Here is a 144,179-nt window from a genome sequence, read left to right as displayed (position 1 = left end):
GAAAGAGAGATATTCTTGAAATGAAAAGGGGGATAAAAACAAACTCTCAACTGATGTCCATAAGGGACAGTCATCTGTCGGATCAAGCAACCAAAATGAGGCTTGCCGCAGTAAGAAAGCCCTATGATAACAGGAAATTTAGGAAAATTAACTCCACCCTCAGTTTTAGGGCGTATTAATTTAGAAAGAGACATATGGGCCTTTTTACTGTTCCATAACAAGGACGATAATACTGAGTTAATCAATTTGAATAATTTGGGAAAGATAGGGACTGGAATATTGGAGATGGTATATAAAACCAAAGGGGAGAGCATCATTTTTATGGTATCTAATCGGCCCCACCAGGAGAGGTATAGAGGGTGCCATTTCGTAGTGAGATCTGAAAGTTTTTTAATACAGGTATTCAAACATAAAGTAACTGTGTCTTTAATCGTAGGCGTAAAACTCAATCCCAAGTATTTGATATGAGAAGATTTCCAATTAAAGTTTGTCGAGGCAAAATCAACTTTAAAAGTAAATTTAGTCAGAGGTAGGATTTCACACTTATCGCTATTCAGTTTATACCCAGAAACCAGTGAAAAAGATTGAACTTCCTTGAGAAAGGCAGGAACGGATTCACTAGGGTTGGAGATAAAAAGCAAAATATCATCAGCGTATGCTGCTAGTTTGACATTAGTGGTCGGGGTCTGAAATCCATGTATTTGTGTGTTTTGACGAATCTTCGATAAGAAGGGTTCTAGGGCTAAATTAAAAAGAAAAGGAGAAAGGGGGCAGCCTTGGCGTACGCCTCTGCCAAGGTCAAAAAAGGGAGAGATGAGACCATCAGCACAGACCGCAGTGCGTGGATTGGAATACAGAAGTGAGATCAGGGCTATAAACTTAGGACCAAAGCCAAACCATCGGAGGGTATAAAATAAATATTGCCATTCGACTCTGTCAAAAGCTTTCTCTGCGTCAAGCGCAATGGCAGCAAGAGAGTGTTGTAGATGCGGAGCCTTAGATAGAATATTAAAAAACAAACTCGTATTGTCACTAATAACCCGCCCTTTTACGAAGCCGGATTGCTCCTTGCCCAAAATATTTGGTAGAATAGGGTCTAAACGTAAGGCTAGTGCCTTTGAAAAAATCTTGTAATCTATATTTACCAATGAAATGGGTCTGTAGTTCTTACAATATTTCAGATCTTTGCCCTCTTTAGGAATTAAACATATATGAGCCTCTGAGAAAGAACCTGTTGATCCTCCCAGAGAACTAAAAGAATTGATCAGACGGAGTAATTTAGGTAATAATAATTTAGAGAAGTGAAGGTAAAACTCAATAGTAAAACCGTCAAGCCCAGGTGCTTTATCCTTTTTTAAATGTTGAAGTGCCTCCAAGAGTTCTTGTTGTGTTGTGTCATTTTCTAAAGACGATAAATCGGGAAGAGTTTGCTGGGTTTTATGTATAGTCGAAAAGAATTGTGAAAGGGTAAGATTTGTGGGATTCATTTCGGGGGCATACAGTGATTTGTAGAAAAGAGCGAATTCATCACAAATTTCCGTGTCATTGAATTTTAAAATAGAATTCCCATCAAAGATAGATTCAATATTTAGTTTATTATGTTTGGTTTTTAAATAGTTGGCCAACATTTTACCTGCTTTATTTTTCCCACCATAATATTTTGCGCTGGACTTCAGGCGATAAAATGAGGCACTTTCAGTGGACTCTTTATTAAATTGCAGTTTGGCTTTTATGAAGGGCATCAAGAACAGCTTTTGAATTGGATGTGTAAAAAGAATGTTCCAGTCTCTTAATATCTTGAAGCAGGGTATTCGAGCGTTTGCGAGCAATGTTACGCTTCTTGGCCACGAAGCTGATAATAAAATCTCTCGCCGAGGCCTTAAAGGCGTCCCAAATAGTTGAAAAAGATAAGGAGGTAGAATCATTGAAAGAAAAATATTCATCAATGAAGGTGGAGAATGAAGAAGAGAATGCAGGATCTAACAGAAGAGAGTTGTTGAATCTCCATTTTCTGGGCGTGTTATTTTTTGGTAAAATATCCAAATCAATTGAGATGGGGGCATGGTCCGATAATAATATAGGTCCTATTTCAGCATGCAAAAGCGTTTGCGAGATATTATGGGAAACAAAAAAATAATCAATACGTGATTGAGAATGATGCACCGGAGAGTAAAACGTATATTCTCTGGTAGTGGGATTGCACAACCTCCAGGCGTCTAGAAGTTTATGCTGGGTAATAGCATGAATGAAGGACTTATGTGGTTTGTTAGGAATGAATGGGACTTTGGAGTTTCGATCCACAAAGGGATCAAAAATCTGATTGCAGTCCCCTGCTAGGATAAAACTATCTTCCATACAAAGGGCGAGGTGCTGGGCAGTTGAGGACCAAAAGGAGGAGTCACCACCAGTAGGACCATATACATTGAAGAAGGAGACTGGAACATCCCCCAATAACAATTTAACATGGAGCCAGCGGCCTTCTGTATCGGATTCCTTTGATATAAATTTACAATCAAGTGACTTATGACAGAGCATCATAACCCCATTGCGTTTGCCATCACTATTAGAATAAAATATTTCCCCCACCCAGCCTCGTTTTAGCTTTGATGACTCATTCTCCGTTAGGTGAGTCTCCTGTAGAAATACAATATCAGCATTCATCTTTGCTAAGTGGGCCATAGCTCTCTGTCGCTTGATGGGGGAATTCAGCCCTCTAATATTCCAAGATACCAATCTTAACGGCATAGTAATTTAGAAATAAAATAAAACAAGGAAAAGGAACAATAGCAAATTGATACAATGAAATAGTCCAAGAAAAAATACATTTCATCAGAAAAATAAAAAGTTGCCAGGGCCTGAGTGTGAAAGGGAAGACAAAGAAATGGTAGAGGAGGAATATGAACAAATCCATAAAAAGAAGTCAAGAAGCAGGAGGAAATATATCCGGAATTCTGGCACAAAAAAAAATGATAAGCAAATAAGTATAGAGCGAGAAAAATAAATAACAGTAAGAGCTGAAAAATAACCACCTCATAAGGAAGATCAAACGAATCAGAAAGCAAAACAAAATAAAACATGTAAAAGAAAAGGAACTCAATTGCAGTAAAGAGGGAGATAAAGAGAATAAATAGGAGAGAAAAAAGCAGAGAAAACAGGAAAACAAAAAGGATGGATATACAAGGGGTAAACATACCTACATAAGGATAAGCCAGGCAAAGACAGGGAGGGGGTGGAACCACATGGAATGGACGACGCACCAGGGATCAGCAAAGCAGGAGATCGGGAAGACATCATAAAGCAGAAGTAGGGAATCTATGGCATTAAAAAAAAAAAATAAGAAAAAAAATCGGTGTTAGAGTATTCCGCACAAAGAGACATTGACCGAAGAATTGGGGAACATTAACAGACAAAATCTTAAAAGGAAAAGCACAACAAAACCATCCTTAAGTATGCTATTAATGGGAGACAAAGAAACAACAAGCAATTTATCAAACTTTTAAAAGGAGAAAGCGAAAATTCAGTCAACATGTCAGTGAAAAAAACATTATAAACATTCAAAGAGAAGATGCAGGACCAGAAGAATCCATGTCGTTCGGTCTGCACGAATTAATAAAACTTTGTAAACACACCGGATCCTCATATGTGGTGGTTTTGTTGTTATATGTAACTTTGAAGAGCCACGGATGAAAAAGACCATATCTGGCCCCAATTGAGCGTAGGTCAGCTCTCATGTTCAAAAAGGCTTTGCGTCTATTGGCAGTAGCTTTAGCATAGTCTTGCGCAAAATACAAGGACGAGCCAGACCATGTGACTTTAGGAGAAGCTCTGACTGCTGAAAGAACCTTTAACAGATGTGTATACTCAAGAAAGTATAAGATAACTCCTCTAGGTCTTGGTGCGGGCAAAGTGCGTGCTGGGAGTCAACCTAATCGATGTGCCCGTTGAATGTTAAGAATCGTCCCCTCCGGCATATGGAGCAACTTAGGAAGGAAGGACTTGAAAAAAGCAAGAGAGTCTGTCCCTTCAAGGCCTTCCCCCAGGCCATAAATGCGTAGATTGTTGCGTCAACTGCGGTTTTCCAAATCTTCAACTTGCTTTTGAAGCGGAGAAACATGAGAATGTAGATGATAGACAGTAACACAGGTTTCTTTAAAGGAGGATACATTGTTCTCAACTGACGAGACCCTAGCCTCCAATTGAGACCAATTGTCCGTTAAGACTTGTAGTTTAGTATTAGTTTCTTCCATGAATGGCTGAAGAGCTCTGATTTCCTCCAATAGTAATTCCATCGATACTGGTGAGACCGATTTAGGCGGCGATGGAGGGTCTTTCTTTAAACGTTTGGTGTTGGATTTCGCTGAAGCTGAAGCCGAGGGTTCCATTATTGCATCCAGACTTTGAGCAGAGGAAGTTAAAGAGCCATCCAGTTTCGAGAACTCTGAAAAGATCTTCGAATTCTTTATAAAGATGCGCTTTGGTTTGGAAAAAGAAGGATGTGGTGACTTTGTTCTACCCATAAAATGCTGTTCATGTATTCCGAGCCGGTACTAGTGTAGTAGTAATCCAACACGCTGAACAAGGCAAAGAGTGCAAAAAAAAAACACCGTCAAAATGGAACAAGGAGGACTCTTTTAGTCACGACATTCGTTGGAGACCAGTCACCATGCCACCTTCAAAGCCCTGGTGTGGCATAACAGAGGTAAGTAAGCCAGGATCCAATAAGAGCGCCAAAAGAGGGAGCGTCACAGCCTGTATCACCGGTGTTCAAAGTGGGAAAAAATGTAAACTAATTGAAGTCTTTCATAGGTTTGTTATAATAGGCTTGCAAACATTAGTTCTCCTTAAAGATTTATGCTGACTGTATAGGAGAGTATATTGCTTTGGTTAAATGATTCTACATCTTGAGGGCAAGTTGTGAGAAAAACGAAGGTGCCTTCATAATGAATACTGAGGGTGAAACAGCTGAGACAAAGTCATAAATGAAAGGCACCAGCATTAATATGCCTCAGTTTCCTCATAAAAAAGCTGCCAGATAGCTTTATTAGTGTGCTGGTGATGAGCAAAGTAGTTTTGGGGGATAAAAATAACATTCCAGTGGCGCACTGAGGAGACGCGCACTCGCGCGTAGAAAACAAAATGGCGGCCGCGTTGAAAGCGTAGCCGGTAAGAGACTCATTGTGCTGAAATTAGTATTCCAATGTCGCCATAAAGGTTCTCGAGGGCCGCAAAACGTGCCCGAAGTCTTCAAAAGCCCATTGGTGTGCTCAACCGAGCGGCAGCTGAACTCGAAGCGCCGAGTCTTCTCGACGGACCGCGGAGCTTCACCCGGGTGCCGCCATTCATTCGGGCGCCAAGCCACGCCCCCCCGGCAATTTGACATTTAATTAGTACAAATGCAAGGTCGATAAACCTGTGTAGGTGTTTGTTACCCTTGGGGTGGATGCCCAGTAGGCAGGACTCAGGAGTGGGTGCCAAAGGTGTTCCGCTAGTTCCGCTGTGTTGGTCATGACCTCCACCCAAGTCACCTGCAGTATCCGGCACTTCCACAACATGTGATAAAAACTTGCTTCAACAGTCTTGCAATCATGGCACTCGGGAGCAGACACAGAGAGCATGTACTTGATTTGTTGGGGAAGAGATATGCTTGATGTATGTAGTTAAATTGAGTGAAATGAAATATGTGCTTCTGAGACCCCTCCAACGGTTCACTAACAGAATATCGATCCTAAAAATATAGATGTAAAAATTATCGAGGTAACAATATAGAAAGCAAAAATATTGACTCCCTATACTTAAACAGGTAGGTACAAAAATGTCAGAAAAAAATATCGATGTCAAAAATTTAGTTGTACAAAATATCGATTTTTATATATATATAAAATAAAATAAGAATATTAAATACAATTTTTTATTTTTGTTATTTATTATACATTTTAACAAATGTAACAAATAAACCTAATAAAAAAAGTTAAACACATACATAATAATTAATATATATACATTTACTATAAAACAATTAATAAACTATTAATTTTAATTTATTTTATAATTTTAAAATTATATAAAAATGTGGTGTTCATAAAAATGTTTGGATATCGCATAAGAGAAGTCTTTATTTTAGATGTTTCATAGGTGCTGAAGTATTCTTAACTTTAATTTATTAATCGTACTCCCAACGTACTGTTTCTTGCAGGGGCATTCCAATATATAGACCACAAACTTTGACTCGCATGTGATATGGTCATTGATGTTTTCAACTTTTCCATTCTGTGTTTTGAATGTTGATGTGTTCTGACCATATTCACATGTCTTACATTTTGAATACCTCCAAAATGCCGGAGTGTTTAACCAGGTTGTCTTTCTGGATTCCTTAATTTCGAAGTGGCTGTGCGTAAGGATGTCCCCTAAGGACGCTGTTTTTCGATAAGTCAAACTAGGACGTGATGGTAGTTTTTTCCTCAGTGTTTCATCCAGCATGAGGACATTCCAGTTCTTTTTTACGATCTTTTTCAGTTCTTTATTATCATTGTTAAAATCCACGATCAGTCGAGTTATAGCTTCTTCATCATCATCCCTTGCCTGATCTTCCTGTTGTGACGTCAATAACATTTCCCTTGATTTCAGGTTGACCTTCGTTCTAGTAGTTTTAATTACTTCTAATGGGTAGCCTCTTTCCAAGAAGCGAGCACTCATCTCAGTGAGTTGTTGTTCAACATCACTCTGTTCTGAGCAATTTCTCTTTACCCGCAACATTTCTCCATAAGGTATGCTCCACGTCAGATGTTGCGGATGCCCACTGTTGGCGTGGAGTATACTGTTGCAGGGGATTGACGCAACGGGTACTAAAGCAAGCATATATATATATATATATATATATGAGTCCAACGCCTCCTCCAACTCAGGAAAAAGCACAGCACACTCCGGAATTCGAGGCAAGGACTTTATTGAAATAAAATGCGCGTAGTGCAGCAGTCCCAACAAACGCTAAGGCAGACGCGTTTCAAGCCTCCAATGGCTCTCATCAGTGCCTGTTCCTGGGTCTTCGCGCTCTCTGTGGTGTTCAACGAGGTGCAGGTGAGTTGAAAACCGCTCCCCTTTGTGATGTCATTACCTTCTCCTCCAATGGGTGACTCGCGCTTTCAGCCTGCCTGACTGAAGCATGCTGGTACATGCAGTCCTGAGGGGTGTTTGTTCAGTAACAGAAACACTCCACCATCAAGTGATGTCCCAAAATACTGGATCAGGGCCACACTCCAGATCAAGAGCCCTGCAGGATGACCAAAAGTCTTACACCCGACTCCTTATTCAGGCGAAAATATCACCTCCTCTCTCCCCAAATGCAGTGTATCACACCATGTAGGCAGTCAAAACTGGTCGGGGGGGCTCCGTGTTTTTGCAGTTCGTGCAATAATTCCAAGAGAGTTGCTGGTCTTAACACGGTGCACCAGACCGAGAGGGTGTGCTGTTAGTCAGCGACCTGCTGCTGACAAAACATGAGTCCAACGCCTCCTCCAACTCAGGAAAAAGCACAGCACACTCCGGAATTCGAGGCAAGGACTTTATTGAAATAAAATGCGCGTAGTGCAGCAGTCCCAACAAACGCTAAGGCAGACGCGTTTCAAGCCTCCAATGGCTCTCATCAGTGCCTGTTCCTGGGTCTTCGCGCTCTCTGTGGTGTTCAACGAGGTGCAGGTGAGTTGAAAACCGCTCCCCTTTGTGATGTCATTACCTTCTCCTCCAATGGGTGACTCGCGCTTTCAGCCTGCCTGACTGAAGCATGCTGGTACATGCAGTCCTGAGGGGTGTTTGTTCAGTAACAGAAACACTCCACCATCAAGTGATGTCCCAAAATACTGGATCAGGGCCACACTCCAGATCAAGAGCCCTGCAGGATGACCAAAAGTCTTACACCCGACTCCTTATTCAGGCGAAAATATCACCTCCTCTCTCCCCAAATGCAGTGTATCACACCATGTAGGCAGTCAAAACTGGTCGGGGGGGCTCCGTGTTTTTGCAGTTCGTGCAATAATTCCAAGAGAGTTGCTGGTCTTAACACGGTGCACCAGACCGAGAGGGTGTGCTGTTAGTCAGCGACCTGCTGCTGACAAAACATGAGTCCAACGCCTCCTCCAACTCAGGAAAAAGCACAGCACACTCCGGAATTCGAGGCAAGGACTTTATTGAAATAAAATGCGCGTAGTGCAGCAGTCCCAACAAACGCTAAGGCAGACGCGTTTCAAGCCTCCAATGGCTCTCATCAGTGCCTGTTCCTGGGTCTTCGCGCTCTCTGTGGTGTTCAACGAGGTGCAGGTGAGTTGAAAACCGCTCCCCTTTGTGATGTCATTACCTTCTCCTCCAATGGGTGACTCGCGCTTTCAGCCTGCCTGACTGAAGCATGCTGGTACATGCAGTCCTGAGGGGTGTTTGTTCAGTAACAGAAACACTCCACCATCAAGTGATGTCCCAAAATACTGGATCAGGGCCACACTCCAGATCAAGAGCCCTGCAGGATGACCAAAAGTCTTACACCCGACTCCTTATTCAGGCGAAAATATCACCTCCTCTCTCCCCAAATGCAGTGTATCACACCATGTAGGCAGTCAAAACTGGTCGGGGGGGCTCCGTGTTTTTGCAGTTCGTGCAATAATTCCAAGAGAGTTGCTGGTCTTAACACGGTGCACCAGACCGAGAGGGTGTGCTGTTAGTCAGCGACCTGCTGCTGACAAAACATGAGTCCAACGCCTCCTCCAACTCAGGAAAAAGCACAGCACACTCCGGAATTCGAGGCAAGGACTTTATTGAAATAAAATGCGCGTAGTGCAGCAGTCCCAACAAACGCTAAGGCAGACGCGTTTCAAGCCTCCAATGGCTCTCATCAGTGCCTGTTCCTGGGTCTTCGCGCTCTCTGTGGTGTTCAACGAGGTGCAGGTGAGTTGAAAACCGCTCCCCTTTGTGATGTCATTACCTTCTCCTCCAATGGGTGACTCGCGCTTTCAGCCTGCCTGACTGAAGCATGCTGGTACATGCAGTCCTGAGGGGTGTTTGTTCAGTAACAGAAACACTCCACCATCAAGTGATGTCCCAAAATATGTATATATATATATTACCTACTGGCGGTCGCCAGTAGGTAGTTATAGTTAGGACCCCTTTTCCATAGGAAAACCTCAACATTCTATTTTGAATAACTTTGGCGCCGGTCGATGAATCCTCGCGAATTTCTTAAAATAGGTGGGGCGCTACGCTCCGCTCCTACCCTGAAAGTCTCGGGGGGATTCGTCAAGCGGGAGCTGAGATAAAAGTGGGGTCCCAAAACGCGTTTTTCCCATGCATTTTTCCATAGGACCTTTAGAACGAGCTACAGCCCGAACGGCTGAACAGAATTACTAGAAATTTGGCAGAGAGGTAGTCCCTAGGTCAAGGAAGTGCCTTTTGTAGGTTTGGTGTAAATCTGTTCAGTAGATTCTGAGAAAATAGCCTTTAAATCAATATATATATCTGAGCCCGCTTACGGTACGCTTACGGTACGCTTACCGTAAGCGTACGGTGGCGTGCGCGAGCGCGATTCTGATTGGCTCTTAGATCTTAGTAAACATTCGAATCGGCCGAAACCAGGAAGCGGCGGCCGCCATTTTGTCTCTCGCACTGAGTGTTGTTTATCAAACAAGATGGCCAAAAACATGTTACGGGGCTGTTTTGACAACTCCCTCCCACATAGTCATGTTGAGGGAGTCCCCAAACATCCCCCAAGAGCAAAAACGGTTTTATTTTTTTTTCGGCAATTTCACCGAGTACGCTTACCGTACGCTTACCGTAAGCGTACGGTAAGAAAAAAAAAAAAAAAAAAAAAACACTATCCACACTTACCCCACCCCCTGTGCTTTTGGTGGCCGTAGGCCACCAAATGTACAGGGCTTATTAATAGGTAAAAAAAACTAAATTTTGGCAACATGAAATTATAAAATCGAAATAAAAAAACACACTATCCACATTGACCCCACCCCCTGTGCTTTTGGTGGCCGAAGGCCACCAAATGTACAGGGCTTATTAAAGTTGATAAAAACCGTGCACGGAACGAACTGCGTTAAGTGGGCGCGCACGCCTCGAATGGCGTAAAGTAACTTAGCATTTAAAAAACCGTACAAATTCACTGAAAAAACCATAGGTTTCACACACGTTATAGTTAGGAATTAGCATTTAAAAAACCTTGCAAATTCACTGAAAAAACCATAGGTTTCACACATGTTATAGTTAGCGGAAATTTTACTGATAAAAAACCAGTGAAATTGCCCCGTTATAGTTAGTGCTGGCAACTATAACTCACGCGACCGCAATCTTCTGCTGATGACATATGTGTCTTTATGAAAAAAAAAGATTTGTAATATATGTATAGCTAAAAATGTATGGAAGAAGACATGGGCAAATAAGTGTCTAAATACAGTATTAGCATCATTAGAGGATTGCGGTCGCGTGAGTTATAGTTGCCAGCACTAACTATAACGGGGCAATTTCACTGGTTTTTTATCAGTAAAATTTCCGCTAACTATAACATGTGTGAAACCTATGGTTTTTTCAGTGAATATATATATATATATATATATATATATATATATTACCTACTGGCGGTCGCCAGTAGGTAGTTATAGTTAGGACCACGTTTCCATAGGAAAACCTCAACATTCTATTTTGAATAACTTTGGCGCCGGTGGACGAATCCTCGCGAATTTCTCAAAATAGGTGGGGCGCTACGCTCCGCTCCTACCCTGAAAGTCTCGGGGGGATCCGTCAAGCGGGGGCTGAGATAAAAGGGGGGTCCCAAAACGTGTTTTTCCCATGCATTTTTCCATAGGACCTTTAGAACGAGCTACAGCCCGAACGGCTGAACAGAATTACTCAAAATTTGGCAGAGAGGTAGTCCCTAGGTCAAGGAAGTGCCTTTTGTAGGTTTGGTGTAAATCTGTTCAGTAGATTCTGAGAAAATAGCCTTTAAATCAATATATATATCTGAGCCCGCTTACGGTACGCTTACCGTACGCTTACGGTAAGCGTACGGTGGCGTGCGCGAGCGCGATTCTGATTGGCTCTTAGATCTTAGTAAATATTCGAATCGGTCGAAACCAGGAAGCGGCGGCCGCCATTTTGTGTATTTCACTCTGAAAAAAAAGAGTGAAAACAAGGAAAGGGGGCAATGAGGAGAGTTACAGACCCCCTAACATTTGTAAGGGGGTCAAAGAAGGACAGAAAAGTACAAAGAAAACATTTATTGATTTTAAAAAAAATCACGGGGTACGCGTACGGTAAGCTTACGGTAAGCGTACGGTAGAAAAAAAAAAAAAAAAAAAATGAAAATCAGATTTAAGTGTTTAGATATTAGGGGGCTCTAAAAAGAGCCGTTGTGTTTATGAAATGATTTTTTAGTGGTACCTACAAGTAAGTACCGATGCAGAGTCTAAGGTTCAAGAGGAAGACTCTGTTCCCTTCATCATTGAAGTGCACACCATCTCCTCTATAAATGTCTTGCATGTCATAACGCAAGTTGTTGTGGTAAATGGCACCCATACCATAGTCACGGAGGAAAGCAGAAACAGATTTGTTGACGTGCTTTCTTGCTTTGTCATCGCACCGCGTGCCCACCGTGCGTGCACGGCACTAACTGCGTAAAGTGGGCGCGCGGTGCGCGAAGCGCACCGCGTGCTCACTGTGCGCGCACGGTGCGCGAAGCGCACCGTGCGCGCACGGAACGAACTGCGTTAAGTGGGCGCGCACGCCACGAATGGCGTAAAGTAACTTAGCATTTAAAAAACCGTACAAATTCACTGAAAAAACCATAGGTTTCACACACGTTATAGTTAGGAATTAGCATTTAAAAAACCTTGCAAATTCACTGAAAAAACCATAGGTTTCACACATGTTATAGTTAGCGGAAATTTTACTGATAAAAAACCAATGAAATTCCCCCGTTATAGTTAGTGCAGGCAACTATAACTCACGCGACCGCAATCTTCTGCTGATGACATATGTGTCTTTATGAAAAAAAAATATTTGTAATATATGTATAGCTAAAAATGTATGGAAGAAGACATGGGCAAATAAGTGTCTAAATACAGTATTAGCATCAGCAGAGGATTGCGGTCGCGTGAGTTATAGTTGCCTGCACTAACTATAACGGGGGAATTTCATTGGTTTTTTATCAGTAAAATTTCCGCTAACTATAACATGTGTGAAACCTATGGTTTTTTCAGTGAATATATATATATATATGTTACCTACTGGCAGTTGCCAGTAGGTAGTTATAGTTAGGACCTATTTTCCATAGGAAATCCGCAACATTCTATTTGGAATAACTTTGGCGCCAGTTGACAAATCTTCGCGAAATTTAAAAACTTTTGGCCAGCTCCGGTCCACTCCTATCCTGAAAGTCTCGGGATGATTCGTGTAGCAGGGTCCCAAAACGTGTTTTCCCCATGCAATTTCACATAGGACTTTTAGCCGCAGCTACAGCCTGAACTGCTGAACGGAATTACGCCAAATTTGGCAGAAAGGTAGACCTTGGTTTAGAGTCATGCCTTTTGCTTAAATGGTGTAAATCCGTTCAGTAGTTCCTGAGAAAATCAAAAGTAAAATCACATATATGTCTGGCCGGAGCCTAACCACACATCTCATCGTGAGATCTGATTGGCTGTCAGCACTTCATCCAAGATGTGTTGGCATCCATCTTGGGACCAATATACATGATAGTACCTCATTAAAAAGCATTGCAGTTAATAGAAGGTTTTAAGACTTTAGTTACATTATAAATCATTTGTTGATGGTACCATACTCATTTTAGGAATTGTAGTATGTTCTAAGGTGATTTTACAATGTGAAAAAGCCTTCTGCTGGGATATCATGAATCATGTTTGGGAGAAAACTATTTTCCCATGCTTTTCCCACAGAGGTTTGGAAGGTGATCTATAAGCTAAACTGAGAGCATATTTTCTGTAAATTCACATTATCTTTCTCAGTCATGTGAGAATGAAGTCTGACATTCTCAGTAAAACATGTACATCCAACAAGGGCAGAGACTGTCAGTTGATTCCTTTGTGTTCTACTGCAGCTTCCCAGAGTGTTCCAGAGAACAACTAGAGCGCTAACAGTCCTACTTATGATAAACGTATGGCATGCCTGAAGCCATCTTGATTGGAATAAAGTGGTAACTCTTAAAACATTTAACTTAAAAAGGAACGAAATGAGGGAGTTCATTTTGCCATAGAAAGTATGATTAGTGCTGCAGAAAGAAAAATGAGTGCACATTTTGTGTGATTTCTCAAATCCTCTTCTATTTCATAAAAAAATTCTGACATGCAGACTGAAACATGCACTTTCAATACCAGCAGCAGACTTACCTGGTGAGAAGTAGCTTTACTACAGTGATCTAATAAGCAACTAGAGTGCTAACATTCTAAATTTACGGCAAATATGTGACACATCTGAATGCCTTCTTGATGGAATCAAAGTAAAAAACGGAAAGTATTCCTACTGAGGAGACTGTAGTAAATGAGGAAATTAGGAAACTTCATAACAAATAAGTCTCCCAAAATGGCCTCCACAGACAAAAGAGCCCAAATGTAGCACAAATATCATCCAGATGTAGCCCAAGTATAGCCCAATGAAAGAATGTCCCAGACTGTTTTAAAGAACAACTAGAGCGCTAACAGTCGTTCTTATGACAAAAGTATGGCACACCTGAAGCCATCTTGATTGGAATAAAGTGGTAACACTTAAAACATTTAATTTGCAAAGGAACAAAATGAGGAGGTGCATTTTGCCATAGAAATTATGATTAGTGCTGCAGAAAGAAAAATTAAGGCACATTTTGGCTTCTCAAATCCTCTTCTATTTCATTAAAGAATTCTGACATGCAGACTGAAACATGCACTTTGAATACCAGCAGCAGACTTCCCTGGTGAGCAGGAGCTTTACTACAGTGATCTAATGAGCAACTAGAGTGCTACCATTCAGAAAGTATGGCAAATGTGTGACACATCTGAATGCCTTCTTGATGGAACCAAAGTAAACAAGCATTGAAAATGCAATAGGTCTCGTCCTCGTTTAAGTTAAAGCAATTCTGTTTGTAATTTGGTGGCTTTTTAGCTTTGCTTTTATTAGTGTTTTTCAAACTTTCATGTACATAACATGCATATATGTATATGTATATGTATGCATGCATTTATATTTGTATTTATATAGATATGCAGATTATATATATGGGGCATCTCCTTTGGCCAGAAACCAGCGGACTCACCTCACAGGCACGGCGATTTGCACACGGGGCACCCACGCTGTGTTTCTCCCCCGCCGCCACTCACCTTCGCTGGCCGCAGTTGGGGGAGACTACAGCTCCCGTCATCCTCTGCTCCTGGCTTCCGCCTTCCTTCCTGTCACGAGCGCGCCCGGAGGCGCTTCATTAACAAGCAGCTTCCTCGGTGGAGCGGGGGGCATCTCCTTTGGCCAGAAACCAGCAGACTCACCTCACAGGCACGGCGATTTGCACATGGGGCACCCACGCTGTGTTTCTCCCCCGCCGCCACTCACCTTCACTGGCCGCAGTTGGGGGAGACTACAGCTCCCGTCATCCTCTGCTCCTGGCTTCCGCCTTCCTTCCTGTCACGAGCGCGCCCGGAGGCGCTTCATTAACGAGCAGCTCCCTCCGCGTCGCGGGACGCGCGCGGGCGGCGCCGGGCTGAGCCTGGGCAGAGGGCGGGCCGTCTGTGGCCGTCCGGGGCTGGAGGAGGCCGGGCTGGGCCATTCCCCTTACATCTGATTTCTGAGGCGGATGCGATAGTATTCATCATCTACACTGACTCCATCATAAGGTACTGTGTTGCTACTGTGGGGCCCCCTGCCACGTTTCCGTTATACATTGTCTGTACACCAACCAGCCCTTTACCGTGTGGCAGTCCGAGGGTCACGATGGGCAAAAGGAAAATGTCGGATGTCAATGGAGGTTCTGCTAGTTTAACTGGAAGTATGGCAAAAAGGAACAAGGCCAGAAAATCCAGTAAAAAACGTATGCCACCTACTACGCTAGAACGCATCGACTCCTTAGTCGACGAATGTACTTCCATTCTAGATTCTGACCTAGCTGCTACGCCTTTATCCCCACTGCCTCCAAGTAACCATCGTCCAGGTTCCGTTACCATCCCTCAGATGTTTAGTAAAAAAATTGCTCCAAGTCCATCAATGGCAACAGCTCAGGACGGTACGCAGAGCCACAGTGCCAACCCTGGGGTAATTACTGAAGTTGTAAGCCATTGTGCCCCTGTCGCTAACTTGGTACCCCTTGACCCCACCGTTATTGTTTGTTCAAGTCGCTTTGAGCTACTATCTGATATTGATAATGATTTTGTGGAGTCCACTGACACCATTACTAGTCCCGCTGTACTTGTTACTTCTAATCCATGTAGAGATCGAGCCTTTGGTCTTGGACCCTCATCACAAGGGGTTAGCCAACACCAAGAAGTATTGGAAGAAACTGCCCCAGCTACAGTTCTAATCATGGAAACCATCAAGGCCTTGAAGCTAGAAATCAGTGATCTAAAAGCACTAGTAAAGGAACTACTATTATTAGTTAAAAGACCTCCTATGCAACCCTTGCAATTACCAACTATTTCACCTAATACTGCTTATCACTTACATTCACCAACAACTTCTTCCTCTAATAACATCGTTTCTAGCGTACCTATACCACCTCAACTGCCAGCACCATCCCTGCAAGTTAGACCAAATTCCTTACCACCCACTAGAGCTGGGACTAATCCTTCCAATCTTAACAAGAAAATTCATCCAACCTTGCATCACAACGCTACAATTAGCCAGCCCTATCCCTCTCAAAAATCTTCAGCCCATGCCTTGTCTCTTCAACCTCCCATAGTGCAAAGACCTAGGGCTATCTCTCAGCCCATTGTTCACATGGTGGGTGTTCCCACGATTGATGGGTACGAGAGCGAAGTATCTCTAAAGAACAAGGTCACCCACTGGATCCGCCATACCAGAGGCTGTCGATCTCTTATAAGAGACGACCTTTTAAGGGTCCGTAGACTTAGAGATAACAACTCCCCCACGGACACAATCGAGTTGACCCTAGCCAATCATATCTTAGCTGATGGCCTTATTGCACTTGAGTATAGATCTTCCTCCCCCGACTCGTCTTCCATCCAATTTAGACATTTTCCCACATCGAGTCACGACCTCGCAGGGAGAAGGGGCGGGTTGCCTTACCAAAGGCTTGAGGGTATATCTACTTTGGGACAAATTGATTGACTAACTCTTGCGCCCAACATACCATCAATTCCAAATGAAGTACCCCACGCTGTCCCGATTTCTAATTGTTGATCGTCCCCCGAAATATCCTCCTCTGTTATTCCCCGTGGGGCTAGGGGGGATGGTGGAATACAATCTGAAGTCCCAATTTCATACTCATTAGACCCTGACACTGCCCCTCCCTTAGCCTCAAATACGAATTTTAAAATGATCTCATGGAACATCGCTGGTCTGAAAGCCAAACTCCCATTGCCAGACTGGAATAACTTTATTGCCACCTTTGATTTCTGCATATTCCTAGAGACCTGGAGCCTTACACCTCTGTTTAAATCTGGTTATACCTGTCACTGTGTTCCCGCGGTGTCCACCGGTCGTGGACGCCCCTCTGGAGGCCTCATAATATGGATAAACATTGCCCTCTCTTGCAGAGTCCGCCATGTACAAAGCCCCTCTCCGGACGTGCTGCATTTAACCTTTAGTGGGCTGAATGGGGGCATATTATTGAGCTCTTCAATATTTATATCAGGGGCACCCAAGGAGGATCTAAGTCTCCCATTGTTACCATCTTGGAAGAGGAACTTTCCTCTTGTTCTTTCAATTCACTCATACTGGTCGCTGGAGACCTGAATTGTACCTACGAACCCCTCGCCACTGAAGACATTCTGGAGTTCGAAGAGGAAGACGCCAGGTGGGGTATACCCTCTCTCACCATTCCCCCAGTAAGGGGATGGTCACCGGTGATAATCCAACTGAATGCCCTGGTTATGGAATATGGGCTGAGAGCTGCTAATGGTCGACTCCCTTCCGACCTTCACGCAGCATTCACCTTTAATAGAATCTCCAGCCCATCTCGAATCGATTATATTTTAATTGATCGCAGACTTTGGCACTACGCAGTGGACATGGTTATTGTCCCCACCACCGATAGCAACCATAATCCCCTGTGCCTGACCTTAAAGAATCTATGGACCCCTGATCAACCAACCCTCGACCATCGTCCCACATTAGTTTCTAGAGATGTCATTCCATCTAATTGTAAAATATATCTCAAATGGCCTAAAATCGCATTAGACAAACAAAAACTATCTTCTATAAAAGAAATACTGCTACTAAAAACTGCAGAACTTAGGCAAGCATGTGAAGATACCAATGAGAATACAAGGGCCGCGTCCATTCATGCAGCCACTATTGAGTTAATCGGGTCTTTTTTTATATCCTCTTCCACCAACAACACTCATAAACACAAATCACCTGGTTCTTGGTTCAACTCTGAGTGCAGATCTAGTAGGAAAGAGCTTGCAATCCCTATCAAATCCAAGGATTGCTCTCTAATCAAAAATGCTAGGTCTGATTATAGGAAGGCCGTAACCAACGCAAAGTGCACTTGGGAGGAATCTCACTGGTTGGCCTTGAAAAACGCCAGCCTAGCCAGGGATGGGACCACATTTTGGAACCTCTGCAGATATTCGCGAGGCTTAGACCCCGACACAATCCCTAACCATATTACTAATCATAAATGGTTCACCCACTTCTCGAATCTCTACTCAGGTGACAATACCCAAGGCACTAGTGCTCCCCTCCCTACTATTCCTATAGACCCCACCTTGGCAAACCATGACCCTTTTACAGAATCAGAAGTTACGTCTGCCATAAACAGATTGGTCCTAGCCAAAGCTGCAGGCCCTGATGGCCTGCCCGGTGATCTGTTCCGCTCCGATCCTAAATCTTGGGCTGTGTATTTTACCATCTTACTTAATGCTCTTCTCAAGGGGTTACCTATCCCTGAGTCATGGAAGGGAGCGGAGGTCATACCAATATTTAAGAAGGGCTCCAGGGAGGACCCTGCCAACTACTGACCAATAAGTCTCATCGACGTTAGCCAGAAGGTGGTTGGCAGGGTTCTGCTGGAGCGAATTCTATCCTGGGCTACTGAGAATAGTATCTTGTCACACTACCAAGCCGGGTTCAGACCATACACGAGCACGATTGACCAGGTCTTCAGGCTGCTATTGTTATATTGGAAGATCGTTCTGATTGGCAGGGGCAACCTCCATCTAGCCTTCATTGATCTGAAGTCAGCCTTCGACCTGGTCCCTCGTGACCGTCTATGGTCTGTCCTCCAGGATTTGGGTGTCCCGCCTCCTGTCCTTGACCTTTTGGTTCGGCTCCATGAGGGGAACTTCGCCAGGGTGAGATGGGGAACGCAGACTCAGAGAACTGAAAAGATTCCGGTCAACAGAGGAGTCCGCCAGGGCTGTGTACTAGCGCCCACTCTTTTTTCACTTTTTGTGAATGGAGTGGTGAAATTCTTGCTAGATGTCCCAGCGGACGCTCCTGCCCTGGCGGGGGGAAAAGTTCCCACTCTCCTATTTGCGGACGACACCCTGCTGATTTCCAAGACTCCAGCAGGGTTACAGAAACTCTTAGACAGATTTCACTTGTTTTGTTCAATGAGAGGCCTGGTTATTAACACAACAAAAACCAAGCTCCTTTCTTTCAAATCACACAAATCACCCAGTGTACCCATCTTGTCTGATGGAGTCCCCTAGAATATGTCAAATTATTTGACTATCTAGGCATCAGAATTTCTGACACCTTAAGCTGGAGACCCCATATTCACAAAATGCTGATTATTTACAAACGAGCCACAGGAGTAATTGCCAAAGAACACCGCTCCTCGAGGAGCAAGCCAATCACTCCCGCACTAGTGATCTATCAGGCCAAAGCAGTAGGTTCGGCCCTATATGGAGCCGAACTTTGGGGTTATGACAACTTAGAAGAAATCACTCTGTCTGAGAACAAATTTCTGAGAGAACTAGTTTCAATGCCAAGGGGTACCCCTCTGAAACCACTTTTTAGTGATTTGGGTCGGCGCTCGTTTAAAGACATTGCAAGGCTACACCCCCTGCTATTTTGGGCCCGCCTATGGCGCACCCCGGAGCTAGCCAAGTACACTGGGGGCCTGAGAGAAATCATGAATATTGCAGGCTCCCACAAAATAAGCTGGCTCCGCAATATTAAAAAATCCCTTAACCAGCTTGGATTAAACGATGCCTGGGAGCATGGAGCCCCCGTGAGTAAGGTGGATCTTAAAAGAGCATACTGGGCCTGGATTGATAATCAGGATCTTGGTAACCCCAACCTAGGTAGGTTAACTGAAGCCTTTTACACCTACAAACAGTCTGTTAGCTTTGAGCCTTACCTTGAGTTTATACAAAAACCCAGGTACAGATCACTGTACCTTCAATTCAGACTCGAGATTCTCCCAACTCGTAAATTCACTAGCAAATGGAAGCCTCCCTACCAGACCTCCGACACTTGCCCGACATGTACAGAAAAAGTAGAAAGCATAGCCCACATTATGTTTGAATGCCCAGCGTACAGAAACCCGAGAAAAAGATGGTTAGGCCCTGCTTGCCGTCTCCTGAGCATTTCGAACTATCGTGTCGCTTTACGTATTCTTCGCTCTGACACAACTTTGGTGCTAGTCTGTGCCGTGGCCAAATTTCTGGGTTGGTCCTGGACTATTAGAAGCAAATTTACTAGCTCCACCAGTTGATCTTGCAAAATGCTTTTTTTTTAAATGTCTTTTTAATTGTATTTTAAACCAATTTTAAAAATATTTTATTGTGTTTCTTTTTAACCCAGTCATCAAGCTTTCATTGTGATTTGCTGTAAAAATTGTTCCCTTGATGAACTTCTATTCTTACTATGTTTGTATGTATATGCTTTTATGATAATTCTTATTGAAATAAAGCTTTTTGACTGACAATATATGTATGTATATATATATACACATACATATATATAAATGCATATGCATATATATGCATATATATATATATATATATGTGCATATGTGTGCCTGTAGAGAGAGGTAGAGAGAGGTAGATAGGTAGTGGTGTAGAGGTAGAGAGGTAGAGAGTAGTAGAGAGAGAGGTAGAGAGAGGTAGAGAGTAGAGGATGAGTAATAGAGAGAAGAGAGTGAGTAGTAGAGAGTAGTAGAGAGTAGTAGAGAGAGTAGCAGAGAGTGAGTAGGAGAGAGAAGTAGAGAGTGAGTAGTAGAGAGTGGGTAATAGAGAGTGAGTAGTAGAGAGTAGTAGAGAGTGAGTAGTAGAGTGAGTAGTAGATCGTAGTAGAGAGTGAGTAGTAGAGAGTGAGTAGTGGAGAGTGAGTAGCAGATAGAGAGTAGTAGAGAGTAGTCGAGAATGAGTAGTAGAGTGAGTAGTAGAGAGTAGTAGAGAGAGTAGTAGAGAGTGTGTAGTAGAGAGTAGTAGAGAGTGAGTAGAAGAGAGTGAATAGTAGCATGAGTAGTAGAGAGTAGCAGAGAGTAGTAGAGAGAGAGTAGTAGAGAGTGAGTAGTAGAGGTTAGTAGAGAGTGAGTAGTAGAGAGAGAGTAGTAGAGAGTGAGTAGTAGAGAGTAGTAGAGAGTGAGTAGTAGAGAGAGAGTAGTAGGGAGTAGTAGAGTAGTAGAGAGTGAGTAGTAGAGAGAGAGTAGTAGGGAGTAGTAGAGTAGTAGAGAGTGAGTAGTAGAGAGTGAGTAGTAGAAAGTAGTGGAGTAGTAGAGAGTGAGTAGTAGAGAGTGAGTAGTAGAGCGCGTAGTAGGGAGTAGTAGAGAGTGAGTAGTAGAGTGAGTAGTAGAGAGCAAGTAGTAGAGAATGTGTAGTAGAGAGTGAATAGTAGAGAGTAGTAGTGAGTGAGTAGTAGAGAGTAGTAGAGAGTGAGTAGTAGAGAGAGTAGTAGAGAGTAGTAGACTAGTAGAGAGTGAATAGTAGAGAGTGAGTAGTAGAGAGTGTGTAGTAGAGAGTGAGTAGTAGAGAGTAGTAGAGAGTGAGTAGTAGAGAGAGTAGTAGAGAGTGAGTAGTAGAGAGAGTAGTAGAGTAGTAGAGAGTGAGTTGAAGAGTGAGTAGTAGTGAGTAGTAGAGTGAGTAGTAGAGAGTAGTAGAGAGCTAGAAGTAGAGAGTGAGTAGTGGAGAGTGAGTAGTAGAGAGTAGTAGAGAGTGAGTAGTAGAGAGAGAGTAGTAGAGAGTGAGTAGTAGAGAGTAGTAGAGTGAGTAGTTGAGAGTGAGTAGTGGAGAGTTAGTAGTAGAGAATAGCAGAGAGTGAGTAGTAGAGAGTGAGTAGTAGAGAGTGAGTAGTAGAGAGTAGTAGAGTGAGTAGTAGAGAGGGAGTAGTAGAGAGAGAGTAGTAGAGAGTAGTAGAGAGTGAGTAGTAGAGTAGTAGAGAGTGAGTGGTAGAGGGTAGTAGAGAGTAGTAAAGAGTAGTAGAGTGAGTAGTAGAGAGTGAGTAGTAGAGAGTGAGTAGTAGAGAGTAGTAGTAGAGAGTAGTAGAGAGTGAGTAGTAGAGAGTGAGTAGTAGAGAGTAGTAGCGAGTGAGTAGTAGAGAGTGAGTAGTTTAATTTAAAAGGAACACAATGAGGGGGTTCATTTTGCCATAGAAATTATGATTAGTGCTGCAGAAAGAAAAATTAGGGCACATTTTGAGTGACTTCTCAAATCCTCTTCTATTTCATTAAAGAATTCTGACATGCAGACTGAAACATGCACTTTGAATACTTTCTCAGTCATGTGAGAATGAAGTCTGACATTCTCAGTAAAACAAGTACATCCAACAAGGGCAGAGACTGTCAGTTGATTCCTTTTTGTTCTACTGCAGCCTCCCAGAGTGTTCCAGAGAACAACTAGAGCGCTAACAGTCCTACTTGTGATAAACGTATGGCACACCTGAAGCCATCTTGATTGGAATAAAGTGGTAACTCTTAAAACATTTACCTTAAAAAGGAACAGAATGAGGAGGTTCATTTTGCCATAGAAAGTATGACTAGTGCTGCAGAAAGAAAAATTAGGGCACATTTTGAGTGACTTCTCAAATCCTCTTCTATTTCATTAAAGAATTCTGACATGCAGACTGAAACATGCACTTTGAATACCAGCAGCAGACTTCCCTGGTGAGCAGTAGCTTTACTACAGTGATCTATTGAGCAACTAGAATGCTACCATTCAGAATTTATGGCAAATGTGTGACACATCTGAATGCCTTCTTGATGGAACCAAAGTAAACAAGCATTGAAAATGCAATAGGTCTCGCCCTTGTTTAAGTTAAAGCAATTCTGTTTGTAATTAGGTGGCTTTTTAGCTTTGCTTGTATAAGTGTTTTTCAAACTTTAATGTACATAACATGCATATGTATGCATATATGTATATGTATATATGCATTTATATTTATATAGATATGCAGATCATATATATATGTTTATACATGTATGTATATATATATACACATACATATATAAATGCATATGCATATTACCTACTGGCGGTCGCCAGTAGGTAGTTATAGTTAGGACCACGTTTCCATAGGAAAACCTCAACATTCTATTTTGAATAACTTTGGCGCCGGTCGACGAATCCTCGCGAATTTCTCAAAATAGGTGGGGCGCTACGCTCTGCTCCTACCCTGAAAGTCTCGGGGGGATCCGTCAAGCGGGGGCTGAGATAAAAGGGGGGTCCCAAAACGCGTTTTTCCCATGCATTTTTCCATAGGACCTTTAGAACGAGCTACAGCCCGAACGGCTGAACAGAATTACTCAAAATTTGGCAGAGAGGTAGTCCCTAGGTCAAGGAAGTGCCTTTTGTAGGTTTGGTGTAAATCTGTTCAGTAGATTCTGAGAAAATAGCCTTTAAATCAATATATATATCTGAGCCCGCTTACGGTACGCTTACCGTACGCTTACGGTAAGCGCACGGTGGCGTGCGCGAGCGCGATTCTGATTGGCTCTTAGATCTTAGTAAACATTCGAATCGGTCGAAACCAGGAAGCGGCGGCCGCCATTTTGTGTATTTCACTCTGAAAAAAAAGAGTGAAAACAAGGAAAGGGGGCAATGAGGAGAGTTACAGACCCCCTAACATTTGTGAGGGGGTCAAAGAAGGACTGTAAAGTACAAAGAAAACATTTATTGATTTTAAAAAAAATCACGGGGTACGCGTACGGTAAGCTTACGGTAAGCGTACGGTAGAAAAAAAAAAAAATAATGGCACCCATACCATAGTCACGGAGGAAAGCAGAAACAGATTTGTTGACGTGCTTTCTTGCTTTGTCATCGCACCGCGTGCCCACCGTGCGTGCACGGCACTAACTGCGTAAAGTGGGCGCGCGGTGCGCGAAGCGCACCGCGTGCTCACTGTGCGCGCACGGTGCGCGAAGTGCACCGTGCGCGCACGGAACGAACTGCGTTAAGTGGGCGCGCATGCCACGAATGGCGTAAAGTAACTTAGCATTTAAAAAACCGTACAAATTCACTGAAAAAACCATAGGTTTCACACACGTTATAGTTAGGAATTAGCATTTAAAAAACCTTGCAAATTCACTGAAAAAACCATAGGTTTCACACATGTTATAGTTAGCGGAAATTTTACTGATAAAAAACCAATGAAATTCCCCCGTTATAGTTAGTGCAGGCAACTATAACTCACGCGACCGCAATCTTCTGCTGATGACATATGTGTCTTTATGAAAAAAAAATATTTGTAATATATGTATAGCTAAAAATGTATGGAAGAAGACATGGGCAAATAAGTGTCTAAATACAGTATTAGCATCAGCAGAGGATTGCGGTCGCGTGAGTTATAGTTGCCTGCACTAACTATAACGGGGGAATTTCATTGGTTTTTTATCAGTAAAATTTCCGCTAACTATAACATGTGTGAAACCTATGGTTTTTTCAGTGAATATATATATATGTGCATATGTGTGCATGTAGAGAGAGGTAGAAAGAGGTAGAGAGGCAGAGAGGTAGAGGTGTAGAGGTAGAGAGGTAGAGGTAGAGAGGTAGAGAGTAGTAGAGAGAGAGGTAGAGAGTAGAGAGCGAATAATAGAGAGCAGAGAGTGAGTAGTAGAGAGTAGTAGAGAGTAGTAGAGAGAGTAGCAGAGAGTGATTAGTAGAGAGTAGTGGAGTGAGTAGTAGAGAGTGAGTAGTAGAGAGTGAGTATTAGAGAGTGAGTAGTAGAGAGTGAGTAGTAGAGAGTAGTAGAGAGTAGTAGAGAGTGAGTAGTAGAGTGAGTAGTAGAGAGTAGTAGAGAGTAGTAGAGAGTGAGTAGTAGAGATTGAGTAGTAGAGAGTGAGTAGTAGAGAGTAGTAGAGAGTGAGTAGCAGAGAGTGAGTAGTAGAGTGAGTAGTAGAGTAGTAGAGAGTGAGTAGTAGAGTGAGTACTAGAGCATAGTAGAGAGTGAGTAGTAGAGAGCAAGTAGTAGAGAGTGTGTAGTAGAGAGTAAGTAGTAGAGAGTAGTAGAGAGTGAGTAGTAGAGAGAGTAGTAGAGAGTGAGAAGTAGAGAGAGTAAGAGAGTAGTAGAGTAGTAGAGAGTGAGTAGTAGAGTGAATAGTAGAGAGTAGTTGGGAGTGAGTAGTAGAGAGTGAGTAGTGGAGAGTGAGCAGTGGAGTGAATAGTAGAGAGTAGTTGGGAGTGAGTAGTAGAGAGTGAGTAGTAGAGAGCGAGTAGTACAGAGTGAGTAGTAGAGAGTAGTAGAGAGTGAGTAGTAGAGAGTAGTTGAGTAGTAGAGAGTGAGTAGTGGAGAGAGAGTAGTAGGGAGTAGTAGAGAGTGAGTAGTAGAGTAGTATAGAGTGAGTGGTAGAGAGTAGCAGAGTGAGTAGTAGAGAGTAGTAGAGAGTGAGTAGTAGAGAGTGAGTACTAGAGAGTAGTAGTGAGTGAGTAGTAGAGAGTGAGTAGTAGAGAGTAGTAGAGAGTGAGTAGTAGAGAGTGAGTAGTAGAGAGAGAGTAGTAGAGAGTAGTAGAGAGTGAGTAGTAGAGTAGTAGAGAGTGAGTGGTAAAGAGTAGTAGAGAGTAGTAGAGTGAGTAGTAGAGAGTAGTAGAGAGTGAGTAGTAGAGGGTGAATAGTAGGGAGTAGTAGAGAGTGAGTAGTAGAGAGAGTAGTAGTAGAGAGTGAGTAGTAGAGAGTAGTAGAGAGTGAGATGTAGAGAGTGAGTAGTAGAGAGTAGTAGAGAGTGAGTAGTAGAGAGTGAGTAGTAGAGTGAGTAGTAGAGTAGTAGAGAGTGAGTAGTAGAGTGAGTACTAGAGCGTAGTAGAGAGTGAGTAGTAGAGAGCAAGTAGTAGAGAGTGTGTAGTAGAGAGTAAGTAGTAGAGAGTAGTAGAGAGTGAGTAGTAGAGAGAGTAGTAGAGAGTGAGAAGTAGAGAGAGTAAGAGAGTAGTAGAGTAGTAGAGAGTGAGTAGTAGAGTGAATAGTAGAGAGTAGTTGGGAGTGAGTAGTAGAGAGTGAGTAGTGGAGAGTGAGCAGTAGCGAGTAGTAGAGAGTGAGTAGTAGAGAGCGAGTAGTACAGAGTGAGTAGTAGAGAGTAGTAGAGAGTGAGTAGTAGAGAGTAGTTGAGTAGTAGAGAGTGAGTAGTGGAGAGAGAGTAGTAGGGAGTAGTAGAGAGTGAGTAGTAGAGTAGTAGAGAGTGAGTGGTAGAGAGTAGCAGAGTGAGTAGTAGAGAGTAGTAGAGAGTGAGTAGTAGAGAGTGAGTACTAGAGAGTAGTAGTGAGTGAGTAGTAGAGAGTGAGTAGTAGAGAGTAGTAGAGAGTGAGTAGTAGAGAGTGAGTAGTAGAGAGAGAGTAGTAGAGAGTAGTAGAGAGTGAGTAGTAGAGTAGTAGAGAGTGAGTGGTAAAGAGTAGTAGAGAGTAGTAGAGTGAGTAGTAGAGAGGAGTAGAGAGTGAGTAGTAGAGGGTGAATAGTAGGGAGTAGTAGAGAGTGAGTAGTAGAGAGAGTAGTAGTAGAGAGTGAGTAGTAGAGAGTAGTAGAGAGTGAGGAGTAGAGAGTGAGTAGTAGAGAGTAGTAGCGAGTGAGTAGTAGAGAGTGAGTAGTAGACTGTAGTAGAGAGTGAGTAGTAGAGTGAGTAGTAGAGAGTGAGTAGTAGAGAGTGAGTAGTAGAGAGTAGTAGAGAGTAGTCAGTCAGTGTCAGTCAGTGTCAGTCAGTCAGTGTCAGTCAATCAGTGTCAGTCAGTGTCAGTCAGTCAGTGTCAGCCTATCAGTGTCAGTCAGTGTCAATCAGTCAGTCAGTGTCAGTCAGTCAGTGTCAGTCAATCAGTGTCAGTCAGTGTGAGGCAATCAGTGTCAGTCAGTGTCAATCATTCATGACATGGTCAGTGACATTACTGATGACATCACTGATGACATCTCAAATGACATCAGTGATGCAATATGTGACATTATCAGCAGTGCATTGCGGGCAAGCGAGTTATAGTTAGCAGAACTAACTATAACGGAGGAATTTCTATATATATATGCTTGCTTTAGTACCCATTGCGTCGATCCCCCCAAGGAGACGTCAGGACACAACGATCCAAATTCTTGTGCAGCTCTTTATTTCACACTATCCGTCATGCAAAGTTTTGGCCAAGTCTGGCCTTCATCACATGACATACTATGGTGATTGCAGTAGTATTTAAAGTGTCCACATGCTTGCTACCATTATAGACATGAAGAAAAGATTCCAAAATTATATACATCAGCTGTAAACTCAACTCACAGTTGTCACAAAATAATAGTCATATTTCTCTTTTCTTTTTCAAATGAAAAAAACCCTTTTAACTCATTATTAAAAAGAAACGCTGAGCATAGATAATTTATGATGAATCAGTTAATACAATGTGGAAATAATTGGGACCATCTTACTAGAAACAATGGAGATGACAAAACAGCATCCATCAATTAATGACCTGCGTTCAAAATTGGGCACATGTTCAAAGTAAGCATAAACAACATATTGCGCTAAAGACTCTAAACTGAGCATCCTTCGGATCTTAGTGCAAACTGATACAAATGGGCAAATATCTCATAATAAGTGCATAGTGCATTTATACATTTAGGGAAATATTATCAAGAACGTGTTATAATCATCGTAAAAGTAACTTAACGGAACCTACAACATCGCAGCCCCTCGCGGGAAATTTACGCCGTGTTAACCAAGTATTCACAACACGGCGGTACCATGCGATGTCACCAGATAACAAGTCAAATGGGCGCGTTAAAAACAATGCCACGCCGCAAAAATGCATAACACAAACGCAAAAAAAGCTGCAATGAGGCCAAGCGCAATACAAAAAGCTGCGAACACCAGCCACAGGCCTGCAAATCCCAAGCGACTGGCTGGAAAATGAACTATAAGACACAGAAAAAAAAACACAAAAACCAATTCAAACTGCGTAGCACCATGGATGCACCCAGACCGAGTGCAGAGGACAAGCCGAACTCCACAAGCCCCACGGAGGACCAGCATGGAACCCTGTGTTCGGGGAAGGGCAAGGAGAAGAGGAAGACGGGGTTCAGTCCGCAGGAAGGGCAGATCATCGTCACGGAGGTGATAGAACACCATCAACAACTGTTCAGCACCTCCACTGCGGCACTGGCAACCCAAATGGAAATATGGCAGTCCATCGTCACCAAAGTCAATGCAGTCGGAGTGTCGAAGAGGTCAATGGAGGCGGTCAAGAGGCGCTGGCATGATGTGAAAAGGCAGACCAAACAGAAACTTGCCGCTAACAGGAAGGTAGCAAAGGCAACTGGAGGTGGGAGTCCAGTGACACAGGAGGAGTTGGATGATCTGGAGGAAATGGTGGCCATAGTCAGCAGTGTGAAGACGGTGGCAGGAGGTGGGGGCATGGACACAGCTCGATACGACCTGACCCAACAGCAACAGGGTGAGTAACGACCAGGGACTGGGGGATGGGGGAGATGGGCACAATGGCACACATGCACAATTATGTGTAGCACACTGCACACCCACAATGATTGTGGAACATGTCCCTGATAGCTTTGTCACACTGCAGCACACAAAGAAACACTAAGTAGACCCCCGTCCACAATGTGCACAAAGGGGTCCCACTCCCTATCACCAATATCACAACCTACACATGCACATGTGCTGAATCCATCAAAGCAGCGTCTCTGTGAGCCACACTGACTATACAAGGGACACTGCATGCCCAATAGAATGGCAGCAGCCAAAAAACATGACATGGTTCACAAATCAACATGGAGGTGGCCCAGAGCGGATAACATCCATAAAGGAGCAGGTCAACTGTGACATATCCACATGCACCCACAAACCATGCCGTGCAATACACGCAGCAGACAAACAATGCACCAGGCCACAAAATCTGTCCAAGAGCACATATGACCCAAGTCAAAAATAATTAAGCCCCCGAAAAGCACACAATTCAAAGGCACCCCGCCTCAAAGGGAGAAGGGTACACAAAATCAGAGCTGCAGAGGCAACTCCCCCACAATGCAGCACACACACATGGCAATCACAGAACATCAGCAATGACGGCAATGTGGTACAAAGTGCAACACCACATGACAGAGCTCATAACAGGTTCTGCTCGTGCGAGGTAACTGTCCTCTCACATCTGGCATTGCCTGACACTGTGTGATGATAATGTACAGGTACTACCACACATCCGTCATGTAGTTGAAAAACACACTGACTGCCATCAAATAGCCAGCTCCACCAAAACAATCACAACGTACATTGGCATGCAGTCTGAATGTAAACATCTGCAAATCTTCAACATACATGTGAAACTCTGTTAACCTGCATCTCCCCTTTACATCGCAGAGGGACAAGCAACACCTCCTGCAGAGCACACCACCCTTCTCATCATTGATGATGAAGAGGACAACCGTAAATATAGTATGGCGCTTACAGATCACAGTTTATTGATAGGATAGACATCGAGTAAAATGGAAGCAGTAAGTTTGTTTAGTGAATTGAGAGTGCTATTATAATGCTGATGGTGATGTGCACGGATTTTTTGGATTTTGGATACCCCTGACGAAGGGATTTTTCCCGAAATGCATTGTCACTTTTTAATAAAGTCATGACATGTGGAACCTACTACTGCTCCTGGGCTTGTGTGAACACTTCTGCAAAAATATTTGAAGAAATAAAATGAATTGAAGAAAGGTATAAAAAAAGGCGAAAAAGAAATGGAGAAAAATAGGATAAAGAGAAGAGTAAGGAAAATAAACTTGATTCATTGTATCCATTCAGTTCAAAAGGTTGTGCTGCTTGATTGGAACCGAATGGGGTTCCTTCGTGTTTGTTACATTTGCAGCGCAATGGGGCGGAGAGCGAAGCAAGCATGCACGCCTACAAAGGTCGGAAGGTGTTTAAGCTTTTCTAAATAAACTGGAATTACTTTGGTGTGCATCTCACTACCTCTGATGCTCTTTGAAGAGCACAACCTGCACATATGTCAAGACACCCTCCAACAGTTAATGGACAGCCTCCGCACCCCATCCCCAGGAGCAGGACAGGCCAGCTGCCTCGACGTGACCTCACCACCTGCGCAGACCACACAGCAGGAAACACACACCACCACGGCTGTCTCCCAGGACCCCCATGAATAATACATGGAATTCTAACGACGTGTGTTGGGTTTCCAGGTGGAGTTGGCTGATCAGCTGCTTGTGGGTTTCGAGCTCCTGGCAGCCAAACTCGATGCATAAGTGGGTGTCTGAGTCCTATCAGGAACCACGTACAGTCCCTATCGGACACCCCATGTCAGCGCCATGCTCCACCACAGACCTTGGCCGACCTCGCTGGGGCCAATAATCGGATACAAGAACTGTATGGTCAGACAGGCACCAGCGATGACAGCACAGAGTTGGCACAGATGCGGAGTTCAATAGAAACCATGGAGCAGGTGCAGGCTGGAAGTATGGCTGCCATTGCTGGACACCACCGAGTAGTAGCTGGGAACTTTAATGTCCTGCAATTCATCATCTTGCCATTGCTGCCACTGAGCCAGTCCCAGATGACTGCAGTGGGAACATCGACACACACAGCTTCGACCCCTGATGTGTCAGTGGCACACAGTGAGACAGCCCCATCACCTTCGCAGTCTGATGTGTCAGTGGCACACAGTGGTGCAGCCACACACACCGGACACACCGGACACAGAACCTGTATCAGGGGAGTAAGATGGGGATGGTAATTACTGTGTGAGAAAGGAGGCAGTAGCATTCATCACCGCCATATGGCCTGTCCCTGCCTGGTTCTGACCTATGCATCATGCCCTGGGACAATACCTTCCACTGACCCCCGGAACACTCAGCGACATTCACCCGGAACCCAAAACAGACTGCACTCCCCCTCTTCCAAATCACTTTTCAATCCCCAAAGGACTCTGGTTGCCCACCACTGTGCTTCCATGTAATGTGGGCTTGGATGCCCATGTACAGCTCCAGCTCCATCAATCACCAGAATGTAAATAACACATTCTAAATCACATAGATGTGTCATGACTATGTTCACTCACATATGGAAGTATGGCTGGATGTAGGGACAATGATTGTACATGAAAGGTACACCCTGGTAACTGATATCTATGTGCATGTTTATCCCTGAGACACATGGCCAATTGGATGACTGTGAAGGTGAGTACTAGCTGTGTCCCCATTGCACATCAACAACAATCTCACAACCCCCCAACGTAGGCACGTATCCATGTATTGAATAGGGCTGTGTGTAGGAATGACCAAATCGGTAGCAGGCCAGAAGTGGTGTCCTACCTCACATGTGACAACCGAACTTCACGTCGCATACCTACCCACACACATCTGTGTGGACACGTCCTGTTATTATTCATAACATTGCTCCACATGGTCTGAGTTTGGACACCATACTCACATAGCTGAAGTGACATAAGTGCACAGGTTGGCTAGCAACTATCCCAAAACAATGTCTGGTTCACAGAGGTGGAGCTTGCAAAAGGGAGCACCCCCCATTGTACATATGTCAGTCAGTTCCTTCCTGTGTAGGGACAATGCTCACTGTGGCAGACGAGTGGACAATCTTATCAACACTCATCACAGTTAGACACCAGTGGAGTTGCATAGACTTTATTGGCATGTGCGTGTCAGTACTTGGGAGGAGACAACGGCCTCAACAGGGAGGGACATGCTTAAGACACTTACACGCAGCATGGGGACATGTCGAGGTGCAGAAAATGGTGAGGCAAAAATGGACAACAATCATCACAGATGGCAATGGTCTCAGCCCACCATACAGTGCTGGACGAGTCATGTGTTGTTTGGCATCTGCCCATTGCCCAGTGTGAGGGGGCACGGCTCACTGCCCCTGGTATCTGCATAGTGCTCTGCCACCGGAGTGCGTCGACTGTCTTCACTGCTGACAATGATCAGGTGGAAGGGTCCGACAGGTTCACATGTCGTGCTACATTGCCATGTGTGTAACGTTGACAAACAACGTTGTGTTGCTCTGACCATGGACCTGCATCACCTTGCACAGGCGTGTGTACACACGCCTAGTTCCACGCACATGCATCCAGAGTCCTGACAAAGACAGACATGTCCTCTGTTGTGGTGGGATATGTGTGCATTCCCCACGATGCAACAAGATGTTGGTACTTGTGCTGTGGGCAACAATCCGATGTGGCTGCAGGAACGTAGTTACTCGTCCAGGAATGCCCGCGCAGCTTCATGTCCATGTGTTCCAATAGTACATCGTTGTCGTGTTCAAGGAACACCAGTGTGAGCCAATCCATTAACTGGTCCGGGCAGATGTGCTCTGTCCATGCCGTTTCCCCAATCCGCAACACAGCCCAATAGGGGAGCGCCTCAATGTGGTCACTGCACATGAGGAATTGTGCAATCTCCCATGCACAACTGCCAAAATATGCAGTATGTCAAGGCATCCCATGCACGGCTGTCTCGATTACATTCCTGTTCGTGATCCAACAGGGGGCGCACACACAAGTAATAGTCCAATTCTTCTACCTTTGTGTTGGATAGACAGACATCCATGGGACACTCGAATGTGCATGTTCGGCAGTGGAACCAGGGCTGGACGCAGGTAACGTAGGCAAGGCTGAAGCTCAGCCGGTAACTGATCCACAGCACTGCCAGTGGCAGTGCGCCCAGTAAATGCAGCATATGTGCACAGTACTGTTCCACGTGATGGGGGTTGTGCATGTGCCCGGGATGGCCTGCCATTGTGTTGGTGCATTTCGTGGAACCGGCACTCTTCTGAACTGCGCTAGTTATGTGGAGGATATGTCACAGCTCTGAGTAATGATTCGAATGTGTGTGCAACATTGGGGAGAATGGGTGGCTGTTTCCGTGGGTGTCAAGGGCATCCCATGCAAGGGTATCTCAGGCAGGGGCTTCTGTGTGTGGGGTGTGGATAAGTTGGATAGTTCATTTGGCAATGCGTGGTGTAGGAGTCATCCCCATCTGCCATGTGATGTGGCTTTGGTGCTGAGATTGAGACAAGGCCTTGGGCTCATTGTGTACCAAAGGCGATACACACACACAAGTTGGCATGTGGAGCCAGGTGCCCGAGAGGCCTTGCGCTGCTTGTGCAATCTCACTCTGTCTCTCTTTCTCACTCTCTTCCTCCCTCCCTCTCTTTCCTTTGTTGGCAAACCTTCTTCTCTTGGATTTTGTCTTCAAGGCTGTGTCCTACAGATTCTCCAGTGAAGACCCACTATGACTCATACGAATGGTTGTTTTGGCTTTTGTTTGAATGGTGTTTTGTGTTGGTGATTGCATTACTGTATGACTGATTCTCCATTTTCTGGCCACTGATGTACGTTGATTTTCCTGCTTATGCGACATTAGGCAAATTATTTTGTTTTGGGATTCGTAGTGTTGGTGTGCAGTTTCTTTGTCCGGGGCTGGGGGGACCCGGGGTGGGGGCCCCAGGGGGAGATTGCGGGCCTGGGTGTGGTGTCGGTGGGTGTTGTGGCCCTCTTGGGTGTCCATGCTGCATGGGCAGTTGCTCGGGGGCATCTTTTGTTCTTCATGTGTGGCTATGGGCTGTGCTCCCTTGTCTGGTGTCGGTTGTGGTCTGACTTTGCACCAGGTCAGTGCAGGTGTTAATTTCCTGGTACTAACATGCCTTATCGCATGTTTTGTGTTCTTATCGCAGATCTGGCTGGTCGTTGAGAATGTTGCGGAGTGAGGTTGTCGCTGCTTTTTGCTCGGGAACACCAATTCTGCATCTCATTAGCGATAGTTGCCGGGGTCATCCGTGACGATGTTTGTTGCGGATGTTAAAGCCGGCAAAGTGGTGCTGTCGGCTGTTTGCATCGGCTTGTGAATGGGGCGGTAAATTTATCACGACTTTGGCTGCGCTAAAGTGCCGTTATCTCAGAGATATCTCCTTGGGAATATGGCCCTACATTTGGTTACCATGGGTTATTCTATTGTTTACATTCTGGCCCCTGCAGGCTTACTTACACCCTCCAAGTTTTATCATTTTTTTTCATAATCGTAAGGTTTGTTCAATTTACTGAATCATATTGCATTCAATATGAGCTCTATCCTTCGATTTACTAATTATGTGAAATAACACCCCAAACCAAATATGCCCTTGTGGGCAGAGTTGTATAGCTAAATCTATACTTACTAAAGTGACTACGTCATAAACAGTGCAAACTACATAATATTAATAAAGAAAAGTTTTGTTCATTAAATGCGCTGCTGCATATTAAATGGGCAAAAAACCTGGTATTTATTGATTTAAAAATCAAAAACCATAATAGTTTAAATATTTTGGAAGAAAAGGGGAAATACTATATATCAGCTTTAAAGGAAAGTACACAGTGCTTCGCAGATGTTAAACCCATGTGGAGTCTTGGTGTCTAAATCTAAAATATATCTAGTCTCCAACTTCCTTAATTATGCTTCCACGCCTTAATTTGGGTACTGTGTCTATCACAAATTTTTAAGATGGCTGAGATTGATCTAACTTTTACAAGAACGTAAAGAAGAGAACAATGGAATGCATGAATTCCGGATATTAGAAGACTCTTTATTTTGGGCTTTAAGAGGAAAAGTGTTACTTTTGTAAATAGACAAAGAAGAGAATAAAAATAAGTAACCCTGGGCGTAGTTCGCGTAGTAGCGCTACGCGTAGCTACGCGAAGTTCACTTCGCACTATGCGAGATACGCGTAGCACTACGCAAACTGCGTAGTGTGCTGTTCGCGATGATTGCACAGTGCCGGATGCTTGTCCGCACTGTGCAATCATTGAATACGGCATCTTGCACAGTGCGAGCTGTCGTTTTCTGCCGCTCGAGTAGATTTTTACTCGAGCGACAGGTTTCTCAACGTGGACTGGTAGATTCTCATCGCAAGCGATCGCGAGCATACGCGACCCCTCGCAATGAGAAACCTGACCTCCCCGCGTTGAGAATCTCGCCGTTGAGGTTTATTTTCCACACTCGCGATCGGCAACTTGATGTTGCTGATCGCCAACGAGAAAAAAGTCTCGCCGGGATCTCATTTTGCTCGCTCGCGGTCGCAAAATTGAAGATGAGGACCACAAGTGAGCAAAAAATGCCAACTACGCTATGTGTTTTTGCGCTGTGCTAAGTGCAATTCTCATAGCGCGAAGTAGCACAAACTATGCAAACTACGCGAGCGTAGCGTAGTTGTCTGACCAGCGTTAAAAATAAGTAAGCCTGTTTAATCACTATGGGGCGCATTATGATGGCGAGCGGACTTGGATCGTCCGACACCGAAGCGGTGTTTGGGACCACCTGCCAACATGCAGCGGTCCCACCACTGCTATTATGATGCGCCCGCCATACTGACGGGCGCATCCTGGGCCTTTAACATTGCGGGCTGTGCTGCTGGCTGTTTCTTGCCTTGTGTTTTTTTTGTTTGAGTAATGCATACAGATTACAGTGACTTTTACATCGTTATTATTCCTGTGGTCATTATAGCAATTTTCCCTTAACATTTTTTGAATGTTTACCTCCATTTCACCATTATGTTTTATATAGTCTATGAAATATTTCTTGATTTCTTTAAATTGATTTCGGAATTATATTTTAATGTAAGTGCAATGAAAAACTGCCACTATATTAATTAGAATGTAATTCCTGCATGGCGTTGCCTAAACTTATAGTAGCAAGCAATCTTCCATTTGGAGAAATGAGATTCTTGAACCACTTCCTGAGAACCAAGGCTGACACAGTTCACAGTTTGCCCTAAGCTAAGTCTATTATGAATCCCTATGGATATATTTCGGGATATTTCTCTCTAGCTAGATCAGTTCTGCAAATGATACACAGAGAATTATATCTTTTTGTTTTTTGTTGCGATGCATGAGAAGATGCTCTTCTGATCCCCTTCCCTGAACCTTTTATGGCCCTGGGGCCGGCTCAAATGCTGTGTCCTGGGGAGCCCACCCAGTGGACACAGCAGTTTCCATGTCTGCACTGGCATGGAAACCTGTATTTTGTTCCCGCCTAGTTGGAGCATTTTGAAAACTCCCACCACACAAGAGCAAACACAATGCCTGCTCTTAGACGGCGGAAGTTTTGAAAATGCTCCCTTCGGCTGAGAGCAGACTTTTGATCTGTTTCCCTGCCCACAGTCATGAGGGCAGGGAAAAAGATAAAAATAATTCTCCTGCGGGAGGCAGCAATGCTGGGCATGTGGAGAGCTGGCTGGGACTGCGGGGATCTTGGAGCTCCCTCCTTAGCCCCCAACGAGTATGGTCCTGGTTAGGCACCAGGGCACCCACCCTTAAGTAAAGTGGGGCAAGGGGAAGGATCACCAGGGCCTAATTGGGCTCAGGTAGGGGAGCCACTCCGCTCTTCTCCCTTTAATTAACATAAAAGGCCAAGGGGGACAAGGTCCTCACAGAATGATAAAGCACGGAAATGGCCCCTCTCCCCTTAAAAATATATATGGCCCTGGGGTATATAGTCCTCACTGCCATATTTGTCTTGGGGCGGGGGGCCACGTGCCCTAAGGTAACTTTAACTTGGGGTGGGGGGCCATGTGCCCTAAGGTAACTATAACTTGTGCCCTCGTCATTCACTGCTGATTATCCCACAGTTACATTACTCAAGGCATCTTCTATGACATCATTGATAATATCACTGCAACATTTGCAGTAAAACTATTGATGAGAAAACTGTGCATGGTGGGGGCGTGAGTTATAGTTACCTTAATGCACGAGTTGTAGTTACTTGACATAACTATAACTGGTGAATTTCACTGTTTCTAGAGTCTAAAATGTTACATTGTTACTGAACATTTCACCTAACTATAATGTTACTTTAACATTTGTCTTTCTCTGTGATATAGATACACATAGATGTCTATAGATGTTTGTGTGTTCAAAGAACATTGGTGTCAAATAAAGGAAAGTTTATCTATGCCTAACTATATGTACTTACCTTGACGATGTATAAGTAGTAAACATGTATGAGTCAATATTTTTGCAGGGCAATCTTTAATATACATTGTGGTAGAACTTACCCTGTCCCTCTTTGTCTCAATATTGCAAACTTTTATTTATAGGAAGTTGTCCAGGCATTCTTTGCCATGAGGCAATTTGCACACTGCATGACAGAAATCGCAAATTAGATGGCTATTAATTGCCTTCAACTCAATAGTGAAAGAGATTGTGCTATTTAGCAGAGCCCAGGAGTTATAGTCAGCTGACTGGTGGACTTTTGACCTTTTCCCAGCCCTTTTGCGTAAGCAAGTAGAAAAGAATTTGGGAGCAAAGATCGACCACACTTTGGGGCATATTATCAAGCACGGCGTTAAAATTATCGCCGCTTTAGAGGCAGAAAACTGCCGCTAAAGCCGGCGATAATGGCCTTGATAATATGCTGCAGAGAATTCCAATAGAAGCCCATGTTGACACCAGAACATGGGCTTCTATTGGAATTCCCAAGGGCATATTATCAAGCCCATTATCGCCGCTATTGCGGCAGTTTTCTGCCGCTAAAGCGGTGATAATTTTAACGCCGTTTCTTGATAATATGCCCCTTTGTTTTGAGATTCCAAATTATCTCCACGTATACCATGTGTTTTGCCACAATGAGACTTTTAAAGAACGTTTTTCCTAGGCTGCCTTGTGCAAGCTTTCACAATAAGCTGCCTTGATTATGGGAATGCCCTACTGGTTGCAAATGAGTCCTTGCTAACCATGCTGCACGTCATGCAGAACACAGCCGCCCCTCTTATCTGCAACCTTCCTGCACGTTCCCCGTCAGTGCCCACTTCGGGAAAACTGCATTTGCTGCCTATCAAAAAATGCACTGTTTTAAAGCTGTGCTGTCTGACGCACAGGGTGTTTTAGAAATCTGCACCAGCCCTACACACCTAAAAACTGAGACAAAATCAGCCATCTAGGCAGTTAAGGTCGTCCAACAAGGCTCTGTTACAGATTCCACGCATTCGTACAACCAGATTTGGTGGCAGGGCCCTTTATATTTTGCCCCATTTCACTGGAATAAACTTCCTATGTAAATCCGCACTTTTTCAGACTTTCTGGCCTTCAAGAAGGTGCTGACAAGATGGTTGTTTCGAAAGCTCTTTTTTTGCTTGGTCTGCAGTGCTGATCTACTTCTTCGGGAGTGAGTCCAGCCCAATATCAAGTTCACTAAATAAAGAAATAAAGAAATTATCTGCACGATCTAAAGGCGGGTTTAGCTTTGTAGACTGCAATAAATAATTCAGGCGTGGGAGATATGGGTCTGAGTTGTTGCTAAGTGTGAGCTGGTGGGAAGTGTCAAAAAGATTTGACATCAGTGGGGTTGGTGTTGAAGTGACCTAGGCGGGGCAAATATTTTAACTGGAAGATATATCTGAAGTTAAATTGAGTACTGAAACATATAAACTGACTTGGTAAACAAAAATGGAATTCAGAAAGAAGACATCACAGGACTGATATCTGGACAGGGTGTAGTCGAAACAAGAATAACATTGAAGAACAGTGTTCGACCTGGCATCCTTGGTGTGGTTTTCCCTGAACGTTTTGCCTTCAGACCTCCTATTTCTGCTGCCTTTGTTTTGCTAGCCATAGGACTCTGAACACATTGCTCCCCTTAAGACGTGATTAAATTGGCTTGGACCCAATTTACATATTTAATTTATTTATAACTCCCTAGTAAGTAGGCACTACCAGTGATCAGGATCTGTAAATTAAATACTACTAGTGGCCATGCAGAACTGATTGTGCCACCCACTTAAGCTGCACTTTAAACATGGCTTAGGCCTGCCTTTTCAGCCTGTTTGGTGCAGTTTTCAATCAAACAATATTTGGAAAGTGCAACACTGTCCCCCCAGGGCTTTCTGGGCACTGTGTCTCCCCGAAAAGCCAAGTCTAGAGTCTGTCTAAAGTCTGCCAGCGAGGAGGCTGTGCAGAGCTGGAGAGGCAGGTCGCTCCAGGGCTCTGCAGTAATGTAGTAGAAGGAGCGGTGTTAAGTAAAGGACACCATAATCCAATTAAGATTTAAGGATTTATTCCAAGGAAAGGACATCGACAGAGCACACCACCTTCAGTCCTTCTCCCTGGCAAACCACAGATCGGAATGCTGGTTGTCAAGGTGAACGACTGAAGCCTGGAACATACAATTTAAAAGCAAACAATATGTGGTAACTGTAAAACATTTCTCGCGCAGAGACACAAGGTATACAATTAACTTTAAAGGGAAACACAACACATCTTCCCCCTTAATAAATATAAAAACAATATACAATAGAAGATACAAGATAATCACTAAAATAAATATATATAAAAAAACAGTCTTAAAACAAAATCAGAAAATAACATTCAATTTGATTGATCATCACAAACATAGTCTTCTAACCATTTTGGTTTGGTGCGTGCAGAGCGATCACTAACATCACATTACTAACTTCAGTTGTAACCGCTGTTGCACCATTAACATCTTCAGTAACATTGGTTGAACCATTAACATCCTCAGTAACCTTAGTTGTATCAACTGAAATACCAGCATCAACTACTGTTCCAGATGCTCCAGTACCAACACTAGTATCAACCATGCTGCTCTTCACAAGGAAATATTCAACACCAGAGTAACCACCAGTGCCAGCAGCAGAAGACTTCTTAGCAGAATGACCATTATTGCTAGTACCAGCATGAACAACAGAATGAGTAATATTGGTACCATCAGAAGAATCACTGCGAGTGAGATCATCATCAATAATAAAATATTGAGATGCTTTTCTTGATAAACCAGGATTCTCACTATTTTTGTATAAGTGAATTTCACTTTTATGTACTGCAATACGTTTCAAATTCCATACTTTTCCATCACTTAATTGCACAGCATTGCGAACAAATGTAATAATTTTCAAAGGTTCAGAATACTGACTTTCTCCTTTCTTTACCTTCCAAGGTTTTTTTTAACTTTAACCCAAGTACCCACACTAATGTCACATGTTTTGTTATTATGTTTAAGGTCTTACACCTCCTTGTTTCTAAGATGTTTGTTCTCAATTCTAGACCTTAGGACATCCATGGATACACAAGGTTTGTGAAAATCGAAAATCCATTCTGGATTACGTTTAGTACGAACAGCTCTCCCTCTCATGACTTCAAATGGTGACACCCCCAAAAAATCATGTGGAGAGGTTCTATACATCCAAACAGTCTTAAATAATTGCAACTCCCAATCACCATTATTACTAATGGCAGATTGTATGGCATTTTTTAACACTCTGTTGAAACGTTCAATTATTCCATTACCACTTGGGTTGTATAGTGATGTAGTACAATGCCTTATGCCAACCTTATCAAAGTATTCTTTGGCAATCTTAGAAGTGAATTGGACACCGTTGTCACTAACAAGTAAAGCAGGATGTCCCTCACCAACAAAAACACAGTCTAAGAATTTAATAACTTCCTCAGAATTTACTTTATTAACAATTTTTAAAACTGTCCATCTTGAGAAAAGATCAACCACAGCTAACACATATTTGTTCTGGGAACCAATGGGTCCCATTATATCAATGGGCACGGTGTGCCATGGTGATCTCGGCAGTATTGGTTCGGCCATGGGAGGTTTGAGAGTAACAAGAGTTTTATCTGAGTTGGCACACCAGCCACAATTTCTAATAGACCTCTCAATAGATAATAGATAAAGGGGCATTTAACACCGAATCTACCAAAGCAGGTTTGGTAGAAAATCCTTCTCCACTGATGAAATGTCCTAAATATGTTATAGACCTCACAGCAAATTTAAATTTTATGTGTTCAATAGTTAAACCTTTTTGTTCCAGAACACCTTAAACTTTTTTGAGCAGACAATCATGCTCCTGTCTATCCCTTCCAAAAACCAAAATGTCATCTTGGAAACATCGTACTCTATCAAACGTACTGAAAAGTTGATGCATCAATCTTTGGAAAATCGCCGCAGCAGAGGCGAGACCAAAAGGTAATCATTTTAACTGAAAACATCCTGAAGGGGTTATGAAAGCAGTTAATGGTTTACTGTCATTAGTGAGAGGAATTTGATGATAGGCCGTGGATAAATCTATTGTAGAAAACCAATTAGCACCTTTAATCAAACTGCGCATTTCAGAAATTTTGGGAAGGGGAAACTTATCGACCACTATATTGTTGTTCAAATGTCTCAAATCGATACAAAGCCTCAATTTTCCATTGCTGCGTCGTGCGACAACAATTGGAGAAATCCATTGTGAGGATTCAATTGGTTCTATTGTGTCAGCCTTAACACGTTTTTCAAGTTCTAATTCTACTTCCTTTCTCAATAAATTAGGTATATTCCTAACTTTGTGAACTTTTGGACAAGCATCAGGTTTCAACACTATGCGATGTTTAAAATCACTAATCTTACCAATTTCCATACTGAATACCGTAGGGAACAAATTCAAAATATCCTTGCACAAATCAGTATTGTCGTCTAATAACATGACAGGATCATCACTATTAGGGTTAAGTATTATTCCAAGATTTCCCTGACCTTTCCATCCAAGTACTGAAGGGCCTTTTTTTGACACATATAGTTTCCCATCCGATTCTCTTCCTTTGAATCTAAATAAAAGAGAACGGTAACCAACCATATCTATTTTCTCTCCTGCGAAACTTTCAGGATGAATGTGAGGTGGAAGTAAATCATGTCCTAGTTTATCTACAAATTTACTTACCTAAACATCTTAGTTAACTATAGTGTATGGAGATCCAGACTCTGCATAGACTTGGACATTAACACCACCTAAAGATATTAAACACAAAGGTTTCTTTTTGTTATCTGTTTTCTTATGAATAATGTTTAACAAAAATAATTCTCTAGACTCATAATCACTGCTACTAGTGTTTTCAGTATCTGTGATTAGAGGCCATATGTATGAAGCAGTTTTGCGATCGCATACCCTGCTATGGAAGAGACACATTCTGTACGCAAAATTGCTAATCGCAAAATCTGCGATTAGCAAAATTGCGATTATTACTCCTTTGCGATTTATTTGCGAATTTGCAAAATGTGACTCAACAATAGCGAATCTCGCAATTGTTGAGCTCGCAAGTAGCGAATTCGCAAAACGGAATGCAAGAAAAAATTGCTAATTGTGATTTGTCAAAATTCGTAATTTTGAGAATCGCAATTACCACCAAGTATGAGCAGATGGTAACTAGGTGCAAACTATTTAAGAAGGCCCACAATGCAACAGGTCATTTCAACAATGGCTGGGCTGTATGTGATAGCCAGGAGGCTACGACTCAGAGCTTCTGAACAGAGAAGGAGACGCCAGGAAAGGATCTTCCGAGCGCGCATAACCCTGTTCCAGCGGACTGAGGAGGAGATCCATACAAACTACAGGCTGGATGAAGAGAGCATCCTGCATTTAATTGCTGAGCTCAAACCTATCCTTGAACACCCTACACGCAGGACACACACCATCCCCACCCATATCCAAGTCCTGTGCTCACTGCACCTCTTGGCATCAGGTAGCTTCCAGGGGGTGATAGCCACAGCAGGAGGGGTATCACAGAGTGCATTGTCGCGCTTTTCCCATGCGTTCCTTGATGCCAGGGTACAGAGGTTGCATCACCACATCCACTTCCCTAGCACACCACAGGCACTAGACCAGACCAAGCAGGAGCTCTATCAAATTGTACAGTTTCCCCACGTCATTGGATGCATAGATGGGACACATATCGCCATATCCCCCCCCCCCCTCCCAGAACGAGTATGTGTTCAGGAATCGCAAATCCAACCATTCCCTGAACATACAGGTGATGTGTAATACCAAGCACATTATCACCGACATTGTCGCAAAATACCCAGGCAGCACACACAACGCTTTCATCTTCCGCCACAGTGGGATACACCGTCGACTCACAAGTGTGGAGTTTGGTGAGGGATACCTACTAGGTAATTGCATTTGTACAAAGGACACACTAGTAAAGAACAGCATTGGCAGGACAGTGTTTAACCATATTCCTCCCACCACACAGGTGACAGTGCGTATGTGGTCCGTGAATTCATACTGACTCCTTACCTGAATCCTGCCAACACTGGGGAGCGGAGGTACAACAGTGCACGCATAGCAGCCAGATGTACCATTGAGCGGACCTTCGGAATTCTCAAGAACAGATTCAGATGCCTACACAAGAGTGGAGGGACACTACAATACAGCCCCCAGACCTGTTGCAAGATAGTGGTAGCATGTGTCATGCTGCACAACATCACCACCAGGAAAGGCACACCAGTGGAGCTCAGTGAATCGGATTCATCTGATGATGAGGGGCCAGCGCCAGGGCACATGCCAGCCGGTGTAATTGGTGCAGCTGCTGGGCGCCAGAGGCGAGATGATATCACACAGAACTATTTCTAGGTAAGAAAATATGACACAATGCTAACTATCAATTGCGAGACTGTGTTTTACTTTCTTTACTACAGGATTAATATCGGCACACAGCCTGTGTAGCACACAATGTATTATTCAATGCCCAGCACATGTTAGGATCACAGTGCGAATGAACAATCTGGACCAAGTGTCTGTGTACACTGGGTTGATGCACCCATCTCCTTGTCCAAGTCTGAGCACCTCAACTGCGGCACTGTCGGTCCATAGCCCCTGGCTGTGGGTGCACAGTGTCAACCTCACCTGTCCCAGAAGCCATTCTGTGATGCACACTAAGGCGCCTATCCGGGGGGCCGGGGTGTAATGCTGCTCCTGCCAATTTGGGCGTCCTTGTCTGTCGGAGTGAGCACTCCTGGGCCAGTAGTGCGAGCTGCCCACAGCTCATCCACAGCACATGTCACCTGTACCAGGGCCCTTGCCATGTCCTGGCTGTTGTGTGCCACCTCACACTGCATACTGATGCTGAGCCTTGACAGCACATTGGTTGCTGAGGAAAGGTGTTTGACCGCCCTGGTGTAGAGGTCTAGGCGCTGCATCTCCCTGCGCCTAGCAGCATGATCCGCCCTCAGTTCAGCACAGAGTGCCTCCAGGGCACCCGTCATTCCCATGAAACCAACCATGATTTGCCTCTGTATTGACCTGATATTTCTCTCCTGCAGGGGCTGGACTTCCAACATGTGCCCCTCCAGCCCTCTGAAGACTGTGTCCTCTTCTGGGACTGCTGCACTGGTGGATGCACGTGCCCTGCGCCTGGATGGTATTGGCAGGATTGGATCAGCACGTGCTCGATCACGGTGTCATGGCTCTGGCTGTCCCGGGACTGGTTGGACATCGCTATCGGTGTCCTGGGCTTCCTCCTCCAGCGGGGGCAATGGTGGCACTGCAATCTGCCTACTGCGTTTTGGAGGGATGACTGGGCTTCCCTCCTCCTCCATTCCCTCCTCCTCCTCTTGCCCTGTTGCCTCTGGGTTAGGAGAATCATCCTCGCCTCCACTGACTGTTCCCTGTGTTTCTGATGTGCACATACTGTTTGGGACTGGCTGGGTGTCAATGCTAAACTGTTATGTGCATGTGACTACATCTCCCATGGTGCATTACTGTGTGGGCTTGTGTACCTGCACTGGACTTTTAGTTTTGTTGTGGCCCTGGGTCTCTCCTGGGTGTGTGGGGGAAGTAGGGGGGTATCAGGGGTGTGATGGCATGCTTCTTACCTTGTCTTGGTTCCGGGGGGGTCGGAGCTGTCAAGGTCTGCCATGCCCATTACACTCTTCGGAAGCAGGGTCCCCTCAACCATTTCCTCGAGTGGTGTTGAGGAGGTGGCAGTCGAGGTCCCACCATCGGTCTTCTTGGCCAGCTCCAACCTTGCAGCGACCTTCTCCTTTGAGCGCTGGCGCATGTCGCACCAGCGCTTCCTGAGGTCTTCCATGCTTCGGTGGGTGATGCCAATTGCATTTACTTAACACTGGATATCAGCCCAAATCCTCCTCTTGCGTGTCTCAGGCACATGCAGGGACTTTTTTCCAAAGAAGTGCACGTGGCTAACGACCATTTCCTGAATCAGGACCTCCAGGTCACTTTCAGAGAACTTTTGTTCTCTTTTTCTGGGTGTCTCCCCCTGCTGCTGATTGTCCTTGCTGGCTATGTCTCCAAGCTCTGCCATTGTTTGTAGCACTACAGTGATCCCTCACCTCCACTCCTACTCTCTCACTGTGCTTCTAAGATTCAGGTGCAGCATGGGTAGTCACACTTCCTTGTTGTGATGTCATCATGCTGCACCTAAGTTTCCGATTCTCTAATTTGCGAATTTCGCAAATTTGCGATTTTTTAGTATAAGGAATCGCTATTTGAAATTTCACAATGGAAATAGCAATTTTTGGGGAATCGCTATTTTTGTGCGATTTTTTATTTACATACCATTTTGCGATTCTCAATTTGCGATTCGCAAAAAATCACACTTTTGGGAATCACAAAAGGGGGTTTGATACATGTGGCCCTATATGTGCAGAGAGATTTTTGACTAAGTGTTCCACATTGTCAGAGCTAGTCTCATCATCATCAATGCATTTCACTTTGGCAAACTTTTTCCTGTGACACACTTTAGCATAATGGCCAACAATATTAGAATTCGAACATCTTTGTTTCAAAGCAGGGCAAAATTTGCTAGAGGCTAAATGTGAACTACCATCACAGCGATAACATTTAAAATTGTCATTTCTTTTGGATGAATCATATTTTAATGACTTAGAATTAAACTTTCTGTTCTTGTCAGTAGATTTATCTTTTATTTTGCTGACGGTAACTTCAGTTTTATCATCCACTTTATCATCCTTTTTTAGAACTTTTGCACTCCGGCTGGATAATTCTGCCTTTCTCACAAGGGCTAAAATATCTTTTAGATCTGTATCACCATTGATCCATAAGTGATCTTGAATTGATTGGACCCTGGTATGCATAACCACTTGATCTCTCATAAATTGATCTTGTAAAAGATCAAATTTGTAGACATCAGCAATAAGCCTAAGGGCAGACACGTAATTATCAATAGTTTCATTAGGTACTTGGGGGCATATGTATCAAACTCCCCTTTAGCGAATCCTAATTTGCGATATTTTGCGATTCGCAAATTCAGATTCGCTAAACGGGATGTAAAAAATAAATTGCTAATCATTTGTGATTCCTTAAAAGTCGCAAATAAATCGCTGAATGCCGTTTTGCGATTTCTTAATAGCGAAATTCGCAAATTAAGAAATCGCAAAAACGGGAATCTGCAAGCCTGGTGCAGCCTGATGACATCACAACCAGGAAACTGGAGTGATTTCCTGCACCTGCTCACCTGAGCCACACCCAGAGGCTGCTTGTGGAGTGTGAGGAGGCTTTCCTGGAGACAGCAACCAGCAATGGATCCCACCCAAAAACAGCAGGGCAAGGATGCTGAGAAAAGAAAGCGAAAACACAAGTTTTCTGAAAAGGAGCAGGAGGTCCTCATTGAGGAGATGGTCTGCAGCCATGAGCTCCTCTTCGGGAAGAAGGCACTGCGTGTCCCAGAGGCCAGGAAGAGGAAAATCTGGCTAGAAATACAGAGCAAGGTGAATGCTGTTGGAGTCACCACACGTACCATCGAGGAGCTGCGCAAGCGGTGGTACGACATGCGCCAGAGGTCCAAGGAGAGGGTGGCAGCCAGACTGAAGGATGCCAATCAGACTGGAGGAGGACCATCCACTGCAGAGCAGCCAACCCCCCATGAGGAGCTCGTGGAGTCTACCCTCCTGGCTGAGAGCGTTGGTGGTGTGGCTGCAATAGACAGCTCCGACCCCTCATCCAGCAGACAAGGTAAGATGCATGCAAAATCAACCTGCACTCCTCCCCATCCCTTGCACACTTCCCCAAATGCGCATAGTAAACTCCCTAAATGTCAATCCAGGCCAGGTCTCACAGCACACCCAGCAATGCATCATGGGACTCGTAGTACTGTGTCTGACTGTGTGTCCATGACACCATCAAAATTAAAAGCAACATGTGTGTTTTGGGGATAAGTGAATGAAACTGTGTCAGAGGTTAGCCTTTAAATAATTGTAACTTTATTGAGTGCCACATGCAGACAGTAACACAAACTCATGTAGTCCCCTTTACATCCACAGCACATGGCATGCCACAAGCAGACAGCGCAGAGGCAGAGGAGCCTGCAGACCCTGCGGACTCCAGCGATGACACAGACCAGCAGCCAATTCAGCGCAGGAAGCGCGCACATGTGCCTCCACTGCCTCCATTTGAGGAGGAATTCCCAGCAACAGGGGATGATACCGACAGGAGAGAGGGGAGCCAGGGAGTGACAGAAATGCCCTGTCATGACGCACAAACACCAAGGCGAAGGGCACAGGCGACATCCAGATCAAGGCCCAGGAGCAGCACTGCAACAGAAGCAGAAGGGTCCGTGTTCTCCGGCTTGGAAGAGAGCATGCTGCAGGAACAGCGCCTGCAAAGTAAGGCACTGCGGTCAATACATCGCCAGCTATGCCGCATGCATAAGGACAATAGGAACATGGCAGCGGCAATCCATGAGCTCTGTGACACTTTGAGGGACACCCAAACTGCCAATGACAGGGCTGGACAACATGCCAATGAACGCCTACACAATTATACGAAGGCAGTGAACCGCCTCTGCACCACCACCAGCGCACTCACACGCAGGAGCGTAACAATGCAGGTAGACATGGCACATTGCTGCCAGGACATTGCACGAGGGCTTGCGCAGGTAACCACTGCTGTGGAGCAGCTGCAGACAACCAATGCTGGTGGCAGCGCACTAATGGCCTCTGCTGAGAGTGAGGACACATCAAGTCGCAGCAGCATCACTCCAACCTTGCCAGGTGAAAGACGCCGCAGTGCCAGACAGGTTGCAGGCGAAGGGAGCACCATGGGGGGCACTCACCCTGGACGGCACCGACGGAGGTGATCATCTGCGGGGACACTGACTGCAACACGGGTGCATTAAGCCGAAAACGCTGTTTGCACTATTACTTGTGCCTTCTCTGCACTGTGTCTACAACATGTGCTGGGGACAATTACTATTTCTTGCATGTGAAGTGTGATTAAACACTTAACACATCATCAAGCTTTGTTGTCTCATTTCATCATTACTCAGCTAAAAGTAGTTTTGTGTGATCTCAGTCCGTCTCTGGCATCCAGCAGCTGCCCCAACTCCTGCTGCTGGTCTGGCAGGGGGAGCAGGGCGCTCGTCATCCAATGTGTCTGTATCGGTCACATCAATTGGGGTGCCTTTCCTCATTGCCATGGTATGTAGCATTGCACAGGTTGCCACGATTTTACAGCAGGTCTCAGGGCTGTATTGCAGTGCGCCTCCACTTTTATGCAGGCACCTGAAGCGGCTCTTCAGGATTCCAAAGGTTCGCTCAATGACACAGCGTGTAGATCTGTGTGCCCTGTTGTAGCTCCTCTCACTTGCAGGATCCAGGTATGGGGTCAGCATGAAGTCACACACTGCATAGGCACTGTCACCTGCATGGAAAAAAACACAATAGGTAAGTCAATGTCCCCCCCCCTCAAGTGATGTAGTGGATGTATTGATGTGTGCAATGTATTTACCAAGCAGGTACCCCTCCCCACACTCTCCAGCACTCAGACGTCTGTGTATTCCACTGTGTCGGAAGATGAAAGAGTCATGTGTACTGCCGGGGTATTTGGCTACGATGTCTGTGATGAGATACTTAGCATTGCACACAATCTGTATGTGGAGGGAATGGTTGCATTTCTGATTCCTGTAGACATATTCAGTTGCTGCTGGGGGTGTGATGGCCACATGGGTCCCGTCAATGCAGCCAATGACGTGGGGGAAACGTGCAATCTGGTAGAAGTCCAGTATTGTCTGCTGTAATGCCTGTTGGGTGGTGGGGAAGTAAATGTGCTGTGAGAGCCTCAGTAGCATTGCATCTAGGAAGGCATGGAAGAAGCGCGAAAGTTCACTCTGTGACACCCCACCAACCTCTGCTATGACCCGTTGAAAACTCCCTGACGCCAGGAGGTGCAGGGAGCACAGGACCTGCACATGTGTGGGAATTGTTTGTGTCCTGCGTGTAGGGTGCTCCAAGTGGGGTTTCAGCTCCTCAATCAGGTCCATTATGGTCTGTGGGTGCAGTCTGTACTTGTCATAGATGTCCTCTTCAGTGTTCTGGAACAGAGTGATGCGTAGCCTGAATATACGTTCCTGTCTCATTCTCCTCTGAGCAAGGGCTCGAATACGCAGCCTCCTGGCTATCACGAACATTGCTGCCATTGTGGGTGGGTCTGTTGCATTTTGGGGTGGTTTAAGTACCTTGCACTAGTTTACCACCTGCAAGCAATTGGTGTTAATAGCGATTTCTTAAATTGCGATTTTCGTGAAATCGCAATTAGCGACTTTTTCATACATATGTTTGCGATTTCTTAGTTTGCGATTTCTTGTTAGCGATTTTCGCTCAGCTAAGAAATCGCAAATTAGGAAATCGCAAGCAAATTCGCAGTTTCAATGTTTCGCAGCCTAAGAAATCGCTAATTTAGCGATTTCCTAGTTTTCTGTGTGGAAGTGTGTCATACATATGAAAGTGCGAAAAATCAGTCGCAAACGCTGTTTTTAGCGATTCGCAGTGTTTGCGACTAATTTTTCCTTTCATACATATGCCCCTTGCTTCCTATAAAAAAAATTATATCTTGTTATTCCAATGCATACTTTGGGTGAGAAATGGTTATCAAAGTCTTTCAATATAACAAGAAACTCGTTAGCGTTTCCACTTACAACTCCTTTTGGCATGTGATCATAAGTTTTTAACCCTCCTGGTCCAATAGAATATAAGAAAAGAGTTTTTTTCCTATCTGCCGGCATTTTGTTATCTTCATCAACAGCCTTGATAAAGTTTAAAAAATATGCCTTCCATTCTAACCAATTCATGGAAGGTGCAATCCCTGCAGGCCAGAAAGCTTGAGGCTGAATAGTAACATTTTGCTGTGTTGCCATGACGAACTATTACGAAAATACAGAAAATATGAAAGAAATAAATGCAGTATTTTAAATAAATTGAAGAATACAGTACCAGTAGTGATATGCTGTGAATAAATACGATGAGAGTGGCTTTCCGGAGCGAAGAAACAAGAGTATTTCGATGCCTGTGTAAATCCAAGATGGCATCACGCAATTGCCCTGGTACGTGACCTTCGATGACGAAAAACACGTAGGACTAACGTGGTGACGAACGATGCGTGTCAGCGCACCGTAATACTAACAAGTGAACAGTTGAGCCCCAACATTCTATAGGACTCGCGCTGTCGACTCGTGCAATGTGTTTTGAAGAATGCTTCAATAAAAGTAAGTTAAATACAAAACAAACACATCTTTTTGTTGAAAAATCATGCGCAGAATAGAAACACTTGCAGAATCAGTTTGTAATCCACAGGTGGAGCCAATCAACATAAATTCCGGAATTTCACCAAAAATTAAGTATTTGAATAAAATCCGTGGGTTCTTGATGTCGATGTCCAGGAAAACTCTTCGCCAAATTTGTTAAGCAAAGGACACCATAATCCAATTAGGATTTAAGGATTTATTCCAAGAAAAGGACATTGACAGAGCACACCACCTTCAGTCCTTCTCCCTGGCAAACCGCAGATCAGAATGCTGGTTGTAAGGTGAACGACTGAGGCCTGGAACATACAATTTAAAAGCAAACAATATGTGGTAACTGTAAAACATTTCTCGCGCAGAGACACGAGGTATACAATTAACTTTAAAGGGAAACACAACAAGTGGTCACTGCTGTGGCTGTGATGGATGCAAGGTGTATTTGTGAGGGCGAGTGAAGAGGAGCACAGGTGTCTGGAGGGGTGGTAGAAGTTCAGACAATGGAGGAAGGTCTGAGGTCATGTAGGGCTTTGTAGGCATGGTTGAGGATCTTGAAGTGGCATCTCTTCTAGATGGGGAGCCAGTGGAGGTCTCTCAGGTGGGAGGGTGATGTGGGTTAATTTGTGAAGGTCAAGGATGAGTCTGGATGCAGCATTCTGTATGGTCTTCTGAGGTTTTGGGTACAGATGCTGTTGTAGAGGGCATTGCAATAGTCAATGTGACTGGTGACAAGTGTCTGAGTGACAGTCTTTCTGGTGTTCGTTGGGATCCATCCGAAGATTCATGAGCATGTGCAGTGTTTTGAAGCAGGAGGAGGTGGCTGCATTGACTTGTCATTTCATGATTAGTTGGCTGTCGTGGATGATGCCAAGGTTGCGTAGGTGGTTGGTCAGTGTGGGTGTAGGTCCGAGTTCTTCAGGGCACCAGCTGTGGTCCTATTCGAAGGTTTTCTTCCCAAAGATCAGTACTTCAGTCTTGTCGGATTGAGTTGGAGGCAGGGGTCTCTAATCCATTTAGCTACGTTGGTCATGGCATTGCAGAAGTTGGTTTTAGCGTTTGAGGGGTCTTTGGTGCACTAGAGGATCAGTTGAGCACAGTCTGCATAGGACATTATGTTCAGTCCATGGGATCTGATGACTTCTGTGAGGGGGTCATGTAGATGTTGAACAGGGTGGAGTTGAGGGATGATCCTGGTAGAACACCACATTTTATGTCTTTGGGTGTGGAGGTGAAGGGGGACAGTTTGATGCTCTGTGTGTGTTGTGTAACGAAGGAGGCAATTCAATTGAGGGCCTCTGTCTGTATATCTATGTTGTTGAGTCTGTTGATTTGGGTGTTGTGGGATACAGTGTTGAACGCAGTGGAGAGGTTGAGGAGAATAAGGGCCACAGTTTCTGTATGGTCGATGTGTGTTCTAATGTAATCTGAGGTGGCAAACAGCGCAGTCTCAGTGCTGTGGTTGGCAGAGAATCCTGATTGTGAGGCGTCCAGTAGGTGGTTTTGTTCCAAGAATTCGGTGAGCTGCTGGTTGATGGCTTTCTCAAGTACTTTGGCCAGGTAGGGGAGCAAGGTGATCGGATGATAAGTTTTGAGATTGCTGGAGTTGGCGGAGGCTCTCTTTAGGCGGGGTCTGAAATCTGAGTGTTTCCATCCATCCAGGAAGGTTGCTGTGGAGATGGAGGTGTTGAGGATGCTGGTGAGTTGTGTGCTGATTAGGTGTATAGCAAGTTTGTAGAGGTGGTGGGAGCAGGTTTCGGTGGGCGCTCCGTCCGGAGTGGATGTAAGACATGATGGCTGAGGTGGACAAGGCGGTGAGCAGAGACTAGGTGGCAGTGGTTTGGCTAATATTCGCTAGTTGGTTGAGGTCATTGGAGGTGAGGGTGGCAGGTAGAAAACTGAAATTTTTGTTGATGTTGGTGATCTTGGTGTGGAAGTAGTCTGAGAGGATGACACAGAGTTCTTGGGAGCCGTGGATGGTGTTTTCTGTAGCTGTCAGGCTGGAGAATGTATTTACTATTTTGAAGAGTTCCTTTGTGTGGTTGGCTATGGAGTCAATGCTTTATTGGACTCCTTGATGTACCGGTGATATTTGCTGAGGGGTGTTTTGTAAGCTGCTCTGGCAGCGGGGCTCTTAGTGGCACGCCATTGTTTCTCCAGTTGGTGGTAGTTGCGTTTGGTGGTCCTGAGTTCTGGGGTGTACCAGCTGGCATGTTTGGAGGGCTTGTTGAACTTTGTATGTTGCGGTGGGGTGGCTCTGTCAGCATTGTTGGTGATCGTGTCGTTGAAGTTCTAGACGCATGGTCGAGGTCTGTTGAGGTCTCAGGTTGAGAATTGGTGAGGCCCTGTGACCACTGAGTTTCAGTGGCCTTGCTCCATCGGCAGAGGGAGGAGGTCTGACGTCAGCTGATTGTGATGGTGTGCTGGGCATCAGTGATGGTGAAGAGTACGATGGCGTGGTCAGTCCCGATGAATTCTGTGGTGTGGCTGAATTTGATTGTGTCGCTGGAGGTGAAAATGGGGTTCGTTGTGTGTCTGGCTTTGTGTGTTGATTCAGTGACAAGTAGGGTGAGGTCGAGGTTGTTCAAATTCTCCAGGAGGATGGTAAAGTTGGTGTTGTTACCAGTGACATACCTTGGGTGTTCCGTCCACACTGGGTGGCACTTTTTGGGGGGCAGTTGTGAGCACAAGGTATGTTTTCTCTCCCTCATTGTCGTCTGTTGACACACCTCTCACTTGTCGTCTTTCAACACACCCCTCTCTTACTTGCACGGCCGTCACTGGGCTGCAAACTGAGGGTTCACCCCGGGTGGCAAAAGCTCTAGTTATGCCACTGGTCGTTGAGGTCGTCGATGTAGAAGCTGAAGTCACCAAGTAGGATGTAGTGGTGAGAGCCAGTTGCTAGGGGGCAATGTAGTTGGGGATTGTATCGCAGAAAGTTGCTCGGGGTCCCGGAGACCTTTTAGGCAAGGGTGACTTTTATCGTGGTCTTTGTGTCAGTTTGTAGTAGGAAGTTGAGGTGCTTCATGAGAGGTGTGGAGTCGTCAATAGTGACGGTGCATCTGATGGTTTCCTTCAAGATGCTGGCAATGCCTTGTTCGTTGGGGCGATCTTGGTGTATCATCTTGCAGCCTCCGGGAGTGGCATGGTGATGTTGGGGTTCATGGAGCGGTTGAGCCATGTTTCATTGATGAAGCCAGCCTCCGTGATGAGGGTGGTGATGGTGTCTGAGTTTCCATGGCATGTTTGTCGAGTGAGCGGGCATTGTGCAAGACACAATGGACTGGTTTCAGGGTGTTCTTGGTCTTGTGGGCAGGAGTACTATGGAATCGTTCATAAGTTGTGTTACTGATGGTGATGGTGTGCTAGGCATCGGTGATGGTGAATGTAGGAAGTGGGGTCCTTATCGCTTACCGCTGCCACCAAAAGATGGAGGCGGGAGTCCCCGACCCCTCGCTTCAACGTTAGGCTAAGCAAGGACCCTTTCTGAGATAGCCCTGCTCACCTCCTTAGTAGCTTGGCATGAGCAGCCAGGCTTATCTCCAAGGCACGAGTGTTCAGTATGAGCAACCACACTTACAGTAACCCCATGATGTCATCACAAATAGACTGCACACGAGTTTTGATAAAATGAGTATAATCTTTATATAAGCAATTGTACGATACAACCACACGAATAACCCTGGTTGTAGTTCGCGAAGCTACGCAAAGATGTTTTTGCACTACACGAGCCACGCGTTGGGGCGCATTGGGGCGCATTGGGGCGTCCATTCGCGATGTGTTTTTCTTGTTCGGGAGCGTGTTGTGCTTGTTCGAGGCACTGTTTGCATGCTCGGGGGATAATATCTCGTGAACTTACCCATGCGGTCGCCAATGAACGCGGCCATCTTGTTTTTCAATTGTCCCGCCCGCTCGCGATGCCTTATTTCCTGTTCCGGGTCGCTTATAGCGTGTTCGCGATGCGCATGTCATGTTTGGGAGCGCATTTTACTTGTTCGCGACGATTATTGCGTGTTCGCGAGAAATATCGCGCGAACTTACCCACGAGGTCGCGAATGGGCGCGGCCATCTTGTTTTTCACTCTATGCTATGGTTCTGGGCCTACTTTTCTATCCTCCCTTAATCTTTGGAATCCTTAGTTTTTTACACAGTTTTTCTGACTTTTTTTTATTTATCATCTATCTCTCTCTGTCCCTAAGTTTATATTTTGCATTTTATTTCTACTTTTACTGTGTTTTTTTTACTTTATATTACTTCATTCTTTAAGCTACCACTTCTTCCCCCTAACTTTCTTTTTTCCCTTCTAACTTTTCTTTTCCGCCACCCACCCCAGAACCATGGCCCAAGGGCACTGCCACTAACGGCTCAAAGGGCAAGGCGCCTGCGCCCAAGAGCCGCCTGCCTTGCAGCAGAATGCGCCCTGCAGGGGTGCAGGCCCGGCAGCTTTTTGGTGAGGCAGACGTGGCCGCCCTTGTTTTTTTTATCCAGCACCACCTCCCCTTGACCTTGGCAGGAGGCGGCAGGCCCGGCTCCGGGTACGGTACACAGGAGCGGCACCGTCGGTGGGCGAATGTGCACCGGGCAGTGTTTCGGTGCTCAGGGGTCCGGCGCACCCATAGCCAGCTGGCCCACCGGTGGTCTGACATCCTGGACCGGGAGCAGGACCTGTTGGACCTGCTAGGTGTCGAGGTCGTTGGGCTTGGTGAGTAACTTAGTATAAGTATTGTTGTGTATACATTTTTGACGAATAACAAGATTACTGCTACTAACGTTGCTGGTAAATTACTTTTCAAAATCTTCTGTGATTGTAGGACCCAGGTGCTCGGCGCTACTCTTACTTGTTTGCAACTTTGCACTAGCTTGGGCTGATTAATGTAAGAGTTTATTTTAGAGAACTGAAGTTAGGTAATGCTATTGCTAGAGTGACTCTTGTCCTTCCATGTGAAATAGTGGTGGATGGATACTAGGTTTAGTTAGTATTAGTTCAGAATTTTTTTACGGTCTGCATGACGCCTCCTCTGTCACTGCGTGCTGCTTACCCCAGTCCTCCGTAGAACCTTTTGTAGTTTGTTTAGTGAGTGGTAGGCTTCGCAGGGTCAGTCAGCAGCAGAACAAGATCAGATGCAACCAACCCACAATTTGGTGTATGCACAAATTTATGCATGTGTCCTCCATCTCATCTATGCATTTTTGATGGCTAAAAAAAATGAAAATGCAGACTTAGTGAACAATTGGCCCGTCTGGAATAGGTGGTCTAGGTCAGGTGGTACTTAGGCTTCGTTAGTATTTGGAATCAGAATGATTATGGAACACTGGAGTGTTCATAAATAAGTAGACGAACCGTGAATCCAGCAAGCAGCCTAGTAGTCGATTCATCTGATTAGATAGGTCAATTTTATTGCAATTGTTGTTTCCTAAAATGTTTTTTGACTTTTTAAAAAAAAAGATTTATTTGTTTCACAGCACTCCTTAATGTTTGTCTCTTTCTTTATTATATCTTGCATGAACATCAGCACCACCCAGGGGCAAGAAGACAGGGTCCGATTCGGCGGGACAACAACAACCAGGAGAGGACCGCTCCTCTACCGAGGCTCCTGCTGCTGGCCCCAGTAAGTCCTCCAGTGGTTAAAAATAACAATTATATTTCCTAACTTTTACTGCATCTTTTTTTTCTGAACTATTAATTATGGTTCCACTTTCTAATTCTATTTTTTACAAAAGCTTCTTTGACCTTGACTATCTGTTTCCAAATTCTGGTTATCCCTGCCTCTAAGTTCCTCTAGCTGCCTCTGCTATGACTCTCTATACTACTACTACTATTAGTCTGTCTGTAGCTAAGCTTGCCCAGTTGGCCACTCTTTATTGAAGGTTTTCTTTGGAATAAAACTCAGATTGACCAATAGCTCTAGCCACTGTGTCCTGTCCTTTGGTTTGTCCTCTTCTAGTCTTCTTACTCTTGAGGCTTTGACAATTCCCACCAACAAAATGCCCAACCAGACATTTGACTAGTATTTTGGATAGGATAGTACATACTACTACTGTTGTAGGGATTCTGCAGAGCCACATACAAAACTATGCACAAGAAAATAGGATGTTGGTGATGGGAGGTTGGACCTTGCTCACACCTCAGTCAGAAGAACCCACAATCCCCTGACCGACTAGCTGTAGTGACTCATTAGGTCCCGACCTCCCACACAAAGATACACAATGATGATGAGACAGACAACCCAGAAAATAATAACACCCTTTTGCTCACTCACTTGTTTAAGTCCACCCAACCACACCAAATACCACAGAGTCTATGTGTAAGTTCAAAATGTTTATTTTCAAATCAGTAACAAGCTCTGTACGTCGTTCTATGAAATTATTACTTCAGCCAGCTTCAACAGCAAAAAGCATAAGATTAAAACAGTAAACATTTACAAGTGCATGACAAGACAAAAGATCTGTGTGAATTCTGGAAGACCCCTCACCGTAGAACGTAGAAATACTGGTTACATCATGCATCATAAGCGCTGCAAATCTCGGGTTTGCAGAAGGGAATCTTACGCATATTATGAGAAAAATGGTGCGCGTTAGATAGTATACTGCAAAAATGCAAGCATTTCGCAGTCATGGCAAAAAGTGTAACATGTACATGTGATGGCTAAGCAATACGGACTAACCGAACTCCATAACAAAGTGGCTTGTTTTTCGACCTCTTCACTTATACGCAACCGTCATGTGGCCTCAAAGGCGCCTACTGCACAACAAGCTGCGAGGTATAATATGCGCAAAAAGAGTAGTAGGCATGATCAATTTAAAAGGGTTACATGGCTCAGGCTAACTTTCTAAAGAGTAGAGTAGGACTAGATGACCCTAGGGACCATATAACACTACTAGTGTCTGTCTACTGATTCTACTCTAGTACCCGATTTGGATTAGTGATGATGTATGTTGTATTAACTTTTTTTTCAATCTTCCTAGTGAAAACTAATAAAATAGGGGGAGGTGTACAGGCATCTAAATATATGTAATGTTTTTTCTAGGCATACTACCAACCACCAGTGCTGGCGGTGTGGTACTGTAAAATTCGGAACCGTGTAGGTGGCATGGTCCCACCATGCCAATTTTGGTATCAGCGAACCGCAAATGAGTAACGCGTTATGCATGAGCATTTTCGGCATGTTTCACTAATAAATTCACCGTCCATATGGTACCACATAGTGAACCCTTTGGGTTCCATTTTAGAACAGTAGCCATTTTGTGGTTGCCCTCACATAGGCTGCGCACTAAGGCCATGCTCGGGCCTAAAGGACACGTACACCTTCTGTGACTTCTCTCTGACCTGTGCAAACCGACTCCGCTGCCCGAGGTCAATCCTGTCCGGCCAGTTGCTTCCACGCGGCCTAATGTGATTAGCATCAGGGCTCGACCCATCATAAAGCCCCTGTTCGCACACGATCTCTGACTAAGCTATTTTCACACCTGACTCTGTTTCCTACTTTATGACTTGTTTTACGAGCAGGAGGTGCCCGTTTTATTGGGGTCCGCTGTTATCTGATGAGGGTTCTGAGCCTCGCGGGGTACAATGACTGCATGCTTAATTAATTGAAATGTGGGATTGTCATTATGGCTCTGCTGTTCCTTTGAAACTAAAATATGTGAATGACTACTTGTAAAACAGGGGCGGTGTTGCCCCCAAAGCGTAATTTTGTGTATATAAGTAAAGACTGGTTTTTGGTTCGGGAGCAGTCTCCTGAGAACATACATCGTGTTGTACTTCTCGGATACCTGTGATTGGTCTGCAGCCAATAAAGACGATCTTTGATTCCACCTAGAAGACTCTGTGTTTCTGTGGGTCTGAAACAGGAAGAATCCGAAGTCTTAGGGTGTGTTCCCCTGCACCGCTGGGTTCGAAAAACCCGGTACTTCAGTTGGCGCCCAATGTGGGGCGATTTCAGTGGTACCGGTCCAAGCCAGAGGTTCGTGAGGAGCTTCGTGTGGAAATTCTGGAGGAAGGCCACCACTTCATCGACCCCTGCATGTCAACGTGGTCCGAAAGTCTTTTCTGCGAGGTTCTCCGCGTCCCGACGGCTATGAAGGACTGCTGCCCTGATTAATCGCCCTGTTTTGGACCCTTGACGATTTTGTAGAGCGAAACAAGTGAGAGAGTCTTCTGGTGAAGTCATCGATACCTCAGTTAAGTATAAGTGGAGCGTCTCCCAGTTCGTTTGGTATCCTTCGGGATTTTGGTATCCTTCGGGATCGCTTTGATTTGGGTCTTGCAAGTGCCAAAGCCAGAGGACTCGTGTATTCACGAGACTATCGTATTCGATAATCCTTTGAAGTTTGAAACTAGACTAGTGAGCGAAGATGCCTGGTTCTAGTATATTTGGAAATTTGTTTTGTTTTGGTTGTAAAAGGGACTCCCGATTGGAGGATTCATGTCCGGTTTCTCCAATTGGAACTCCAACTTATGAGCTTTATGTGAAACATGGCGTGGGCCCCATTACGTATAATGAAGTATGGGTCTGATACACCAGAAAGGATGGTGTTTTAAAATGGCCCCAAAATGGTAGTTTCGACACAGAGATCCTAGATAATTTAGAAGTTAAATTGTTCAAGAAGAAAGCCCGGCCGGCGATGTTTGATTCCTTCCGCCTATGGCGAAAGGAAGCCAAACAAAAAGAAATTAAGTTAGCAAAGAAAAATAAAAGAGAGAGAGGTATGTTGATAATGCAAGCAGCTTTGCAGTTTAAGGATAATGAAGAGGACCGAATGAATGAGCAGTTGCACAGGCAACGCAAACTAGTCATTGATAAATGTTATCCAGCTTTGCCACCCCTTCAGCAAGATGAGTCAAAAGAGAAAGATTCCCTAATGTCACATTTGCTAAGTTCGCCACCCCCTTATGCGCAAAATGCCACAGCGCCTCCACAGCCCATAAAAGTGCAGCCTCCAGCTAATGCGCAGCAAGCTTTCCCGCAGCCGCCAGCTCCTCCTCAGCCGGCTCCTATCCTGGTAGCACAGCCTTCCCAAGGGCCACTGATTTTGCTACCTACCACTTCTGCGACCCCTGCGACTTTACCTAGCACATCAGCTGCCTCCCTTGCTGCCCTACCTGTTACTACTCCTGTATCTGTATCTCCACCCGTTTTTCTTTCCTCTGTTTTTCCCCCGGTTCTTGCCTCGACTTCTCCTTCTGCAAGACAACGAATAGCTAGTGCAGTCACTAGCCTTATATCACCCATCTTTGGGTCGTCTACTACGACCCCTGGTCCACAACATAAGCAGTTATGTAGTCAAATACCTGGTTCTAGAGAGAAAGAAGAACTGGACCGCATGGCACGTAGATGGATTGTTTATCCTTCTAGATATAATGTAGAATCTGTTGTTAGTGTTTTTCATCAGTGGGAAGCGCCACAACAGCAGCACGTTTTTGAGAAAATGTGTGAAATCCTATGTGAGGAATTGGAAGATAATGATTTAGACTCCAGTCCGCAAGAGTTGTGTCAAGTGAGATTTGAATTTGGAAAAGGTACGATTGTGGGTTCTGATGTTGAGAAAGCAGTTGCGACACTGCTGTCTTTCAGGAATGGGGATTGTCAGCAGTCGTTATTTGGACAGGAATTCCCTGAAGGGACACAGGTAAAAGTGCGACAATACCCGATGCGTGAGGTTCCTCCAGTCTGGAGACCTGGTGATGCTGCTGCTAATCCGCCTGTTTTGCCACATTTTCAGCGAGTTTGGGTATATGTTCCCTGGAAACGATCTGAAGTTTTAGCGCTTAAGCAGACATTGCCTGACCCCCGTAAGAACCCTGCAGGATATTATAAGGAGTTATCACAGACTGCAGAATCGTGTGTCATGAACCTGGCTGACATAGATATGTTGTTCGGAAATGTTGTTCCACAGCCTTTGTGGGGATTGATTCGTAATGCAGATCATGCTGCAGAACTAGGTGACACATGGGGTAATATCATTAATGCAGACAAAAGACAGGTTGGTGGTGCCAAGCCTGAGCCCGTGGTAGCAGAACTCCCTGGTAGAATAATTAATTATATGAAAACTTTAATGCCCGCAATACGTGTAAATTGGGATAAATTATCCGCATGCAAACAGAAGAAAGATGAAACAGTGTCCGATTTCTTCACCAGGTTTGAAGAAACATTTATCGACCACAGTGGTCAGGACATGAGTACAGAAGGTGGCCAACGGTTATTTGTTGATAAATTTGTGCATAATTTGCTTCCAGAGTTGTGTAAGAAATTAAAAGATTCGGAGAGTTCTTGGGCCGTTTCCTCTTCAGCGCAAATACTGGCTACTGCACAGTATTACAAAAATAGGGATAAAGATGAGAAGGATAGAACAGACAAGAAAATGAAAGAATTGAAAACGAAGGTTCTTTTACAGCAGGCTTATCCGCCACGTGCAGGTCAGAATAATTATAGGCAAACCCAGGGTATCTACCAGCAACCCCAACAGTTCCAGAATAATCAGCAAATGTATGGGTATTATCAACCACGTGTCCCTATCGGTCCCAATCAATGTTCACATTGCAAGGAGGAGGGTCACTTTCAAAATAATTGTCTTAGATTGTTGCAGCGCACAAATAATGCTTATGGCGCAAGAGGTAGAGGTGGTCAGCAAGCCCCAAGAGGTAGAGGGCGTGGAAATGTTCCCCAGAACGCGCGACCTCTTCCGCCCCAAAATACGATAGTTTTGATCAGCAAGCCAATGCAACTGGCAAGACAGCTCAGTACTATAATAATGACTACTATGCAGAAGATGATAATACGGAAAGTAATGATTACTAGGACAGCCATAGACAGAGAGAGGGAGTTGTTTCAGTGCCAGTGGATCAGAGCGGACCGTATGTTAAGGTGACTACAGCGGGTATAACAGAGCCCTTTCTGCTGGACACTGGTGCTGCAAAGAGTTCTATTATGCGCTCCAAACTCCCTGGTGCGCCTTTGTCTGGTGAAATGAATGTTTCCGTAGGTTTTTCTGGCGCCCCGGTTAGGAACCCGATCTCAAGTCCTATGGCCCTTTCTGTTGGACCTTGTGAGCTGAAAGCACCCCTCATCCTAACGACAGGATGTAATGAAAACTTGTTAGGATTGGATCTGTTGAAGAGATTACATGCGACATTATATTGTTCCCCCTCAGGAGTACAACTTACGCTGGGTAAGGAAGTGATTTCTCCCATGTATTCGTCAAAGAATGAACTACCAGCTGAATTGTCGTCTCTTCCTGATGCCCTTTGGGCCACTGGCCCTAATGATGTGGGCCTTTTGGAAATACCGCCGTATGTTGTCACTTTAAAAGCCAATGTTAAATTGCCCCGCATTCCCCAGTACAAGATCTCTAAGGAAGGTGAAAAAGCGTTGTTAGCAATTATCTATGATTTAAGTGAGAAGGATGTCATTGACGAGACAAGAGGCAACGTTTGCAATAGTCCGGTTCTGCCGGTTTTAAAACGTACTGACCCCTCTCAGCCACCTGTTTACAGATTTGTGATCGATCTTAGAGAGGTCAATAAGGTTGTTGTACCACAGTTTCCAGTGGTCCCTGATATAACCGCCTTGTTGACTATGATCCCAGTTTCTGCTGCTTGGTTCTCAGTAATTGATTTAAAGAATGCTTTCTTTAGTATCCCGATTGCAGAGAAGAGCAGGGATATTTTTGGCTTTTGTTTACGAGGTCGAAGTTTCCGTTTTAAACGTGCTCCACAGGGCTACTGTGAAAGCCCATCAATATACAGTCAGGCTTTGAAAGCACAGCTTGATGCCCTTGTTTTACCTAAAGGTGCTACCCTTATCCAGTATGTTGACGATTTACTAATCGCCACAGATACTGAGGAGATTTGTAAAGAAGCTACATCATCATTGTTGCGTCATCTGTCTACCTTCCATCACAAAGTATCTCTCTCTAAACTACAATATTGTCGAAAAGCAGTGACCTATTTAGGTCATCTCTTTTCGAAGGAGGGAAGGAAGCTGACCCCAGAAAGAATCCAAGCCATTGCACAATTAAGCGTGCCAAAGACAAAGAGAGAAGTGCGTGCTTTCCTGGGCATTACTTCAGATTGTATGCACTGGATCCCGAGTTTTTCTTTATTGGCAAAACCATTGCTAGCATTAACATATAAAGATATACCAAATCCTGTCCCATGGTCTGAAGAGTGTCAGAAAAGTTTTGTGGAATTGCGTAAGGCATTATGTTCAGCTCCTGTGTTGGGTACCCCCGACAATAGTAAGCCTTTTACCTTGTATGTTTATGAAAGGGGCGGTTGTGCATTGTCAGTATTGACACAGCCTTTAGGAGACAGACCGCGCCCATGCGCGTATTTTTCGTCGACTTTGGACCCTGTAGCGAGGGCATTGCCAAGTTGTTTAAGAGCTACAGCGGCAGCAGCTGCGTCTATTCGACAGTCTGCTGGATTAGTGATGAATAACACATTGATTGTAATGGTTCCTCATGCAGCGGACACATTGTTAAATAGGACCAAGACACAGCATTTAACTAATGCCCGATTGTCAAGTTACGAGTTGACGCTGCTAGCGAGTCATGTGCACATAAAGAGGTGCAATACGTTGAATCCAGCCACATTATTGCCAATTTCAGCAGACACAGATGAGGTTGAACAGCATGATTGTCTGTTCAGAACAGAAGAAGAAACAAAAGGGAGAGTGGATCTTAAAGATACTCCCCTGGTTGAATGTGATGGTACCTTATGGGTGGATGGTTCATGCTTCAAGCTTCCTAATGGTGATGCGACTGCTGCGTATGCTGTCACGACTCTGCACACGATTGTTGAAACTGCACGCATACCACATAATTCTGCTCAAGCAGCAGAATTAATTGCACTCACAAGAGCATGCGTGTTGTCGAAAGGAATGAAAGCGAACATATATACTGACAGTCAGTATGCTTTTGGTGTGGCCCATAGTTTTGGGCGTTTGTGGAAAGAACGTGGGTTCCTGACTTCGCATGGAGCTAAGATTCAGAATGGTCAGTTAGTGAATGATCTCCTTGAGTCGCTGACCTTGCCATTACGAGTTGCGATTGTGAAATGCAGCGCACACAAGAAGGTTACCGATGATGTTGGGCGTGGTAATGCATTTGCTGACGAAACCGCGAAAGAAACAGCAAAAGATGTGACAACCCGAATGTATGTTGCAGGCCCTGCAAGATGGGTTGGTGATGTTGGAATGTGTGAAGACACGATAGAGAGTGTGAAGTCCCTCCAAGCTGAAGCCACAGAGAAAGAATTGAGTATGTGGAAAGAGAGTAAAGGTAAATTGGATGAAAATGGTTGTTGGATTGATTTGTCAGAACACCGGCGATGGTTGTTACCTGATGCATATGTGCTTCCAGTGGTTACGATGGCGCATGGAATGGCACATATCAGTGTGAAAGGGATTTGTAAGTTGTTGGCTCCAGTATGGCAGAATGCTGGAATCCCAAAATGTGCAGAGAATGTGGTCAAAAATTGCATGGTATGTCTGAAATACAATCCTGGTAGGGGAACCCCAACTCCACCTGGTCATTTTGCGCCTCCATCATATCCCTTTGAAGTTCTACAACTAGACTTCATCCACATGGAAAGATGCAACAATTTGAAATATGTACTGGTTGTTGTTTGTGCTTTTTCAAAATGGATAGAAGCATATCCCCTAAAAGACAATACTGCCTTATCCACAGCTAAAGCCCTAGTTAAAGAATTTTTCCCTAGGTTCGGAATGCCGAGGATGGTATGGAGTGATAACGGGAGCGAATTTGTAGGCCGAGTGATGAAGGATGTGTGTGAGGGATTAGGCATTAAGCAAAAGTTTCACGCTGCAAATCACCCCCAATCAGCTGGATTAGTAGAGTGCTACAATGGCACCTTGAAGCTTAAGTTGGCCAAAATTCAGGCGAGCTCCGGTCTTAAATGGCCTGACGCTCTGCCCTTAGCACTCCTATCAACAAGAATGACTGTGCATTCGCGAGTGGGACTTAGTCCGTATGAGATTGTGTTTGGCCGTCCGGCCAATGTATGGGGAGTGCCAAGGCCGACAAAGTTCAGTGAAATCGAATATCCAGTACTACTTGATTACCTGTATGAATTGACGGCTAAATTGCGTGTCTTACACCAACAGGTTCACGATGCTCTGCCCCAGGCCTCTGAAGCTCCAGGACACTCTATTAATCCTGGAACGTGGGTGCTAATTAAAAATTTTCAACGTGTGAAAAATGATGAGCCCCGTTGGATCGGCCCCCACCTAGTCCTGCTATCAACAAGATCAGCAGTTCGAGTGAAAGGGAAAAAGAATTGGATACACGGCATACACTGCAAGAGGATCCCTTTGCCCCTACCGTATGATCGGTAGGTCCAGGAGGGGATCACTGACTCCGAGGCTGAGACTGTGCCTCGTTTTGTGCCATTTAGCGATGCACGTGTAAAGGGGACAAATACAGAGCGGGAAAGTGACGACATTCTGCAAGAAGCTATATTGCCATCAATTCGATTGGATACCACAGAGCCTGAACTCTTGTTTCAAGACCAGACAGTACCTGGCAGAAACAGGTATAATTTGAGGCCAAGAACTATGGACAAATAAAAAAAAAAATTTTCTTTGATATTTTCAAAAGTGCAGCTCTCTCAACTGAAAAACCTTTTGACTTTTTGTTTTTCGAACCACCATCCGGGTTCAGCTGCAGGGTCGCGGTGCCAAGACTTTGGGGTACAAGCCGAAGACGTTAGGTCAACGGTTCTGGTTTGTCTAGGACGTTCCCTGAACTGACAGGTGTACTCCTTAGCAGAAGATACTCATCCGCCGCGAGCAGCACGATTAGAGGATGGAGTTTTTCAGGATGAAGAGGCCCACCGAGGAAATAAATTTCAAGAGCAGAATATGTAAAATAATGAATAGCAGATGTTTTGTAGCATTATGTCTGTTTGTGCTATCTAGCATAATGATGTTTTCTGTAGGTTGTGTATTATTGTCTTTCCAAGTGTCCTTTGCACCCACTGTACAGCCCCCACCTCTTCCTACTGTTTTTCCACACTCTTTTCACCCTCTGCCAGAACACGAACAAGCTAGACGTGCTGAATTTGTAAACAATTCGTTTATTCAACTCCTGCACCAGCACCAACTAGTTATGAATACAACGAACTGCTGGGTGTGTGGTTTGATGCCACACACCATTAATAAGGGCATCCCATATCTGGTACTGCCGTTTAGCTATAATGGTTCATCATGGGCATTCCAGAGCATGTTTCTTTTTGCGCTTGAAACCTACTCCCAGCGACCACCGCGTTCCATTAGACCTAACTCAAACAATAAAGCCTTGATGAAAGGAGTTGCAGATATGAGTAGAGATATCGATGCATATACATCTATTCCCAAGGATGAGTTGCGAGCTTATGTAGGTTGGAACGCGACTGGGTATAGCATCAGTTTGGGTGAAAAACAGCGCAAAAGTTCATCTCTGATTTGGGTCGTACCCCACATAGGTCGGTTCTGTCTACAAGGCAATGGTCAGAATCCAAGAGCTCAACCAGGATAGAGTAACTGTACTGAAACATACACTTTTCCATCACAGTTTTCCCCTGCGTTTTTGGCTGCCAAGGGTACATACTTTGTCTGCAATGATCGAGCATATACATGGTTGCCCCCTGATTTCTCGGGCACGTGTTATGTTGCGAATTTGCTACCGCCAACATTTACTGCCGCCTCTGATTATCACAAGACCAGAGTTGTGAGAGGCGTTGTTAATAAGGAAGATACTACCGGTCAGGAAGCGGGAGACTTTTTCCTGGGTTTCCTGCCGTTTTGGGGACCAATGGTCAATAGTCGGAACCTGAGACAACTGACTCGTGTAGTTGAATCCACTGTTAATGTAACGGCCGGTGCCCTTGGTAACTTGACAGCTGAGCTTCAAGCGGATCACCTGATGACATTGCAGAACCGTATGGCTCTAGACGTCATACTTGCAGACGTGGTGGGGTATGCAAGGTTATCCAATCGAGCTGTTGTATTTTCATACCGGATAACGCTCCGACAGTCTACCAGGCCATTTCCAAACTGCATAAGATTTCCGAATACATTCACGTGGATAAAGGAGACTGGTCAATGATGGGGTGGTTCTGGGGACTAATATCAGCTTGGGGATGGAAGATTATAATAGTCATTGGGATGATCTTAGCCATTCTTTTCCTGTTCTGTTTATGTATACAGTGTGCTCCTGTAATGTGTAGCCTCTGTGTTACATCATGTGTAAGGAAACCTATATCAAAGGACGAGCTAAGCAATAGGATGATGCTACAGCAACATCTCCATGACTTTATGCACATAGACTTGGACTCAGATTAGTATAGTTCTTGCCTATGTAAGGGCAAAAGGAGGGTCTGTGGTACTGTAAAATTCGGAACCGTGTAGGTGGCATGGTCCCACCATGCCAATTTTGGTATCAGCGAACCGCAAATGAGTAACGCGGTATGCATGAGCATTTTCGGCATGTTTCACTAATAAATTCACCGTCCATATGGTACCACATAATGAACCCTTTGGGTTCCATTTTAGAACAGTAGCCATTTTGTGGTTGCCCTCACATAGGCTGCGCACTAAGGCCATGCTCGGGCCTAAAGGACACGTACACCTTCTGTGACTTCTCTCTGACCTGTGCAAACCGACTCTGCTGCCCGAGGTCAATCCTGTGCGGCCAGTTCCTTCCTCACGGCCTAATGTGATTAGCATCAGGGCTCGACCCATCATAAAGCCCCTGTTCGCACACGATCTCTGACTAAGCTATTTTCACACCTGACTCTGTTTCCTACTTTATGGCTTGTTTTACGAGCAGGTGGTGCCCGTTTTATTGGGGTGTGCTGTTATCTGATGAGGGTTCTGAGCCTCGCGGGGTACAATGACTGCATGCTTAATGAACTGAAATGTGGGATTGTCATTATGGCTCTGCTGTTCCTTTGAAACTAAAATATGTGAATGACTACTTGTAAAACAGGGGCGGTGTTGCCCCCAAAGCGTAATTTTGTGTATATAAGTAAAGACTGGTTTTTGGTTCGGGAGCAGTCTCCTGAGAACATACATCGTGTTGTACTTCTCGGATACCTGTGATTGGTCTGCAGCCAATAAAGACGATCTTTGATTTCACCTAGAAGACTCTGTGTTTCTGTGGGTCTGAAACAGGAAGAATCCGAAGTCTTAGGGTGTGTTCCCCTGCACCGCTGGGTTCGAAAAACCCGGTACTTCAGCAGGGCCAGCAGCGATGGCGATGCAGCCATTCCGGAGGGGGCGGGAGACCAGGCGGCACCTGCAGGAGCTACAGGGGGGGAGCCAGCAGCAGTGGCGGGCAGTGGTAAGTTATATTCATTACTTCTTGACATTACTACTAGATGGAAGTGTGTTTACTTCACTCACAGTACTGTGAGACTTATTAAGTTGTAGTGAACATTATACAACGGTTGAAGAAGACACCCTTTACTGAGCATTAGCAGCGTGAGTTGAGGAACCAATGGCCTCTTCTATCTGACTCCAACTCAGCTGTGAAGGTTTTATGGAGAAGACTAAAACTCAGATCAGATGACCTTGATGGATGTGTTGAACAAAGAGGGAAAGAAGGGTGGAAGGAGGAAGGACGGGCGAGATGTAATATGACTGGCAGAGAAGGATATGTTGGAAGCATGCATAGGTGGCTGATAGGAATCAGATCAGATGCATGGGTTGTTGAAGGATGGGTGGAAGGTGACAGAGGATGCCTGCCTGGGTGGGCGACACAGTATGGGTGGATACTAGATAGCAAGAATCATCAGCGGTGTTTGGTTCAAACTCAAAGCAAAGGCAAGCAAGGGAGGAGCGGACGCATGGGTGGTTGTGGGTGAAACCAACTAAGGTTTGTTAAGAGATATATAAAAAAGAATGATAGACATTTACTTTAATGGATGTATGCCTGGATGTACTATCATCAATAGACAGCATCGGTGGAGACTGCCACTGGAGAGTCTTACTTTGAAGAGAATGTAAAAGAAACTGCGCCAGAGTAGCAAAGCGGAGGGGAATATAAGCAGTATTTTCAGAATACAGTTGACTCACAGTAGTTTGCAAGCACATCTTATATATATATTATCAAGCGCCTTCCTCCAACTCCGAGGACCACTCCCTACCTATGTTAATGTATTTTCGATTGTGTCAGCCATCCTGCAAAGGGTGGCCTATCTGTTGGCTACACAATCAATGAAAACAAAGTACCCTATGCAGTAGCGGTCGGTGGTGGGAGTGCTGGCGGGCGGTGAAGTGGCGAGGGGCAGGGTGGTTTGGGAAGTAAACTATGTATTACGGCCAAATACAGGTAAGTAAACATCAAAATAAATAAAACGATTTTCATTGTGCGCACTGCACCGCCAAATGCGATGCAGTGCGTGCAACAAAATTTGTTTTATTTATTTATATGTATTGTTTACTTACCTGTGATTGTCAGTAATCCATAGTTTACTACCCCCACCCTGCCCCTCCCCATGTCACCACCCAGCAGCACTCCCACCACCGACCGCTACTGACCTGATGTCGTGTTACCATCTATAATATAAGCAATGATCATTGGATCCGATAAATAATCTGCCTTTTTGTAGTACCCAGGGAGGGTGAAAGTGAAATTGAGCAATTGCCCTCATGTAACAGAGAGAGTATGGCCAGTGCCACCCATAATACAAAAATATGAGCTTCCACACCTGCAGACAGTAGTAGTAAATAAAACTAATGTGAGTCTGCATCATGTGACTCGTATCTGTTTCTCTTGGGTGCAAGCTTAGCTGACTGAGCTGGCATGCCGGCTACAACAAGGTTATGTAATTTCGCTAAACTAGAGATAAGAACAAGACGACTGGTGTGTACTGGAGTACATAGTGCTAGTATAATGCCTGAAACTCCCACAAATGTTAGAGTCCGAGGAAGTAGGAGGATAGATACTTACCACAAACGTTATGTACTGTGCTTGCTAGTGATACTGTGCCACTATGTGTTGACTTAATTTTGTTTTACTGTTTTGCTAAGAGTATTGGTTACAACAATGTTCTTTTTCTTTCTTGATATAGATCCTCCTTCCCAACCAAAACCTACGCGGAAGGAGTTGGCAGCCAGGGCCCAGCGCCGTAAACTGGAGGCCATTTGTGAGGAATACCGGCGGCTGGTGGCTCAGGCGGAGGAGGAGGCGGCTGCAGCTGCAGCCTCCTCCAATGCCCCAGGCCCCAGTGAGGCCCCGCATCTAGTTTTACGGCGCCGTGGTCAGGCAGCCGCATGCCGCCGTGCCTCAATATCAAGCACTGCTGCCCCCCACCCTGGATGTAACTGCAGGGCATTTCGCCGCCAGATCCTCCTCCGGATGGCACGCTTGGAGGACCTAGAGGAGCGGGTGAAGATCCTGGTTGACAAACACCTGAAAGCCCGCCGAATTTAGGACCTTGTTGAATTGCCCCTTTTTTAATTCCTTTTGTTGGTGGGTGGGTTTTGGGCGTTGGGGTTTTTTCTGGACATTTGGGACTTTTGGACATTGGTTGGGGTTAGGGAGGGGGGTGGGTCAGGTCAGAGTGGGATAGTTTATTTTTGTTAGGGTAATAAATTATATATTATTTACTTAAACGAACAAAGTTAATGTTTTGTGGGTGGGTTACTGTTTTACGAATTTACGTCACATGGTTGGTTTCCTTGCTGCTGCAGGCCCGCAGCCAGTGTTTGATTTAAAAGATCTGCCGATGTTGTACCACACAAACAGATAGATGCAGTACCCCTCACTGAGTTATTTTATTTATTGGTCCTACTAGTACTGTCAGTCTCTCCTCCTAGTCCATTATACCTCCCACCAAACTTATCTTACCTGTGATTGATGATGATGAAGTTCGGCACTGTGATGGCTGCATGGTTGGTTTCCCAAGTGAATGGAGAAGATGCCATGGTTGTGGTGGTAGTAGTAGACACTGGCACTAGCATTTGAAAAAAAAAAGAGACAGTCACTTGCCTGAGAGAGACTGTGGGAGGAGTAGTAGAATGAAGTAAAGTACAGCATGGGTGGGCAAGCAGAAGAAGATCCTTGCCCTGCCTTGAAATTCAATTAGTATTGCTTTCACCACATCTGCCCCAGCAAGCGTGTGATCAATTGTTGGTGTACATTTAATGTAGTCACATCACACCTCAATATAAATCACACAGCTCGGGGGAAGAGGGTTAGGGATTGATGAATGGATGGGAAGGGGGGTTTGAGGAAAGGTTTGACAAAGAAAAACAGACAGTATGCATGGACACAACAAAAGTAAAACACAATGTTGGAAGACGACCATGATCCATTATCCAAGAAATCTATAAAGGGTGAAAAGGGAAATGCATGCCTGATGATGAAGAGAACTTGATGGTTAATGAGTTGTACTTACTAACTACTACTACACAATTAGACAGTACAGGGCAGAAATTATTAATATGAAATTTGCCTTGCCTGTCTGCCCTCAGAGCTAACCAAATTACATGCTGTACCGGGCTTACTTTTATTTTTAAAGCTGGCAAAGAAAATGAAAAAATACTTGTAGGGATCAATTACCAAACAAACCACAACACACAGTTGTAATGATTGAAGAGGAAAAGGAATCAAATAAATTAAAAGACGAATGATGAATGATACTAAAGTTACTGTATTATCCTGGTCCAATTGTGGAGTTGCATCATTCTCGTCATTCATCTTGGTCCTCCCTTCCATTGACACTCCGCACATCAATCTTGGGTACCACTGCCTGCCTGATGCAGATTGGAAAGGTAAGTGTGAGTTGTTTCTCCCACTATAGCACAGGGTAAAGGCCGGCCTGTAAGTGTAGATGGAAAAACAAAAGGGGTATTGAAAAATAACTGAATTAAAAAAAATAAACTCAATTACAGTGGAGTGCAAGAAGAGAAGACAAGACTCTTGAGAGAACACTTTTAGACTGAGGCGGCTTGAATACATCGTGTTTACTCTACAGCATTAAGCTACAACAACAACAGGACAGGAGCCAGCACAGAACAGGCCCACACGGCACAGGCCCGGCCCGGCACCCAACCCCCACTTACCTTCAATTTTGACAAAGCCAGACAAAAGGCATATGCAGCAACCTAGCATTTTCCAAATCAAGTGACTAAATCAGTGCGCCACTGTCACTCATAACACTACACTCTACTCCAGTCCACGCCACTACACGGACATGTAGCCTAGGTCTGCTGTGGTTCTTGTTGAATTGTTGTGTTTACCTTTTATGCCAGTCCATGAAACACAGTTATTCCATCAATTATCTCCGATCCAACTGACTGACTGTGTGCAAAGATAGTATGGTCAGCATCATGACTGTGTGGTACGTGTTCTCCAACACCAACTCAGTCTGTAGTGACTCTGATTAAGTTTATAATATATTCCAAATTACAAAATTGCATTAGATATTGGCCTGCATCTGCAGTAGTAGGAGTACAATGTGGTTATTAAACAACAAGGAACTATTGACTGTCACTTGAGTCACTTTTACTTTGTAGATAAACTAGTATAGTTGCACATTCACTCGTAGTCAGCAAGAATCCAATGCTATGCATTCCATCATTCATAATAATCATTACCTGTCTTGCTCTTCTCTTTGGCTGTCAGATCAGATGCCTAGCCTTCTGACAGTGATGACTTTCGGCTTGGAAACAAAACGGAAGATAGCTGTAGTCACGTTTCACTTCTTATGGAGGGACTGTTAGAGGCAACATGTATTGTACTATTCTCCATCTGCATCCATTGTCTGGCTTGCTTGAAATGTATTTAGGGAGAGTAAGGTAGATGGAGCAGGACTCTGAGGAGTGGAGTGGACAGTTATGCACAGACGTGCAACTCCAATAGGGAAATAAAAAGAGGAGAAGGTGTTCATGGATTTGTTGTGATTAGATTTGAGCCAGAAAAACAGATACACACACAAATAAAGGAAGGAAGAACAATTTGAAAGCCTAGTTGTCAGGGAAGAGGAGCTCGTCCTCAAACTCTGGTGGTTCGGACAGAAGTATGTCATGTAACCCACTACTTATGTCATCGAAGTCGCTCTCCTCTTCCTGCTGTGATTCACGTATTTTGTACTCCGGTGGTATAAAGTGCTGATTCATTTTGATCATGGTTAACCTCTCCACGCTTTTGGGCGAGAGACTGGTCCTTTTCACTGTAACAATGGCACCAGCAGCACTGAAAACACGCTCAGAAGAGACACGTGCAACAGGGCAAGCCACATACTTTATCGACAGCCTGCTGAGCACTGGCCATTGGCTTCTTCTTCCATACCAATACACCAATGGACTTTGCTCCATGAAGACCTCTATTGTGTCATCCAGATAGGCCTGGACCATCCGCTCAATGTTCAGGGGTGCTCCGATTTGCTTGGCCTCTTTTGCCTTTGCATCAGCAATGGACGTACAATACCCTTTCTGTAGAAACCAATCACTTGCCGTTTTTTTAAATGTGGCTGATGATCCTGTTGGTGCTGTTGTTGATGTTATTGCTGTTAGTGTTGGTGACTGCTGTGATGCAAACGCACTGCTCTCAGGCTCTGAAGTAGAACTTGACTCTAGGTGCCCTGTAGTACATTTTCTGGCCTGGGGTGGCGGGCCTCTAATTAGGAACCGTTCGTTTTCAAAGTCAGTGGCTTCCTCAGCTATCAAAGTGTTGTACCTGGCAACGTCCACTTCTGAAAAAGGAATTACTTCATCAGTGCTCAGCAATAATTTGTAACGTGGATCCAAAATTGAGGCAGTAAGGTAATGTCGATGTGACACAATGGTATTTTGAATCCTTGTATTTTCAGATAAGCGAACGGCTAAGGTATCCACCAAATAATATGCGTCTACTTTGTCATCCACACCTGGGTACGTTTCCGACACCTCCTTCAGCTCTTGCTCTAGCATGTACAACAATGGGATAGCTTGGCCCATAGTACAGTCCTCCCTGCTGACTTCATGTGTGAAGACCTCAAAAGGAAGTAGCATCTCTGTCAGGCATTTAACGAGGTCCCATTGGGCCATCTCAACGGCCATGCCTTTCACAGTAGGATATCCTGACCTTTTCATGACATGAGCATTGAGTGGTATGTACTGCTCAAACAGATGCTCAAGCATGTAATAAGTTGAGTTCCAACGTGTTGGCACCTCCTGGATGAGTGCTTTGACTGGCATTTTATGCTCATGTTCAATGACCCTCAGCTACTTCTTGGCTTTAAAAGAATGGTTGAAATGTGTGCATATTCTTCTGCAGGTGGTCAGTAAGTTGCTGACTTTGCTTTCATTTTTCAGAAAGTCTTGAACAACAATGTTAATGCAGTGTGCCAAACACGGGACCCTGAAATAGCCACCATCTTTCATGGCCCTAACTACATTACTGCCATTGTCCGTGGCAACAAAACCAATGTTAAGCCCTCTTGGTCGCAGCCACACAAACACCTTGCTGTTAAACTCATCCAAAATGTTTGCAGCAGGATGAGATTTCTCCATAGCAAACATGGCTACAGTTGCATGTTTGCGAGTGTCATTAAAAATCTCAGCAGTGTCAACAACACCTGCAGATATCTTATCTTTAACACCTGAAAAAGAGACCCAGTGTGCAGTCATGCACATGTAATCAGTGGCTTGGCAACTGGTCCACATGTCTGTTATCGGGTGGATACTCTGAACAGCACTCTGTTTTAAGGCTTTTCCAAACAATTCCAGCACGTCGTGTTGTAGTGCTGGAACTACACAAAAACAACGAGAGAAGAAGGGAACACAACACGGCTACTCCCCTCGAGGGATAACTCTCAAAAAACAACGAAGTCCGTGTGGTTTATACACAACCTCTTAGGGTCAAGGGAGCACAAGTCTGCTGACTCAAAACAACACTGTATGTTGTTTAAGGAGAAAAAACCTAAATAGGTTTTATATAAAGCCCTCGCTCGCCAACCTGGTTGGTGACATGCTTCATCATCGGGCTCCACTGGGTATGGCTGAATGCCATCCCAGTGTGCTGCAACGCCAGGTTACTGCGGAGCGGGGTTCATGTGAGGTGACAGTGAATTTAAAAGCTTCCAATTGAGTCAAAAAGGCAATTTTATTTGTTTTGCTAATTGGAAATATTAAAAAGGGAGAAGAGTGAGGGTCAAAAATTAGAAGACCAGATTCACTCTGTGGCGGTCAACATGTTTCTTCCTTAATGTATGGTATACAGGCTTTCGTCAGGACCAGAGTGGGGGTGCAGAGTCCCAGTGGTATGAGCGCACTAAGGCTCACCCTGCCGAGGACTGCGAGTGTGAAAAATTATATTAAAAATGACCTGCCAACAATTATAGTGGTGGAGAGAAACGAGTTTATCCTTATGGCCGACAGACACACAACAGAAGACAAAAAATGAAAGCATTGTTAGTATTAATGTCCATACTGTAATCAGTCGCTGCCAAGTCAGCCAAGCAGCAAACAAGGTGCTCATTCGGTGATATGCCATTAGGTTGTACCACTGGTGCACTATTTTTGAGATCGGTGCACCTAAAAGTACCAAGGCTCAGGTGTCAGGCAAGTAACTTAAAACTCGTCCTGAATAGCGTGTCTAGTTGAGTATATCGAGACATACGTGATTGCTGTATAACGTGATAATGGCTATATAGCATATGGGCAAGGGGGACGTAGGAACTTACCCCTGTGTAGGTCATAGATAGAGACTAACAATAAGAAGAGACCCAATCTTACTCGGAGGCATATCCGTATGAAGCCTCAGGGATCCCGGGAGAAGAGTGGGAGCATATGGCACACCCTGGAATTGAAGGAGAGATGAAAGGAAAGTGGTTGAATCACCAAGTGCGCGGTGTCTAGCTGGGAAGCGTTTACCGTAACTTGGAGGGAAAGGGGATGGGATTTTACTCACGCCCTCGTTGCTCGGCACCCGTTCGGTACCTATAGAACGCCTCTCGTGCCCGGGTCCAGGTGATAGGCGCCCGGAGTGAGGAGCTCGTATATATAGTAGCGAAGCTGACGTGCGTCGCTATGGTAGGCAAATCACATGGCTAGAGACTAAAGACGGCCACACTGATTGGTCCAGCTCTGCCCATGCTGATGTATGATAGGATATGCTGGAGGCTAGGGAGCCAATCGTGTCAGAGTTAAGAGATGGACAATGCCGTGTAGTCTAGGATACCTGATAGGGAAGGAAACAGGTTTTTTTATTGTTAAGACAAAACTTTATTGAGAGTAAGACTATTAACATCTCCCATCGTAAATGGTTGATTCGGAGTATCATGTGGTAGATGACAACTCCCATGTATATAGATGGAACTATATTCGAGAGTAGAACTATGAAAGTCTACCATCGTAAGTGATTGGTTAGAAGTGTAATATAGAGGTTGATACCTACAGTGTATATAGTAGGAAACAGCACAGACAACGGGCAACCGTTAGGCATAGTATCGTGTTGATCTGCACAAAGTACATCACGGCAGAAAAATTAATATACTTGCGAAGCAAGTAGTATTAATAAGCAAACACTCTATGCACGGGGTAGGTGGCAGGTGCGGGGCAGAGAGTTGGGGTGCACAGATGTCCGCGTTATTACATACAACTGTGTAAGAAGGACACAGGGAGAGAGTCTTTCAGGGAAAGGAAAACTGAGGGGTACCAGTCCTGAAAACGTGGTTAAGTCACCAAAAAGCAATTAGACTCAACGCAGGGGTTCAAGATTGGTGATAATTAGGGGCAACAGAGAGTATAAGAGACTTAAAATACTGTAGCCCAAGGTATGTTTTCATTAAGCCCACTGTGATTAGTCCCCAGACGGTAGACCCATCTCTGTTCCTTTTCGAAAAGGATTTTTTGAATGTTCTGCCGTGGGGTGATCTCCTCAATAATGGTCCATGTTAAGTCATTGGTGGTATGATTGGAAGTCAGGAAATGTTCACTCAGTTTTGTTGTGATGCGTCTGCACCTGATGTTGCTCCGGTGCTCACATATTCTGAGTTTAACTTTTCTGGTAGTCATTCCTACGTAGCGTAGACCACACGGACATGTGATTAGATAAATCACATTAGATGTATTACAATTAGTGTGTCCTCTTTGTGTCCAGGTCTTGCCTGGTTCCAGGTTTAAGGTTGTTGTATGCGAGGTCAAATGGCAGATGCTGCAATCGGAGCAGGGATAATGTCCTGTGATCGTAGGCAGGCCCCAGGCCTCTGTGATAGTCCTTTGGGTAGTGTTCAGTTGTCCAGTCGGGCGTGTATGTACCAGACTGTTACGCAGGCTCTCGTTTGAAAGAGAAGAGGGGTTTCTCCCACTTGCGATTGTTAGTATTGATAATATTCCAGTGCTTATTGATGACTTTTTTCATTTTGTTGGATAAAGTGCTGTAGGTCGTTACGCAAGTTAATGGTGTAGGACTTGTATCATTGGTGTGATCTTCCAGCAGTGCTTCCCTCGGTTGGTTCCTAGCACGTTTGTAACTCTTGGAGAGTATAGGTTGGGGGTACACTCTTGCTACCAATTTGGAAGTAAGATCATCAGATTGGTTTTTGAAATCGCCCAGTGAGGTGCAATTCCGCCGGAGGCGGAGGAATTGGCCGTACGGTAAATTCTCCCTCAAAGTACGGGGGTGGAAACTCGTAAAATCCAGTAGATTGTTTCTGGAGGTTGGTTTGTAATATGTCTTGGTATGTAGTGCTCTCTGCTTTTTCGTGATTATGACATCCAGAAATACCACTTCTGAGTGATCATGGGTATGGGTAAATCTCAGGTTGGGATCCAGAGTGTTGACCCATTCGAAGAAAGCAAGCAGGGCATCTTGGCTGCCCTGCCAGATTAACAGCACATCATCAATATATCTTCTCCATAAGCCTATGGAGGATGTATATGGGTTAGTACTGGGTAGGATGAATTTACGTTCAAAGTCATACACGTACAGTCCTGCCACGCTTGGGGCGAAGGTACTACCCATTGAAGTACCTGTAGATTGTAAGTACAGGTGTCCCTGGTATTCGAAAAAGTTTTGTTTAAGAGCCAAAGTAGCGCATTGGATGATAAAATCCTTGGAAGTTCTATATTCCCATGGATGGGAATTCAAGTGTTGTAAATTGAAACAACGATGTGATTAAGCATTTACTAAAGACATTAATTCCCCTGTTATAGATTGTGTTTTCTCTGTTATGTTGACCGAAGCTTGGACTCCATTTTGTATTGTCATGCCTCCACGTGTTCCCCACGAGAAGAGTCCAACCTCTGTGTTAGTTGCTCTTGTAATCTGCCCAGTAACAGTCTATAAATAGCTCCTTTGTCCATCTGGCGCATGCCCAGACTTGACCACATCTGTTATCAGTTAGCCTTGCTTGACCATGTTTTCGCGGGCTCAAGGAGTGCGTTAGCTCCGCCCACATATTGATTCAGTATCGAAAATGACCATAAATGGTAATGTTCTTCGTCTTCATGTTGTATCCACCCACTTATGAGCCCCTCTACTGTGTATAAAAGGGGACCATGTACGAAGGTTCTTTGTGCTACTCTATGCAATACTGAAGAGTGTTGTGTGGATTGTAGGACCACCCTTAAGGGTTAATAAATGCTGTCTTTGTACTTTGCAGTTTCCGTGCCAACTTCCTTATAGATTCCATTACAGGAGAGCGAACCCTTGTGTCCTGCGGGCCTAGCTGGGGCCTGTATTCATCAATTGGCGCCCGTCACGTGGGGCTCATCGGCGACTCGGATGCTCGAAGGATTGGTCGCGACGAAGGTGAGGAATTGGGCCGGGGACGTGATCACTGCCAGCGGCGTCTTAGCCCTGGCATCCCAAGGTTTTTCTTCCTTCCCTTCCGAGCTGACCGTCTGGGTGGCGCCGGTCTTCGACTGAGACCTCTTCTGTCGGTCTTGCCGTGAAAGCCGTTTGGGCGATTGTGGAGCTTGGCAGTTGGAATCTGGACTCTTGATTGGTAAGAACCGGTGTACGGTACTTGCTCCGAGTTTTTGAAGCCTGATCTGGCTATTTGAGTTTGATTTGTGATGACTAGTCATATTTTGGATTTGTCTTTGTGAATATATATGCGTTGCAACACATATAGGCAGGTAATGTGGAGAGATTTCTCCAGAGCTGTGTAACTTTGAACGGCGCAACGATTAAGTGCCATTTTTCTATAATATTGCATATTTTGCATTATTTCTGAGCATGCCTGCTTTCAGCGCACTCCGTAAGTGGTGCTGCTGTTTCGGAAACCGGTTGAACCTCGAGGAATCTGCTCCAGCTCCCCCAGAGGGGACTCCTAATAGGGATATGTATGTGAAGCATGGTCTTTCCTCCATAATGTACAGCACAGTATGGAGGAAATATACAAAGAAGGATCCTGAGTTGCGATGGCCTTTGTATGGATCGTTTGATATACGTAAGATTGAGTATGTGGAACAGTGTATGTGTAAGCGGCGTGCTCGTCAGGATATGTTTGAGTGTGTGCGGTTGTGGGTGAAGGAGGTGCGTGAGCGAGAGAAGCGTGAGAAAGCGCTGTTTGATAAAGAACAACGGAAGAATGATCATGTGCGAGCACAGGAAGCGAAGCGTCGGGAGGACAGAGAGCAGACGGACAGGCAAGAGAAGGAGCGTAGGCTACAAGTTTCGGGTCAATACGTTGTTCGGCAGCCACTTTATCCTGTCCTTAATAATCTTGATGATGATTTTTCTTTACTAGATCGCCCTCCGCCCCCATATGTCGGCGCATCTGCTCCGAGGCCGCAAGATTCTGGCCCGGGTCCGGGTAAGGTAGATACGCGGTCCATGTTATCAGCCGACCAAATGGCTGAGCTTCGGCAAATTTCCTTCCGTGCACTTAACGGCAAGATATCCATAGAGGAATTATTTCATACTTGGGAGGCGTGGCAGGAGAGAGATAAAGTGTATTTTCTGGGTCATTTCGCGGATGAAGTGATTGATGCTTTTCGGAAACGTTCTGGTGTTTTTGAGCCCGACGAAGTATCATCGGATGCTAAAGCATTGCGTAATGGTGTTTTCTCTTTTTCTAAGGCTCCAGATACGGCTCGGCGGCTGTTCGCCTTGCGGGACGAGGTGCTGGTCTATAAAGAGAAAGCGCGCCAGCGAGCAGGGAAGGAGAAGCAGTCGGATTCGTGCACAGCAGAGGGCCACTTATCCACCTCCCAGTCAGATAAGGATGACGTAGTGCATGTTAAACCAATGCGAGAGGCGGCGCCTTTGTATGTTCCTCCTAAAGGAGCGGGGACTAGCTCGGACATTACCTCCGCCGATGCTAAGGGATATTTCGTGTATAATTGGGTTTACACTCCGTGGCATAGAGCTGATGTTATGGCATTGAAGAATGCGCTGCCCGACCCCCGCAAGAATCCAGCGGCCTTCTATGAAGAAGTCGAGGGGGCCTTGAATTCTTGCGTTATGACTTTAGCAGATATAGACCTGTTCTTTGGCCTTATTCTACCACCAGACATGTGGCGATCTGTGCGGAAGGTAGATGATGTTGCCACTTTTAAGGCTCGATGGTCTGACTTGGAGGATGAGGATAGGGAGAGGAAGCCCGCGCAGAAACCGCCCCAGAATATTTTAGATCTCCCTGCTGCTATTGTGGCTAAGTTGAAGACAATTATTCCCCCTAAAAAGATTGACTGGAATATGTTAGCTGCATGTAAACAGAAAGTTGACGAGTCAGTTGCGGACTTCTTTACGCGCTTTGAGGAGACGTTTCATGATTTTAGTGGACAGTCGCTTACCGACGATACGGGGCGCCACCTTTTTGCGGATAAATATGTAGCTAATCTGCTGCCGGCAGTTGCGGCCCGTCTAAAAGCGAGTGAAAGTTCTTGGTCCTCCGCTACGCCGACGGCCCTCCTGACTATCGCCCAGTATTATGAGCGTCAGGAGCAAGAAGCAAAGGGCCAGGAGGAAAAGAAGTCGAAAGATTTGAAAACAAAGGTGATGTTGGCGCAAGTCTATGGCCCGCCTCGACGGGGTAGTAGTAGAGGTAGGGGAGGATCTTATGGTCCTCCCTCGGGCCGGTCTGATTTGAATAGGAATCAATGTGCGTATTGTAAGCAATCGGGTCATTGGGCTAGGGACTGCCCGGTGTTGCATGCATCGCGCCAGGGGCATACCCACGGTGGCCCGCGAGGTAGAGGGGTTTTCTCGAACTTTCGAGGGAATTCTAACGAACAGGCTCGTTTTGAGTCTGCTGGGCAGCACCGAGATAGATCAAATGTTTTCGATCGCCAGCATCAGTGTCAAGCGTCAGGGATTGACCGGTCGGGGTACCATGACTCTCAGCATGCATAGGATTGCGTTGGATGGGGGTTAGAATCAGTTGAGGTACCGGTCGATCAGAAGGGCCCTTATGTATCGGCTGAGGTTTTGGGCTCTACTGATCAGTTCCTAGTGGATACTGGAGTGACACGTAGTGCGCTATCTAAGCAATTGGTTCCGGGGGCTCCCCCATCCGGCTTAATGGTCACATCGGTAGGGTTTGATGGTACACTCTCCCGAAGCCCTCTTTCACAGCCCCTCATGTTTAAGGTTGATTCTTTTTCTGCACCCTGTCCGTTTTTGCTTGCCCCGTACACACCGGACAATATTATGGGTCTTGATATGTTAAAGCACTTTAGGGCTACTATCCGCTGCTCCCCTGCTGGTGTGCGGGTTATATTGAATGATAATTACCCCCGATCTGAACGGATGTGTACGGTGTCAGAGGATGCGTTGTTAGCTACCCTCCCTCATGCTTTGTGGGCAACTTCGGATACTGATGTGGGACAAATGGTGATTCCGCCGGTCCACAATAGCGTCCAGGAGGGGGCGGTGTTACCACGCCTCCCGCAGTACCGTATTTCCCAGGAGGGTGAGGAGGCCCTCATACAGATATTGCAGGATTTGATAACAGTTGGGGTAGTCGAGGAAGTCCCCTACAACATTTGCAACAGCCCGATTCTTCCCATACTGAAAAAGGATACGGATGCCAGAGTTTATCGGTTTATAATTGATTTGAGAGAAGTGAACAAGATCGTGATACCTCAATACCCAGTGGTTTCCGATATCACGACGTTGCTTACCTTGGTCCCGCCTACGGCGACCATGTTCTCAGTGATTGATTTGAAAAATGCCTTCTTTTCCATTCCCATTCACCCTGATAGCCGATATCTTTTTGGGTTTACATTGAATAATAGATCTTATCGTTTCTGTAGGATTCCCCAGGGCTATACAGAAAGCCCTAGCATTTACAGTCAGGCTTTGAAACGACAATTGGATTCCTTTGTTCTGCTCGAGGGGGTCGCCCTCATTCAATATGTTGATGACATCTTACTGGCGGCTGACACCCTGGAGTTATGTGAAAAAAGTACGTTGTCCTTACTTTCCTTTCTAGCTTCCCGCAATCATAAGGTATCTAGGAAGAAATTGCAATTCTGTAGACCAAAGGTGACTTATCTGGGTCACCTTTTGTCTAAGGAGGGACGTGCACTCACACCGGATCGTATCCAAGTAATTTTGGATACACCGAGACCATCCACACAGAAGGATGTGCGTGCATTTTTGGGCCTTGTTTCTTTTTGTAGACAGTGGATATTGGGGTTTTCGCACATAGCTAAGCCATTGTTAGCCCTTTTGACAAAGGACACGCCTATCCCAATCCCTTGGTCAGATGAGTGTGATACTGCTTTTCAGCAACTACGACAGGCCCTTTGTTCAGCACCAGTGTTAGGAACCCCTGATTATGCAAAACCCTTTTCGTTGTATGTGCATGAGAAAGATGGATGTGCATTGTCAGTTTTAGTGCAGATGCACGGTGATAAGCAGCGCCCATGTGCATATTTTTCGGCTGTACTTGATCCTGTTGCCCGAGCATTACCAGGGTGTTTTCGCTCGGTTGCGGCGACAGCTGTGTCAATACGCCAAAGCGAGGGAATTGTGTTATCTCATAAGCTGTTGGTATTAGTCCCCCATGCTGTCGATGCCCTGCTTAATCAAACAAAGACGCAGCATTTGACCAGTGCCCGTTTAACGGGATATGAGTTGACGCTTTTGGCTCCTCATATTACGTTGAAAAGGTGCGTAACGCTAAACCCGGCAACATTGTTGCCATACCCCGAAATCCAGCCTGAGGCGCGGAAAGCGCATGATTGTATTCTCGTGACTGAGGAACAAACAAAGGGTCGTATTGATCTCCAGGATACGCCCTTTCCAGATGTAGATGGAGAACTGTGGGTGGATGGATCCTGTCTGAAGCTACCAGATGGTACGACTTCAGCAGCATACGCAATTACCACATTACAAACGATAGTGGAGACAGCACGCATACCACAGAAATCAGCTCAAGCAGCGGAACTGATAGCATTAACACGAGCATGTGAGCTCAGTACAGGATTATGTGTGAATGTTTATACAGATAGCCGCTATGCCTTCGGAGTAGCGCATGACTTCGGCCTACTCTGGAAGGAGAGAGGGTTTTTAACGTCACATGGAGTACAGATAATGCATGGAGAGTTAGTTCATAATCTTTTAACTGCATTGACATACCCGAAGAAAATTGCCATTGTTAAGTGTAGCGCCCATAGGAAAGTGGTTGATAAAGTTGGAAAAGGGAATGCGTTAGCGGATAGAGTAGCACGGGAGACTGCGATGCAGCCCGGTACTACTGCCATGTATGTAGTGAAGTCACAGGTGGAGAGATGGCATGATGCGAAGGAGGAAGTGCGAGAAATGCAAAGGACCGTTTCTGACAAAGAGCGGGAACAATGGGCTAGCGAGGGAGAACTGGATGACGAGGGTTGCTGGAGAAATAAGCAGATGGATAGATGGAAATTACCCACGGCCTTTGTACAACCTATGGTTCAGATGGCACATGGGCTAGCACATGTTGGAGCTTCCGCAATTGTGAAATTGCTTACCCAAGTCTGGGAGCATACAGAGATTGCTAGCACAGCAAAGAGGGTGGTGCAGACCTGTATGATCTGCCTGAGGTATAACCCAGGAAAAGGTACTCGAACTCCAGCAGGAGGATTTGTGACACCCACTGCACCCTTTGAGGTTTTGCAGATGGATTACATCCAGCTTGAGCGCTGTAATAATCTGAAGTATGTTCTAGTAGTGGTCTGCGCTTTCAGCAAATGGGTTGAAGCGTACCCTACGAAAGACAATACTGCAATGACTACTGCGAAGCTGCTGCTAAAGGAGTTTTTCCCCCGATATGGCGTTTGTAGACTTCTGTGGAGTGATAATGGCCCTCACTTTGTAGCGGATGTTATAAAGTATGTCTTGAAGGGTCTAGGCATCACTCAGAAGTTCCACGCCGTGTTTCACCCTCAGTCTGCAGGCCTAGTTGAGAAGTATAATGGTACACTGAAGCTTAAGATCGCCAAAATTCAAGCTTCGACGTCTTTGACTTGGCCAGACGCTCTGCCACTGGCGTTATTGTCAATTAGATCAGTACCGCACTCTCGAACTGGCCTTACGCCATATGAGATCGTCTTTGGACACCCAATGAATATTTGGGGTCCACCAAAACCTAAGGCTGTGTATGATGTACCTTGTGTAATGATGAGCGATTATCTGGCACAGTTAACGGATAACTTGGTTTCTATCCATCAACAGGTCCGAGAGGCGCTCCCTGATCGGTCTACCGGCGAAGGACATGGTCTCCGGCCTGGTGACCATGTCATGGTGAAAGTCTTCGACAGAACGAACAGCTTGGAGCCGAGATGGGTGGGCCCTGAGCAGGTCCTCCTCGCAACGAGGACGGCTGTGCGAGTCTCCAACAGAAAGAATTGGATCCACTCCCTGCATTGTAGGAAGGTGCCGCCCGGATTGGTGGAACCCGCCGTGCTGACCGATCAACGAGAAATTTTGGCTGCAGAGACAGGCCGTGCTGCGGAGCCAAACGCCACTGAGGAGCTCTTTCCGGACCACGTGACTCCTGGAGGAAGGCGATATCATCTTCGACCAAGGAAGTGAGTTTTCCGGTACCGGGACATACTGTCAGAACGGCCCTTGGGTTAGTGAAACGGAGAGCCGATGAGGCAAGGGGGGGGGATCAGCCCTGCATTAGTGTAGCGACACCCGTCTTGGCCCGCTGGTGAAGAAATCAACCGCTGCCCAAGGGGAAGAGTTCTGACAGACTTTTAGTTTCAGGAAGATATTGGGTTTTATTTTTGCTTTGATATGGAGAAGAAGAAAATACTTTGCGCATCAGGGTTCATGTTGACAGTAGCCATTGTTGGGATAACCACATGGTTCGTGGAGGATGTAACTCCCGCTCGGAAGATTCTTGTGTTGACAACTCCGGTGCCTGAGGAGCACTATTTTTATACATTACCGTATCAAGAGTTGAAGCATCGACAATCTTACTTGAATAACACTTTCATCCAGATGCTGCATCATACCCACGTTGCTACGAATGCTACGAACTGTTGGATATGTGGGATGATGCCAGCTCATCAGAAGAAAGGAGGGACACCATTTATACCACTTCCTTTCTCTCATAATGGCTCTTGTAGAGCATGGTATACTTTGCTTTTTGCCACTCGGAAACCGACAGTGGGACGATTGCTTTTTAGACTTAATAAAGAATGCCATCAAGACAAGAATGGGTATCCACAAGCGAATGGGACAATTTGGGAGTGGGAAGAGTACCGACCAGACAATGAATCCATTCCCTACATCTTTACGAACACAAGAGACACTGTGGGAAAAGATAAATTTGTGATTCAAGTAGCACAAGCTCAAGCGGACCTGTGTGTCCAGAGTGTGGGTTTCATCCCTGTTGGTGTCAGTGATTGCATTACTGTTTTGAATATTGATGGGTTGAACAATAGTACCTTCTTAGCCTCCCATAATACGTACTTTGTGTGTGGAAATAAAGGTTATTACCGTCTGCCGGCTGGGTGGTCTGGGGTATGCTATGTATCATTTCTATTACCTCCTGTATTCTTAGCTCCTGCATCTTATCATAAGGATTTGAAATTATTGAATAATGTGACTGTAAATAGGTATAAACGTACTTTATCAATTGATGATGTAGATCAGACTGACACCAGTCTGCAACAGTATATTGATTTTAACCTAGGACTGTTTTTCTTTGTTGGAGCTGCCCTGAACAGTAGGAAGATCCGAAGATTAACAAGAGTGGTAGAAGCTGTGACAAATCAGACTGCTGCTGCACTTGGGAATCTTACGGAGGAATTACAGATCACTAGAATTGTTGCATTGCAGAATCGTATGGTATTAGACGTTATGCTAGCTGACAGAGGAGGAGCATGTAAAATTATTGGAAGTAGCTGCTGTGTGTTTATCCCTGATCATACGCCATCAGTTTATAATGCCATCAATAAACTGCATAAAATTGCAGCTGAGATCCATACAGAAAACGGCACTTGGTCTTTTTCTGGATGGTTTTGGGCGTTAATTACTGCCTGGGGATGGAAGGTTCTAACTGGTCTCTGTATTATTGTAGCGGTTCTGTTTTCATGCTGTATTTGTATTCAATGTGGTCCCTTGCTCTGCTCATTATGTGTATCATTCTGTATCCCTGATAAGAAAGTTATTGCTGATGTTGCCCACCAAAAACGTTTAGCTAAAGAAGTTGAAGGAATGATGACAATTGACATATATGATGATTATCCTAACAAGCCGGATGTCTTCAGTAAATGCTGAAAGGGTCGTCTGTTGTAAATTGAAACAACGATGTGATTAAGCATTTACTAAAGACATTAATTCCCCTGTTATAGATTGTGTTTTCTCTGTTATGTTGACCGAAGCTTGGACTCCATTTTGTATTGTCATGCCTCCACGTGTTCCCCACGAGAAGAGTCCAACCTCTGTGTTAGTTGCTCTTGTAATCTGCCCAGTAACAGTCTATAAATAGCTCCTTTGTCCATCTGGCGCATGCCCAGACTTGACCACATCTGTTATCAGTTAGCCTTGCTTGACCATGTTTTCGCGGGCTCAAGGAGTGCGTTAGCTCCGCCCACATATTGATTCAGTATCGAAAATGACCATAAATGGTAATGTTCTTCGTCTTCATGTTGTATCCACCCACTTATGAGCCCCTCTACTGTGTATAAAAGGGGACCATGTACGAAGGTTCTTTGTGCTACTCTATGCAATACTGAAGAGTGTTGTGTGGATTGTAGGACCACCCTTAAGGGTTAATAAATGCTGTCTTTGTACTTTGCAGTTTCCGTGCCAACTTCCTTATAGATTCCATTACAGGAGAGCGAACCCTTGTGTCCTGCGGGCCTAGCTGGGGCCTGTATTCATCACAAGGAAGTGCTGGAACAGCAACTCTGGCAAAATAGTAGCGGCTGGGAACCTTCCATTTGGGGCAGATGGTTGTCACAAATTCCCGAAAACCCACCCCTTCAACAAAAGAAAAAGGGAGAAGGTCCAGTGCTAACATTTTAGCCAGCTTTGCATTGTACAAACGTGCTATTAGGTGGTTGCGTTCGTACTGCCCCTCCGGCCTAGTAAACATGCTAAGAATGGTAGGCTGCGTGGTATTCCTTCCTGTTATGCTCAATGTCGCACTTTTTTTAAAAGCAGTACTCCTTGGTGTCTCAGGCTGACTCTTACTTTTGTGCCACTGAAATGTTGCTGAGGATGTGGGTGTTACCACTGCAGTGCTGGGGACAGGGCTACTTTGTGTACCACTACCACAGAGAATGTCTCCCTATTCTTCTTCTTCCTGTTCCACTGTGAGCGGACCTTCTACTCGTTTATCCCCACCAACAGAAATGGTTCCAGTTTTTATGCAACGAAGGTGCTCCTCCCACTGGATTGTGTGGTGTTTTTTCAGATGGGTCATCTGGCCTCCGGTACCATAGTTTGTACCAAGTTTACAACAACTAACAGAGGTATGACAAATGGAGCATTTAGCAATGTTCTCCTCCTTTTCGCTAACAACATAAATGTAGGGTAGCCTGTTTACCCTAAATAAAAATTTGTGCATCACATGGGATGGATGCAGCATCAGGGAGCAACAACAATGAACACATACACATAAAAAGGCATTTATTTACAACACCCAAAAAGTGAAATATACCCCAGAAAAAAAGTAAAACCCACATTTTGCAATTCAATCCAAAGCCATACATGATGTTGAAATTCAACACACAACACATAACCAGTTGTTTAACTTCCATGCACCCATGATGATTGATGAGTAGTACCCCTGGGCCTACTGGCAGACTAGGCCACAAGCTTGGAAGCCTATGGAAAAAGCACAGTGGCTGGTCCCACAAAATGGCCGCCACCACATGGCCAGGCCACTCCCAAAAACAAGAAAAGGTCAGGAATACAAGACAGACAATGCAAACCTATGGCAAAAGCACAATGCCTGGCTTCACAATATGGCCGCCATCCACATGGTCAGGCCACCCACCGCAATAATAACAAAAAAGTGAATACTAAGGAGAGGAACAGGAAGTTGGAGTCTCCGTGGAACTTACTTCCTCTTTAAAAAAAAAATGTAAAAAAATAAAAGTGACTCCGTGCTCCAAACTACGGCAAAATGACAACCTGAGGAGTTTTTTTTAGCAAATTGCACAAAATCATCGTTTTTGAGAATGTTTTATGTTGCTCGCGAGATATTGTGTGCCAGATTGCAAATTCTGTGTGTTCGGCATCCCGAACTGTACAAAAAGTCGTTATCGCGTGCGTGAACACGCATACTGCGAGTGCGAAAAGGACAAAAACTGTAAGTCTGCGTTGTTGCGCTTGGCAGAGTTGCCAAAAGTACGCGAGCTGAATTCCTACGGTTACCTACTGGCTGAAAGCCCTATTTATTTAACACACATCTAAAAACTGCAATTCCACCCCAAAAACCACCTTTTGCAATTTAATCCAAAGCCATCCATGCCATACATGATGTTGAAATTCAACACACAACACAAAAACAGTTGTTTAACTTCCATGCACCTGTGATGATTGATGAGTAGTACCTCTGGGCCTACTGGCAGACTAAGCCACAAGCTTGGAGGCCTATGGAAAAAGCACAGTGGCTGGTCCCACAAAATGGCCGCTAACACATGGCCAGGCCACTCACAAAAACAAGAAAAGGTCAGGAATACAAGACAGACATTGCAGGCCTATGGCAAAAGCACAATGCCTGGCTTCACAAAATGGCCGCCACCCACATGGTCAGGCCACCCACCGCAATAATAACAAAAAAGTGAATACAAAGGACAGTAACAGGAAGTTGGAGTCTCTGTGGAACTTATTTCCCTTTTTAAAAAAAATGTCAAAAATAAAAGTGACTCCGTGCTCCAAACTACAGCAAAATGACAACCTGAGGAGTTTTTTTAGGAAAATGCACAAAATCATTGAGGTTTTATGTTGCTCGCGAGATATTGTTTGCCAGATTGCAAATTCTGCTTGTTCGGCATCGCGAACTGTACAAAAAGTTGTTATCGCGTGTGCGAACACGCATATTGAGAGCGCGAAAATGACAAAAACTGTAAGTCCGCTTTGTCGCGCTGTGCAGAGTTGCCAAAAGTACGCAAGCTGATTTCCTAGGGTTACCTACTGGCTGAAAAGCCCTATTTCATTACACTCACCCAAAAACTGAAATTCCACTTCAAAAACCACATTTTGCAATTCAATCCAATGCCATCCATGGTGTTAGAATTCAACAGACAACACAAACAGTTTTTATGCACCCATCATTTGATTATGACAACCTCTGGGCCTACTGGCAGACTAGGCCACAAGCTTGGAACAGAATGGCAAAAGCAAGCACACTGCCTGGATGGCTCCACAAAATGGCCGCTAGCCACCCACAACAACAAGAAATGGAAGACAGACAATTGAAGCCTATGCCAAAAAGCACACTGCCAGTATTCACAAAATGGCCACCACACACATGGCCAAGACACAACAATAACAAGCATAAGCCAAGGGGAACAAAGAAAAGACATGCAGGCCTATATGGAAAAAGAAGCACACTACTAAACTACCACCACAAAATTGCCACAAGCCACATGGGCACTCACAGTCACAACAGGCCATGGAAAACAATGAACTGAAGCAGGCTTATATATGACTGGACAAAGGAGGCCTGCTAAACAACACAGCTTTAATACAAAAATGAAAATCAACAGGGCTACGAAAGGATTGGAAAGAAGTTACACATCAAGCACACACACACATCCAACAAAGGTATTTAACACACACATCCAAACAGTGAAATACACCACAACCACATTTAGCAATTCAATTCTATGCCATCCATGCCCTACATGATGTTTAAATTCAACAGACAGCACAGAAACATGGACCCATGGGTACCCTACTGGCTGAAATTGCAAAGAAAAACAACTAGACCCCTATTGAAAGTACAGGCCATCCACAACAATAATTTTAAAAAACAATGAAAATCCTAGAAAAATGTAGGTACAAACAAGCCCATATGAAACAAACATGTACACCAATTCTCCAACTTGATCATTTTCGAGACGGTTTTATGATGCTCAAGAGATATTCTTCACCAGATTGTAGTTTTTGCATGTTCAGGATCACGATCTTACCAAGACAGCAGCCGGAAGTCAAAGTCAGCTCACGCGTCCGAATAACGTGTTCGCACACTCTCGCGGGATCGGGCGGCTATATTACAAATCTTGTGGCGCACGCGAACGGAAAGAAAATCGAGTTGGCGAACGCAGAATCATGGTAAGATATTACCGCGAGCGAGAGAATGAATATTGAGCGCGCGAGGAAGCAAAACAACTACGCTACGCTGTAGATTGCGAAGCAGTCTGCAACTTCACGCTCTACGCGAATCACAAAGTTACCTAAACTTCGCAAACTCCGCGAGTGGAGTATAGTTCACCGCCCAGGCTTACACACAATACAAAATCAACATAAAAGAATGGGTAGTATTCTTTCCGGTGGGTAGGTAGGTTCTAATCCCAACCACCGCTTCTAACCAACAGTTAAGTTAACTTCTAACCGTTTTGAAAAGGTTAGGCCAGTCGTATTGCTAGAATCACACACGTTGCAAAAGGAAACAAATACTGCAATGCGTAAAGATGTTCTCTTATACTGTGCAACAGAGAAATAATTCCATACATAGCACCACAGTCATGTACTTTGCATTTGAAGGAATAATGCAATGTGCATCACCACTAGGGGTGGGCGGAATTTGCGGAATTAACCTTCGCAAATTATCGCGAGAATGTTTAAAATTATCGCAAACAAGCAGAAATATCGCGAAGATGCGGAAGTTTTTTTCCGGCATGTTCGCGAGATTTTCTGCATGGTTGCGGGTCGCCAACTTACCCATGTGGTTGCTTGCGGGCGCGGCCATCTTGTTTTGAGTTGTTCTCGCGGTGCATGATCGCGAGAAGAAAGACGTGATCGCGCGACGCATGACGTCACTGCGGGCGCGAACTGTCGCGAGACAGCGCAAATGGCTAAAAACAATACAACATCTCATGGAGAACGCGACCGGATCAAGAAAACTTGTCGGCGAACGCAGGGATTCAGGTAAGGCGATCGCGCGCGAGAATGTATCATTTTACAGCGCGAGCAAGAAACAAATTATCGCCAAGCTGCGGAAACCGGAATTTTTGACATTTTCGCGCTCTCCGCGGAACGCAAAAATGTCAAATTATCGCAATTTCCGCGAACGGAACAACATTTTTGCCCAGGCCTAATCACCACCAGCATGCCCTGTACCAGGAAGAAACAAAGCAATGCGTCATGCTACAATACTGTACGGGGCAATGAAGATATAATACACAGTGCTACGTTAGACCCAGATAATATGCACTGAAGAAATAATGCAATGCGCCACATTACAATCAGGTAATATGCAAGGGAAAAATAATGCAGTGCGTAGCGCACCAAGCATATAGTTCGTCAGGCACAAATGAGGTCAGGCATCATACGACAGTTCGATAGTTCGTTAGCAGCAATAATGCAAAGTGTAATACAACAGTTTTACGAGCTCCTTAAACAGTGCCCCTGTTCTGAATCAAATGATGACACAAAAGTACTGCTTCCCACTCCGGCCCCAGTACTGCCCCTCCTTGGGTCAGTACAGGTCGGGATCCAAACCAAAGCAACAGCTCGCGCAGCTGACAGAAGTGAGAGGCCAAGAGTGTGTCCCTCCAACCCCGAAACCCACCCCAGGCGGTGATCCACGTTACCCGGGGGGCGCGACCCCACTCTCCTCTCCGACATCAGCAACTTGGGCCTTGATCCGGAACTCCATCACGGGATACGGCGGACTCGGGCCGGCGGCTCAGCTCTTCCAGGGTTGCCGGTCCGGGCCGCTGCTGTCTTACTCCGAGGGTCCAATAACTTGGCCCTCCTTCCGGCGGTCTCAGTGAACACCGAGGAGACCCGCCCTCAGCACTGTGGAGACTTTACTTCAAATTCGGTGCACACCCTGCCCAGGCACTCCTCACCAGCGCCTTAGGTTGCACATTGACACGCACACTACGCATCCGAAACTCACCTCTTCTCTGGTGCTGACAATGACCCGGCACTCTTCACCCTGCGCATCCGAGTCCCTCCTCTTCTCCCGGTGCACATGATGTCCAGGTGCTCCTCACCAATGCCCTGGCTGCACCACGACACATACACTGCGTGTTTGAGACTCACTTCTTTTGTTCGGTGCCTACGAGGCTCAGGCGCTCTTCACCAACACCCGGGCTGCACCACGACACGCACCCAGCGCATCCGAGACTCACTTCTTCCATTGATGCACACGATGCTCAGGCGCTCTTCACCAATGCCCTGGCTGCACCCCGACACGCAACCAGCGTGTCCGAGTCTTGCTTCTTCCTTTGGTGTACACGAGGCCCAGGCACTCTTCACCAACACCCGGGCTGCACCATGACACGCACCCAGCGCATCCGATTCTAACCTTGTCTCTCCGTGCACACCAAGACCAGGTGCTCCTCACCAAACGTACCCAGCGCGTTCGAGACTTATTTTGCTCCTGCATGCCCACGATCACAAGGCTCAACTTCTGAGGGTCTCAAGCTGCAAAAGCACACGCACACCGCGTTGCTTGGGACTTCTCCGGAAACTTTTATGATCCTGTATTTCTAAACAGGGAGCCAGCGCACCTCGGGCCCTTGGGGGTTACAAGACACAGCCAAAAGCACAGTCTTCTTCAAGCAGGGGGACCCAGCGCCTCCAAGTACAGTCCCAACAGCCTCTCTCTTAGTTAGAACAGCAAACTTCAGACCAGCCCCAGATCACGAAGCAAGGATTGGTCTGTCCACAGCAGTCTCTTCAGTTGCTCCTTCTTTAGCAAATGTTCCCCTTGACCACGGAATGGGTCCAAGCCTTTACAGTCTCGATCCATATCAGTTTCATTCCCACTTTCAGGAGTTTCAACTCTCCTAGTTATACCCCTTAATGTCTTTGAAGTTTGTATGTGCTCAGGGGTCCCTGACCCCTCCCTAAATAAGTTCTGGGTGTCTCCCTCCGAGTGTCACCTCTCTCCCTTTGATACTGGGGGTCTGGATCCTTAATTACTCAGCAGGAGATGGGTCAATTGGTTTATAGCACCAGCCCAGGTCTTTTCACCTCCCAGGCTTCTCCTCCCACTACTCTCCAGATGCATGGCAGCCTGGTGGCATCTCAACCCCTCCCTGGGTCAAGACCTCTCCCAGATCCTCTCACCTTTCAGTTCCAGGCAGACAATCTACATTTCAGAGACACACAGAAATGCTCAGAGCACAAAACTCAGCCACTTTCTAAAAGAGTGGTTTATGAACAAAAAGTGACAAAACCACCTTCACAGAAAGATGTGTTATAACACTGTGAGTTCATACATACTAAACGTCATCTCTCCATTATAAACTGACAGGAAACTAAGCTAACAAACACAACACCCAGCCTCCCCCATTCTGTCCTATTGGCAGAATGGCCTTTCAGCTGTGAAAAACGAAATGGAGAGTTTTTCACTGTCAGAACATAGCCCACACCTCAGTATATGTTCTGCCTTTTACCTACACTGCACCCTGCCCAGTGTTTACCTGGGAGCTACCTGACAGGGGTGCCCAATGTGTATGTAAAAGGGAAAGTCAGGCCTGACAATTGGTTGCACGTGTCATGACAACATGCTAAATTAGCATTCTGCGTGCAGGCCCTACACTGAAGGCCTGAGTTCCCTTCTCTGCGTGCACTTGCATTACTAGCCCTTGCACACACAGTGCACATCACTAGGGACTTTACTAGTAAGGTAAACATACCAATCATGGACAACCAATTACCATTATATTTAAAACAGGGATCGCGGGTACTTTGTCACTGATCTGCAGTGGCAAAGTACCCACAGCATCTAAATTGGCTATACTATGTCAGGAAAGCGGTCTAGGGAGAAAGCAAAATGTTTAGGGAACTTTAGCCAAAAAGGCCAAGTCCTACAGTGAGGAGTACAATGGCGTGGTCAGTCCTGATGAATTCAGTAGTGTGGCTGAATTTGATTCTGTCACTGGAGGTGAAAATTGAGTTGTTTGTGTGTCCGGCTTTGTGTGTGGGTTCAGTGACCAGTAGGGTGAGGCCGATGTTGTTCAGATTAGTAAAGTTGGTGTTGTTGCCAGTGGCATACCTAGAGGGTTCGTTCTCCCCCGGGTGGCACATTTTCGGGGGCAGTGGTGAGCACAAGATATGTTTTTGCTCCCTCATCGTCTGTTGACACACCCCTCACATGTTGTCTTTCAACCCCCCCCCCCCGTGCTTACCTGCACGGCATTCACTGGGCGGCAAACAGAGGAATCGCCCTGGGCGGCAAAAACTCTAGTTACGCCACTGGTTGTTGAGGTAGTCGATGTGGAAGTTGAAGTCGCCAAGTAGGATTTAATGATGAGAGTTGATTGCTAGAGGTGCAATGAGGTTAGGGATGGTATCGCAAAAAGTTGCTCGGGGTCCCGGAGACCTTTAAGGCAAGGGTGACATTTATCGTGGTCTTTGTGTCAGTTTGTAGTAGGAAGTTAAGGTGTTCCATGAGAGGTGTGGAGTCGTCAATGGTGATGGTGCATCCGAGGGTTTCCTTGAAGATGCTGGCAATGCCTCTGCCTTGTTCATTGGGGCGATCTTGGTGTATCATCTTGTAGCCTTCGGGAGTGGCATGGTGATGTTGGGGTTCATGGAGGGGTTGAGCCACGTTTCATTGATGAAGGGAGGGTCTGTGATGAGGGTAGTGATGGTGTCTGAGTTTCCGTGGCATGTTTGCAGAGTGAGTGGGTGGTGAGCAAGATACAATGGACTGGTTGCAGGGTGTTCTTGGTATTGTGGGCAGAAGTACTACGGGATCTTTCATAGGTTGTGTTGCTGATCGTGTGCTGGGCATCGGTGATGGTGAAGAGTACGATGGCGTGGTCAGTCCCGATGAATTCTGTGGTGTGGCTGAATTTTATTCTGTAGCTGGAGGTGAATATGGGGTTGTGTGTTTGTCCGGCTTTGTGTGTGCATTCAGTGACCAGTGGGGTGAGGCCAATGTTGTTCAGATTCTCAAGGAGGATAGTAAAGTTGGTGATGTTGCCAGTGGCATACCTAGAGGGTTCGGTCCACCGCGGGTGGCACTTTTTGGGGGCTGTGGTGAGCACAAGGTATGTTTTCTCTCCCTCGTTATCGTCTGTTGACACACCTCTCACAGGTCGTCTCTCAACACCCCCGCTCTTACCTGCAAGGCCATCAATGGGCGGCAAACTGAGTGATCGCCCCGGGTGACAAAAGCTCTAGTTACGGCACTGGTCGTTGAGGTTGTCGATATAGAAGTTCAAGTCGCCAAGTAGGATCTAGTGGTGAGAGTTGATTGCTAGAGGGGCAATGAGGCTGGGGATGGTATCGCAGAAAGTTGTTCGGGGTCCCGGAGACCTTTTAGACAAGGGCGACTTTTATCGTGGTCTTTGTGTCAGTTTGTAGAAGAAAGTTAAGGTGTTCCATGAGAGGTGTGGAGTCGTCAATGGTGTTGGTGCATCTGATGGTTTCCTTGAAGATGCTGGCAATGCCTCTGCCTTGTTTGTTGGGACAATCTTGGAGTATCATCTTGTAGCCTCTGGGAGTGGCATGGTGATGTTGGGGTTCATGGAGGGGTTGAGCCATGTTTCATTGATGAAGGCAGTGTCCGTGATGAGGGTGTCCGAGTTTCCGTGGCACGTTTGCAGAGTTAGCGGGCGTTGAGCAAGATACAATGGAGTGGTTGCAGGGTGTTCTTGGTATTGTGGGCAGGAGTACTACGGGATCTTACATAGGTTGTGTTGCAGGAGAAGTGGCAGTGCCTCAGTTAAAAGGTCCTTTGGTCGATCATGGGGAGAGGAGACGCAGCTGTTGTTTGTCATCTGGGGTCCAGTTCCAGGAGTCCTTTGGCTTTGTACTGTCCGGTGATGAGAGGGCAGAGTTCCTGGTACTGGGCATTGTCCAACCGTTGGTGAATTGCCGGAACCTACACTGTATGCGTCTGCTGCATGGCTATGCACTTTCAACAGCTTTAAAACACTGTTAAATCAAGCCCAACAATAATATTGAATTAGCTTTGTATGACGTCACAACGCATGCCATTGCTCCGCATGCCATTACAACACATACCTTTACCCCGACTTGCTGTCAGGGTGCCCTGGAAGTTGGAATAATATAATTTAATATTCCAACTCCAGTGTGTGCAACAGTAAGGAAGGTGTTGGAGTTAAATCCAAAACCTTCTACCCCCTGCAACAAGTCTTTCTCGTTGTAACGACATACGGTGTATTGGCATGCGTCGTAACGCATCCTTTGTAAAGGCTGTATCCCTTGAATTAGTAACTCATAGCCGTAATAATACAAGGAAATCATTTGTTGTTGCAGATATTTCGGGCATAAAGAGCAACCTGACTGTATTCTTAAAGGATATAGTCCATGAGTACCAAGATACGGATCTAAGAAGGTATTTAAGACCTGCATCACTGCCGCAGCCCAGTTGATCTCCGGAACAGCTGTTGCACACTGCATCCTCAGCACACGCCCTTGCACCTCTTATTAACAGCAGCCTCTGATGACACCAGACTCCGCATCACAGGCTCGCAGCTCTTCAGAACCGATGCATTGCCCCGACTGCGTGCTGCATCCTCGACACCAGACTTAGCATCGCAAACCCAGTTGACTGGATCCTCAAGGACGACGCAGGCCCTTGCATCGCAGTCTCGCCGCATATGAACCAACACATCGTTTCGGCTGCACACCACAACTTCGACATAGATCCTCATAACACTCCACAACCAGGATTTAAATTGCTCTGCTCAGTGGGCCTGAATGGATCCCTGTAGCTGGCCCATATTTCATCGCCATCGGCCTGAACTTGTTACTTTTTCCCAGTCTGGTGTGACCAGACATCCACAGTTGGCGCCTTTGTGCTTTCTGGTACTATTTTCACTAAAATCTTTAAAACTGTACATGTCCGGTTCCACTAATTGGATTTTTGTCATTTTGGTCATGTTTTATTTGTTAAATAAAGTTCTATTTTTTCACGTGGTGTGGGATCCTTATTGTGTTGGATTTTCACTCTTGACACATCGCCTCCAAGTTAAGCCTGACTGATTCGTGCCAAAGTACCAGATGGTTGAGCACAGGTTAATTTAGGGTTGGCTTGTGCCTCACCCTGACAAGGATTGTGGTTGCTGCTTTACCAGTACTTGTACCCCAGTCAACCAACAACCCAATGTCTCACAAACAGTGAACAAAAGAACAAAAAAATGATGGGTATAAAGACTGGAGTCAGAAGGTAAGTGCATACCTCCATAAGAAATGTTTATGCTGTCTTAAATAAAGTATAGGCAGAAATGAAGTCATGTTACTGTATAAGGTAATCCAATATAATGCTAATGGTCATTACTTCTTTCTCTGCTTTAAAAAAGCAACCATTTCACTAATAGTTAAGTTGTGCTGACTTTCTTATCTATACTCACCTAGAAGGCGCTAGATCTTTCTCAGATGGCGAGGCTGAAGGTGTTGCCAGCAGTACATGTATTTTTCACCCTCAAGGCCGCACACAGACATGCTAATACATTTTTATAGGTGAGTAGTGGTGTGCTTTTCATAATACATGCGTTTTCTAACATCAAAAAGCGCCTGCAATTAAAAAATAAAGCACAGGATTGTATATGAAGATATTAGATACTGGTGTATAGGGCAATAACCCAAAGCGATGCATGCTGTCCTCTTTCAAATTAAGATGTGGTCTATTATCTGTAATTAACCGATCTGTAAAATGCATACATCATATTCTAAGTGTCATTGGAAAAGGTCCAATCATTCATACTTGCTGGAGACACTTTCGAGAAACATAAAAGCGGCATACGTGAGGCACTAATCAGGCTCCTTCAATGCAAGAGGTAAATCAAATATTAATCTAGCAGCATATGCATCTTAAAATAAGTACCGCGAGTGCAATCATCCTATATTTTTTCCCGAGAAACACTGCCAGAGTGTTATGATACTTAAAGCCAGCAGGATAACTGCATTTCACAAGTGATTGCTCAAATCGAATATCGTGCGCTCGGAGTGGATTCAAATAGAATCTCATTCAATAAACATCGGTTCAGTTTCCCCTTCTTGCCTCAGCGTGGTAATCATGTCCTGAACTGCGCTTATGTAAACCTTGCTGTTCTGAACTTCTTTTCGCAACTGTAGAGACCGCTTTCATTGAAGAAATTGCTGTAACCTGCTAGACGTATATGAATTTTGGGGCATATTTATGAGAGCTTTGCATCATGCTTGCACAAGCACCATGGTACATGTACGACACAAACCCTCAGTATTATTTATGAAGCCACCACGCAAAGCCACATTGCGTGGCTTTGAATGGCTTCACAAATATGTAGTAATACAACGCAGCGCAAAGAAGGCGTTCCATGGGGGGTTGCGGTTAGTATTCCCACGCAACTCCCATGGTTGTTTCCAAATTTACAAGGAATTGTAATTCTGGTAATGCATCAAAATCTTACGCCTCCCCAGGTGAGGTGTAACGAGGAGAAATATTTTTATTTCTCCCTGTTTTTTCCTTTTTCGATGTTTGCTGTATTCAGCAGCACACCTAGAAGGAGGAAAACTCCTCGATGGATTGTTCCTGTGCAGGAAGATGCCTCTTCCTGCACAAAAACCAATCCTGCCTGTAACGCATTGGCACTGGGCTGCCGAAACAGCACTAGCGCGGGGGGGGGACAGGAATGCACCGTTTTGGATAAATGTGATGCATTCCTGCCCTTTCCATGTGGCCACAGGGCAGCACAGCAATGTAACTTGCTGCGCCATCATTTCCGTAAATATGCCCCTTAGTGTATATTATTATCCCCCGTGTTGCAAAAGGGAGCAAAAATACAACATGCAGGTAGACCTATGTGCTTATATGCCTAAGTATTCTATGTGAATGTCTCAAAATTAAAGGAAATCTGAGTGTTTTAGATTCTTGCTTCTCAAATGTGAAATTCGTCTAAAGAAACAAACATAAGTGCCTAGAACCATAATGTTTGGCCTACAGAGTCAAGAAAGAATCAAAGAAGTAAACTGTTTTAAATCGGGCACTTGAATATAGGCGTATTTCATAAGTTACATGAGGGGGTGGTTAACTCATGGATAGGTAGGCGGGCTAAATGAACAAGGTTGTCAATATTTATTTGCGAAATAATCAATGGGGAGGGAAGGAGAAGCTGTGATCCATTCGGCTTCCTTTCATAAGTACAAAAAATCAGGGGAGGGAATGGACCACTTGTCCTGTGTAGCCAGGGTCTTTTTTGTTCTTCGTTCCGTCACAAAAGTACCCTCATAACTATACACAAGTGCGAACGCGGTATGAACTGGGTCACCGCTCATGTGTAGTAGTACAGCATCATCATAGGGTCTTATTGTATATATGCTGTCCTCCGCCAGGAGGAAGACCAACTGGTTGTGCAGTAGCGTCCAGGTATAAAAAGGGGTGGTGAAAGGTGATGAAATCAAGTGAAGTTAAAAATCTCTAAATCAGTTTTTCTGTTGTGATTTTATTCTGAGAATGTTGATAAGAGAAAGATAAAAAAAGGTTCAAGTACGGTGGGGGACCGGGTTACTGGTCCGTCGTACTTTGTCAAGTAGTGGGGGTCAACATGTTTCAGCCTTCTGTCAACATCTAAAGGCTTTCGTCAGGACCGTAATAAAGGAGGGCGTGTTCTGGCTCCTTGTTTAGTGAGAATTATTCATTAATCTAAATTCGTATGGTCAGATCCTAGGTATCTGTACCTTTTAAACATGGTAATTGTACTCTCGGAGGTACCGAGGGGTACGAGAGGAACTGTATTTCGATTCCTTCACGTTCGGGAACTTGTGCTTGCTCTGCCCGTGATACCGCCGATATGGATAGGTAGGCGGGCTAAATGAACAAGGTTGTCAATATTTATTTGCAACAGCTACTTTATCTATCCTACACTTCTTATGAATCACAAGAACCAGATGCCATTTGTTGGTGTTTACATTTCTTGTGCCTAAGTTTGGTATAGTTCTCCGACTCTCCAGTTCAGTTTCTTCCAGCAGTGCTGCCGCCGACTAGTCCATAGAGCATGACATTTTTGCGATCCAGGGGCACAACTAGACCCGACTTTGGAGTGGGGGGTGGGGGGATTCTAACACTTCAGGCAGTGGGCCGGACATGCATTTCAAGCAATGTAGGCAGAGATATCTTTATAGCCAGTATGAGGGAAAGAAGTGCCAAACTGCAGTTTAAACGTATTAGACAAACACAATCTTAATATGAGTGACAGACTGAAGTTCGTATTTATCTCTAGATTCCTCACTTAGGCTCAGTTGTTGGTGGCTCGCCTACTTGCTGAGGGCATATTGTTGATGGGCGGTGTTTGTACTATTTACTGCATATGGATATTTTGATTTGTGACATGTTTATTTTACTGTGGTTAGATATCATCCATTATTGACTTTGAGATATTGTCCGACTGAGTATGAGTCAAAGTCACATGAGTTTTCATACATAAGCATGATTTGTTTATTATCTGCTTAACAGTAACACTTGAAGTTTAAGGAGCAGATTGGATGCAAGACAGAGCTAAGGTAAATGTTACAGAGGTGGTAAATATGTTTGGTAGGTTAGTTGTGTATTAATGGAGCTGACATGAAGGGAGCAGTGAGATGATGGTCTGTCTTATAGAAAAGATGCAATCTGCTTCAGTTATGACTGCTGCACTCTGATATTGCAAGCCTCTGAAGAAGCTTGAGATGGTGAACAGTAACAAAGTCAATGAAGAGTTCAAATAATAGGTGTGCCGATACTTGAGTTTTACTTGATCCCATGTGGAAATCACTGTTGCTTCTGTGCCTCATCCATGATAAAATCTATTTTGGTAATCTTAAAGCAGGCTATTTTCTTTGCATGTAGATATATATTTTGAGGCAGATCTTTCAATCGTTCTCTCTTTTTGACTAAACACAGTCTGTTATTGGCCAGAGGTTAGAAGGATCTCTTTGCTAAAAGCCTGTTTGGTTTAGGGAGAGTTTTATGTAAGGCATTTAGAGTTCCTTCAGGAAAATACCCATACTCAATGAGTTGTTGACTGTTCTGACTGGATCGATTACAGAGCTTGTCATTGACATGGGTCTGCAGGCAATTCTGCAGGGCCACAGGCATTTGCAACATGGATGAAGGATTGATGAAGCCTTGATGAGATTAAAGGTAAGTGATTGTAGATGTTTTTCTGTTTTGTTATCTGATAAAGTTCATTGAGCTTCTGAAATTGTGGCTGAGCAGTAATAAAGAATGCAAGAAGCGTGAAATTGGTGGGTGAGATGTAATGCAGGTTTACCCTCCAAACAGCAAAGGCCAGTGGCCAGGAGGCCTTCAGCTGTACTCCTGATGGTCTTAGGTACTACCACTTTAGGTATTATGGCTGGCAGACCCTTTTCCTCTAAAATCTTCTAGCGAAGATGCTGTTTGTGAACTTGAGGCTTCTCACCAGGTCTGAAGGCTGCTCAGCAGTTCCCTCTATTCAAATCGTCTGCCCCATGTTAAGGGTTTGTGACTACTCTCAGCTCTACAGCCTGTAGGTAAGCTCTGGAGGACATTGGGACGGTCTCCCTTGAGCAAGGCAGCCACCAGGTTACAAAGAGCATTACCTTTACTGGCTCCTGTCAGCTTTCCTTGCTACAAACTCATCACTCTTGTGAAGAAAAGAAAAGAAAACATTCAAGCTACTCACCATTTAGAGGGTGAGTGTTGGAACCAGCACTTTCTGGTTGGCTGAAGGGTTGTCCCCAGCCAGACAGTACCTACTGCTCCCGTCAAGGGAGGGTGATTACACTGACTGACTGTGTAACCTGTACTCACCCTTGGGTAGCTTGGCACTGAGCAGTCAGGCTTATCTCAGAGGCAATATGTAAAGCAAAGGCACAGCATTCGCTTGCGATAAATACACTGAGCATCACAAAAGAGACTTCACACAGGATGTATGTAAAAAAAGTTTGTATGCAACACACATATTCAATCACTTTACCATAAACATCGGGTACTTTTGAGGACAAGACACCTTTGAAAATATCACTAGCAGTACTAGGCCCACTCTTATTATTATGATATCAATAGTATGCACACTGTGGACAATTCTTAATCTAACCCCCCCGCACAGAGAGAGAGAGCACCCTTATGTGGTGTGACACGCTGTTCACCCCAATTCCACCCTAGTAATCCTGATAATACAATCTCACATAGCTACAGATTACACCACTGGTCACAATGATATAAAAAATATGAACGTTCAAGAAACCAGATCAGATTTTAGCAGCACCGCAGACTGGAGACACGTGGGTAAACCGAATGTCAAATGTATTGTGCCTTTGCCATGAAATCAACGTATAAAGTGGCACCGTTGGCCAGTTTCATGAATCAAAAGCGATCCACTGACTATCACTCCCACTCACACACTCACTCTGCACCACTACACAGTGCAACAGGTATCAGCCTAATCCATACGAAACACTGTCACACACATTCACACTCCGTTCCCTAATGCAGTGCTACTGGTGCCCAGCAGGTCAATGGGGAATTCGTGGTCCCAGCCTCCCTCTACCCTCTAGTTCACAGCAATTGTCCTGTATCCTCATATGTAAGATAACCAGCCCCTCCTCCCAGATACTAGGCTGCGCACGGCCAAAGTCACACCTAGTCTGTGTCCTCTGTAAACAGGTGGTATTTGGTATTTTATTTATTATGCATGATTAATCAAAACCTTTGCATATGCAAAAATAAAATTCTATTCATTCCATAATAAAATCGCTATATACAGTAGCTTATTTGTCACAGACAATAAAATTATCAACACAATTAACAAAAGATAGCTGCTGTTGTTATTGTAGCTGTGGCCAAAGATATTGGAGTCTAGATTTAGTATTAGACTTAGTCTTTGAGCGACTCAGGCCAGGTTTTTTAGTCTCTTTGCGGTAATGTCGAGGAATTTAATCAACCTACAGTTCAACTGTACCCGGTCTGGGTTGAAACACAGCATTATTGCTTGTCTGCATGTTCTGACACCGTATTGTTTAAAGGCAGGTTTTAATAAGGTATACCTGATGTCTTTTAACTTATTGCAAATACACATTATGTGGATTGCATCTTCTGTACCGCTACTACAAAGCCGACATTGGGCATTTTCGTCCTTTCTCTCCCAAGGCGGCAAGAATTGATTGAAAGGGCCTGCCCCCAGTCTTAGCCTGAGAAATTTTTCCTTTATAGTAATTTTTAAGCCCATTTTCAAGTAGGGTTGAGGTGTTAGTTTATTGTAAGATAACCAGCCCCTCCTCCCAGATACTAGGCTGCGCACGGCCAAAGTCACACCTAGTCTGTGTCCTCTGTAAACAGGTGGGGATATGTTGTAGGTTTTAATTAGGAGGTAGACATAAACAAGGGGAGCTTAGCAGAGGCTCTGGAAGTTTACCCACAGGTCTCAAAACACAATGAAATCACGCAGTCTCTTGACCTGTTTCTGACTGTCTCCAAAGCGTTCCTTCAACCCAGTCAATCTCTCTCGCTACTAACTAAAGTCAAGATATCATTGAGAGGGGCAAGGTGTGGAGAGGGCAGTTGGTCCGCCGTGATGAGGGTCAAAGGGGAACAACCGATAAATGGAAAATGGCACAGGGGAGACTCTTGATGGGAGGAGATGCCCGACCGGTACACGTTGATCAGGGTCATGCCCAGGCAATCCGGACACAGCGTCTGGTGCTCATTGGTATGGTCCACTCTGCACCTGACACTTCAGGTCTCAAACATGAAGAGTTGAAAATTCTGTACCTCCCAGGAAATAAGGCCCAACGCCCGGTGCACAATGATACAGGGTGCACCAGACCAGTTCAGTCATACATACAGGCGCAAGTTCAGCAGAGCCGCAGAGCATGAGGTAGAATAATGGCACTACTTAGGGTACATCCCCACCTTCGAGAATCGCACCCTGTGAATCAGACACCGCCCACAATGAGCATTTTGCCGGCGTGATGCACAAGAGAGATGCAACACGATAAACTAAACGGGCTATGCGGGGTCCTGCAACAGGTAAATCCGCTCACCACCAACTAGACGCTTATGAATTTCAGGGTCCATGCTGTACAGAAACCATACACCTTAGATACGGGCAAGATTTCAGGGGCTCCACACTAGACTATCTGGTCTCCAGACAGAAGTCTTAGTTCCACGCTCACACCGCACTGCCCGTTGTGATTCAATAGCCAATGTGGGCAATTGAGAGGGCACTTATCTCCAGATGTCACAGTTAGATGGTGTAGGTCCCTTGTGGGAGATCTTTGATAACCTTGAGATCTCTAAGAGAACAGGAGGCCCGCTGATGGGCCCTTGGAGAGCACACCTTAGGGCGTCATACTTTAGAAAGCCTTCGGCACCGGCTAGCCACTATTCAGAAAGGGCACTCTGTCCCCTTCAAGAGCAGTAATCCTCCATGTGCACAACAAAGTACTCTTACAAAGTGCACCACGCAGTCTGGGTTCTCCGGTCCTGCATCCCCACAAGTATTTCTCACCCTTTGCTGAAGGATGGCACCAGTAGTTATACTGTTGTGTGTCTTTGAAGTCAGGGGTGGTTTAAGGGGTTTCCTTTTGAACCACAGATGTCTTCCCCTAAATTGTAGGCATGGTTTATGAGATGCTGGGGAATGAAGAGATGTTCTCCTGCAACCCCTGATGTCCACCTGAGCCAGACACCACGGCATATAAGACCCTGAGAGCACAGAAATGTCCATATTTTAGAAGAGCCATTTCTACACAAGTTATGCCAAAACCCCATTTACTACTGGAAAGGGTTTGGCATGGCGAATCCATTAATGAGAAACATCATGAGGATGCTCCACTGCAATCCACTATTACAGCCTGAAGTAATGTCAACCACTTCCCCATGTTAACCTATGGGAAGAGCAAGACACATCGATAGTGAAAACACACAGAGGTATTCCTCACTACCTGGGCTCATGTGCACTAGTGTGCATGCAGACCTGCAATGGCAGGTTGGACACATAGGGCCTTATTTATGAGGCCGTGCGTCACTTTTACGCTGCGTCACTTTTTGTGACGCACCAGCGGCGTGAAAAATTTGCCTTGTTGCACCTTATTTACAAAGTGACGCATCTAGGTAGATGCATCACTTTGTAAACCCCTGCGCCACATTATACCTGCGCCAGGTATAATGTATGCAGGGGGGAGCGTTCTGGCGCAAGAAAGTGTCATAGAAGTGACGCAGTGAAATCTATAACATTTCACTGCGTCACTTCTAGGATGCAAATGCGTCAATATCTTACGCCTGCCTCACAGCAGGCGTAAGACTGACGCAGGCCCTTTCACATGGGGCTTGCCCCAGGTGAAAGGACACATTGCTGGAGTTGCGTCACTTTCGTGACACACTCCAGCAATGCGTCACTTTTCCACCATACAGATACGTCAGAAATACTGACGTATCTGTAACTCCTTGCGACATGATGCGTCATACAGTAAATATGACGCATCAATCATGTCGCAAGGAGGGCGCACTGAGAAGTGACACATCGCTGCTGTCACGCAGCGATGCGTCACTTCTTATAAATGAGGCCCATAGTCCCTAGCACCAGGGGTGCAAGTGCACCCACCGAGTCTGCAACTGCAGACTGGACACAGGTTTAATAATACAGGTGTCAGTGCACATGCACATTCCTGCGTTGGCAGGCTGCAGACGCAATCACGGGCATTGTAGGTGCAGAAGTGCACATAGAGTGCCTGCAAAGGCAGGCTGCTTATGAGTTTAATCATGATAGATGCCAGTGCGCACACACTAGTCTGCGATGACAAGCCAGGCACATGGATTTACCCAGGCCCTAGCACCCTAGGTTCGCGTGTGCGCACACCACCATGCCAAAGCCCGCCGGACAAGGTTTGACGCCCTTATGATTGCAATTACGCATGCCAGGCCTGCAACCGAGGAACGGGGAGCTTGCCACTAGCACCATGGGTGCAAATGAGCAGGCACAGGCCGGCAACGGCAGGCCTGATTCTAGTATTAGAACACCAGAAATGCAAGTATGCACTCACCCGTCTGCATTGGCAGGCCAGTAGAAGCGAAGAACAGTGGTTCTGTCGGGAAGTGAACAAAATAACTTAGCTGTACTGAATACACTCTAAAACTATAGAGGACACACACACACCCAAAGAAACAGGACTGAATTCGAGTTACTTGATAGAATGATATTAATTAATGCAATGAAAACACCAAAGTATTTACAGGGTAAACCAACCAAAATACACATACATAGTGAAACAATTAGTGAAACAGTGGTTATTTGTACAAAAAAAGTCACATATAACGAATATGTACAATAGACAATACGCAAAAATGATAAACAAACAGATCCTGTTTACAGTACATAGGCCACTATAGGGTACGATTTCCTTGTTCTATATGTGGATTTGTACGGACGCATAGGACAGGTAACGTCGACGTTTCGACCCAATGTAAATGTGCCAATTAGTATGCATCAAAGGGGGTCTTCATCAGGACAAAGAAGGTTGGGGACCTGTAAGCGCAAAGAATTTGGTGTCAGGGCGATGTGTGCGTCACATGAAAAGGAAATAATTAATTTCCCAAATGCGGCCATGTAGCTCACCTGGGAAAGCGATTTGATTAATTGGAAATAGATTCCTCGTGTCTCTTATGCAGGGGGCCAACATCAACTTTGAGAGAAAACTGTTCAACTTCTGCAAAAAATTAAAGAGGAGGGGCTGTTGTATCGACTAAACAGGCTGCGTGTCAAGATAATTGAAATTTATCCGTTTTAAAAGAAAACCACGTACCTGTTGGACGGTAATTTTGATTTGGAAGGAAAGTGGTGCTGTCTCAACAATCGCCACGTACTGTGGACACAAAAGATAAGGGCACTATGATATAGGTAGCCGGGAAAGTAAAATTAAACGAGGTAATCATCAAGATGCGTGATATCTATGTACACATCAACTAATGCGAGGAATAATGTAACTCTGGTTGGTACAGGACTATCAATGGCCCATCGTTATCAATCAGAGTTAGGGGCCATGCCGGAGGCATATTACTTGATCATTAATATGGAGATACTAAATTATAGAGATGCCGAGCGCCGGAGCGCAACATAAATTAAATAATCAAAGTATTACCGCATACGCGTATCAATCAGAGTTGGGGGCCATGCCGGAGGCATATTACTTGATCATTAATATGGAGATACTAAATTATAGTGATGCCGAGCGCCGGAGCGCATATTACTTGATCATTAATATGGAGATACTAAATTATAGAGATGCCGAGCGCCGGAGCGCAACATAAATTAAATTATTACCGCATACGCGTATCAATCAGAGTTGGGGGCCATGCCGGAGGCATATTACTTGATCATTAATATGGAGATACTAAATTATAGTGATGCCGAGCGCCGGAGCGCAACATAAATTAAATAATCAAAGTATTACCGCATACGCGTATCACACCATTTTAGTGAACCTAAACAAAAGGACCATTATGTTTAGCAAAACGAACTTCAAAGGAGTTAATTATGTCGAACGCCAGGAAGCGATTACAGCTCTGACAGTTCACTTCAGCGTAGTGAAACTGACGCTGAAACGCAGACTTACTTCAAGTCCGCGAATTGGACAACTTGATCCGTCAAAGGCTCAGCTGCAACTGACAGCGAGCTCTCGCTAGAACCGGCTATATGACGTAGTCGGAGGAGCCGTGTACGTGCGAGGGCCAGGACGGGTCAGTGAAATGGGAAACCCGAGACGGATTTGTCGAAAAAAGGGACTCATACGGAGTGATTAGAAACAGAATGTACTGGTGTAGTTTTGAGGTACAACAAAAGCAAGAGGCCATTTTTCAAAACAAAGCATACCATGCATCTTTAAATGTAGCACATTGTAAACAAAAATAGCGAATGAGAGCCAATCATGTGTTTTCAAACGCATTGAATATACAATTACCAATGTAGTTTCATGGCTCATGATATTAGATTCCCTCACATCATAAATATGAAGGAGCTTCCTAACTTGGTCAAACTACTATATTACAAGTGTACAAAAATACGGATGTTTCCATTCTACTATTCATAAAGACATCATATGATACATGCTGAATAATCACACATTATGCATGACAGTATCATAAATGATTAGACTACGTTCAAATCGCATGTCAATGATGGTGGCATATGACATATTAAAACATGAAGGAGCTTCCTAACTTGGTCAAACTACTATATTACAAGTGTACAAAAATACGGATGTTTCCATTCTACTATTCATAAAGACATCATATGATACATGCTGAATAATCACACATTATGCATGACAGTATCATAAATGATTAGACTACGTTCAAATCGCATGTCAATGATGGTGGCATATGACATATTAAAACATACCTACATGTTATGCTAAAAAATTCAGAATCATACACACGCCAGGATTACTAGAGGATCAACACCTAGTAGTATAACTTGCTGGAAGTAGTGAGAGAGATCAGGAATGAAATTAGAGCTTACTCATTTGCAAACAAGTCTCCTCATGCTCATTCAGACCAGAGTTGGTAGCATCAAGGAGATGGATCCAACGGCATTCCTTATAATTAAGAGAAGTGCCCATGTTACCACCCCTTCTGTGTAGTGTGACTTTTTCCAACACCCACCACTCCAGTTCCTGGTATGTGTGTCTTGTATTTGTGTAATGTTCAACAAGAGGAGCTCCTGGTGATTTACACTTAATCCTACTCTGATGTTGTTGGATCCTATTTTTGACTTTTTGTGTAGTTTGACCTACATATATCATTTTGCACGGACATCTGATGGCGTAAATCACATTTTGGCTATTGCAGTTTGAAAAGTGATTGAGAGAATAGGTCTTTCCCAAGTGATCAAAGCTGATTCCGATCATGGTGTATGGACAGACCTTGCAGTTACCACATTTGTGATGTCCTTGGATCTGTGGTAGTTGGAGCAGAGATCTTATGTTTGGTGTGGGTGGTGGTTCTAGATACGAGGATACAACAAAGTCCTTGATGTTCTTTGCACGCTTAAAAGCAAACAGGGGGGCTTCAGTATAGCCAATGTCTGGTCCAACCAAATTCCAATATTTCTTGATAACTTTATTTATCTCGTTACTTCTTGTATTGAATGTTGTAACGCAAATTAATTTCTCCATTTCTCGGTTTTTGGGTTGTACTTCCAGAAGAGTTTCTCTAGGCCTATACCAGGCCCTTTTGCGTGATCTATTTAGAAGTCCCTTTGGATATCCTCTCTCTCTCAATTTGGCGATGAGTATATCCGTTTCCTTGAAGTAGTCTTTTCTTCTCGAACAGTTGCGTCGTAATCTTAAAAATTGTCCGTACGGTAGATTGTCCCTTAAGTTTCTGGGGTGATGAGAATTGTATTGTAGCAGGGTGTTACGGTCTGTAGGCTTCTTGTATAGGGACATCAGAATGCTGCCCTCATCCGCTTGCAACGTTAGATCTAGGAAAGGGATAGATTTATTATTGTGTGTCATAGTAAATTGAATGTTTAGATTTCGGGAATTCAACCATGCAACAAATGACAGTAGTTGGACTTCTGGACCTGTCCATAACATAAGGACGTCGTCAATGTATCTCTTCCACGCTGTAATATTGTCAATGAAAGGGTTCAAAGCAGAGTAGATGGTAGTGTCCTCGAAATGATCCATATACAGATTCGCTAGACTCGGCGCGAATCCGGCCCCCATAGCTACTCCTCTACATTGAAAATAGAACATGTTATGGAAGATAAAGTAATTTTTCTCCATTGCGATTTGTAGTAGCTTGACAAGAAAGGCCAGGCATCTATCCAAAATGCCATAGGTGCCAGGGTGCATCTTCAAGCCTGCGACAGCAGGCTGGACACATATTTGAAACAGAATGTGGGCAGGTGCGCACACCCAGGCCTGTAATGGCAGGCTGGGCACATAGTTAACATCCGACAGGTGAAAGTGGATACTCCCAGGTCTGTGTTTCAGAACACCTTCTCAGCACCTCGTCCTAGGCTGTGTAGGAACTCGCACGCATTTCCACAATGCTTTGACAGTGAGGACACACAAGAGAATCAGCACCACCCCAGGAGTATCCCATGGGAAAAGACAAACTCCAAGGCAGGGGAAGCCCCACTTGAGGGGGGTGGTTTCTCACTAACTGGACAGGGAACATCCATATGTACCCACCCAACCTTCTGCCTAACACCCCACCCTGCGCCTGTCAGGGCTTCCCTGGGGGGGTGCCCGTATGGTATGGCACAACCCACTCAGTGTTGGCTGAGGTGCAAGTGATGCCAACCTAGGTAAGGGTGCAATGGCACTCCTCAGGCCTGCATGCAATGGCATGCCAGATACTGGGTTGACAGGCTATCTGGTGGGTGGCACACTCTGTGCCAAATCCCACTACTAGCCAGTGCTGTACCCACCCCGTGTATGTGGTGTACCTGTTTATGGGGTGCACAGAGGAATGGTACCTAAACCCATCGCATACGCACCCCCTGTCTAATGCAGGCGAGGCAGACGTGTGCACCTTCCCTCTGCAGTGCAGGGGGAATGTGCCCAGATTCCTACTGTCATGCAGAGAGAGTAGGCAAAGACGTGGGAAAAAGCAAGAGGTTTTGGGGTAAATTCCCCTATGAAGGGTCATGTCCAACAGTGAAGAGCCGCAATTCCAACATGTGTACACTATGTAGAGATGGACAATGATAAGGAATGATGTATATTTACATCAATGATTAGACAAATATACACTTGTTTACCATCCACGAAATAGCATATCTATAGAAGTCAAGTAACCAAATATGTAGTGAAAAGACTGTAAGATAAGCCATATTCAATAAAGAAAAATGTAATATTACCTGAACATGCTGTTGGACTGAGAATGTTCCCTGCGGTTTCTGCTGTCATGTTGCCATGTTCTGAGTACTTGACAGTGACTCGCTTATATCCCAGTTTTTTATTTTGGCTCTAGGCTCACACTAATATAATCTTGTGCAGGGGCCTACCCCTGTCCCTGACACAAATTAAGTCCTGCAACTGTCTTGTGACTTGGAGGGATGCACCATTTGTGCTCTCATTTTGCTGACAGTTTACTACCATCCCTGTCAAGTGTTTAGCATCTACAGCGGTGGTGGCAGCATTCCTTGTTTGCCATCCACAGTCGTGATCGGACCACCTATCTGTGTAGCCAGCCCACTTGAGCAAAGTTCTGCATCAATGGATAAACTAGATCCTGGTACTAACATCCATGTAGATTGTGTGTGCTTGTGACTTGTATAGTACATGCAGTATGTCCATGCATGAGCCAGATTAATCGAGGCCTGCAGGTCCCATTTAGAAAACACCTAGCCTGCTACCGTGCACAAGATGTAGGTGAGATTGTTTTCACAGACAGTGCAAGACCATTGCTGTCATTCCTGAATATGGAGTGAGGAGACATGGATCCTTTAAATTTCACTTATGCGGCTCCTGCTGAGGGGTGCTGCCTATTATTTTTCCTGTGGTATTGTCAATTGGTAGGTGTTCTGGTGGGACTCTCATCTTTGTTGCTCAGGGTAAGAGAGATCTTTTAGGTGAAGCCAGCCTTTTGTCTTCATCCTGATCACTCTGTAGTGTGGCCGGTGAAAAGTCAGATGCAGAAGGTTCCCACCTCTTTAGGCCTCTGTTGTGAGAACTCCAATCTGGAGACTACCCTGCTGTGAAGAGCATCACTCTAGAATAGCCTAGAGAGAACACTTGACAGAAGAACTGTGGCAAACCTGTTTTGAGATTGCAGACAGAGAATCTACATGCCTTATCCAATTTGACTGCATAAAAGTGGGAGCTGCATACATCTTTGTTGCTCCAGTTCAAAGTCCTTTCACCAAGGAACAGAGTATTCCACAGCATACTTTGACGACTGCTGTACAACAGCCAAAACGGGTGTCTGTGTGACAGTCAGCTTACAAGAGGAAAGGGTACATCAACTGGAGTATTTTCCTTGCTGGAATAGCTATACTCTTAACCTGAAGCACCTGGAACCCAGCCTGAATGCAGAGGGAGTAAAAAAGACTATCAACCCACAGGAAGTGGAACTGTCTAGGTAGTGCCAGAACCTCCCAGACTCTAGTGTAGAGGGTCTACCAGGAGAAAGAAGACTGCAGAAAGTGATCTGCGAAACTGAACAGGATGGGTATAGTCTCTCCAGAAGTGCGGTTCCAAGAGAGAATCATGGGCAGGCAGCCGACCTTGTGATAGGAACAATCATGGCTGACCTCGCTGCTTAAATCAAGAGCTGTTCCCATGGTGAATGTATCCTCCAAAACCCAGAGCTGTTCCTGTGGCTGACGTCGCCACAGAAGTAGAAAACGATATCCATGGTGGACATCAGTGTCGTAGCCAAGAGTTGTACACATGATGGTCACCACTACATTATTTACAACGTGAATCCTGTGGCTGCTTGCGTGCTGTGTGACACATATGTAAGTGATGGCCCATCTGCTGCCCTGTGACCCAGAAGCAGGTCTGATGCCTGACATGAGCCCTCACTGACTTCCATTACCTTCCTTCAACAAAGGACTCATGCCTGCAGCTTTAGCTGCCCCATCCTGAGGGCCACACTGAGGGCCACTCCTGCAACCATGCCATCTCATCCTATCAGCGAGCGAGATCACAAGATGCTGAAATGCATTGAGACCTGAATTTTGATGAGTCTGAATCTAGGAGACTGAAGTGATCTGAGCACTACCAAAATTGAACTGGGGTACCTGCACCCGATCCCTGATTAATGTATCATAAACCTAACCTAACAGAGACCTGCCTAGACCCACAACAGGAGGAACTCATTCGAAAGTGACAAGAGAAAGTCTGTGAAGACAGTATCCAAATGTGCAGTAGCCTAATTGGCAGTGCATATTATTGTATATGCAGCATTATACTGTTTTAAATGTGTCTGTTTTCTGTTTAAGTATATTTCTTAACCAAATAAAGCACTAGGTTGGACAAAAGGATATTCATCTGATGGGTGATCTGAGTGCTGAGTTTCCATATCACTATACCAACTCCCTGAGAAGTTTGTGAGTGCTCCAAAGTGCTACTACTGAGAGTCAAATGCTGAAGGGGATTGTGAAACCAAGGTAGAACAGACTCTGGGACATCCAAGGTAAACCACCCCTGCTCCCACAGATTAGGCCCATTGTAGGACTTGGCCCTTTTGGCTAAAGTTCCCTAAACTTTTTGCTTTCCCCCTAGACCATTTTCCTGACATAGAGTTGCCAATTTAGATGCTTTGGGTACTTTGATCAGTGTCAAAGTGCAAGGGTTCCCTGTGTAAAGTACAATGGTAATTGGGTGGCCATGATTGGTATGTTTGCCTTACTAGTAAAGTACCTAGTGATATGCACTGTGTGTGCAAGGGCTAGTAATGCAAAGGCGCGCAGAGAAGGGAACTCAGGCCTTCCGTGTAGGGCCTGCATGCAGAGTGCTAAACTAGCATGTTGTCCTGACAAGTGCAACCACTTGTCAAGCCTTACTTTGCCTTTTGCGTACACAGTGGGCACCCCTGTGGTAGGTCCTTGGTAACCCCTGGGCAGGGTGCAGTGTAGGTAAAAGGCAGGACATATACTGAGGTGTGTGTTATGTCCTGACAGTGAACAACACTCCATTTCATTTTTCACTGGTGAAAGGCCATTCTGCCCACAGGACGGAATGGGAGAGGCTGGGTCTTGTGTTTGTTAGCCTAGTTTCCTATAAGTTTAAAATGGAGAGGTGAAGTTTAGTATGTATGAACTCAAAGTGTCTTTCTATGAAAGTGGTTTTGTCACTGTGTGTTCAGAAGCCACTCGTTTAGAAAGTGGCTGAGTTTTGTGCTTTAAGCATTCCTGTGTGTCTCTGCTGAATGTGGATTGACTGTCTGGATCTGAGAGGTACAAGGAGCTGGGAGAGGTCTTGACCCAGGGAGGGGTTGAGATGGCACCAGGCTGCCCTGCATCTGGAGAGTAGGGGGAGAAGCCCGGGAGGTGAAAAGGCCTGGGTTTGTGCTATAAACCAATTGACCCATCTCCTGCTGAGTGATTAAGGATCCAGACCCCAGTATCAAAGGGAGAAAGGTGACACTGGGAGGGAGACACCCAGAACTGATTTAGGTAGGGGTCAGGGACCCCTGAGCACAAAGAACTTTAAAGACATTTAGGGGTATAACTATGAGAGCTGAGGGCCCTGAACATTGGAATAGAAATGGATTGAGACTGAAAAGACTTAGACCCATTTCGTGGTCAAGAGGAACCTCTGCTAAGGAAGGAACAACTGAAGAGACTGCTGAGAAGGACCAACCATTGCTTTGTGATCTGGGGCTGGTCTGCAGTTTTCTGTTTTAAACAAGGAAGAGGCTGTTGGGACTGTGCTGTGTGTCCTGGGTCCCCCTGCTTGAAGAAGACTGTGCTTTGTGCTGTCTCTTGTAACCCCAATGGCCCGAGGTGGGCTGGATCCCTGTTTGGAAACACAGGAACATAAAAGTTTCTGGAGAAGTTTCAAGCAATGCAATGGGCGCGTGTTGTGGCAGCTTGAGACCCTCGGAAGGTGTGCTCTGTGATCTTGGACACGTGGAAGAAAAGTGAGACTTGGACGCGCCGGGTGCATGTCGTGGTGCCCAGGAGGCATTGGTGAAGAGCGCCTAGGCAACGTGTGCACCGAAGGATAATTGATTGTTGGACGTGCAGGGTGCGTGTCATGGTGCACCACAGGTGTTGGTGAAGAGCGTCTGGTCAACATGTGCATCGGTAGTGGAGTGAGACTCAGACGTGTAGGGTGCATGTCGTGGTGCACCGCAGGCATTTGTGAAGAGCGCCTGGTTGCCGCGTGCGTCGAAGGAGAAGTGAGTCTCGGACGTGCAGGGTGCATGTCGTGGTGCACCACTGGCGCTGCTGATGACCGCCTGGTCGGCATGTGCATCGAAGGAGGAGTGAATCTCGGATGTGCAGGGTGCGTGTCGGGGTGCAGCGGAGGCACTGGTGAGGAGCACCTGGTCATTGAGTGCACCGGAGAAGGAGTGAGGCTCTGACACGGTGAGCGTGTTGAAGTGTGGCCGGAGGCGTTGGTGAAGAGTGCATGGATATCGGGGCACCAGAGTTGGAGTAAGTCTCAGTGAAGCAGTGTGCGTGCTTTGGTGTAACCTGGGACTGTGGAGGTGATCTGCTGATCATCGTGTGCACTGGAAGAAAGTGAGTCTCTGCAGCGTGGTGTGCGTGTCTTGGTGCCAACTGAGACCACAGGAAGGAGTGCCTGGTGAGCGTACATTCGGAGTCGACTGAAAGACTCATCAGTGTTGTGTGTGTGGTTTTGTGGCAGAGGAGACCCGGAGGGTGCTGTGGTGAACGTGCACCCAGAGTAACGTAATCTTAGGGGCGCGGGGGACGTGTGCCCTGTGGCTGCCTGAGACCTTTGCATTGCAGCGTTGCGATTGGTGAGGGGAACCTGGGTGCTTCATGGTTCCTGTTCCAGCTGAGTCCTGATGTGGAGGAGAGACTGGAGATATGCGGTGGCGAAAAAGTACGTTTTTTTTAATTTTTATTTTTACATTCCCCCACCCCTTATCCGTGCCCTCCGCCTCTGCCATGGCAGTTGGCAAGTGGGGATTCAGGTGTAATTTGAACTATGGTTATTGAAGCTGATCTTGCAACAAAATGTCAGCCTTTTGGACATGACAAAGTTACTTTTCTAAAGGGGGAGGAGTAATTGAAAGCCAGACCCAGATATAGAGCTCTGACTCTGGAAAAAGTCCTTTTGGAACTTTGGGCCATGACATCTAGTGGATTCTGCCACCCATGCCCTTATATCAGTCACAAAGCCACTTCCGCTTCATCTCGTGGCTAAATTGTGCACACAGAACATGGAAACCTGGTTTCAAACACAGCTTACACGCTAGAAAAAACATGCTTTACCCATGGCAATTAACTTTTTTCACTGTACCACCATGTCTTCTATCGTCTCTTTGAAGAGTACATTAAGAAAAACATCAATTTAGCATGTGCCCTCTACAAAAATTTTACTATTACATGTTTTAATAGAGTTTAATGACGCTTTATATGTTCTAGAAATTTTAGCGGGGTTCACATGACAACTGACTTGCCTCTTGTTTCATTACTAGCCGGGGCCACTGGAATTCTGCAGCAAAGGAGGACCAAAATTAACAAAAATTTACGTCATGCAAAGGCAAATTATTTGACGTAATTCGGCACATTTTGTCATAGTATTACCTCATTATTTGATCATTTTTACACATGGTAACACTATCTCTGAAAGATTTCAACTGATTATTACTAATTTAACATACATCTAAATACAGTATTAAGCAACTGAAATTTGACCATTCGCCCTTTATGAAGGGCCTTCCAGTGCTCAGAAACAGATATCACCATGTTTTTAGTAAATTTTGATCTGTTTGAGTTGGAAACAACTTTTTGGGGTCAAAATGTACAGATTGTGCAGCAGACAAATGATTCTGTGGCAAATCCAATATTATAAAAAAAAAGCTTGAATCTCATAATTCCAGTTGCCCTGCTAATCCCATCGTCATCTCAGGCATCAAAATTTCAAAGTTTACGTTTGGGAAACTGAATCCTGATAAATGTCAGTCAATCCAGAAATTCATTTTTGTGAACTTAAGTGACATGTTTACAAGTTAAAGAAATATACTTTTTGAAACATGTTTTGGCAGAATTTTTTAAATTATGAATTATTTACCATGTAGGCGGCTCAGTCCCTGTTTTGGAGGTTAGGGGCAAATCAGGCCAATGGCGTGGCACTTTCTATTAAAGTGCTACATGGCCACATTTGTATTGTAAATGAAATCCTTTCAACCTTTCACCCACTCTTGCAGCAACAGTCCATAACACAAGTGGAGACAGCGAGGGAGGTGGAGGGGGGGGGGGGGCAGTAGCAATTATAATACACAGACCCATGAACTGATAAATGGTCTTTTGAAGACCTACGAAGTACTTTGAATGAGGCAGAGTCTGTGTCGGCAGCCCCTGCCCAGCCCACCACAGCTGTGCACTTCGCAGCTGTGGCTAGGCAGACAACTGGGGTGCTAATGCCCTTTCTGCATATTGGGCCGTGCACCTGGTGGGATCCCAGGGGCAGTTTTATATCATCAATTGCTGCTAACATCCCCATTGGCACAGGCACCAGAAATGTCCATTCACAACAGCGGCATTTGCACAGGTGACAATATGCAACTGCACTGGACACTAGTGGGCAGCAGCTGAGCCTGCTTGACCCAGTCATAGCCAGCTTTTGTGATCTATCATAACGAGACTGGCTGGTAAAGTCAGGAGCCACTAGATGGAGCTGGAGCTGTCTCGAAATCTGTCCCAGGACATTGGGCCCATTTGGAAAAAACTTGTGCTGCGACTGCAAAAGGCCTTTTTGGTACAAAAGCACTTTTACAAATAGGGCAATTCTTTTTGGCCTGTAAAAGGATTTTTGTGATCCTTCTGAATCCCATATGGGGGGGGATTGAAAGGATCACACCTCATCCTATGACTATTTAGAAAGGAATGTATCAATGGTTTGCAACCCCAGTTCCATTTGCAAACCATTGAGGAGTTGCTGACCCACGTGTTGGTATCTGATTTGCAAAGGGGAAGGGATTCCCTTAGGACACTTTCCTTTTTAGGAATTGTGTCAGTAGCTGCGGAGGGCAAGGCAGTGATCAAGGTGACCACTGCTTGCACCCCCTGAAATGTCCTTTGTCTTACAGTAGCATTGTTTTTTTTTCTGCCAAGGAACATTGCCTGCTTATAAAAAACAACCCAAAAATTAAGGGGCAGATTTAAGAGTTCTAGTGCATCTATGCAAATCAGCAGGGATGCGCCAGAAAAGATGCGACATGCAATTCCCTCCCTGCGCCACCAGAAATGCGTCGCATTTACAATGCAGCGCACCGTGGCACAAGGATAGCACGATGCGTGTCGCATCTGATGGCGTAAGGGCGGCGCATTGCTGGATTCGTGTTGTAAGCGTGACGCAACTCCAGCAATGCTCGGGGGTGCCCTATGCCTAACATGCTGTGTCACTCCTTACGCCTGCTTCAAGCAGGCGCAGGGTTTTGACGCAGCATGGACGGAAAAGTGACTCAGTGAAATCTTGTACATTTCACTGCGTCACTTTTACGAGGAGTTCCAGCGACAGAACACCCACCCTGCGCAGGAACGACCACATGAAACCTAACGCAGGTTTCATGTGGGAAGGGCTTTACAACGTGACGCATCTCTCCAGATGCATCATGTTGTAAATAAGGCGCAACGTGGTGCATGGTTTACGCCGCTGCTGCATCACAGAAGTGACGCAACGGCGGCGTAAAAGTGTCACAAAGGGCTTGTAAATCTGCCCCTACGTGCATTCACAGGGATGGTGACCTGCTGTCCCTTGCAGGCCACTGTCAACGAAATCTGCTGAATGAAAACTAATCAGGAAAGTAATTCTGCTGCTCTCTATGATTCAGAATATTGTGAACGGAGCTAATAATAGGCCAGTTCGCTAAATACTATTCCATTCACAAAAAGTTGATGTGCAAATGGCAACCATTTTATTCGCAAACCACATCCTGGTTTAAACTTTTATTTTGAAAGAGTTGCTCATGCTATGGAAAATAGGGGTCCTGTATGACATTTTTGACCTGGACCCCACAAAAGCTTCTGAGAGACAAGCAAGAGTCTACAATGGAAATTATATTTAAACTTGCTGTGTGTCCTTTGGCAGTAATACTATGACACTCATACCAGCTTCTGTAACAACACTGTTCTGCCAATTCACAATTAATTGAACCCTCCACTACTTCAGACAGTCAAAAAGGCTAGAACTTGGAGGAAGGACAATATGAAAAAATGGCGAGCTACAAAAACAGTGTCTTTACAATAAAGGTAAAGAAGATGTTTAAAATATTAGAGGAGCTGGAAGACAGGCACTCTGGGAAAGGGAAAGCCAGATGAAGGGCCATAAGAAACATACTCAAAACATCTTGAAATGAAGCTACAGTTATTGTTGGAATAGGAAAGTCCTCCGCATGGTAATGGATGTGCATCCTTGCCTGAGTTACCCAACTGTTCTGATGTCTGGATTCCTAATGCTGATTTTTGTTGTCATAGGCAAACACAGATCATGCGTATACACCATGACATAGGCATGTCTCAAGGATTGCGGGTTCGTTGGATCGAAAGGGGTGCCCAAAAGGTTACCATCATAGTGGTGAAAGGCTGCTACCTTTACCAGAAATTAAGCAGCGCACTTCAGCTGGTGGCAGCATATGGAGGAGAATCGCCGTGAAGTGAGCTGTGAACAGTGCTGTGCCAAACTGGTAATCGCCCGTGTGCAGTGAGGATAGTGTGAGCTCCCTCTACCATGTATGCCACAAGAGGCCATCCTGAAGTGAACTGTCATTGCTATACTAATCGGGCTGGAGCCCATGCACAGTGAGGGTTCGTGACCCCGTATGGCAGGAGGGACAACCATGGACAGATTGCTGTGCAGAGTGGGACATAGACCTTGAGCTGTGGAGAGCCAGCAACCCCATGTGCCAGAGAGAGACATCATGAAGTAATCTGCTGTACCTATGAGGTCGAAGCCCGTGTGCAGTAGAGATAAGCTAGCCTCATATGCCAGAAGAGGTCACTGGGACCAGCAAGAAGTGTGACTTGATCAGGATTGTCACTGGAGGCATGAGGCCTCTCTGTGGACACCTAGGTACTTACACGCATCAGGACCTTCGCACTTCTCTCCCCCCCACCATGGGATGAATCAAAGACTTACCATGCCAGGAGGAACCACAAAGAATCTCCGGTTTCACAACCATGTGTGAGGGAACTTGAGGACTGCCACATGTAGTCCACCTGGGCAGCATGCAGTGAACTCACCTGAACAAGCCTCTGCCACTCCAGTACCTACACAAGGGATGCGCTCAGGAACTCCAGATGCTTCTACTCTGCAGGTGGGGGCTAATCTGATTTTGGACCAGTCAGCCCTGGGGGAACTTGCTTGCTAGATAGCAGTTTGGTGCTGGAACACTTTTGACTTTAATACAGAGTCAGAGTGGGCTCTTGAGACTTTGGCTACTAGTGGGGCTTCCCTTGAATTTTGCCTATAGTTAATGGGGAATAACCACCATTGCTAGAACTAGGAGAGATATAAAACTGTCTACAAAGCACTAGAGCCCAGACCCAGGGGGTACTGTTTAGCTATGTGTGAATGTCGTATTCACCTTTGTGTTAGTAGCAGTACTATAAAATTCTTCTCTTCTTTCATGAAAGTGAGCATTTGGCTGGACAACAATTTATTGCTGCTGTGTGTATTTTGAGTTCTGATCTTGTGTTCATCCCCTGTATTTACCTCTCCCCCGAGGGAGCCTTGTTCTGCTTGGACCAAGCTATTCCTGAGAGATAAGTGCTGAAATGGTACTTGCCCTAGTTGCTCAGCAGGCCGGGCCCCGGGACATCATGAGTAAAAGGCTTCAGCTCCCACGGCTGGGTCCAGTAACTTCTGCTTGCCTGGCGGTCCACTGAAAGGGGTTCTGACAATTGGTGACAAGCGGTGGAGGAACCTAGCATATAGGAGCCTGGATACAGGTGCTACATTCGCCATTTACAATTTGTGCCAGTAGTACAATAAGTCCAGGTTTGTTTTACACACAAAGGCAATACGTCCAGACCATCGAAAACACAAGGTTGAGAATATACCTCAGCACCATGCCCATAGATGAGATGAAGGATTTATATAGGGACAGAGGGTTGAGGATTCCCAGGAGTACGGACAGAGGGGCCCTTGCTAATTTCATTTGGGGCCAGTTTGAGACACTAAATGAAAGGGATGAGGCTGTAGATGACTCTGGGGGGGGCTATGGTAGGAACCTACGAAGAGAGCATTCTGGATTCAGTCTCTATTATCCCCTTAGGACAGATCTACACCAGACAAACGCAGAGTGTGTCCTAAAATGCATTTATTTGAGTTTGACTAAGACACTCACTGCACTTCCTAGAATACTTAAAGTGTGTTGACCACCTCAAATTTCTAGGGTACTACAGTCACCAATTCTAGGAATAAATCTCTTAGGTGGCTTGAGTCTAGCAGAGACCCTGAGCTTGTAGTTGGGGCTTCAGAAAGCTAAGGCTGAGGAAGATGAGAAGGTCAGAATGTTCGAGTGGGAGAAGCTAAGACTAGCTCACAATGGAACAAGAGGAGAGGAGGTGGGAGAGACAAGCGGAAGGGGCCCCGGGAAGTAGAAATTGTGAGAAAAGGAGGAAGAATGGAGAGAGTGGGAGGGGAAATAGAAGGTGGGAAGGGACGAAGAAGTAAAAGGAGACATACCTAGAGATGAAAAAGATAGCCCTTGAGAGAGAGAGAGAGAGAGAGAGAGAGAGAAACTCAGGATTGCATCAATGACAACTCCATCTGGGATGAACAACTCTATCAAATTCAGGCTAGGTTTTAGCCAAGGATCTAAAAGGTCTTGTGCATGTGTATGTGGAAAGTAAGAACATTTTGGAATGGTTTGTGAGCTTTGAAGTCGCTTATAAAGGGCAAGCCTTAAATGAAATGTCTATGCAGCTGCCATAATGAGGCGCATGCCATTGGAAGAGACAGCTGTCACTGGAAGCATGCATGTCGCAGATCAGATGTTCTATGAGCAAATATGGGAATCTCTGATTAGGCAGGTTGGACTGAAGCCAGCTCAGTACCTTCAGAGATCCCATGGCTGCAAGAGAGTGGATAGTGTGCTATTGGGATCTTGGATTCATTGTTTATTACGGGATTGGAATTAGTGGGTAGGAGGGATGGAGGCCAAGGACTTTGTCCCTTAACCTGTTGATGGTGACAGAGTGACTCAAGGAGGAGGGTTCTACCCCACTTAGGTAATACCTGTCTGATTTGACGGAGAAGCATCCAGAGAAACTTGGCTGACAAGTGGTTAGCTGGCAGTGCTCGCAAAAGGCTAGAGAAGCACGGTTTGAAGCGAAAGGGGGGAACCTCTTCACAGACTGGTTCCAAACTGGAGGGTAAAGGGCAAGGTATTTTTGGGGGAACTTGAGGAGGGCCCCCGAAAAATAGTAATGGTGTGTCTGGAAAGGGGCACCCTGAGAAGGGAGGATGGTAAAGTTCTTCCAAGTTCAAGGTGGTGACTTGCTTCAAGTGCCACCAGGTGGTATTCTTTGAGAGATTGTCAAGCAAAAGATCCCAACCCAGCAGCACCTGTGATAGCAAAAATGTTACACGTGGTTTAAGGGACGAGAGAGGGCCTGGTCACACTCAGCCTTGTAGCCAAGGACATCTAGGAGAGGGGCCCATATTCTCTAAAGCACATTCATCCCAACACGTTGGGGTTTCTGCAGGAATTTAGTATCAATGGGATAAAGGTGCCTGCCCTGAGTGATACTGTAGCCTTCTACAGTGCAGTTGAGAAGAAATGCCTTAAACCTGAGGAGATACCTCCCAGTGGAGAGGGCATGGAGTATCTGTTTGCCAGGATTGAGATTAAGCTCACTGACAAGGCAGCCAAGATTGATGTTGGGTAAGGGAAGAGCTAGGTGCTCTATGTCTCTTAGGCAATGATTTTTTTGCCCCTGGCTTGGTGCCAGGACCAGAAGCCTTTATGGCTTGGGCGTCATATGTGTTGACTAGAGCACAGACTGCACATCATTCTCAGAGTGGGAGTGGGATCAATACTGATTTGCAGGGATTAGGACACTGATATTTGCAAGAAAGGGCAGACTCCAGGGAGGCAATTGCCGTGGAGGTCATAATTTCAGCTCTAGACAGAGGGGAGGATGAGATTGCTGAAGTGGACAAGTTGCTTGAGTCTGGGTGACTTCCAGAGCTCCAGGCTTTGCTAGCTGTTGGAGGTGGTCTTACCCGAGAAGATTTCTGCAAGGCACAGGGGGAGTGTCCAACACATGTGGGACTTCAAAAGAAAGCCAACGAACAGGTCCACACAGGAGTGGACGGGAAACACTATGATGACTGGGAGGGTGACCTACTTTATTGTGAGATGATAAATCCTCAGCCAGGAGCTAGCAGGAGGCTACTGGTACATTAGTGCACAGAAACTTCTATTTTCACTGACCCATGAAGTGCATTTAGCAAGACACTTAGGGATTAGAAAAACACAGGATCAGTTAGACCCACTCTTCTACTGGCCAGGGATGTGAAGAGAAACAGAGATTCTCTAGAACCTGTACCGCTTGCCAGATGAGTGGTAAGACAGGAGGGAGGACTAATGCACCATAGGTGCCTCTACAAGTTGTAGGTGTTCTATTTAAGATGGTGAAAATAGACATAATTGGCAACAAGTATTTATTAGTTGTGGTGGATCATGCCAATAGGTATCCAGAAGCTGTACCTCTGAGGAGCATGACTGCCTGGGGGGGGTTGTGAGAGCTCTCCTCAAAGTATTTTCTAGGGTCGGATTTCCAAGGACTGTAATATATGATCAGAGAACCAACTTTATCTCCTCTTACATGAGAGAGATATGGGAGCAGGGTAATGTGACATACCACTTCTCCACAGCATAACACCCATAAACAAATTGTTTGATGGAGCGTTTTAACAAAACACTGAAAAGCATGATTGTTTCTCTGCTGGAGAACCTAGGAAGGAAGTCTTCTCCTGCCATGCCTCTTGTTTGCCTACCAAAAGATTCAGCAGAAGGGGGATAGGGTTCAGTCTCTTTGAGCTTCTGTATGGACACCCGGTGAGGGGCCACTTACCTTAGTCTGAGATGGGTGGAAAGAAATGTCAAAATCTCCACAGAAGGATGTGATGGACTATGTGATTGGCCTCAGGAAGTTGATGCCACAATCCATGAGTCCAGCAAAGGAAATAAATCAGGCCAACCAAGCACTGATGAAGGAATAGTAAGTCCAGAGAGCTACACAGACTGGGTGTCAGGAAGGTCAGAAGGGGCTGGTGTTAAAGCGTAAACGACCCAGGGCCTTTGAGGACAAATGGAGTGGGCCATACAACGTAGTTCAGAAGATTTCTGAGGGTAACTACTTGGTGGACACAGGTGCCACAAGGGAACTCAAGAGGGTGTTCCATGTGAAGAGGCTGAAGCCTTACCTTTGTAGAGATTACACAGTGAATGTCATGGCTATGGCAGATGAAGTGGAGGAAGATAGTTAGCCTCTTCCTGACTTGCTGCATAGTGACATAAAAGATGGCATTGTGGAAAGAGTTCAGTTAGCCCCCGAGTTAACTCTTGAGTAGCAGAGTGAGTGTAAAGGGGTGTTGGGATAGTTTGCCAACCTCTTCTCGCTGACTCCAGTTTTGACACCTCTTTGTGTGCATCACATAGACATAGGTGACAGTCAGCCAGTGAAGAGCAGTATGTACAGAATGTCTGACCAGGTTCGGGGATTGCCAAAATGTTGAACCAGGGAGTCATTGACAGATGTCACAGTCCATGGTCTAGTCCTGTGGTTCTAGTACCAAAGCAAAGGTCTACTAACTTGCAGTTCTGTGTGGACTACCAAGCTCTCAATGAGGTAACCAAAACTGATTCCCTCTCAATCCCAAGAGTGGATGAGCTTGTGGATAGGTTAGCTGCTGCAAAGCACTTGAGCACTATGGATCTGACCAGTGGATATTGGCAGACTGCTGTGGCACCAAATAACAAGGAGAAGGCTGCATTTTTGACACGTGACGGGCTATATCAGTTCAAGGTGATGCCCTTTGGGTAAATGAATGCTCCTGCAATTTTTCAGCACCTGAATAATTATGTTCTCTCATCTCAGGGCTGCAAGAATTCTGTGTGGTCTTCCTATATGGCATTACAGTGTTCAGCAATTTATGGCAGTACCATTTGAGACACCTAGGATAGGTGCTCGCTAGAATACAGAAGGCAAAACTGACCATCATGGTGATCAAGTGCCACTGTCTGTAGTCTAACTTGATCATGAGGTGGGCAAGCGGGAGATTTGCCCGTTGGTTGCCAAGATTCAGACTGTAATAGAGTAGGAAGTGCCTACTACCAAGAATAAAGTGAGGAACTTTTTAGGACTCACCAGGTATTACAGGAACTTTGTGGCAAACTATGTAAGTATAGTTACCCATTGACTGCTTTGGCTCCCAGGAAGCAGTCCAGGAAAGTGATATGGACTAAGGAGTGTCAGAAAGCATTTGAGGAACTGAAGAAGGCACTATGCACTGCACCTGTACTAAAAGGGCCTGACTACACTCATCCTTTCATTGTACATACAAATAAGTTGAAGTGGTGTTAGCTCAAACTGGATGACATAGGTAGAGGGCATCCGGTAAACTTTATTGGTAGAAAATTACTTCTCAGGGAATAGAACTGGGAGGCTATTAAGAAGGAGTGCTTTGCCATACAGTGTGGGCCTTGCAAAAGTTCTGACCTTATTTGCTTGGCTCTAGATTTGTGGTGCAAATGGATAATAAGCCACTGAACTGGTTGATGGCAACGAAGGGAGACATTCCTAAGTTGCTGAGATGGTCTATTTCTTTCAAGGGTTGAAGCACAGAGCCAGGTTGAGCCATTGGAATGCTGATGAACTTTCACACTGGTTTCATTGATCGGACCATCCAACCTTTCCAGGTTAGGAGTTGGTTCATGGTGTTCTGATCTAGGAGGGGTGTCTGTGGGATGGAAAAGTATTTTGCATGGTAATGGATGTGCACCTCTTTCCTGAGTGCCCCAACCTTACTGATGTCTAGATCCCTAATGCTGATTTTTGTTGTCGTAGGCAAACACAGATCATGCGTGTGCACCATGACATAGGCCTGTCTTATAGGTTGTGGTCTTGTTGGACAAGGAGCAGTGGCAATAGCACTGCTCTCCTAGAGGTAAAATCTACTGCCTTTAACAGGAGTTATGCAGTACAAGCGTGGAGGTGGTGGCGGTGGTACCATACGATGTTTGTGATCAGTAGGAGTTAACTGGTCCTGTTTAACCCGCCTCACTGGAGTTATCCCTGCAGGCATAATCATCAGGTCCTGTTTAACCTGCCTCGCTGGAGTGATGCCTGCAGGAATAATCATGTAAAGTTCCACTGCTGTGTGCCTAACTTACCCTCGTCCTACATTGGTTTGGTGTGTGGTTCTGCGCAGTGCATATGTTGACTATATGTGCTGGATATATATGTGCCTGTGAGTGGTGCAATACATTAAGGATGTATCATATAGTGTTGTGCAGTGTGTGCATGTTAATGCATGTGTTGAGTGTGTGTGTACCTGTGAGTGGTACACATGAAGTGTTTAGTGCTAGGAGGTTGAATGCATGTGTTGGGTGTATGTGTGCCTGTAAGCAGTATAATGCATGAAGGAGTCTGTGTTCTTTTTTGGGAGATCCAAGGCTGCATGGTAAAACATGAGGAGAGGAGGTAGAAGAATCCCCCTCAGACAGATTTGTATATTGCTGCATTCTTGAAACTTGGTGGGACACACTGGAGAAGGACGAGTGAGGCTCCCCCAGTTGCCTTCAAAGGTTTTTTTTTATTCGCAGAGAGTTCACTAGGGAATGGCCTGGGCACATCTCAGGGAGGAGATGGGTCTGATAAGAGAATTCTAAAGAGTAGGGTTGAGGCCCGGGGTAACCGTTTGATGCATGTATTGCTGTGGATGACATCTAGGTGTGAACTCTAGTCACTCCCATGGCCTGTGTTGTGGGATTATCAGCTATAGAGACACTCCTGCTGTTACAGACTGCTTTCTGGAAGAAGAGAGGTCAAAGGAGTAGGTATTTCAAAAGGAGGACAACCCCCTACATAAGCTTCTAAGGCTCAGACTCTAAATTACATTTGGTGTCTGGAAATAGCATATATGAAGGGACCTGCAGAGCCACTCTTCTAATCACTTTTTGACCTGAGAAGACACAGAAGAAGGACTGCCCTGCTGCTGGAAGGTCAGTACTGATGATTGTACAGAATTAAGGCAACCAATCAAAAACACAATAATAAGTAATGATACATATACTGTCAAATTGGACCAAAGACAACAATAGTTATGTCAAAATTACAAATTAGGCTTTTATTAGGAATAGAAAAATCAAGAAAATAGTAACATTCATTCATACACTTGCATGTCCCTCATGCACAATTTCAATCATACTATCAATTTATACAAAGACTTTATAGTTATTAACAAATTCTTCATAAATGACAATTAAGCTGTATATAGAGAGAACAATTGCAATTAAAAAACAACAGCAGCAATGTGGCACAAATTTGATTGACAAGAATGTTCTACGCACGTTTCGGCACACCGAAGTGCCTTCGTCAGGATAAAATGGCCACGGAAGGGGACAATGTAGGATCTGTAAATATAAAAGTTGTCTTATAAAGACGTTGAGGGTTCAAAGTAGACAGCAATGATTGATAAAGATACAAAGGCAAGGATTGTGTGCATTGAACTAAGGATAGGAACCACCAAAAAGGTAAGGGAGACGTATAGATGGATTATGTTATTGAAAAAAAACAGATAGTGACAATGACAGAAAACCTAGTGTGCAATGTTAAAGGGAAAGTGGAGTGAATGAAAAAACACCATGAGGTCAAGGTACATGTGATAGATTCACCTGTGTAGAGAGTGCTATGTTAGTGTCTAATCTCTATAGGTAAACGGATTGGAAAATATACCTTTAGTGTTTTGGAGACCTGAATCGTGTATCAAAGCCTCAGCGGTATATCAGGTATCAGAACAGATTTAGACTGTGAAGAGTACACATATAATAAATATAAGTATGAATACTACTTTACAAAAAATAATAATGAATCTCTTAAAGTAATGATAATGTAGATGTATCTAGTGGATGCCTTAAGAATTAAGAATTCAAAGGTATGTCGATGATCTCACTAGCTCTAGCGAAGTAGAATACATACGTGGTCTTCAGACAGGATGATAGTAAAAAACTACAAAGACCAAAACAATATAGAATTTAGGCGATCTAACATACTAGTTTTACAGGCTTGTAGTATACGAGGAAAATATTTAATATATTGTTAATACCTGCATGTCTCAAATATAGAGACCAATTTTTGTGGAGCATCACATATGCAGAGTAGCGGGATGTCGCAATTCTTGAACAACGTGGCGCTATGTTGCCGAGCTGAGTTTGGATCAAAAATGGATATATTTTGTCCGGCTCTCAATATTTGATGTAATTAAATATCTAGAACGAGAGCATAACATTATGGGAGTCGTCAAATTGAAGAAAGAACCCAATGATAAAATCATAGAACGTAAAACATGGTGTGTAACTAAACTGAAGCAGAATCTAGGGCGGAAGCTTGATTGGAAACAAAGTAATTTTGGGTTGCAGTAACATTATGAAAACGAGTAAGGTCAGTACTGATGCCTGAGGAAGGAAGACTGGACCTGCTTGTGGAACCCAGATTCAACAGAGTGACTTCAAGGGCTAGCTGACTGGCTTCCTTTTCTGAGCTACAGGGACATAACAAGCTCCAGAGATCTGTACTGTATCTGCCCAGACTCAACTGGACCAGTCTGTGCCCTGCTGATGGGCTCTGCTGGGGTTCAGAGTCCTGATCCCCAAGAAGGGCCCCCACAGTCTAGGACCCTTGACTGGAATTAGAGTATACTCATTCTGGTCCAACTGTGGGTTCCCTCAGAACCAAAACAACTCAACCCAGTGCAACGCAGGACATTGCATTGCAGCAACTCAGAGCCCCTGATCCGTGACCTCAATGGAAGTGATGAAACTCAGTGCAGGACCTATCATTGCATCACTTTCAGCTCCTCATCTTAGCTGATGCAGAACAAAACTGCACTCCACATCAAGGGCAAAAGGTACAATTCTCAATGGGATTATCCTGATCCTGAAACACGTGTCTGGAAATACACAGCACTGGCTGCACCATCAAGGGTGAAAAAACTAAAGACTGTCACTGAAGTAAGTGTTATCATGATGTCTTGGGGTGAACTGAGTGCTGGGACGTGAGACAGTGTGTTCCCATCCTCTTTTTTGCATAGCCTGTATGCTGGTGTCTACCCTCCCACGGGCTACAAGTGTAGGAAGTGCTGCAAAGAAAATTATTTGCTACTTTCTGTAAGACAGGGCAAAAGAAAGCAGGTGGAGGCTGACTCAAAAGGCCAAGGAGAAAGTCAACCACCATGCAAAACTAATGGAGACACAAAATCGCATCTCCTCACACTCATGCCAAGAGAAAGGAACAGGCAAGTGCATACACCTCATGACAGAAGCTGCAACACCAGAAAGACAACCAGGAAATATTCAGAAGCTGGAGAAAAAGGAAATTAAAACTAGTAACAGTGCAGCTACAAATGGGAAAGCATAAAGCCATATTTGGTTTGGACAGTGGAGCCTCATGCAACATAATGTGTGCATCTGAATACGACAAGATGGAAAACATACCAACACAATCACCCTCCAATGTTGATATTTTCCAGTGGACCTCAAAGTGCCCAGTGACAAATTTAAACAAACTCTCTGAAACATTGAGAGCAATACCTTTTCAATGTGACTGCACCACATATGGCACTCATTATGACATACAATGTGTCAGCCCAACATCACATCTCAATGAAGCACCCAGCACTGTTCCTTTGGCTTGGGAATTGTAGAGGACGCAAGTCACACTCCACATCAATAAAGTGATCAAGCCAGTAGCTCAAAACCTCTGATATGTACCAGTACAACTACAAGCCCAGGTTGAAGAGGAAATTCTATTCTACTATTGCAAAATCTCATTGAACCGGTCAACTGACCAACTCCAAGCTATCCTCCATCATAGGCCACCCCAAAATGAAATACTCATAGCATTCTTGTTTCCCCCCAGTTCGCTAAGTGTCATCAACATTAGCATCACCCATCTTACCCATCATAGACTAAATGTTTGCTGCCTTGGGTGTACACAACACACCGCACATCCACAGGAAAGTGCCCATCAGAACTCCTGCTAAGACAAGGCCCAGGAGGCCAAGGCAAACATAAAAAAGTATGTAGACATATGACACCGATCAACCATGTTTACAGTCAGACCAAGTGACTTACTGTTGATTCAGGAACCACAAGGAAAGAATGGGAATCTGCTTGTCGTGTGACGGCGTCTGGATCTTGAATAAAAAATAAGAAGACCGTCTACCAGGCTCGGAGTACTTGTTTGTTCCACAACATGACACTGACTGCACTCTCTGCTGCTGCTGGCATTCGGCTTTACAACCTGTGATTTGACTCATTTTTGTTACAATAATACTACAAGAATCCACTTGAGATAGCTGAACTATACTCTTAAAATGTCTTTAAAAAAATACGCACTTGTCACTAAATGTTAACCCATCCCTTTCCTTCAGTGCTTATTTTGTAAATAAATAAAATAAAAAGTGGCAATGCCCTCGTCAGGAGGCCACTGTAGCTTGCATCACCCACTGTGATGCAAATGATTGTACCAACACAACTACTAACCATCACACTCCTACAAGTGGGACAATTCAGACTATTCCAGTCCTCCAAAACTATAACAATGACCTGGGTGGCAGGTATTAGCCATTTGGCATGTTCATTGTATATTGATTTAATAAACAACTGATGTTTTCCTTCTCTCTAAATTAGACAGACAGTGCCGCTACGTAGCAGACTGTTATAGGTGCTGGTGTTGACAAATTAAGTGCCGGTACAGTGCGCAGGAAATCACCGGTTCAAATTAAACACTGCTTTTCTTCCCTTCGCGAACCAAGAAACAACTACTGATTCTTCCTCCATATGCACCTTAGTATCCAGGGCACAAGTTGGGGGTACACGCATTTACACAGCGTCCACCCACTATTTTCTCAGGGTGAACGCCGTCCCCCCTGCCAATAACTTGGGCCCCACAGAAATATGCTGAACTTGTCCCGGTGTAATTTTCAGACACCGGGACACGTTCAGCAGTGCCTGTACATTGTCTGCTTTCCATTCCCAGCAGCACTGTGCAGGCAGGAGGGAGCTTTTTTTTCACTTCCAGGTGGCCCGAAGTTAAGGGGCCATCAGGCCTCCTTTTGTTTGAATATCCTGACTGGAGGTGGCCTGGTACCTCGCACTTAAACATAAATGCCACGGAGGGGAAACAAAGGCACACAGCGTGTTATCTCTTCACAGATACTTAAGAGAGGCATGCTTTTGCCTTTGTTCAGTCCTTATATATAAGAGATGTGTGCACTGTAAGAAAGTCAGGCGTGTAGGTTTTTCCCAGTATTTACACAAATAAAAATTTCAATAGCACTATTTTATTTCTTTTATAGCGCTGCACAACCCAATACGGGGTGTCAGAGCTCTCTATGTAACATTCCCATTATATATTGACAATAAATCATGTACATGTGTAAATCAATGTACAAGATGAGTTACACGGTGTCAAAGTTGCATGTTCTCCATAGCTCACTGTGCTATATTACAAGGATTACAATTTATGAACCGCAGGTAATAAAAGGATCTCTGGGGGCATATTAACAAGGGCTTTATCTCCGCTTTTTTGGCTTTAAAAGCCAAAGAAGCGGATATAAAAATGAAATGCAAAGTGGGCGTTCCAGAGCAAAATAATAGGAGAAAAGTCGCTAAGCGACATTTCTCCTACTATCAAGCTTCACGCTAACCCTGTTAGAGACAAAAAAAGCAGCGCAAACCACAGTTAACGCTGCTTTTTTACGTCTGCTAATTTTCAGACCAATTGGGGTGGATTACATTGTTAAATCCACCATGGGCTATCAACAAGGATATCCCTATCCTTTTAGTTTTATCGCTGCATTACCAGCGATAACGTCCCAAAATGCCGATATCGCTGGATTTTTTATCGCCTAGGCGGTTAGCGTTGTTAATAACATGATAACCAGGCGATATTATCCAGCGATAGCGGGCTATAAAAAACTTAACGCTAAGCGCCCTTAGCGTTAATTTTCCCTGTTCCTTGTTAATATGCCCCTCTGTGTTAAAAGCAGTAATCCACCTTACTTCTACATAAAAAAATCTGTCATCTGCATGTTACATGATGTGCTTTGCAGGAGACACATTAACCCACTATGCTACTTTGATTCAAATCGGGGACTTCACAAAACACAGATCTCTCCAACAGACACATTAACCTCCAGAGCTATATCAAAAGAGATTTAGTGGGCACCTTAGAAGCACATGCCTTAACCCATTAACTATTTTAAAATGCAGACTTTGCAACCAATTAAGCAGAACATATCTACTGCCATGTTTCTCATTGTTGCCAATTTCTTTGTGACAGGGTTTAAAAAAATATATTATTTGAGGCCCAGATCTTGCGTTGGGATTGTGCCACTTTTCTGGCACAACCCAACGAAACCTAACAAATTTCATTTGTTAAATCTCTTAATGTGCTTAAATGTACTCATGGTATACCTGATAAACATGTATGAGGTCTGAATATCTGATGTCACTTCTTGTGATAATACTTCCAGTGAGGTCACTCCCTTTTATGTCACGTTTCGTAACATCATGCACTGTGATGGCACTCTTCATGATTTCACTTGCATACTGCCTAACCTGGTTATTCCCCCCACTTCTTTTTTTAGGACTTGTGCCCTGTTAATATCCCTCAGGTAATACATTACTTGGTGTTGGATATAAAGGAATTTTACACGATGTGTCAAGTAACATCTGTCTTATGTTTCACTGCGGAAATAGCCTCCTCCTTAGGACTTCTGGTCACCGGTAGAAAATGGCATACTTCATTTACTCTCCTTCCTTGGAGACTGTAATAGCGTGTTGCTGCCAAAGGGAAATTGACGGAAGGTCAGTGTGGGTCACCATCACAAAAGCCATTATTGTTTAAGCTCTTCGAAATCATTTTTCAAACATACATTATGTTTTTTGCTGGAACACGCAACTCTGATTTTATGGCAAAATTACATTTCCATAATTGAAGTGTATACTCTTCTACAGTCCTATAATAAATACGTTATGTTTCCTTAGACTTGAGTAAAGGTGCATGCTGCATAGAATCGCTTAAGTAGCGTTTGAACAGAAGGATAAGCCACAGTTCTGCCGAACTCCTCTAGGTGGCGCTAGAAGAAGCCAAAGCGACTTGAATATGCTGCTTTGTTAGAATTAACTCTTAGAAACAAGAACACCACATGCTCTTTGTATATATTCAGAAATTGCCTAATTTTCATTTATATTTGAAAACGTGTGCCGAGTAGCTGCCTTGGTGGACTCCTAGTTTTCGTGTTATTATGAACGTTTTGGGCAATTTTCCTCTCCACTTGCCTTATTCAGTGGTTGCAGTTTATTAAAAAGTATGGGAACTGTGGGAATATGTCACACCCGACAGTTACACTGATAGGGGAATATTAACAAGGGCTTTATCTCTGCTTTTTTGGCTTTAAAAGCCAAAGAAGCGGAGATAAAAATATCGCCCTATCAACAACAGGGTGCTAACATGCAAAATCGCATGTTAGCACCCTTTTTCACTACGCTTCCCTTTGCATCTCTAATGAGATGCAAAGTGGGCGTTCCAGAGCAAAATCATAGGAGAAATGTCACAAAGCGACATTTCTCCTATTATCAAGCTTCACGCTAACCTTAGAGACAAAAAAAGCAGCGCTAACCGAGGTTAACGCTGCTTTTTTACGTCTGCTAATTTTCAGATTTAGCCATGTAATCCAATGGGAGGTGGATTACATGGCTAAATCCACCATGTGCTATCAACAAGGATATCCCTATCCTTGTAGTTTTATCACTGCATTACCAGCGATAACCTCCCAAAATGCCTCTATCGCTGGATTTTTTATCGCCTAGGTGGTTAGCGTTGTTAATAACGCGATAACCAGGCGATATAATCCAGCGATAGCGGGCGTTAAACAAATTAACGCTAAGCGCCCTTAGCGTTAATTTTCCCTGTTCCTTGCTAATATGCTCCATAGTTTGTTATTTACCATTGGGCATATTATCAAGCACGGCGTTAAAATTATCGCCGCTTTAGCGGCAGAAAACTGCCGCTAAAGCGGCGATAATGGGCTTGATAATATGCCGCAGAGAATTCCAATAGAAGCCCATGTTGACACCAGAACACGGGCTTCTATGGGAATTCTCAAGGGCATATTATCAAGCCCATTATCGCCGCTTTAGCGGCAGTTTTCTGCCGCTAAAGCGGCGATAATTTTAACGCCGTTTCTTGATAATATGCCCTTTAGTGTATTTGGAGTTATTGATGCTTCTTGGTGGCTTGAATGGAAAGGGTGGACCCTGGAGTAGGAAGGAGAGTTTTTTAAGAAAGACTCAAAATGCATTTGGCTGATAATTCTTTATCAGCCAAATGATATCCCTCCATATGAAGGCAATGTTAACGCCTCGTTCTTATTCAAAGACCTCAATTTAATTCTTATGCGAAAAGCGCATTTAGAAACATCGATTGCATGATTCCTCCTTTTGTCTGTTGAAGGAAAACACTTCTGCCAAGAGGCCGCCTTTATTTACAAGCAAATTAAACCAATGAAAGGTATGGCAAAATCCATTATACTGATAAAGAATTATCAGCCAAATGCATTTTGAGTCTTTCTTAAAAAAAATCTCCTTCATACTCCAGGGTCCACCCTTTCCATTCAAGCCACTAAGAAGCATCAATAACTCCAAATACGCTAAGGGGCATATCAGCAACGAGGCGATATAAAATTTTCGCCGCTTTAGCGTCCATTTTCGGGAGAAAAGCGGCGATAATTTTATCGCCTATTTAGCAAGGTCACGCTATCGCGTGAAACCTTGCATTAGCGCCCAGATTCTTAACGCCCAGCTTTGCATCTCTAATGAGATGCAAAGTGGGCGTTGCTGAGCTGACATGACTGGAGAAATGTCGCTAAGCAACATTTCTCCTATCATCAAGCCCCACGCTATGAAGCATAGCGGCAAGAAAAGTAGCGATAACCCCTGTTATCGCTACTTTCCTTACACCTGCTTCAGGACTGACTTAGCCATGATATCCTATGGAAGGTGGATATCATGGCTAAGTATGTGAGGCCCTATCATCAAGCTAACGCCAAACTTCGTGAGATTATCGCTGGGTTTCCAGCGATAATCTCACGTTTGGCAGTTAGCGCTAGGATTTTTATCGCTTTTGAGATAAGCGTTGCTAATAGCACGCTATCTCAGCGATAAAAATCCACGTTAGCCGGTGATAATTATCCTAGCGCTAAGTGTGCTTAGCGATAAATATCGCCGGTCCTTGATGATATGCCCCCATGTAAGTAACAAACTATTAGTGTAACTGCCGGATGTGACATGTCCCTGTAACTGGGTCCTAAGACTTTTTTTTTCTCTGTTTTTAATGTTGTTTCAGACACACGTGTTAGTCAACAATTTGATTGAGTCAAAAAGCGAAATCGGCTGATTTCGCCAAATAGGTAAGCTAGCTGCCTGCATACTGGGTTTTGCAATAGTTTGCTTTGCTTAGTTCATACATAGAAGGATCTTGGTCCTTAACTTTTCTTTATTTATTATTGTCTGGTTGTGAATGGTCCTGAGGAGAACCCCCAGCTAACAACCCATGGGGTTTGAAACGCCTCAACATTTTCTGTTGTTTTTTGTTAAACAAGATGTTTTCTGCCTGGTTTAATGAATGATAAATCAAATGTCCATATTCTGGCACAGTGCAGAAAAATTTGTTGAATAACTCACACTGTTTGCTGTTGGTTTTTCTAGTTTGATCAACCAATGTAAAGATTTCTTAAAAAGACAATTTAGTGTTCATGTCTTGTTGTCTTATGTGTTATATGTGAGTAGGTTGTCTTTTAAATTGTTGAATTTTTGTTATTATGTAAAAACAAAATGATTTTTCAGAATGGAAAATAAAATATACCTTTTTGAATAATTTTGAGGAGGTGGACAATAATTTGTTTGCTGTCACCTGGATGATTTGCTTCTTCGAATAAGGATCAGTACAGGCAAAGTGGCTTGTTGTATTCGGTTTGAGGCTCAGCCTTGCTGATTAGAGCTATACCCTGTTTTGTTTGACATTCAAGTGACTCTAGAGTAGCCTTCAGATTTGCTGATCGATCAACTGCACACATTTGCTTACATTTCTTTCGAGGAGCGCCCAGGCAGAGAGTGGGCTAGTTTCTTCTTTAATTATCATCTCTCCCTTCATTCACTTCACAGTACAGGATAGCCTCTCCTATCTCAGCTTGGGGCAACTGAAGGTTAACAGTGCAGGAAGGGACGTTTTTTTAAACAAAAAGTGTGGGAACTGTTTATTAAATTAAAATAGCTTGGAATCCAGTGGTATAATAAAACTTGAGGGGCCTCACCCTGCAAAGTAAATGGAGGGTGCCCACTGTCCCCAGGCCTAGTAAGGGGATCTCAGTCCAGTAGCCTGCGGACCATGCACAGTGCCGAGGGGGCCATGAGGTGCTTGGCACCCCGCACTGCGGAGGCTGCAGGGGCTAATGTTACGCGACTGTTGGGATCATCGTCCCCAATAAACCCCACCCTCTCCAACCTCTGGCCTCATAGCAGTGCATAGAACAAGGCCAAAGATTCCAACTTTCAGTTATTTGTTGCATGTTATAACCGCACCTTCATATTTTTTGGTGCCATACACAAAGAAACACAAGTACATCACACACTATAAACAGAACACTGAAATCTAGAGTCAAAGATCCATTGTGACTAAATATTGTGTCAGGTGCATATAGTAAAATATGTGTTGAACCTAGCGCTTATATTGTTACTTGCCGCATTGTACTGCACTGTCAACCAATTTTGTGATGTGATTAGAATGCCACATCGATTAATTGCAGATGTGCATCAGTCAGCCACTGTGCCGTAGCACTCGTCTTTAGAGTACAGGGTACTTTGTCAAAGGGATGGGTGGTCACAGGTGATTACTGTTACACTTGTCAGCCTTAGGGTGGTCTTCCCACAACTTTTATCCTTCCTCCTCAATTTTTGCTGAATTAGTATTTCTTGGCCTTAGAAGTCTGTGATGCTTTCTCCTTTAAACATTGTGAAATTGGCTTACACATTATTGGCACATTTAATTTACTTGTAAGTCCCTAGTCAAGTGGTGCATGTACCAAGGCATGTAAATTAAATGCTACTACTGGGTCCGCAGCACATTTTGTGCCACCCACTTAAGTAGCCTTTTAAACATGTCCCAGGCCTGCCATTGCAGCCTGTGGGTACAGTGTGCATTGCTATTTCGACCTGGCAAAATACATCTTTTGTCAGGCCTAATTCTTCCTTTTGAATACATTTGTCACCCATAAAGTAGGCCCTAAAGACCCCATAGGACAGAGTGCAATGTGTTTTAAAAGTTGGACATGTACTTTCAGGTTTTACATGACTTGGTAGGGAAAAACTCTCACATTCGTCTTAAACTACTGCAAGGCCTACCTCTCCCATAGGATAACATTGGGTTAACTTATTACAGTTAATAAGTCATAGCTTTTAACTGAGACCAGGTTGGAATATCGAGTTTGGTGTCCAAAGAATTGTAATTTAAAAATGTCTTTAATGGTAATGTTGGGTTTTAAATCACAGTTAATAAAAATGGCACTTTTAGAAAGCTGGCATTTTCTTTTCTCAACCATTGGGTGTCTGCAGCTTGTGTCCTGGGTACATGACTAGGTGCAGCTGACAGTTGGTCTTTGTGTATTGCTCCCAGAAAGTGAGACAAAGGGCGAATGGGTGTTGGCAGAATGGGCCATTTCTGACTTGATGAGGGGGGTGCTGTGTCCTACCACACTTGCACATCACAGAAATTCTGCCCAGCACACTCTCAGAGAGTTTTGACACCAGTCTTTTGTGACCCCAGACAAGCTTGGCCCTGGGCAGGGAGGCAGGAAATTCCAAACACTTCTGGGTGTGGAAACCTCCAGAACGTTTTCCTATTTCAAAGAGTGCACCAGGTATACATATTGGACCCTCATACCCATCCCTTCAGTATACCTCTGGACCTGTGGAAGACTTAGAAGAATTGCTGTGATACTCTGCTAGGACTGCTGCCCTGCTGCCTGAGTGAAGGGGCTGGACCTGCATCCTGAACCCAGGACCACCAGAGTGACTCCAAAGGCTAGTTGGCTGGCCTCCTGATCAAAGCCTCAGGGACGGAAAAGGCTCTAACCACCTTAAACCCAGCAGCTGGACTCTGTCTGCTGTGTGTTGTGCCCCCCAGAAGTGTTACCACGATGACCAGTGCACAAACTGCTGCACCAGTACAGGATGCACTGGAATCAGCCCAAAGGCCATTGTATTTCAAACAGTTTCATTTATCTCCATTTTCATCCATTTTTCATCCATTTTTCTCAAAAAGTACTCAAGTAATCCAGCAAAATAAGCCAGTAATGTTCAAGTCTTCCTCCACTGATTTATTCTCAATTTGATGATTCCATAAAAAATTGCAGTGCTGATATTCTCCATGCTCATAAAACCCAATGCATTTCGGGAAACCTTACCTTCATCAGGGGTGACTGCAAAACAAACATTTAATATATGTTTACAGGTACTATCGCATTAATCACCAGAGAGCCTATATGCAAAAATTGCATTAGACCAAAGGTGAATATTTACATAATACTGTCAGCATTTGTATACTAATATGACATGCTCCCATCATTTATCATGACCATCGAGTAACCCTTATAAAAAAACTATTCGCCTCTCGAAACCAAACTCAATGTGTTGTATGAATGCCTTTTATGCGTTTGAAATACAATGGCCTTCGGGCCGTTTCCAGGCTGTGCATCCTGTACTGGTGCAGCAGTTTGTGCACTGGTCATCGTGGTAACGTTTCTGGCATGTATGGACAGAGCATGCACTACAGGAGCTGCACGCCAAAAACCCTCGCCTTGAGAGCGTCCTAAAAAACTATTTGATAAAAATGGACAAACAAGGGTGTGCATTCTAAGTAAATATAACCCCCCCAGAAGTGCCACCCCAATCCTGGACCCTGTGACCAGAACCAATGCAGCGTGATACATCTCCTCACAGCCGCTTCGTAACCACCCCAGTGTGATGGATCACTCAGGTCCTTGCATTGCAGCTTCCTCAGAACTTCCGTTGCACTATCCATTTCCAATACAGGACCTCACATCGCAGCCCGCAGCTTCCTTGGAACTGCCATCGCATGACGCATCCTCATTGCAGACCTTTGCATTGCAAGCCCCATGTTGATGGTAGCCTTGACGTCGCATGACTACCCATCACAGCCCTGCAGACTCTTCAGGAACTGCCGGTGTGTGACACATGTTCGATGCAGGACGTCGCATCACAAGCCCTTCATCGATAAGATTCTCACTGACGGGGCAGGACTCTGCATTGCAGCCCCGCAGCTTCCTTGGAACCACTGCTGCATAAAACATCCTCAATGTAGGATCTCGCAATGCTCCTCAGCCAGGATTTAAGGTATTTTGTTAATTAAGGCTTACTTGGTCCAAGTTTCAGCTTGTGCTCCATCGGGGTCCGCCTGAACTTGTGACTTTGCCCAGGTCCGGCGCAAGTAGATAACTGTTAGAAATGGGATTTCTGGTTGGCTAGGGCTTGCGCCTAAGCCAGGCAGAAACCACCACTCTAGTCAGGGCAAGGGAGTTACATACTGAAGATAATCCCTGCTCACCCCCTAGGTAGCTTGGCACGAGCAGACAGGCTTATCTCAGAGGAAATGTGTAAAGCGTTTGCGCAACACACATACACAGCAGCAACACACTAGGAACACTACAAAAGAAACTCCACACAAGGTTACATAAAAAATAGCCTATTATCATAAACACACTAGATAAAATCCACACATATACACTGTGCCAACTGGCACCAGGTAGTAATTTACAGAGGATTATATACATGACCGAGCCAATCGGGCCATGGTCAGAACCATCAGAAAGCATAAGTAGCATATATAAAACAACCAGCAACTACTGGCGAAATACTGCACTCATCATCAGGACAAGCAACATAAACACATTATATCTGCATCACATTAGGCATAAACACATTATGCACCACTATAGGCATAAACAAATTGGGGCATATTCTCAAGAACGTGTGATAATCATCGCAAAAGTTACTTAACGGAACCTACAACATCGCAGTCTATCGCGGGAAATGAAGGCCCTGTTAACCAAGTATTCACAACACAGCGGTATCATGCGATAGTCACCAGATAACGCGCCAAATGGCCGCCTTAAAATTAATGCCACGCCGCCAAAATGCAAAACACGAATGCCTAAAAACTGCGATGAGGCCAAGCGCGATACAAAAAGCTGCAAAAACTCAAATCCCATGCATCTGGCGGGAAAATGCACTATAAAAGCAGAACAAGAAAAACACACCAGAAATAATCACAAGTGCGCAGCACCATGGGTGCACCCTGACCCAGCGCAGAGGCCAACGCAAACTCCACAACCCCCACAGACCACCAGCAAGGAACAACGGGGATGGGGACGGTCAACGAGAAGAGGGAGAGGAAGACTGGGTGCAGTCCGCTGCAAAACCAGATCAGTGTCACGGAGGTGACAGAACACAACCATCAACTGACACACAAGTAGACCACCTGGAATGCAGTTGGAGTGAAGAGGAGGCCAATCGAGGAGGCCAAGAGGCGCTGGCATGATGTGACAACCTAAATCAGGCACAAACCCGCTGCAAACAGGAAGGCTGCAACGGCGACAGTAGGTGGCAGTCATGCACCACAGGAGTTGCTGGAGGAAACCTAGGCCACAGTCATCAGTGTGGAGACGGTGCAAGGAGTAGGGAGTACGGACACAGCTCAAGAGGACCAGGCACAACATCAACAGGGTGAGTAACGACCAGGGACTGGGGGACATGGTGAGATGGGCACAATGGCACACATGCACAACGAGGTGTCGCACACTGCACACCCACAATGACCCAGGATCATGTCCCTCATCCCCGTGGCACACTGCAGCACACACACATAGCAATAACAGCACATCCACATTGAGGACAATGTGGCACAATGTGCAACCCCGACACTGCAGAACAGAGGACACAATTGGCTCCACATATGCGCAGAAACAGGCCAACTACATCTGACAGAGCTGGAAACTGTGAAATGGAAATGTACACGTACAACCTCACATCCGTCATGTAGTCCAAATGTACACTGTCCCTCATCTAAGTCCTGCACCACCCAAACAGTCACAATGTACATTGTCTTACAGTCCGCATGTAACCAAGAAAAATGCCCCAACATACATGACAACACAATGTCAACATGCATCTCCCCTTCACATAGCAGAGGGACACACAACACCTCCAGTAGAGCACAGAAGACCACACATCAGTGATGCTGGAGAGGACCAACACACCTTCTACACCGACGCAACAGACCACACAGCATGAAGCACCCGCAAGCACGGCTGGCTCACAACACCTCCAACGACCCACACATGACACCCCAATGCCAGGTGTCTGAACACGAAAAGGAGGTGGCCCAACAGGTGCGGGTGTGGTCCGAACCCATGGAAAGCAAGCTAGGCCACATACATGGGTGTCTATCACCCGTCAGGGGCAACCTACACCCCACAAAGGGGACCCCCACTGCCATAGAGACACATGCAGATGCATATTCCCAGTACAGAACTTTGCCCAGGGGCACGCACACATCAGTCACACTCTCACTTTGGCTCTGCGTACGACGGCCCAGTCCACTCCCCATACGAATTGAGTGGGTGACGACTAAGCTACATGTCCAAGCCCAACCCGCTGCCTGCGGTGACATGTCCGCGTCAACTGTACACAGCACAATGTAATGTCGTAGGGCCCAGGGCCCTCATGCATACAACAAGAACACAGGGACACACGCAGATACCATGTTGAACTGGCTACGGCAGGTGCGCCCAGCCCGTTTATTGGCAGAGCCACATATACAGCCACATATACAGTGACGCCTGTGCTGGATGTGTGTGGGTTGAGTATAAGCCAGCCCACACGGAGTGCTTGGTGCTGGCAACAACTTGAACAGTGGACACCAGTGCAATGGAAACTGAAAACACCAGCATCACAGAGTCAACTGCTGAGCAACATGGGTGGAGCAGGAGCAAGTACAGAGGTCCCCCAATATTCAGTCAGGAGGTTCTGTGAGTTGCAGTGCACTGAGGTAGGGGCACCAGGGCTGAGCGTGCTCATGTTGTCTCGGATTGGGTCCCTTTGGGATATCCCTGCTGCAGCTGCAGTAGGCTGTGTTACACCTGCCACATCTCACCCATCATCGTCGCAGGTCTTCCCCACTGCATGAGGTAACATTGTTGCATGCGCTGTCCACAGCACAGTACTCAATCAGAACAGGTCCATGAGTTGTGGTGCACAGCGTTAGTGGCCCCGGATGCAATGCGGCCGGCACAGGCACACTGCCACGGGACGTGATTTACGGTGCAGTGAGATAGGGACACCAGAGCTGAGCGGGTCCTCGTCGATGTCCAACGTGAATGACGCGGAGTGTTTCAGGGAACAGTGGAAGGTGTTCTTTCAGGGCCTGATGCAGATGGCAGAACCAAGCAGATACAGGCAATATGTAGGAGATGAATGCTACAGACACATACTTGACAGCAAATCAGTATTGGCTACATGATGATGATGACAACACCCAGGCCATAGGCCATAGTCTCACACGCCAGCAAAGCTCAACCAAGGAGTGTACATGGATTACGGGGCACAGAGTAAGTGGCACCAGTGCTGAAAGGGAATGCAGTCTGCGATGATGCGTGTACAATGGCATAGAATCTGCCATAAATAAATCATTTCTCAGATCCACATGTGTGACCTACTTGTCCGCAGTGCAGTCCGGAGCCAGGGCTCAGCAAGGGCCCACAGTTACATGTCCATGTGCTATGTACAGAGTAAGTGGCACAAGAGCAGTTGTTGGTAGTGTTCGATCACCTCCGTAACGATGATCCTTTCTTCCTCCGGACTGAACTGAGTCTTCCTCTTTCTCCTCTCCTTGCGTACAATTGTACACACTCTGAAATAAATGAATCAAGACTCAGTTCCAAATGTGTGACCCACTTGTCCACTGTGTATGCCGGTGGATTATGTCAATGAGAAAGGAGGACTGGCGGCCTTGCTCGAGGAGGCCGTGATGGTCTGTGCAGGCTGCCAAGGTCATGGGCCTCAGGCTTGGAGGTTGCCTCAGCACGTGGTGGGCCCTCCTTGACACATGCCGGTGTCTGCAGGTAAGCAGTGAGGCCTGGCTGCACCAAGGCGGGCAAGACAGGTTTAGGGACAAGCGGCCCCAAGGACAGCAGGTGCACAGGAATGCAGGAAACTCCGCTCAGGACGATGACGTAGGCCTCATGGTGGGGTGAGAGGCGCCGCCCTGGCAGAGACGCTGGGCATTCCGTAAGAGGACCACGCCCAGGGCTACGTGCTTTTTATTCACGCCCCTATGCTGGTCTGGCGTACGCAGGGCCAGCCCACTCCGCTCACGCTTACGGGGGGGACATAACAGGCTACATTTCCACGATCTTCTGCCCTGGCTGGGGTGACATGGTTGCGTCCACTGTCCAATACACTCCATAAACCAGCGGTGTATGTCGACATGGATATGGGTGTGGTCTGCATGCTCCAGTCTGTCCAGCACATCCACACCACACTTGGCCATGTGTACATACTCATTCATGGGTCACTTGACTCCTTCGCACATGCCTGGTGCCCACCACTTAACACTATCTGCTATGGTGTGGCCGAGGTGCCATGCTGTTGATGGCTAATGTACATGGCTGGCCCAGGTTCCCATAGTGAGTGTGTCGTGTCAGCTGGGTGTGCATGTTCTATGTGAGCTTGTGACATGTGAATTTCCTGTATCATGTGCTGCATGGTTGTGGAGTTGTGGTGTGTGGTGTGTGCATTCGGTATTGGCCAACGAGCAGTGTATTTCTCTAGCTGCCATCCTGGTGGTGCAGGTTGATGATGGGCTGTCAGAAGGTGTGGGAATCATGCACACTGCCTGGGTGGTTTGCGGCGGCTTTGGTAGGGATTCCCAGGTGGTCCACTATTGCCTGGACATTGGTGGCAATGTGGGCTTTCTGTTGCGCTTATTGTTTGCAGTGTTGCCAGGGGCCACTAGTGGGACACTAGTGGGACATGTGTGCAGTCAATTGCCCCCTGACACGTGCGGGCAGCCAGCTGTGGCGTACATGCCTTGCTTGGTCTCAGACTGGTCTCAGACTGTTCCTGCGCAGTGTGTGCGAAGTGTAGATGGTGGGATAACAAGCTGATGGTGTCATCCATGGCCGTTGTGAGGGACTTGTATTGGCCTGGCTGTGTGACTCCTCCGTCTCAGGCGGATGTTGGTTGGAGGGTACCAGAAGCAAACAGGTGGAGCAAGGCCATCAGTTTGGTCTGAGGGGGGACGTTGGTTGTCCGCTGTGTTGGTACCGTCAGCCTGTGGGCAATGGTGGTCAGGATGAGGAAGAGGGATATTCTCTGGTGTTGGGTCTGTGAGGTTGGTGCATTTTTGGAGGGTCGCTGTCTTTGTCTGTGCTGCCTCAGTGTTGGCAAGGGGGGAGTGGGTGTCTGGGGGATGGGGGTGGTCATGGGGGTGTTGGCAGTGGGTGTTGTGGCCCTCTTGGGTTTCCGATATGCATGATCATTGGCTCCATGGCATCTGTTGTTCTTCAGGTGTGGCTGTGGGCTGGGCTCCCTTTTGTGGTGCAGGCTGCCGTCCGACTTTGCACCTGGTCGGAGCAGGTGTTATTTTCCTGCAGCTAAAGCACCTTATCGCATGTTTCATGGTCTTTTTGCAGATCTGTCTGGCAGTTGAGAATGTTGTGGAGTGGTGTTGTCGCTGCTTTTTGCTCGGGACCACCTGCTTGGCATCTCATTAGCGATAGTTGCCAGGGTCATCT

The 144,179-nt window shown here is 45.2% G+C and overlaps 1 protein-coding gene across 1 annotated transcript; it reads left to right on the top strand.

The window, feature by feature from the left end:
* Positions 1-45,975: 45,975 nt before the first annotated feature.
* LOC146810802 (uncharacterized) lies at positions 45,976-124,069 on the top strand. The gene is made up of 4 exons (XM_085614999.1): positions 45,976-46,312; positions 46,621-46,808; positions 121,724-121,902; positions 123,907-124,069. Exons 1-4 carry the CDS (start codon positions 45,976-45,978, stop codon positions 124,067-124,069), a joined length of 867 nt encoding a protein of 288 aa, XP_085471125.1.
* Positions 124,070-144,179: the final 20,110 nt, after the last annotated feature.

Source organism: Triturus cristatus, chromosome 7 (assembly GCF_964204655.1).
Source record: "Triturus cristatus chromosome 7, aTriCri1.1, whole genome shotgun sequence".
Taxonomy (NCBI): domain Eukaryota; kingdom Metazoa; phylum Chordata; class Amphibia; order Caudata; family Salamandridae; genus Triturus; species Triturus cristatus.
The sequence above is the reverse complement of the archived record's forward strand: the minus strand, read 5'-3'. Positions and strand labels throughout refer to the sequence as shown.

What these genes read in the sequence shown, in the direction of transcription:
- LOC146810802 (XM_085614999.1), top strand. Translation starts at nt 45,976, where the DNA reads ATGGTCTGCAGCCATGAGCTCCTCTTCGGGAAGAAGGCACTGCGTGTC. An exon ending in CCCCTCATCCAGCAGACAAG is followed by an intron (nt 46,313 to 46,620) that starts GTAAGATGCATG and finishes TTACATCCACAG; the next exon opens with CACATGGCATGCCACAAGCA. An exon ending in GGAGAGAGGGGAGCCAGGGA is followed by an intron (nt 46,809 to 121,723) that starts GTGACAGAAATG and finishes GGGTTTCTGCAG; the next exon opens with GAATTTAGTATCAATGGGAT.